Raw genomic sequence first — 144,179 nt, 5'->3', positions numbered from 1 at the left:
TTGTTAGATTTGAACACTCCGAGCCTGGGGGAGTTTGAAGGGGTGGGAGGTAAAGCCCTCTATAACCTCTGCGTTAAGGTTAGGAACATTAGGAGCCTAACAGGAGTGAAGGCACATCAGTGGCAGGGGGTATGTGGGACGGAGAGTATGGTGGGTTTTAGATGGAGGGGGCTCTACAAACCCCCAGTACCAAAGAGGTCAGGGGACCTCCAGTGGAGGGTTCTACATGGAGCCCTGGCCACTAACAGCTGGTTGGCACGGGTTGAACCGGGAGTCGGGCAGGGGTGTCCTTTCTGTGTTATGAGAGAAACTGTGATTCATGTGTTTTCTGTGTGCACCAGGTTAATGCCATTACTGTCTCTGTTGGAATGTCTGTGTGAGAGGTTGGGGGTGGTTTTTACTGTTGGAATGTTTGTAATGGGGTACAGGTATTCAAATAAGGAGAAGGCCAAATGTGTGTTGTTGAATTTTCTGTTTGCTCATGCAAAGTTGTCTATTTGTCTAACAAGGAAGAACAGGGTCAAAGGTGGGGGGATAACAGACCCTTTACTAGTGTTTAATGGGATGGTCTCTGCGCGCCTTAGGGTTGAGTTTGAGTTCTATAAAATGATAAAAAGTGTGGAGATGTTTCAGGAGATATGGTGTGTTGGGGGGGGGCTGTCTGAATAGATGAGGAAGATGTTTTGGATATACGGTTGTAGAAGTGGGTATTGTTTTGGGTATTGTGATGTTGGTTTGTATCATGTGGTAGATGGAAAGGTGAGTATGGTACATATATGCAGTACATATATTTTGGTGTTTTATTTTTAAGGGGGGGTGAGTTTTTTTAAATGAAATGAGAAAGTTTCAGTAAAGAAAGACCAAAAGTCAAAAATCTCTCTTTCTTATTCTCTCTCATACTCTCTCATACTCTCTCTCTCCTTCTCTTTGTCTTTCTCTTTCATACTCTCTCTCTCTCCTTCTCTTTCTCTCTTTCTCGCTCTCTCTCTTTCTCATTCTCTCTTTCTCTCATACTCTCTCATACTCTTTCTCTCTTTCCCTTTCTCTCTCTCATACTCTCTCTCTCCTTCTCTTTCTCTTTTTCTCTGTCTCGCTCTCTCTCTCTCTTTCTCATTCTCTCTCTCTTTCTCATTCTCTCTCTCATACTCTCTCTCTATTTCTCGTTCTCTCTCTCTCTCTCTCTCTCTCTCTCTCATTCTCTCTCTCTCTCTTTCTCGTTCTCTCTCTCTCATACTCTCTCTCTCTTTCTCGTTCTTCTCTCTCTCTCATACTCTCTCTCTCTTTCTCGTTCTTTCTCTCTCTCATACTTTCTCTCTTTCTCTTTCTCTCTCTCTCCCTCATGACAGTTGATTGATGATGTTCAGTTTTCCATCACTCTGCCAATTAGCAGGACAGTTATATTGTACATTAGTATATATTTATGTGTGTGTGTGATGGACTTGTAATGTTGATGTGTGCTGTGTTTCGATGGGATCAATCAGGCTAATCGTAGACAGCCGGTATTCTAGTTTAAGGATGGAGCATGGGAGACACTAAGAGCTAAGAGGAAAGGAAACTCTAAGAGGAGAACACTAAGAGGAGATGAGAAAAGGACGCTATAAATAATATTGAGGAAGCCCAATAACCAATACTTGAATAAACAGCCTAAACCCAAAGAATTCACTGTCTCAGTGTATGATATCAGTCTCTTAATACTTGTTAACCACCTGTTCTACTGTGCCCTGGTATGGTGAACTTCTGTGTCTGTCTGATGAACCTACTCATCCATTTCAGAGAGGCTCACTGAGTCACTCACAGCAGGATGCATAGATGTACCCTGAACCCAGCAGTCTCTCTCTCTCTTCTCTTTCTCTCGCTCCCGCTCTCTTCTCTACCTCTCTCTCTCTTCTCTCCCTCTCTCTCAATCACTCTCTTCATCTCTCTCTCTTCTCTCCCTCTCTCTCTTCTCTCGCTCTCTCTCTCTTCTCCCCCTCTCTCTTCTATCTCTCTTCTCTTCCTCTCTTTCTGTCTCTATTTCTCTCTCTTCTCTCCTTCTCTAACTCTTCACTCACCTCCCTCTCTCTCTCTTCTCTCTCTCTCCCTCCCTCTCTCTCGCTTCTCTTCTCTTCTCTCTCTCGCCCCCTCTCTCTCTTCTCTCCCTCTCTCTCTTCTCTACCTCTCTCCCTCTTCTCTCCCTCTCTCTCTCCTCTCCATCTTTCTCTCTTCTCTCCCTCTCTCCCTTTTCTCTCCCTCTCTCTTTCCCTCTCTGTCTCTTTTCTCCCTCTATCTGTTCATCTCGCTCTTTTTCTCTCAATCTTATATAAACTCACTTTATCTATTTGGTCATCTCCTTCTTCCTATGCCCCAGTCTTTGAGTCGTGGTTCAACATGTATTGATATGGGGCTGGTAGTTTGGGTTTGTTGTCTTGTCAGATGGGTTTTCTCTGTATTGATTTAGGTTCCCTTACCTGCGATGTGAGTCAGTCACCACTGGATAGAGACGGCCCTGGTTTATCTAGGAGATCTGGGGTGTGAGTCAGTCACCATAGGATAGTGGTGACTGGTTTATCTAGGAGATCTGGGGTGTGAGTCAGTCGCCACTGGATAGAGATGACTCGGGTTTATATAGGAGATCTGGGTTGCGAGTCAGTCGCCACTGGATAGAGACAACACAGATTTATCTAGGAGATCTGGGGTGTGAGTCAGTCACCATCGGATAGAGACGGCCCTGGTTTATCTAGGAGATCTGGGGTGTGAGTCAGTCACCATCGGATAGAGACGGCCCAGGTTAATTTAGGAGATCTGGGATGTGAGTCAGTCGCCACTGGATAGAGACAACACAGATTTATCTAGGAGATCTGGGGTGTGAGTCAGTCACCATCAGATAGAGACGGCCCTGGTTTATCTAGGAGATCTGGGTTGCGAGTCAGTCGCCACTGGATAGAGACAACACAGATTTATCTAGGAGATCTGGGGTGTGAGTCAGTCACCATCGGATAGAGACGGCCCTGGTTTATCTAGGAGATCTGGGGTGTGAGTCAGTCACCATCGGATAGAGACGGCCCAGGTTAATTTAGGAGATCTGGGGTGTGAGTCAGTCACCATCAGATAGAGACGGCCCAGGTTAATTTAGGAGATCTGGGGTGTGAGTCAGTCACCATCGGATAGAGACGGCCCTGGTTTATCTAGGAGATTTGACAGAGGAGTAGGACAGGAGAGGAGGACAGGAGAGGAGGACAGGGGAGGAGGACAGAGGAGGAGGACAGAGGAGGAGGACAGAGGAGGAGGACAGAGGAGTAGGACAGGAGAGGAGGACAGGAGTGGAGGACAGAGGAGGAGGACAGGAGAGGAGGACAGGAGAGGAGGACAGGGGAGGAGGACAGGAGAGGAGAGGAGGACAGGGGAGTAGGACAGGAAAGAAGGACAGGAGAGGAGGACAGGAGAGGAGAGGACAGTGTGTGTGAGTGTGTGTGTGTGTGAATAATTGTGTTTTTATCCGAGTGAGAGTCGTAGAGTGTGTCAGGGTATTTCTACTAGAGAGGGAAACCATGTGACATGGCTGAGCAGACACATGGAAGTGAGAAATAGTCTGTGTTTCAGTGTTTGCGGGGGTCCTATCTACGTACATAAACAAACACATCTGCCTGTTTCCCGGCGATCCTGGGTATCAATCAGATCTAATTGACCTTCACTCAGAGGTACACACAGGTTATCCGTCTGATCTAAATGACCTTCACTCAGAGGTACACACAGGTTATCCGTCTGATCTAAATGACCTTCACTCAGAGGTACACACAGGTTATCCGTCTGATCTAAATGACCTTCACTCAGAGGTACACACAGGTTATCTGTCTGATCTAAATGACCTTCACTCAGAGGTACACACAGGTTATCTATCTGATCTAAATTACCTTCACTCAGAGGTACACACAGGTTATCTGTCTGATCTGATTGACCTTCACTCAGAGGTACACACAGGTTATCCGTCTGATCTAAATTACCTTCACTCAGAGGTACACACAGGTTATCTATCTGATCTAAATTACCTTCACTCAGAGGTACACACAGGTTATCTATCTGATCTAAATTACCTTCACTCAGAGGTACACACAGGTTATCTGTCTGATCTGATTGACCTTCACTCAGAGGTACACACAGGTTATCCGTCTGATCTAAATTACCTTCACTCAGAGGTACACACAGGTTATCTATCTGATCTAAATTACCTTCACTCAGAGGTACACACAGGTTATCCGTCTGATCTAAATTACCTTCACTCAGAGGTACACACAGGTTATCCGTCTGATCTAAATGCACATCATATATCCGGATGGACTCAGCCAATATAAAACCTACTTAATATCTGTCAGCTGTGGCTCATTAGCATGTTGTGTTTGACCTTGTTTAACCAGCTAAGTCATTGCGAACACATTTCTCTTTTACAATAACGACCTGACCAGGAGGGAGCACGTAATGTGTGAATTAGAATGACTTCTTTCATCCTTGGCTGAGGTGCTGATCTGGTTGTAGTCTATCTGAGAGTTACCTAACATCCTCCATAGAGCCATTCTAAGTTAAATACTAAACAGAACATGACCCAGTACATCCAGGACCTGGTTCAATAGGAGGGTATCGGAGAAAGCAGAGGCCCACCGTTTACAGGCAGAGAATCTCAGTCTTCTGCTGCCACTGTGTATAAACCTCCACCCAGTTAGACTGAAGCGTCATATGGCTGGTGAACCAACCCTCCACCCAGTTAGACTGAAGCGTCATATGGCTGGTGAACCAACCCTCCACCCAGTTAGACTGAAGAGTCATATGGCTGGTGAACCAACCCTCCACCGAGTTAGACTGAAGCGTCATATGGCTGGTGAACCAACCCTCCACCCAGTTAGACTGAAGCGTCATATGGCTGGTGAACCAACCCTCCACCCAGTTAGACTGAAGCGTCATATGGCTGGTGAACCAACCCTCCACCCAGTTAGACTGAAGCGTCATATGGCTGGTGAACCAACCCTCCACCCATTAGACTGTAGCGTCATATGGCTGGTAAACCAACCCTCCACCCAGTTAGACTGAAGCGTCATATGGCTGGTGAACCAACCCTCCACATATCAGGATTAGACCCAGATGCAGACCGTGTTGAAGTAACAATGTTCATTACAACAACAGAGGCAAAGGTACAGGATGGCAGGCAGGCTCAGGGTCAGGGTCAGGCAGAGTGATCTGGTGGGTATGATTAGGGTCAGGCAGAGTGATCTGGCGGGTATGATCAGGGTCAGGGTCAGGCAGAGTGATCTGGCGGGTATGATCAGGGTCAGGGCAGGCAGAGTGATCTGGCGGGTATGATCAGGGTCAGGGCAGGCAGAGTGATCTGGCGGGTATGATCAGGGGCAGGCAGAGTGATCTGGTGGGTATGATCAGGGTCAGGGCAGGCAGAGTGATCTGGCGGGTATGATCAGGGGCAGGCAGAGTGATCTGGCGGGTATGATCAGGGTCAGGACAGGCAGAGTGAGTGATCTAGCGGGTATGATCAGGGTCAGGGGCAGGCAGAGTGATCTGGCGGGTATGATCAGGGTCAGGGGCAGGCAGAGTGATCTGGCGGGTATGATCAGGGTCAGGGGCAGGCAGAGTGATCTGGTGGGTATGATCTGGGTCAGGACTGGCAGAGTGATCTGGCGGGTATGATCAGGGTCAGGACAGGCAGAGTGATCTAGCGGGTATGATCAGTGTCAGGGGCAGGCAGAGTGATCTGGCGGGTATGATCAGGGTCAGGACAGGCAGAGTGATCTAGCGGGTATGATCAGGGTCAGGGGCAGGCAGAGTGATCTAGCGGGTATGATCAGGGTCAGGGGCAGGCAGAGTGATCTGGCGGGTATGATCAGGGTCAGGGGCAGGCAGAGTGATCTGGTGGGTATGATCTGGGTCAGGACTGGCAGAGTGATCTGGCGGGTATGATCAGGGTCAGGACAGGCAAGGGTCAAAAACCAGGAGGGCGAGAAAAAGAGAGATTGGGAAAAGACAGGAGCTGACAGGACAAATGCTGGTTGGCTTGACAAACAAGATGATCTGGCAACAAACAAACAGAGAGCACAGGTATAAGTACACAGGATAATGGGGAAGATGGGTGACACCTGGAGGGGGTGGAGAAATCAAAAAGACAGGTGAAACAGATTAGAGTGTGACACCACCTAGTTAGACTGAAGAGTCATATGGCTGGTGAACCAATGCTTCACCCAGTTGGACTGAAGAGTCATATGGCTGGTGAACCAATGCTCCACCCAGTTGGACTGAAGAGTCATATGGCTGGTGAACCAATGCTCCACCCAGTTGGACTGAAGAGTCATATGGCTGGTAAACTAATGCTCCACCCAGTTAGACTGAAGAGTCATATGGCTGGTGAACCAATCCTCCACCCAGTTGGACTGAAGAGACATATGGCTGGTGAAGCAATGCTCCACCCAGTTAGACTGAAGAGTCATATGGCTGGTGAACCAATGCTCCACCCAGTTAGACTGAAGAGTCATATGGCTGGTGAACCAATCCTGACCGAGAAACAAAAGAGCTGGAGGAAGCAGCCATCTGCAACTGAAAAACAGTGGAATATTAACTAGCTTGTTGTTTTACATTCATGAGAGGTTGTTGTCAGGAATGGCTACTTGTGCTAGCATTATACCGTTATAGCGTTATAGCATTATAGCATCATAGCATTGTAGCATTATATCATTATAGTGTTATAGCGTTATAGCATTATGCTATTATTAGGAAGGTTATAGCATTATAGCGTTATAGCATTATAGCACTATAGCATTATGCTATTATTAGGAAGGTTATAGAATTATAGCATTATAGCAGTATAGCGTTATAGCACTGGAGCATTATGCTATTATTAGGAAGGTTATAGAATTATAGCATTATAGCGTTATAGCGTTATAGCAATATAGCACTATAGCATTATATCGTCATGCTATTATTAGGAAGGTTATAGAATTATAGCATTATAGCATTATATCATTATAGCGTTATAGCGTTATAGCATGATGGTATTATTAGGAAAGTTATATAATTATAGCATTAAAGCGTTATAGCACTATAACATTATAGCATTATGCAATTGTTAGGAAGGTTATAGAATTATAACATTATAGCGTTATATCATTATAGCGTTATAGCATGATATCATTATAGTGTTATAGCGTTATGCTATTATTAGGAAGGTTATAGAATTATAGCAATATAGCAATATAGCGTTATAGCATTAAAGCGTTATAGCATTATAGCGTTATAGCATTATAGCGTTTACATTTCAAACAAACGTGTCAGTACACTTACACTTAGTACAATCTCTACAACGATTGGCCATGGGGCCAATGGTGAAATATACAGAATATTGCTTGTGAACAGCATATGGTTTGGTTAGCTCTTCCACACACACACACACACACACACACACACACACACACACACACACACACACACACACACACACACACACACACACACACACACACACACACACACACACACACACACACACACACAACACACACACACACGATCACACACACACATGAACACCACACACACACGATCACACACACACATGAACACACATACATGACTACACACACACACACACACACAAACACACACACACACACACACATGAACACACACACACATGAATACACACACACACACACATGATCACACACACATGAACACACACACACACACACACACACACACACACACACACACACACACACACACACACACACACACACACACACACACACACACACACACACACACACACACACACACACACACACGAACACACAGAACACACACACACACACACATGAACACACACATGAACACACACACACACATGAACACACACACACACACACATGAACACACACATGAACACACACATGAACACACACAAATGAACACACACACACGCATGAACATACACGCACATGAATACACACACACACACACACACACACACACACACACACACACACACACACACACACACACACACACACACACACACACACACACACACACACACACATGAACACACACACGCACATGCACCCTGGAGACAGAGGGAGTATCATGTCATATCCAGACATACAGGAGAACAAGGGATTCTCCACATCCTGAACACACCATCACTCTCTGGGGACAGTACCTCACTGCCAGACTGGGGGGAACACAGAATTAGAACTTAAACATCTATGCTAATTAAGAATGTTAAATTAACTCAGATTTTAATGTAGAATGTAGAATTCTACATTGATCTATCTAGACTAGGTGATAATTTTTGCATGAATTAAATAGCTACAGTTGAAGTCGGAAGTTTATACAATTAGGTTGGAGACATTAAAACTTGTTTTTCAACCACTCCACAAATTTCTTGTTAACAAACTATAGTTTAGGCAAGTCGGTTAGGACATCAACTTTGTGCATGACACAAGTAATTTTTCCACCAATTGTTTACAGACAAATTATTTCACTTATAATTCACTGTTTACATACACTAAGTTGACTGTGCCTTTAAACAGCTTGGAAAATTCCAGAAAATGATGTCATGGCTTTAGAAGCTTTTGATAGGCTAATTGACATAATTTGAGCCAATTGGAGGTGTACATGTGGATGTATTTCAAGGCCTACCTTCAAACTCAGTGCATCTTTGCTTGACATCATTGGAAAATCAAAAGAAATCAGCCAAGACCTCAGAAAAGAAATTGTAGACCTCCACAAGTCTGGTTCATCCTTGGGAGCAATTTCCAAATGCCTGAAGGTACCACGTTCATCTGTATAAACAATAGTACGCAAGAATAAACACCATGGGACCACACAGCCATCATACCGCTCAAGAAGGAGACGCCTTCTGTCTCCTAGAGATGAACGTACTTTGATGCGAAAAGTGCAAATCAATCCCAGAACAACAGCAAAGGACTTTGTGAAGATGCTGGAGGAAACAGGTACAAACGTCCCTATATCCACAGTAAAACGAGTCCTATATCGACATAACCTGAAAGGCCACTCAGCAAGGAAGAAGCCACTGCTCCAAAACCGCCATAAAAAAGCCAGACTACAGTTTGCAACTGCACATGGGGACAAAGATCGTACTTTTTGGAGAAAGGACCTCTGGTCTGATGAAACAAAAATAGAACTGTTTGGCCATGATGACCATCATTATGTTTGTAGAAAAAAAAGGGGAGGCTTGCAAGCCGAAGAACACCATCCCAACCGTGAAGCATGGGGGTGGCATCATCATGTTGTGGGGGTGCTTTGATGCAGGAAGGACTGGTGCACATCACAAAATATATTGAAGCACCATCGCAAGACATCAGTCAGGAAGTTAAAGCTTGGTCGCAAATGGGTCTTCCAAATGGACAAGCATACTTTCAAAGTTGTGGCAAAATGGCTTAAGGACAACAAAGTCAAGGTATTGGAGTGGCCATCACAAAGCCCTGACCTCAATCCCATAGAAAATTTGTGGGCAGAACTGAAAAAGCGTGTGCGAGCAAGGAGGCTCACAAACCTGACTCAGTTACACCAGCTCTGTCAGGAGGAATGGGCCAAAATGCACCCAACTTATTGTGGGAAGCTTGTGGAAGGCTACCCAAAATGTTTGACCCAAGTTAAATAATTTAAAGGCAATGCTACCAAATACTAATTGAGTATATGTAAACTTCTGACCCACCTCGAATGTGATGAAAGAAATAAAAGCTGAAATAAATAATTCTCTCTGCTATTATTCTGACATTTCACATTCTTAAAATAAAGTGGTGATCCTAACTGACCTAAAACAGCGAATTTTTACGAAGACTAAATGTCAGGAATTGTGAAAAACTGAGTTTAAATGTATTTGGCTCAGGTGTATGTAAACTTCTGACTTCAACTGAACATACACATACATTACACACACCAACACATTGGCATCATGAGCAAGGACACAGAAATATATAAATCACATCCATTTTCAATGTGAAGAGAGGAGGTGGAGAGAGTGATGGCCTAGAGAGAGAGGGGGGGAGTATAGAGAGTGATGGCCTAGAGAGAGATGGGGGGAGTATAGAGAGTGATGGCCTAGAGAGAGATGTTGGGAGTATAGAGAGTGATGGCCTAGAGAGAGAGGGGGGAGAAAGAAAGTGTGAGAGAGCGAGAGAGAGAGAGATGGACAGAGAGAGAGAGAGAGAGATTAGATATTTTATTGAGTCTCTTTTTAATTAGAATCCCCCACACCTCTACCTCTCCCCATGATTCATATCACAGGAAATGACTTATCCTGTCACCCGAGCGAGGTGAGCAGGTGCATGGGCTGCGGTGTGTGATCACATCAAACCGAAGATGGGTTCCTGTGATTAGAATAGACAGGCTGGTGACCAGGAGATTTAGCTCTATTCTATAATACAGATTATAAACTGGGTGGTTCGAGCCCTGAATGTTGATTGACTGACAGACGTGGTATATCAGACCGTAAACCATGGGTATGACAAAACATTTATTTTTATTGCTCTAATGACGTTGCTAACCAGTTTATAATAGCAATAAGGCTCCTCAAGGGTTTGTGATATATGGCCAATATACCACAGCTAAGGGCTATGTCCTGGCACTCCGCGTTGCGTCGTCCCTAAGAACAGCCCTTCGCCGTGGTATATTGGCCATATACCACACATCCACTGGCCTTATTGCTTAAATAATAATTAGAACTATAAGTAGGGCATTATCAGAAGTTGATGGTGAGAGGAAACTGTTACAGGAAATCAACTCTAAAACTGAAAGTATATTTAACACCATTGTCTTAATTCAAGATAAGAATGTTGGAAAGATCCTCATGTTATTCAGGGTATGTGTAATAGACCTATGGCGAGTGTCCTCTCCTCCTGTCTCTGTCCAGTCAGCAGAGAGCTGATAGTCCCTCAGGGTAGAGAGACAGAGAGCATAATCTCCTAACAGGTGCAGAGGGGATGTGTTCAGTGCTCATAGTCAGAAATGGACTGGCTAAATAAAGGGCAATTCGTGCAAATACCAGATGGGCTCATTTTAAGCCAATTGTGCCTGTCTAAATTGTGGGCTTAGTGCACAATGATCATTACTTGGCTAAAAAATGGAGGCTTCAATGAAAAAAAAATGGGCCGGTGTGTTAGAAATGTTAGGGCCAATTTCTGGTCCCAGTCCATCCCTGCTACCTGCTATGAATTCAAGGAATGGAGCTGGCCGGGCCCCTGTCCCTCTCCTCTATCCCTGACTAACTCTCCTACTCTCTCTTTTCCTCCATCTCTCTCTCTCTCTCTCTCTCTCTCTCTCTCTCTCTCTCTCTCTCTCTCCTACTAGTTTTTGAACCAGTGAAGTGTTCTGAGAGGTAAAGAATCATGATGACTCGAAAATCATACAAGCGGCCAAGAACAAAGACAGAAACCAGGACAACATGATTAGAAGGGCATGTGAGGACAATGTGTCCCATTCAAACAGTCTACCTTCAAACCTTGCCCTTTCACACACTGAGATGAGTTCGCATGCCAAGCAGACTCCCATTGTTTTCACTGCCCTCTCGGTGGTACTGACATTTTTGCTTCATCCAATGCTCCAAATGGTACACTTTTCCAAATATAAGTGCACTACCTTTGACCATAGCACTATGGGTCCTTTGAAGGGAATAGGGAACCATTTGGAACGTAGCCTTCCTCTCCTGGCAGGAGAGGTGATCTGTCCTGGCAACCACATTCTGCCCCCTCCTGGTCTGACTGGAAAATAATACTGTGACTGATTCAGTATAATATATGCCATTTAGCAGACACTTTTATCTAAAGCGAATTACAATCATGCGTGTGTACATTTTATGTATGGGTGACCCCAGTGGGAATCGAACCCACATGACCCCATCACTTCCATTGATTGTTAGTTTGTGGTGGCCAAGGTGAGTTGAAGTTTGTAGAGTATTTGATGGATAGACAGTTTATTTTGGTCCATAGACTACTTTCAGTGTGAGGAACCATCTGAACCATGTATCAAGCATCCCAAAGTAGGAATGCTGATCTGGGATCTGTTTCACATTTTAGATCAAAGTGTATATAAGATTACATGGATTACGCTATTACTCTGAGACACTTACAGTGTCAGGTCTCCTCTCCTTCAAATAACACTGACCAGAAAACACAGGACGAGGGTGACAACGAAACCTGGTACCTGCTTTTTCACCTCAATTCTTTTTAGCCCATCAGTGGGCACAGCAGCAGACTAGAAGAGAACTGGAGAGCAGACTATCATTTTGGAGAGAGAGAGAACACTATTGGAAGAGTGTGTATGTGTGTGTATGTGTATGTGTGTGTGTGTGTGTGTGTGTGTGTGTGTGTGTGTGTGTGTGTGTGTGTGTGTGTGTGTGTGTGTGTGTGTGTGTGTGTGTGTGTGTGTGTGTGTGTGTGTGTGTGTGTGTGTGTGTATATGTGTGTGTGGGTGTGTGTGTGTGTATATGTGTGTGACAGGTGGTGCTCACAGCGAGAGGGAGAGGACAGGTTGTATAAGGACATGAGTGCGGGGGGGGGGGGGGGGGTAAGGAGGTACACATATTGCCAATGAACCCCGGTCCTAGAGATGTGTTTGCTTAGCTTGTTAGTCTTTCTGTTTACTGAAACAATAGACATGTACGGTGTCAGTTATAAGCTGAATGTATGACTGAATGCAATAAAACAGGAAGTGTAGAGGAACAGCATGAAAGAACCAAGTCCTAATCGTCATGTTTTCATCTACTGAATAGCTGAATAAAACAAGCAATAAAGGAACTATGTGGTATTGTACATTATCAGCAACTGAGGACTGTGGCATCTATCATTAAAGGAAAGATGGACAGATTTATTTTTTGTTATATTGTTTTTGTGCATCACTGAGTGATGTTCTATCAATTCACTGGGTCATTTCATGTTTTCCTGAGCTATTTCCATTCAAGCAGACAGTATGACCATATTTCTGACCGGTTGAACTGCAAATACAATATGGCATATTTTTTAAACTACCGTAATTTCCGGACTATTAAGCGCACCTGAATATAAGCCGCACCCACATGTCTATAAGCCGCAGGTGCCTACCGGTACATTGAAACAAATGAACTTTACATAGGCTTTAACGAAACACGGCTTGTAACAAAAATAAATAGGCTTTAACGAAACACGGCTTGTAACAAAAATAAATAGGCTTTAACGAAACACAGCTTGTAACAAAAAAGACAAAATTAGCAGTAAGCTTTAGTTGTTTTTTTGTACTGAGTCAATTCCTCACGCTGCTGTTTCCAACGTCTTATCATGGACTCATTAAGACCAAGCTCTCGTGCAGCAGCTCTATTTCCTTTTTCAACAGCCAGATCAATCGCCTTCAACTTGAAAGCTGCATCATATGCATTTCTCCGAGTCTTTGCCATGATGAGGGTGACAAAATGACTACTGTAATCAGAATGATGGGAAGTTTGAGAGCGCTCGATTTAATCTAAACAGTAAACAAAAAAGTTGTTTGACCTTAACCCGTTCGTCAATTTCATTGGTCTAATGAAAGCTTCATGCCGCCAAAGAACTGAGCACGTCACAGAATGTGTTTTTTTGGGAAAAAAAAATTGAAAGCGGGAAAAATCCATATATTAGCCGCGTCATTGTTTAAGCCGCGAGGTTCAAAGCCTGGGAAAAACGTTGCGGCTTATAGTCCGGAATTTACGGTAGGCAAGGCAGTTAAGAACAAATTCTTATTTACAATGACAGCCTAGGAACAGTGGGTTGACTGGACAGAACGACAGATTTATACCTTGTCAGTTCAGGGATTCGATCTTGCAACCTTTCAGTTACAAGTCCAACACTCTAACCACTAGAATACCTGCAGCCCCATATGTGTACTGTATGTCAGTAACAATATTATGGCATGCTGGTTTCATAAAATAGTTACGGCAACAGATGTCGGATCTTAATTCAACCCCTTTCATCGCAGAAGTTAAATAATTCTGCAACAGGAGGATTTGACTGTCTAAAGAAATATTTAGAATGGCCGCCAGGGGGCAGCTGGAAGCTGTGTTTGTACAGGCCTACACAATAGTAGTGTACCTACATTGTACTTAGACTGCAGGTACACTGGGCGCCAGTCCAAGTACCCTATGTAGGCTATGTGTAGGCTACAGCGGGTTTCGTGTGCATTCTCAGTAAGATGAGCCTAATATTCTGATATTTGTTGCTTACTGCATTTGTTTTTACTAAACAGTACATTCGAAATATAGTGAATACTGTAGCATTAAGATTTCCCTTCATTGGACCGAAGGGGCCTAACACAAACCATGAAAAACAGCCCCAGACCATTATTGCATTATTCCTCTTCCACCAAACTTTACAGTTGGCACTATGCATTCGGGTAGATAGCGTTCAACTGGCATCCGCCAAACCCAGATTCGTCCGTCGGACTGCCAGATGGTGAAGCGTGATTTATCACTCCAGAGAATGCGTTTCCACTGCTCCAGAGTCTAATGGTGGAGAGCTTTACACCTCTCCAGCTGACACTTGGCATTGCGCATGGTGATCATAGCCTTGTGTGCGGCTGCTCAGCCATGGAAACCCATTTCATGAAGCTCCGGACAAACAGTTATTATGCTGATGTTGATTCCAGAGGCAGTTTGGAACTCGGTAGATGATTTTTACGCACTACGCGCTTCAGCACTCGGCGGTCCAGTTCTGTGAGTTTGTGTGGCCTACCACTTTGCGATTGAGCTGTTGTTGCTCCTAAATGTTTATTCAGTGTATCTCACTGGAAAAAGCATCCGAGCGAGTGAAACAGTGCCCCTTTGTATGTGTAGACCATCTTTCTGATGTTGTCTGTTCGAAAAGAGTATGACATTGTTGCCGCTCATAGCATTGAATGCAAGGGAAGCCAGCAATAAAAAAAAGTATAAAATAATATCCAATCAGCGTTGATCTAATCTGAGCGAGCTCAACTGTGAATGGTCCTGGCGCACCAAAAAAAAGTGTCAAGGGAAGCCAGTTTGGATTTGGTTTCACACCAATCACATCAAAAGCAAAATGTAATTGACAGAAAAAAACTAGAATTGTTGCATCTCGTTGTGTCATTGTCTTCCGGTGGCTAGCTAGCTAGCTAAAATGATCTCTCTCCTAAATTAGACATGAATGGAGATAGGGATTTGGACATGTGGTTTTACTTAATTATCTGTTCTGGCCAATGATTATATAACAGCAATTCTGATCCAACCAACCATAAATTCATACATTGTTCTCCTGGCATGAGAGGATGGAAGTTCAATATGTAGCTAGATCAAATGAAATGAAATCAAATGTATTTATAGAACTCTTCTTACATCAGCTGATACAAAGTGCTGTACAGAAACCCAGCCTAAATCCCCAAACAGCAAGCAATGCAGGTGTAGAAGCACGGTGGCTAGGAAAAACTCCCTAGAAAGGCCAAAACCTAGGAAGAAACCTAGAGAGGAACCAGGCTATGAGTGGTGGCCAGTCCTCTTCTGGCTGTGCCGGGTGGAGATTATAACAGCACATGGGCTAGATGTTCAAATGTTCATAAATGACCAGCATTGTCAAATAATAATAATCATAGTAGTTGTCGAGGGTGCAACAAGTCAGTAACACAAGAGTAAGTGTCAGTTGGCTTTTTCATAGCCGATCTTTGAGAGTATCTCTACCACTCCTGCTGTCTCTAGAGAGTTGAAAACAGCAGGTCTGGGACAGGTAGCACATCCGGTGAATAGGTCAGGGTTCCAGCAGGTCTGGGACAACAGGTCTGGGACAGGTAGCACGTCCGGTGAACAGGTCAGGGTTCCATAGCTGCAGGCAGAACAGTTGGAACTGGAGCAGCAGCGCGGCCAGGTGAACTGGGGACAGCAAGGAGTCATCAAGCCAGGTAGTCCTGAGGAATGGTCCTAGGGCTCAGGTCCTCCGAGAGAGAGAAAGAAAGAAAAAGCGAAAATTAGAGAGAGCATATTTAAATTCACACAGGACACCGGAAAAGACAAGAGAAATACTCCAGATGTGACAGACTGACCCTAGCCCCCCAACACATAAACTACTGCAGCATAAATACTGGGGCTGAGACAGGAGGGGTCAGGAGACACTGTGGCCCCATCCGATGAAACCCCCGGACAGGGCCAAACAGGTAGGATATAACCCCACCCACTTTGCCAAAGCACAGCCTCCACACCACTGGAGGGATATCTCCAACCACCAACATACCATCCCGGGAAAAGGCCGAGTATAGCCCACAAAGATCTCCGCCACGGCACAGCCCAAGGGGGGGCGCCAACCCAGACAAGAAGACCACGTCAGTGACTCAACCCACTCAAGCGACGCACCCCTCCCAGGGACGGCAAGGAAGAACACCAGTAAGCCAGTGACTCAGCCCCCGTAATAGGGGTAGAGTCAGAGAATCCCAGTGGAAAGAGGGGAAACCGGCCAGGCAGAGACAGCAAGGGCGGTTCGTTGCTCCAGCCTTTCCGTTCACCTTCACACCCCTGGGCCAGACTACACTTAATCATAGGACCTACTGAAGAGATATGTCTTCAGTAAAGACTTAAAGGTTGAGACTGAGTCTGCGTCTCTCACATGGGTAGGCAGACTATTCCATAAAAATGGAGCTCTATAGGAGAAAGCCCTGCCTCCAGCTGTTTGCTTAGAAATTCTAGGAACAATTAGGAGGCCCGCGTCTTGTGACCATAGCGTACGTGTAGGTATGTACGGCAGGACCAAATCAGAAAGATAGGTAGGAGCAAGCCCATGTAATGCTTTGTAGGTTAGCAGTAAAACCTTGAAATCAGCCCTTGCCTTAACAGGAAGCCAGTGTAGGGAGGCTAGCACTGGAGTAATATGATCAAATTTTCTGGTTCTAGTCAGGATTTTAGCAGCCGTATTTAGCACTAACTGAAGTGTATTTAGTGCTTTATCCGGGTAGCCGGAAAGTAGAGCATTGCAGTAGTCTAACCTAGAAGTAACAAAAGCATGGATGAATTTTTCTGCATCAATTTTGGACAGAAAATGTCTGATCTTTGCAATGTTCCGCAGATGAAAAATGCTGTCCTTGAAACAATCTTGATATGTTCGTCAAAAGAGAGATCAGGGTCCAGAATAATGCCGAGGTCCTTCACAGTTTTATTTGAGACGACTGTACAACCATCAAGATTAATTGTCAGATTCAACAGAAGATCTCTTTGTTTCTTGGGACCTAGAACAAGCATCTCTGTTTTGTCCGAGTTTAAAAGTAGAAAGTTTGCAGCCATCCACTTCTTTATGTCTGACACACGGACTTCCAGCAAGGGCAATTTTGGGGCTTCACCATGTTTCATTGAAATGTACAGCTGTGTGTCATCCGCATAGCAGTGAAAGTTAACATTATGTTTTCAAATGATATCCCCAAGATGTAAAATATATAGTGAAAACAATAGTGGTCATAAAACGGAACCTTGAGGAACACTGAAATTTACAGTTGATTTGTCAGAGGACAAACCATTCACAGAGACAAACTGATATCTTTCCGACAGATAAGATCTAAATCATGCCAGAACTTGTCAGTGTAGACCAATTTGGGTTTCCAATCTTTCCAAAAGAATGTGGTGATCGATGATATCAAAAGCAGCACTAAGGTCTAGGAGCACGAGGACAGATGCAGAGCCTCGGTCTGACGCCATTAAAAGGTAATTTACCACCTTCACAAGTGCAGTCTCAGTGCTATGATGGGGTCTAAAACCAGACTGAAGCATTTTGAATACATTGTTTGTCTTCAGGAAGGCAGTGAGTTGCTGCGCAACAGCTTTTTAAAATGTTTTGAGAGGAATGGGAGATTCGATATAGGCCGATAGTTTTTTATATTTTCTGGGTCAAGGTTTGGCTTTTTCAAGAGAGGCTTTTATGTTCAACATAGGAGGTCCAAGCACAGGAAGCAGCTCTTTCAGTAGTTTAGTTGGAATAGGGTCCAGTATGGAGCTTGAAGGTTTTGAGGCCATGATTATTTTCATCATTGTGTCAAGAGATATAGTACTAAAACACTTTAGTGTCTCCCTTGATCCTAGGTCCTGGCAGAGTTGTGCAGACTCAGGACAACTGAGCTTTGGAGGAATACGCAGATTTAAAGTCCATAATTTGCTTTCTAACGATCATGATCTTTTCCTCAAAGAAGTTCATGAATTTATTACTGCTGAAGTGAAAACCATCCTCTCTTGGGGAATGCTGCTTTTTAGTTAGCTTTGTAGTAGATGTAGTAGGCTAATGTTAACTAGCAGGAAAGGAAGTTTGGCTAGCGAGCAAGCTTTATAGCCAGGGAGCATAGGACAACAAAAACTAAAAGAGTGTACACATACACACAGAAATCAGTACCATAGATAGCCACATCATATTTAGCTTGTGGACTAAATTGTTTTTGGTATCTTTTAGTTGTCACTGTATGAGACTAAGCATAGGTGATTTGAAGATGGTAAAATGTTGAATTTGAAATAGTGCTGGAATAGTGCAGGCAGCTCCGGTTTTCTTTGCGATTTGCTGTAACTCCCCATGGTTCTAAATCAATAGTTGTTTATTAGTCTGAAAATGTTGGAAACATTAACTTGCTTGACCATGTAATTGTTTTTTACATGCAATGTGCTTTGTGGACTTCACCGGACAGATGTTGTCTTGACCTTAGACCCATACAGTATATCACGGTGACAAGGCAAATGCACTAACAGGTTATAGAGCAAACAACACAATTATCACAACACATAGGTTGTAATATGTTTTTTTTCCTCCTGGCTTCCCCGGAGATGTTACCTACGCAGTTTGCTAACGTTCAATGGCTTGCGAATGTTAGCTAGCTAAATTACGATATACTGTATGCTGTTAAATTGGCTAGTTTGCTATCTGATTGTGTCCTTGTTAGCGAAGTTACTTAGCTAGCTAGCTTGTACACATTAGTTGGTTTGCTAGCCAGAGGTGTGGACTTGAGTAAATGACTTGGACTCGAGTCTGACTCAGTCACAAATTTGATGACTTGAGACTCGACTTGATAGCAAATAAAATAACTTGAGACTTGGAGTCTCAAGAAGTGGGACTCGGCTTTGCCTTGAGATTGATGACTTGAAATTGTCTGGCCAGGTTTTGTAATGTTTTGACACTCTCCACACAGCCAGAGACAGTTGCTTGCACAAAAAAATGTGCAACAGATTGGCTAGTGAAATGCACAAGGCTCTCTGAATGCAGCAGCAAACTGTCAACCAACACAGGTAGCATGAGCTAGTTGTTGTCAAAGTGGGGGTCAGTGGCGAGAAGGTTTTGGGAGGTCGCGAGTGTGAAACTGAGTGGGACAAATACATATTTTAATAAACAGGTATAGCCTACCATTTTCATTTTATATTTCTACCTTTGTCTATTCGATCTGGTCAATAACATAGGCCTTTGGCATTACAGCAAATTCTTGCTTCAGAACCAAAAAGTTGTCCTAAGGTTCACCAATGACCAGTCATCAGCGTTGGCACGCAAAGACAGGCACACATGTCCATATTAGTAACCAGAGAGAATATATTTAATTTTATCCGGTTTGCCTGGAGAAAACAAGAGTAGTGTACGTTTATATTATCCATATAAAATACAGTTTAGCCATCTGCTACGGACGCTTCTTTACCAGAACAATAGGCTATCTGCCGATTTCATTGATCATTTTCATATTTTAGATAGGCCTAGTTTGGGTGAGTTAATTAGGCTTTATACTTCAGTTCTGCTCATTGGCGATATGATTAAAGATAGCTGTAACATTGCATTGGCTTCAATGCTTATGGGATAAAGATGTAACATATTCTAGCAAATTTATTATGATATTTTGTGAGGAAGAAAAAGGCTACAGACAGATCATGCGTTCCAACCTCGCTGGATACGCTTTCTCTGGACTCAAAGAGATGTGACGTTATAGCTGAGTTGATATTGGCTTCTGAAATGAATGACTTTCAGCTCAAAAATGCAAGTGTGAAACAAAGTTGATTTCTGTTTCTTGAATTTTGACAATTCATCTGTAACGATAGGCTACATTTGTGCAGCGGGGTGGCGGCGGAGTTTTGAACCACTCTATTTTGGGGGGTCGCCCGTTAAAACAGTTTGGTTCAAATCTGAGCAAACACCATAAAATGCTATTTAGCACATGCGCCAAATACAATGAAATGTTATTCATCACATACGCCAAATACAATGAAATGTTATTCATCACATGCGCCAAATACAATGAAATGTTATTCATCAAATGCGCCAAATACAACTGGGGTAGACTTTACAGTGGAACTCTTGCTCACAAACCTTTTTCAATGATGCAGTTAATTCATCACAGGTGGACTCCAATCAAGTTGTAGAAACATCTCAAGGGTGATCAATGGAAACAGGATGAACCTGAGCTACATTTTAAGTCTCATAGCAAAGAGGCTGAATACTTATGTAAATAAGACATTTCAGTGAAAAAAAATTATACATTTGCAAACAATTCTAAAAACCAGTTTTTGATTTGTCACTATGGGATATTGTGTGTAGATTGTAAAGTTAACAAAATGTGGAAAAAGTAATGGGGTCTGAATACTTTCTGAATGCACTGTAAGAGATCTAATGGGACTGCCTTGGCGGAGCTCACTTCAGACAGGTACTTTATGCATCTACGTTTGACTGTGACCTCTCCAGCTTGCTGTTAATAAACAATGATTAATCTACATTTGACAGTGACCTCTCCAGCTTGCTGTTAATAAACAATGATTAATCTACGTTTGACAGTGACCTCTCCAGCTTGCTGTTAATAAACAATGATTCATTTAAGATTGACTTTGAGTGTCCCATGTGCAGAATTTCCACGACAACAGCATTTAATATTTCTTGACATTTTTGTTATTTAAGGTACATTGCATGCAATTTCCATTTAAAAAAGATTTGTTGAAAAGTCCTGTAAATGTTATTGTCATGTACTTGCAGGCGTATCACTCAGTGCAATGGCTACAAAAGTCACATATCAAATAAGTAACATAGAAAAGCAATTAAATAAGTGAAGTAAATTACTTTTTCCCTGTAGCGCTTACATCGGTAAGTATTAAGTGCTTTGAAAGGCTTGTAATGACACACATCAACACCATCATCCCTGACACCCTATCGCAGAAACCCTAGACCCACTCCAATTCACATACCGCCTCAACAGATCCACAGATGACGCAATCTCAATTGCACTTCACACTGCCCTCTCCCACCTGGACAAGGAAATTAACTACAGTATTTGAGAATGCTGTTCATTGACTACAGCTCAGCATTCAACACCATAGTCCCCTCACAGCTCATCACCAAGCTAGGGACCCTGGGACTGAACCCCTCCCTCTGCAACTGGATCCTGGACTTCCTGATGGGTTGGCTCCAGGTGATCAGGGTAGGCAACAACAACTCTGCCACACTGACACTCAACACGGGGCCCCTCAGGGGTGTGTGCTTAGTCCTGTCCTGTACTTCTTGTTCACCCAGGACTGCATGGTCATGCACAACTCCAACACCATCATCAAGTTTTCTGACGACACGACGGTGGTAGGCCTGATCACTAACGGTGATGAGTCAGCCTACAGGGAGGAGGTCAAAGACGGTATGGTGCCAGGACAACAACCTCTCCCTCAATGTCAGTAAGACCAAGGAGCTGATCATGGACTACAGGAGAAAGAGGGGAGAGCATCGGCAAGGCTGTAGTGGAGTGGGTCGAGAGCTTTAAGTTTCTTGGTGTCCACATCACTAAGGACTTAACATGGTCCACACACACCCGCACAGTCGTGAAGAGGGCACGGCAGCGCCTCTTCCCCCTCAGGAGGCTGAAAAGATTGGGCATAGGCCCTCAGATCCTCAAAACGTTCTACAGCTGCACCATCGAGAACATCTTGATTGGCTGCATCACAGCTTGGTATGCAATTGTACCGCCGTTGACAGAAAAGCACTACAAAGGGTGGTGCGGACAGCCCAGTACATTATAGGGGCCAAGCTCCCTGCCCTCCAGGACCTATACCAGGCGGTGTCAGAGGAAGGCCCAAAAAATTGCCAAAGACTCCAGCCACCCAAGCCATAGACTGTTCACTCTACTACAGTCCGGTAAACGGTACTGGAGCATCGGCTCTCGGACCAACAGGCTCTGAGACAGTTTCTACCCCCAAGCCATAAGACGGCTAAATAACCAGACTGCTAAATAGCCAGACTGCTAAATAGTCAATTAATGGTACACAAGCTATCTGCACTGACCCTACTCACACTCACTAGACTTTATATACACACCACATATACACACTCACTCACACACACTACACTGTCACCCCCACACAAATCCCTCACACATTCAAGCACTACATATGCACACACACACAAATAAAACACATACATACACACACACACGTTTTACACACATCATAAATGTATTTACTCTGATTATAATCTATCTGGATGCGTAATCACTTTACCCTGCCTTCATGTAAATATCTACCTCAAGTATGTTATTCCTCTGCACATTTATCTGGTATTGGTACTCCCTGTATTCCGTGGATTGCAAAAGTATTCACCCCCTTTGCATTTTTCCTATTTTGTTGCCTTACAACCGGGAATTCAAATAGATTTTTGGGGGGTTTGCATCATTTGATTTACACAACATGCCTACCACTTTGAAGATGCTAAATATGTTTTATTGTGAAAGAAACAAGAAATAAGACAAAAAAACTGAAAACTTCAACTTGCGTAACTATCCCCCCCCAAGTCAATACTTTGTAGAGCCACCTTTTGCAGCAATTACAGCTGCAAGTCTCTTGGGGTATGTCTCTATAAGCTTGGCACATCTAGCCACTGGGATTTTTGCCCATTCTTCAAGGCAAAACTGCTCCAGCTCCTTCAAGTTGGATGGGTTCAGCTGGTGTACAGCAATTTTAAGTCATACCACAGATTCTCAATTGGATTGAGGTCTGGGCTTTGACTATGCCATTCCAAGACTTTTAAACATTTCCTCTTAAACCACTCGAGTGTTGCTTTAGCAGTATGCTTATGGCCATTGTCCTGCTGGAAGGTGAACCTCCATCCCAGTCTCAAATCTCTGAAATACTGAAACAGGTTTCAAGAATTTCCCTGTATTTAGTGCCATTGATCATTCCTTCAATTCTGACCAGTTTCCCAATCCCTGCCGATGAAAAACATCCTCACAGCATGATGCTGCCACCACCATGCTTCACTGTGGGGATGGTGTTCTCGGGGTGATGAGGTGTTGGGTTTGCACCAGACATAGCTTTTTCCTTGATGGCCAAAAATATAAATGTTAGTCTCATCTGACCAGAGCACCTAATTCCATATGTTTGGGGAGTCTCCCACATGCCTTTTGGTGAACACCAAACGTGTTTGCTTATTTTTTTCTATAAGCAATGGCTTTTTTCAGGACATTTCCATAAAGCCAAGCTCTGTGGAGTGTACGACTTAAAGTGGTCCTATGGACAGATACTCTAGCTCCTTCAGGGTTATCTTTGGTCTCTGTAGCCTCTCTGATTAATGCCCTCCTTGCCTGGTCCATGAGTTTTGGTGGGCGGCCCTCTCTTGGCAGGATTGTTGTGGTGCCATATTCTTTCATATTTTTTTATAATGGATTTAATGGTGCTCCGTGGGATGTTCAAAGTTTCTTATATTTATTTATAACCCAACCCTGATCTGTACTTCTCCACAACTTTGTCCCTGACCTGTTTGGAGCGCTCCTTGGTCTTCATGGTGCCGCTTGCTTGGTGGTGCCCCTTGCTTAGTGGTGTTGCAGACTCTGGGGCCTTTCAGAACAGGTGTATATATACTGAGATCATGTGACAGATAATGTGACACTTAGATTGCACACAGGTGGACTTTATTTAACTCATTATGTGACTTCTGAAGCTAATTGGTTGCACCAGATCTTATTTAGGGGCTTCATATCAAAGGGTGTGAATACATATGTACGCACCACTTTTTATTTTTTTCATTTCACTTCACCAATTTGGACTATTTGTGTATGTCCATTAAATGAAATCCAAATAAAACTCAATTTAAAATACAGGTTGTAATGCAACAAAATAGGAAAAACACCAAGTGAGATGAATACTTTTGCAAGGCACTATATAGCTCCATTCTTGTGTATTTTATGTGATTCCTCCTGTGTTATTTACTATTTTTTTTTTTTTATTTTTTTTAAGGGATCCCTAAGAGGTTAAATTGAGTTGACATGATTTGGAAAGGCACACACCTGTCTATATAAGATCCCAGACTTGAGTTGAAAGTGCATGTCAGAGCAAAAACCAAGCCATGGGTTTGAAGGAGTTGTCTGTAGAGCTCCAAGACAAGATTGTGTTGAGGCACAGATCTGGGGAAGGGTACCAAAATGTCAACAGTATTGACGGTTCCCAAGATCACATTGGCCTCCATCATTCTTAAATGAAAGAAGTTTGGAACCAACAAGGCTCTGCCTAGAGCTGGCTGCCCGGCCAAACTGAGTAATCGGGGAAGAAGGGCCATGGTCAGGGAGGTGACCAAGAACCCGATGGTCACTCTAACAGAGCTCCAGAGTTCCTCTGTGGAGATGGGAGAACCTTCCAGAAGGACAACCATCTCTGCAACACTCCACCAATCAGGCATTTATGGTAGAGTGGCCAGACAGAAGCCACTCCTCAGTAAAAGGCACATGACAGCCCCATTGGAGTTTGCCAAAAGGCACCTAAAGACTCAGACCATGAGAAACAAGATTATCTAGTCTGATGACACCAATATTGAACTCTTTGGCCTGAATGCCAAGTGTCACATCTGGAGGAAACCTGGCACCATCCCTACGGTGAAGCATGGTGGTGCAGGATCATGCTGTGTGGATGTTTTTCAGCGGCAGGGACTGGGAGACTAGTCAGCATCGAGGGAAAGATTAACGGAGCAAAGTACAGAGAGATCCCTGAAGAAAACCTGCTCTAGAAAGCTCAGGACCTCAGACTGGGGTGAAGGTTTGCCTTCCAACAGAATAATGACCCTAAGCACACAGCCAAGACAACACAGGAGTGGCTTCGGGACAAGTCTCTGAATCTCCTTGAGTGGCCAAGCCAGAGCCCGGACATGAACCTGATCTAACATCTCTGGAGAGACCTGAAAATAGCTGTACAGCGACACTCCCCATCCAACCTGACAGAGCTTGAAAGGATCTGCAGAGAAGAGTGGGAGAAGCTCCCCAAATACAGGTGTGCCAAGCTTGTAGCGTCATACCCAAAAAGATTCAAGGCTGTAATCGCTGCCAACGGTGCTTTATAAAAGTATTGAGTAAAAGGTTTGAAAACTTATGTAAATGTAATATTTCAGTTTTTAAAAATATATAAGTTTGCAAAAAAATCAAAAAACTTGTTTTTGCTTTGTCAGTATGGGGTATTGTGATGTCATTATGGTATATTGTGATGTCATTATGGGGTATTGTGTGTAGATTGATGAAGGAAATAAACTATTTAATCAATTTCAGCATAAGGCTGTAACCTAACAAAATGTGGATAAAGTCAAAGGGTCTGAATACTTTCCGAATGCACTGTAGATACTTCTTACATAGACAAGTTAAATAGGCATGGTTCATAGGGTTGGTTCCTGCATGTGTCTGGCACCGTCTCCTATCTTAATTTATAGAACATATTCTGGGCGTTCTGCCAGATGGTCCTAAGGAGAAAGTCGTGTCGCCCACCCTCATGTCTTTACCAAGCAAAGGCAGAAACCAAGGATTATTTATGACACGAAAGACAAGTTCAACATTTTCAAGGCTGTCTCTTCACACAATAATATTTTCCATCACACCACGAACCAGGTATTATGTAACTGGTTCCCCAGCCGTTTTTAGTTTATTCAAACTTTACTCAAAATATTCGGTCAATTTAAATGATGTGCTTGCTCAATTTATATGTTCATTCAACTAGAAATGATTTGTGTTTTTAAAAATGGCTTTGGAACTAATTACACACGGTGCTTCAGTTATCAACGTATTTGACAAACGTTGATGACATCGTGCAGTAATTATTATTCAACATATCCTCCTCACCTGGGATTTGAACTCACAACCTTTTGGTTCACAGCATTCTGATGTTCCTGCTACACCACCATGGCTGTGTAAATGATCAGTTAATCTGATTATTCTGTCATCGTGGTTTTAATGTACTTATTTAAGCAATTTGAGGGGTTTTCTGTATTGTTTTCTAATGTTGGTCGGGCATATTACTCTTTTTTTTGTTGGAGCTAAATTTGTGCCAATTAAAATGTTAAGCGTAACACTTTGATTGAAAAGTTTAGTAAACTAAAAAGGCTATGGAGCCAGTTATTTTAATAACAATTATTTGAATCAACTAAAAATGTGTATTTACATTTTAGGGTTTCAGACGTTTTCGGAAGATGGGACAGGGATTCTGCTCTCCTAGCTTCAGGTGGAAGCTGGATCCACCATTGGGGTACCACGACAGAGAAGAGCTTAGACTGGGCTGAGAGAGGGCCAAGAGACCAGAGGTGGCATAACGGAGTTCTCGGGTTGGGGTGTATTGTTTGAGCATAGCTTAAAGGTAGGGAGGGGGAAGTTCCTCTTGCTGCTAAGTACCATGGTCTTTGTAGCTGATGTAAGCTTCGACTGGAAGCCTGGGAAGGTTGAACACCAGCCAGACTGCAGCATTCTGGATAGGTTTCAGGGGTTTTGATGGCACAAAGTGGGAGCCCAGCCAACAGCGAGTTACAGTAGTCTAGACAGGCATTGATAAGTGCCTGGATAAGGACCTGAACCTCTTCCTGTGTGAGGTAGAGTCGTTCTCTACGGATGTTGTAGAGCATAAACCTGCAGGAGTGAGTCACTGCTTTGATGTTTGCAGTGAACAACAGCTTTGTACTAGATGACTTTTAGAAGTGCTAGATTGACATCTCTCTTCTATCACGCTCAATGTTCCTTCCCTACCTCTATGATTATAACCACTGTTCCTTCGCTACCTCTATGATTATAACCACTGTTCCTTCCCTACCTCTAGGATTATAACCACTGTTCCTTCCCTACCTCTATGATTATAACCACTGTTCCTTCCCTACCTCTAGGATTATAACCACTGTTCCTTCCCTACCTCTAGGATTATAACCACTGTTCCTTCCCTACCTCTAGGATTATAACCACTGTTCCTTCCCTACCTCTAGGATTATAACCACTGTTCCTTCCCTACCTCTAGGATTATAACCACTGTTCCTTCCCTACCTCTAGGATTATAACCACTGTTCCTTCCCTACCTCTAGGATTATAACCACTTTTCCTTCCCTACCTCTAGGATTATAACCAATGCGACCGTGGGCACCCGCACCAGCAGTTTGTGTGTGTGTCTGTGTCTAAGTGTGTCTGTGTCTAGATGTGTGTCTGTGTTTAGGTGTGTGTCTAGATGTGTGTGTGTGTGTCTAGGTGTGTGTCTGTGTGTGTCTAGGTGTGTGTCTAGGTGTGTCTAGGTGTTTGCTCTTTGAGTTCAATTCAGTTCCTCCTTCACTCACTCACTCACTCACTCACTCACTCACTCACTCACTCACTCACTCACTCACTCACTCACGCACTCACTCACTCACTCACTCACTCACTCACTCACTCACTCACTCACTCACTCACTCACTCACTCACTCACTCACTCGCTTCTCCACTTGGACTCTTTTAGTGCTGCTATCCTCGTCTCTACCACTAGGTGGAAACCCATCCCTCTCAGTCTGCAACAAATGTACCCACACTGTGTATCTTTGTAATTGTTTTCATTATTTATGATATTAATATGCATGTATTATCATTATCATTGTGTTCATTGAGGGCTCTGTCTGTCTGTCTGTCTGTCTGTCTGTCTGTCTGTCTGTCTGTCTGTCTGTCCCCTTGCTTGGTCAGCTTCTCGTGCCATGGGATGGACATTTTGGCCGTTGTCAGTCAGCGGGAGGGTAGTGTGTCCCTCAAGGTCCTTCTCTCTGACACGTAAGACACACGTGATGGAGGATCTGGTGCTGGAACATGTGATGCCGCTGTGTTTGGGTCAAATAAGGGGTGGCTGCTCCACTGCAGTAGTGTTTAAAAAAGGAACTAAGTCTCCCCCTCCCTTTGTCTCTCTCTCTTTCCTCCTCTCTCCCCCTCTCTCTCTCCTCTCCTCCCTCTCTCTCTCTCAGAAACCTTCCTGAGCTGTCAGAAGCCTACTACTCCCAGGTAGTTCTCAGTTTGTACAAATGGATCACTGGGAGGTGAGCTCACCCACAGGTTAACATTCACATTATTGAACAACTCCTCTAGATTTAATCATGATCAACCATTTTGTATCATGTACAGTTTATAACACTTAAAATATTAGATTTTTGGTAATGCTTATAACGTGTTTGTTAACCTTGTAAACCTTGTTCTGAACACCTCCTATTTTCAGTTCACTGCAGCTAGCGACTGGAACGAGATGCAAAAAACACTCAAGCTGGACAGTTTTATCTCTTCATTCAAAGACTCAATCATGGACACTTACTGACAGTTGTGGCTGCTTCGCATGAAGTATTGTTGTCTCTACCTTCTTGCCTTTGTGCTGCTGTCTGTGCGCAATAATATTTGTACCATGTTGTGCCGCTACCATTTTGCTATCAATGTTGTTGTCATGTTGTGTTGCTACCATGCTGTGTTGTCATGTATTTCTGCTGTGCTATGTTGTTGTCTTAGGTCTCTCTTTATGTAGTGTTGTGTTCTCTCTTGTCGTGATCTGTGTTTTGTCCTTTATTTTTAATCCCAGCCCCCTGTCTTCACAGGAGGCCTTTTACATTTTGGTAGGCCATCATTGTAAATAAGAATTTGTTCTTAACTGACTTGTCTTGTTAAATAAAATAATTAAAAACTGTGTCGTAATGCTGAGGAGAAGGTGAAGATGATCCAGCAGGTGGAGCTGTCTATCAGCACGTTGCCACAGCAACACAGGATCACCGTATCCGTGGAGACGGAGAAGACCAGGGAGCCTCTGTACCAGCTTTTTCACTATGGTGATGTGGTACCACACCCTCAATTATAACATGAATATTACCCATAACACCCGTGGATAATGTTCCAAAACAACATCTAGACAGACAATGTTCTGTAGGAATGTTCTATGACGTCATTTAATTCCCAAAACATGTTGTTCAGCATTCTCTACAGGATTGGAGATGGATTTTGATTCATGTTATTATAAGTGTTGTGCATCTTCAGAATGTCTAGCCCACATGGGCTTTTATACGACAACGTGTTCAAGATTCATTGTTTGCATTTAGGGGTGGAGCGTTCACAGTATAAGCAATAACCGACTATGCATTCTATGATTTGTATAACGTATAGATTAAACATGAATCATTTTTAATCCTGCTTCTGTCATTGCTGGCATTGGAGAGGGATTTACCAAACCTGATAATGTTATAAAACACAGCAACCTCCTTTATCTGCCCTGTACCTGTCCTGTACCTGTCCTGAAGCAACTCTCCTCTCCGGGTGACAAAAATGGACAATGATGTGCGTCATATACAATTTCAACTGTATTCAACTGTATTTATCATACAACACCCATTAGTTCCTATCAAGGCAGCAGCTACTATTCCTGGGATTTATTATGGATCGCCATTAGTCCCTGCCAAGGCAGCAGCTACTCTTCCTGGGGTTTATTATGGATCCTCATTAGTTCCTGTCAAGGCAGCAGCTACTCTTCCTGGGATTTATTATGGATCGCCATTAGTCCCTGCCAAGGCAGCAGCTACTCTTCCTGAGGTTTATTATGGATCTCCATTAGTTCCTGCCAAGGCAGCAGCTACTCTTCCTGGGGTTTATTATGGATCGCCATTAGTTCCTGCCAAGGCAGCAGCTACTCTTCCTGAGGTTTATTATGGATCCTGATTAGTTCCTGCTAAAGCAGCAGCTACTCTTCCTGGGGTTTATTATGGATCCCCATTAGTTCCTGCCAAGGCAGCAGCTACTCTTCCTGGGGTCCAGCAAAATTAAGGCAGTTAAATACAACTAAAAACATCACATTTCACAACACATTAAGTGTGTGCCTTCAGGTCACTACTCCACAACCACATATATACAACACGAATTCCATGTGTACGTGTGTGTATGGTGCGGATTTTATCATATGGGTCTTTTATCTTCAGAGTCCCCGCTGTTCCATCAGGTGTATTTGTATCCGTTTTTAAATCTGATTTTACTGCTTGCATCTGTTACTTAACATGGAAGATGGAACTATGTAGTACTGTGCGCCTCCCATAGTCTGTTCTGGGCTTGGGGACTGTGAAGAGATCTCTTATGGCATTTATTGTGGGGTATGCATGGGTGACCAAGCTGTGTGCCAGTAGTTTAAACAGATAGCTCAGTGCATTCAACATGTTAATATTTATGATGAAGTGCATATAGTGTTGACATGGGTATTACTCATGTTAGCGCTTCATGTACATTTAAGGGCCAGCCATGCTGCCCTGTTCTGGGCCAGTTGTAATTTCCCCAAGTCCCTCTTTGTGGCATCTGACCACATGACTGGACAGTAGTCCATGTGCAACAAATCTAGGACCTGCCTTGTTGATGTTAAGAAGGCAGAGCAGCGCTTTATTAAGGACAGACCTCTCCCCCATTTTAGCTACTCTTGCATCAATATGTTTTGACCATGACAGTTTACAATCCAGGGTTATCCAAAGCAGTTTAGTCACCTCAACTTGCTCAACTTCCACATTATTCATTACAAGATTTAGTTGAGGTTTAGGGTTTAGTGAATGATTTGTCCTAAATACAATGCTTTTAGTTTTTGAAATATTCAGTACTAACTTATTTCTTGACAGCCATTCTGAAACTAACTGCAGCTCTTTTGTTAAGTGTTGCAGTGATTTATCTTGCTGTGGTAGCTGACGTGTATAGTGTTGAGTCATCAGCAAACATAGACACACAGACTTTACTTCGTGCCAGTGGAAGGTCATTAGTAAAGATAGACAGCTGCCCTGGGGAATACCTGACTACCTGGATTATGTTGGAGAGGCTTCCATTAAAGAACACCCTCTGTGTTCTGTTAGACAGGTAACTCTCAATCCACAATATAGCAGGGGATGTAAAGCCATAACACATACGTTTTTCCAGCAGCAGGTTATGATCGTTAATGTCAAAAGCTGCACTGAAGTCTAACAAAAAAGGTCCCACAATCATTTATCATCAATTTCTCTCAGCCAATCATTAGTCTTTTGATTATGCCATACATGTGCAATGCCCTTCCCTATAACCGTGCTGAAAACTTGTTGTTAATTTGTGTACTGTGAAATAGCATTGTATCTGGTCAAACACCATTTTATCCAAAAGTTTACTAAGGATTGATAACAGGCTGATTGGTCAGGTGTTTGAGCCAGTAAAGGGTGATTTGCTATCCTTGGGTAGCGGAATGACTTTGATTCCCTCCAGGCCTGAGGGCACACGCTTTCCTGTAGGCTTAGATTGACGAGATAGCAAATAGGAGTGGCAATACTGTCATCTATTATCCTCAGTAATTTTCCATCCAAGCTGTCAGACCCAGGTGGCTTGCCATTGTTGATAGACAACAATAATTATTTCACTCACTTTACAGAATTCAAAGTCACAATGTTTGGAACATTTGGACAAGTGGGGACATTTTGCCTGTCCCCACGAGGAAAAAATGCTGTTTTAAGGGTTAGGTTTAGGGTTAGGGCTACAATAAGGGTTAGGGTTTAAGTTTAGGGTTTAAGTTTAGGTATAGTTTTAGATTTAGGGTTAGGGGTTAAGGTTAGGTTTAGGGTAATGGTTAGGTTAAGGTTAGATTTAGGGTTAGGGGTTAGGGAAAATAGGATTTTGGATGGGAATCAATTATTTTGTCTCCACAAGGATAGCAATACAAAACTGTGTGTTTGTGGGTGTGTGTAAAAATGAAAGATAAACAGGAAATATGTCAGTATCCCACCCTGTCCCGGCCACACACAGCTGGTGTGTACAGATTCCAGCCCCCCCACTCCTACACCCAGGGCAGAACACAGTCACACTTCATGTACATCATAACATAGTGTCAACTCTAAGGCCCATTCAGGATCTCCCATTCCAACCAGAGGAGATAATCCGGCATCTGAGCGCCAGGCTTCACAGGGCAGGATCTGGGTTCATTCCACAGACGAAGGACAGTGGAAATCTAATAAAGAAGAAACTTAAAAGGGGAATGAGTGTGTTTCGTGGAGATCTCTCTAGACCAGGGTTACCCTAACCATAACCCTCTCCTCCAGCCCCCCTGGACATCTAGACAAGGGTTACCCTAACCATAACCCTCTCCTCCAGCCTCCCTGGACATCTAGACCAGGGTTACCCTAACCATAACCCTCTCCTCCAGCCTCCCTGGACATCTAGACCAGGGTTACCCTAACCATAACCCTCTCCTCCAGCCTCCCTGGACATCTAGACCAGGGTTACCCTAACCATAACCCTCTCCTCCAGCCTCCCTGGACATCTAGACCAGGGTTACCCTAACCATAACCCTCTCCTCCAGCCCTACCAGAAGTTTTTTTGTTTTTTTACTGGAACACCTGATTTGATTCGTCAAAGGCTTGATGATTTTTTGACTCATTGAATCAGCTGTGCCAGTTTAGGGTTAAAACGTCTGGGGAGGGGGGGAGTCTGGTTTAGACGACCAGGGCTGTTAAAGTCCTATCCTAGCTCAATTCAGGAGAAACTAAATGGGAAAATGGGACTTTGTTCGTCAAAAAATGTGATCTCTGTGTCTCCGTTGATGGACAGATGTGAAATGTTATTCTTTCCATGAACTCACGGGCAGATCTCCCAGCATGACTTTCTCTTTTTGGCTTGCAGACTGGAAAAGAAAATGACGTGGCTCGACGCTTTCTCAGCCTTTACAGCACGGGTCGAGGGGGGGAAGCAAAATGTCATGTTTATTAATGTGCAGGAATAAAAATGAATCAAACCATTTATATATTATTTGACTAAAGTTTCAAATGGTTCAGTCAATCAACAGGAATAGTGGTCCACTTATGGAAATACTTGATTCCATACAATATACTGTATTTATTAATAAATCACAGCATTTGGATCACTGCCTATATACATTTAAGCAATCACACAAGAGCACTGAACCCGGGAAGTCTGCTCAAACTACATACTGCGCTGACAGAGGATATCTCAAAACATGACATCATCACCATCCTTTCCCACTAGATTAGAGTCCTAACCCTCTGAGCAGCTGGATTAGAATCCTAACCCTCTGAGCAGCTGGATTAGAGTCCTAACCCTCTGAGCAGCTGGATTAGAATCCTAACCCTCTGAGCAGCTGGATTAGAGTCCTAACCCTCTGAGCAGCTGGATTAGAATCCTAACCCTCTGAGCAGCTGGATTAGAATCCTAACCCTCTGAGCAGCTGGATTAGAATCCTAACCCTCTGAGCAGCTGGATTAGAATCCTAACCCTCTGAGCAGCTGGATTAGAATCCTAACCCTCTGAGCAGCTGGATTAGAATCCTAACCCTCTGAGCAGCTGGATTAGAATCCTAACCCACTGAGCAGCTGGATTAGAATCCTAACCCTCTGAGCAGCTGGATTAGAGTCCTAACCCTCTGAACAGCTGGATTAGAATCCTAACCCTCTGAGCAGCTGGATTAGAGTCCTAACCCTCTGAGCAGCTGGATTAGAATCCTAACCCTCTGAGCAGCTGGATTAGAATCCTAACCCTCTGAGCAGCTGGATTAGAATCCTAACCCTCTGAGCAGCTGGATTAGAATCCTAACCATCTGAGCAGCTGGATTAGAATCCTAACCCTCTGAGCAGCTGGATTAGAATCCTAACCCTCTGAGCAGCTGGATTAGAATCCTAACCCTCTGAACAGCTGGATTAGAATCCTAACCCTCTGAGCAGCTGGATTAGAATCCTAACCCTCTGAGCAGCTGGATTAGAATCCTAACCATCTGAGCAGCTGGATTAGAATCCTAACCATCTGAGCAGCTGGATTAGAATCCTAACCATCTGAGCAGCTGGATTAGAATCCTAACCCTCTGAGCAGCTGGATTAGAATCCTAACCATCTGAGCAGCTGGATTAGAATCCTAACCATCTGAGCAGCTGGATTAGAATCCTAACCCTCTGAGCAGCTAGATTAGAGTCCTAACCCTCCGAGCAGAGAATTAATCCAAAACAAACTCCTACGTAGAGGACATGGCTGTAAAATTAAATACCTTTATTTGAGCTACACGTGTTGCCAAATCACACATTCAAGGCAAAAGGTTAGACTGTAGGGAGGAGGATCTGCAAAAACAAAGAGGAACTGGACCTTTAATACATAGCATTGCTTTGGTTGGCATGTGGAATGACCAGTTGTTGGTGACTTCATAGATTGAGTAAACCTTTGGAATTCCTTTAGCAATAACAAACATAGAGGTCAGATAGGACCAAGTGGAGAAATGCTCAAAGGCACAGAGTAGCAAGATAGCAGCTTCTCAACTAAATGCAGCGTCTTCCAATAGTGATATAATTTGAATACAACTCCATGTATTTGATCATAATGGTGTACCTCTCTGTCAAATATGTTGGTATCCATTTGCTGATCTGTAAATTGAATCAATTTCCTAGTAAATAACACATAGTCTAATAGTCTAACGTATCTATCCTGATCCTGTTCTGGTGCGCTAGTGTTGGAATAGATCAAATATGTGAAATGGTTAAGGGGGAACCTAGGACTGGGTTGGGAAAACACTAGGTGCGGAGTATCACATAGGCCATTAGAGGGTCTGTAACTATTCCTGTGTATCACTGGGCCATTAGAGGGTCTGTAACTATTCCTGTGTATCACTGGGCCATTAGAGGTCCTGTAACTATTCCTCTGTATCACTGGGCCATTAGAGGGCCTGTAACTATTCCTGTGTATCACTGGGCCATTAGAGGGTCTGTAACTGTTCCTCTGTACAGGGGCGGACTTAGTGATTTGGAAGACCCAGGCAGAGGTCAGTCTGAGCTTCCACACCATCCCCCCCTCCTATGGGTTTTATAGTAAAGACATGTAATTTAACTGTAAAAATGTACTTTTAATGTACCATGACCACAACCAGTCATGATGTTTTCATCTCATTGTCAAACAAATCACTTAAAAAAGTAGGTTACTTTTGCACGTTCATCCCAAAATAATTCCAACATCCTTGATGACGATGGCAGTGTTATCAGCAGCACCTGTCTTTTTACTAAAGAAATGAGTTGACTGACATGATGTTTCTGTTACAATTTAACCTGCTTTTCTTATTTTTATTTTCTCTGCCCTGCTCTGAAAGATCCTCATTGCTGCATCTGCCCCATACTGAAAGTGCCTCATTGTTGCATCTGCCCTGCTCTGAAAGATCCTCATTGCTGCATCTGCCCCGCTCTGAAAGATCCTCATTGCTGCATCTGCCCCGCTCTGAAAGATCCCCATTGCTGCATCTGCCCCGCTCTGAAAGATCCTCATTGTTGCATCTGCCCCATTCTGAAAGATCCTCATTGCTGCATCTACCCTGCTCTGAAAGCACCTCATTGTTGCATCTGCCCCGGTCTGTATCACTGGGCCATTAGAGAACCTAGTCTTCTGTATCACTGGGCCATTAGAGAACCTAGTCTTCTGTATCACTGGGCCATTAGAGAACCTAGTCTTCTGTATCACTGGGCCATTAGAAAACCTAGTCCTCTGTATCACTGGGCCATTAGAGAACCTAGTCTTCTGTATCACTGGGCCATTAGAGAACCTAGTCTTCTGTATCACTGGGCCATTAGAGAACCTAGTCTTCTGTATCACTGGGCCATTCGAGAACCTAGTCTTCTGTATCACTGGGCCATTAGAGAACCTAGACTTCTATATCACTGGGCCATTAGAGAACCTAGTCCTCTGTATCACTGGGCCATTAGAGAACCTAGTCCTCTGTATCACTGGGCCATTAGAGAACCTAGTCTTCTGTATCACTGGGCCATTAGAGAACCTAGTCTTCTGTATCACTGGGCCATTAGAGAACCTAGTCTTCTGTATCACTGGGCCATTAGAGAACCTAGACCTCTGTATCAATGGCTCATTAGAAGGCCTGTAACTATTCCTCTGCATCATTGGGACATTGGGGAGCCGACAGACATGACCAAGTAATCATCCCTTGCTGTCAGAGAGAGCTTCTTATTTATCGTCCTGTGTAAACACTTCACTGTGCCTAGATTAATGACGTCCATCGGGGCCTCTTAGAGAGAGAGAGAGCACATCGCTCTGTTTATGATCCGCTCACTCCTTGTGGCCCTTGGCAGCCGTTCAACACATCGTGTGCCTAAGGGGGAAACGGGGGGTTCGGGTTCGGGGGGGGGGGTGATACTCCCTCCTGACTGGTCACCGAGGCTTTCAGACTGACTTTCTCACTCTTTGGGGTGTGACTCTGTTAGGTTGAAGATTGCTGAGTCACATCATCTGATTCCCTCTAATGATGTAATAAAGGATCTATAGGCCATGTGGTCCTTCTGTACTGGGGTATAAGGCAGGGCTTCCTTCTGTACTGGGGTATAGGGCAGAGTTTCCTTCTGTACTGGGGTATAAGGCAGGGTTTCCTTCTGTACTGGGGTATAAGGCAGGGCTTCCTTCTGTACTGGGGTATAAGGCAGGGCTTCCTTCTGTACTGGGGTATAGGGCAGAGTTTCCTTCTGTACTGGGGTATAGGGCAGAGTTTCCCTCTGTTTGGTTGAGGCAAATTCCTACTTGGTTGTGGTTAAGGCTGGGTCTGGGGTACGAAAATGTTTTCATTCATCTGGAGCATGGCAAGACATGTCTGAAGGCTTTAGGTCATGGACGGCAAATTTAGCGAGGTCACGGACAGCACATTTAGCTAGGTCACAGACAACACATTTAGCTAGGTCACAGACAACACATTTAGCTAGGTCACGGACAACGCATTTAGCTAGGTCACGGACGGCACATTTAGCTAGGTCAAGGACAGCACATTTAGCTAGATCACGGACGGCACATTTAGCTAGGTCATGGACAACACATTTAGCTAGGTCATGGACAACACATTTAGCTAGGTCACGGACGGCACATTTAGCTAGGTCACGGACGGCACATTTAGCTCGGTCACGGACAACACATTTAGCTAGGTCACGGACAACACATTTAGCTCGGTCACGGACCACACGTTTAGCTAGGTCACGGACCACACGTTTAGCTAGGTCACGGACTGCACGTTTAGCTAGGTCAGGGACGGCACATTTAGCTAGGTCAGGGATGGCACATTTAGCTAGATCACGAACGGCACACTTAGCTAGATCACAGACGGCACATTTAGCTAGGTCACGGACAACACAGTTAGCTAGGTCACGGACCACACGTTTAGCTAGGTCACGGACGGCACATTTAGCTAGGTCAGGGACGGCACATTTAGCTAGGTCACGAATGGCACATTTAGTTAGATCACGGACGGCACATTTAGCTAGTTCACGTATGGCACATAAAAGGCTTTGGGAACCACCAGTATAACACACTTAAGCTGTAGCAATATCGTCAACAAGGCCAAGGTTTGGATCGCCAATCCAAAGGCATTACAGAACAGAGAGACAAGGAGGCAGAAAGGTGCACGATAACATTAAAATCACAAAATGTGAATTCATCACCATAGAAATCAGCTATAGAAAATCAAGCAAGGAATTTCTCATTCCTGGTTCTCTCCCCTATTCCTAACTTCCGGTTAACCTCAGACCTTTTCAGTGGGTCTGGTTCTTTGTCAGGGAAACCCTTTGCAGCAAAGGTGGGATGTCAAGCAGACTGAGGACTACTGTACGCTGAGCCCCATGCCTGGAGTGAGTAATATAGAAACAGGGACATAGTAATAAGAATAACCATAGAAAAATCCTGCAGTAGTAGCAACAAATTTGGTGTGAAAAACACTTCTCCAAATACTGGACGAACTAGGTTAAAAAAAACGAAGGACGAAGTCTCTCAGTCTGCTACTTAGTTTACAGTACATCCTGTATTTGTTCAAGCAGTTCATCAGGTCTCACAACATCAGAGGGCCAGGAATGACACACAGAGGGAGAAACACAACACTTTTCTGTCGTAGTCGTCTCCTAGTTGTCGTTCGTTCCCGTGTTTCACGAGTTGATTTAAAGTAATTCCATCTCTGGACCCTGTCGTTTTGCTTTGAAAAGCGGTTGTCAATTCAAACTGTGAGTCTAAACAGTCCAGAATGGGGACCAACCCCAACCCCTCTCTTCTCTAACTTTCTTCTTCCCTCGTCCTTCTTCCGTTTCTTCCTTCCTCTCCCTCTCTTATGTTCCAGATGGACAAGCTAGGGGGTTTTGGCTTACATATGTTCATACAGCAGCATTCCACTGAAGATGGTGAGAGGCTCTACAGAGTGGGCCAGCTTGCCCATGACCAGGTCAATGCAGACTGTGTCTCGGGCCTGGAGGGGCAGGATGATGTTGAACACAGCCAGGGAGCCGGGGGTGATCTTGGCCTCGGCTACCGGCTTGTTCTCCAGTCCCTCTGGCTGGTATCCCCCGGAGTCCACACGGGCCATGCCGTAGTTGGACTTGGACAGCACCGCCTCAATCTTCTCGTTCTTGTGGCCAGTCAGGATTGCGCTGAAGAAGTAGTGGCCATCAACGGGAGCCGTGAAGATGCCTGGGCAACACAGAGATAGTGAGGGATAGTGAGGTTAGCATTAGCTTAGCATACTTACTGATGTTGTACACAGCAATACAGCAAACAGTTGCGTGTTTAGGCTTATGGCTTGGTTTGAAAGTTGGCTCATTGTACATTAACTCAAACGATGATGTACAGTGAGGGAAAAAAGTATTTAATCCCCTGCTGATTTTGTACGTTTGCCCACTGACAAACAAATGATCCGTCTATAATTTTAATAGTAGGTTTATTTGAACAGTGAGAGATAGAACAGCAAAAAAATCCAGAAAACCGCATGTCAAAAATGTTATAAATTGATTTGCATTTTAATAAGGGAAATAAGTATTTGACCCCTCTGCAAAACATGACTTAGTACTTGGTGGCAAAACCCTTGTTGGCAATCACAGAGGTCAGACGTTTCTTCTTGTTGGCCACCAAGTTTGCACACATCTCAGGAGGGATTTTGTCCCACTCCTCTTTGCAGATCTTCTCCAAGTCATTAAGGTTTCGAGGCTGACGTTAGGCAACTCGAACCTTCAGCTCCCTCCACAGATTTTCTAGAGGGATTAAGGTCTGGAGACTGGCTAGGCCACTCCAGGACCTTAATGTCCTTCTTCTTGAGCCACTCCTGGGTTTCCTTGGCCGTGTGTTTTGGGTCATTGTCATGCTGGATTACCCATCCACGATCCATTTTCAATGCCCTGACTGAGGGAACAGGTTCTCACCCAAGATTTGACGGTACATGGCCCCGTCCATCATCCCTTTGATGCGGTGAAGTTGTCCTGTCCCCTTAGCAGAAAAACACCCCCAAAGCATGTTTCCACCTCCATGTTTGACGGTGGGGATGGTGTTCTTGGGGTCATAGGCAGCATTCCTCCTCCTCCAAACACGGCGAGTTGAGTTGATGCCAAAAAGCTCAATTTTGGTCTCATCTGACCACAACACTTTCACCCAGTGGTCCTCTGAATCATTCAGATGTTCATTGGCAAACTTCAGACGGGCATGTATATGTGCTTTCTTGAGCAGGGGGACTGTAACGGTTGTCGTCGCGAATAGAGGACAAAAACGCAGCAGGAATGTGGATGCTCATCTTGATATTTATTTTAAATAAAGAGAACACCAAAACAACAAACCGAAGAACGCACGAACAACAAAACAGTCTTGTCATGCTCACACAGGCAAAACCAGAAACAATCTCCCACAAACACTTAACCAAACACATATACCATATATAGGACTCTCAATCAGAGGCAACGAGAAAGCACCTGCCTTCAATTGAGAGTCCAACCCCCCATCAACCTAAACATAGAAATACAACAAACCAGAAAGAACATAGAAATACAAAACATAGAACATAGACCAAAACCCGGAAATAATAAATCAAACACCCTACTACATAAATCACCACCCCGAACCACATAAACAAAATACCCTCTGCCACATCCTGACCAAACTACAATAACAAATAACCCTTATACTGGTCAGGACGTGACAGGGACCTTGCGGGCGCTGCAGGATTTTAGTCCTTCACGGCGTAGTGTGTTACCAATTGTTTTCTTGGTGACTATGGTCCCAGCTGCCTTGAGATCATTGACAAGATCCTCCCGTGTAGTTCTGGGCTGATTCCTCACCGTTCTCATGATCATTGCAACTCCACGAGGTGAGATCTTGCATGGAGCCCCAGGCCGAGGGAGATTGACAGTTCTTTTGTGTTTCTTCCATTTGCAAATAATCGCACCAACTGTTGTCACCTTCTCACCAAGCTGCTTGGCGATGGTCTTGTAGCCCATTCCAGCCTTGTGTAGGTCTACAATCTTGTCCCTGACATCCTTGGAGAGCTCTTTGGTCTTGGCCATGGTGGAGAGTTTGGAATCTGATTGATTGATTGCTTCTGTGGACAGGTGTCTTTTATACAGGTAACAAACTGAGATTAGGAGCACTCCCTTTAAGAGTGTGCTCCTAATCTCAGCTCGTTACCTGTATAAAATACACCTGGGAGACAGAAATCTTTCTGATTGAGAGGGGGTAAAATACTTATTTCCCTCATTAAAATGCAAATCAATTTATAGCATTTTTGACATGCGTTTTTCTGGATTTTTTGTTGTTATTCTGTTTCTCACTGTTCAAATAAACCTACCATTAAAATTATAGACTGATAATTTCTTTGTCAGTGGGCAAACGTACAAAATCAGCAGGGGATCAAATACTTTTTTCCCCTCACTGTAACTAACTGCTGTACTCTGTGAGTATAAATGAACTCAGTATTTGTATTTGTATTTATTATGGATCCCCATTAGTTCTTGCCAAAGCAGGAGCTACTCTTCCTGGGGTTTATAATGCATTCCTATTAGTTCCTGCCAAGGCAGCAGCTACTCTTCCTGGAGTTTATCATGGATCCCCCATTAGTTCCTGGGGAAGGCAGCAGCTACTCTTCCTGGGGATTATTATGGCTCCCCATTAGTTCCTGCCAAAGCAGGAGCTACTCTTCCTGGGGTTTATAATGCATTCCTATTTGTTCCTGCCAAGGCAGCAGCTACTCTTCCTGGGGTCCAGCAAAATTAAGGCAGTTATGTACAACTAAACACATTACATTACACAACAGATTTCACAACACATTAAGTGTGTGCCCTCAGGGCACTACTCTACTACCACATATCTACAACACAAAATCCATGTGTATGTGTGTGGATAGTGCATATATTATTGTGTGTTTGTATGCGTGTGTCTATGCCTGTGTGTGTGTGTGTCTCTTCCCAGTACAAGTTGGTATCAGTAGCATGCACTGTTCATGTTTGTGAATACTTATTCAACCCGAAAACAAAACAAGTCCTATCTATTCAGTACCAGTCCGCGGCTCATAGAACTCTCCCTCGTTGACAAAGATCTTGTCGAAGACGATGGTGCCAGCACTAAGCATGGGGTAGGTGAGAGCGGCAGAGAAGGACAGCTTGCGCACGTTGGCATCGGCACCTGGCATACCTGAGGGCAAAATTACAACAACATCTTAGAGAGAGCATGGCTATTATCAACTATATATGATATTTCATTGTTCTGACATGAGGAAATCCATGTTCACGGTTCATTACAGACAACATGGCAAAGTAAACAACGTGTAAGGAACATAGCAAGAGAGAGACTTTTGTTCAAGACGGTTACAGCCCTCTAATCTACACTGAATAAAAATATAAATGTAATATGCAACAATTTCGAAGATTTCACTGAGTTACAGTTCATATAAGGAAATCAGTCAATTGAAATAAATTCATTAGGCCCTAATCTATGGATTTCACATGACTAGGAATACAGATATGCATTTTTTGGTGACCAGATACCTTAAAAAGCAGTGGATCAGAAAACTAGTCAGTATCTGGTGTGACCACCATTTGCCTCATGCAACGTGACATCTCTTTCGCATCGAGTTGATCAATTTGTTGATTGTAGCCCGTGGAATGTTTTCAAACTCCTCTTTAATAGCTGTGTGAAGATGCTGGATATTTGAGAGAACTGGAACATGATGTCGTACACATCGATCCAGAGCATCCCAAACATGCTCAATGGGTGACATGTCTGGTGAGTATGCAGGTCATGGAAGAACTGGGACATATTCTGCTTCCAGGAATTGTGTACGGATCCTTGCGACATGCGGCCATACTTTACGCTGAAACATGAGGTGATGGCGGCAGGTGAATGACACGACAATGGGCATCAGGATATCGTCACGGTATCTCTGTGCATTCAAATTGCCATCAATAAAGTGCAGTAGTGTTCGTTATCCATAGCTTATGCCTGCCCATACCATAACCCCACCGCCACTCTGCTCACAACATTGACATTAGCAAGCCGCTCGCCCACACAACTCCATACACGCTGTCTGCCATCTGCCCGGTACAGTTGAAACCGGGATTCATCTGTGAATGCCAGTGGTTATCGTTATCCCCAGGACAAGGTGCACCTGTATAATGATCATGCTGTTTAATCAGCTTCTTGATATGCCACATCTGTCAGGTGGATGGATTATCTTGGCAAAGGAGAAATACTAACTAAGAAGGATGTTAACAAATATGTGCACAAAATTTGAGAGAAATAGGTTTTTTACGTATGGAAAATTTCGGGAATCTTTTATTTCATCTCATGAAACATGGGACCAACACTTTACATGTTGTGTTTCCAGTATTTTTGTTCAGTATATTTCAGATGCAGTTGCCATCATGATGGGAATGTTACAGAGCGGTTATGTAAAACAAAAAGGGGTCAACAACTCTAGCTCACATGAAAACACACACAAAAAGGGACACACACATCCACGCACACCACACACAGATAGACACACAAACACATGCACACACACACACACACACACACTAATAGCCACACTATGTATCTCACAATCACCACACGTAACCCTCAAGCTGACCCAGTAAGCACTATGTGCACATTCCCTGGCTACCTCTGAGGATGTTCTCATTAATCCTCAGATGCTGACCTCTGACCTATACAGTGATCCCCACACACACTCACACAGAACTCCATTCACCCTGACTGTTAATGACCCTCAGCAATACTCATGTTATGTAATGACATGTAACACACAGCACTGTTGAGTGCATTAGCACATTGCTAACATGTCAGACTCAAAATGCAAATAATGAAACATGAACATACCTCGTTCACCTTTGAGGCCTGCAGTGGAAAAAAAGAGAGGAAGAGACGAGTTAGACTGATTCAAACCGTTCAGTCAAACATCAACATATAAAAACACATTTTCTGAGGCATGAAGACTGATTTATAAAGGGCTTGTATGGTTCCTGTTAACCTGGTGATCCTCTGGGCCCGTTCTCTCCCTGCCTGCCCGGGGATCCGTCCCTGCCTTGGGGCCCCTTAGCGCCAGGCAGCCCTTGGAACCCTCTCTCCCCAGAGGGACCTGGAGGACCAGGCAGGCCTAGGGTGGTGGGAGGCAATGACAACAATGTTAATAACTTAATATTCCTTTTTTTTAATTCACATTTCAATAGTTGAATAATCAATACACGTTATAATTTAAATATTACGTATTTATTTAAGTTATTTAAGTCATTTAATAATTGAAGTAACTTTAATAATTGACATTATATTTAACTGAAAAAAATCAAAGTTGACCCAAAGACGGCCTGTTAGGGAACATAGAAACCATTCCAGACAAAACTACTGTAACGATACAGTGGAGGAGTTTTCTCACTCAGATATGTCACTGAATGAGGTATTACGAAATTATAATACATTGTTCCCTCCGGACACAGAAGCATCAGATTATTTGAACACTGAGACGTGTGTAACCCGAGAAGACTCGAGGAGTGTTATGAAAGACTGCACAACAGACAGACACACTAATAGCAGGCCAACATTTAACGTGAGACTCACATATTACACAAATAGACACTGTTAGTTTTAATTAGTGGATTATTAATGTTGTTGTAATCATCAGTCTGTTTCTTGGTGTTGTTCGATGGGCCTCTGTGTTTATTGTAGCTAACACCGTTCTGTATGTTGACACGTGGGTGCAAATGTGTTACTTGAGACTTTACATATGCACCAGTGTTCATTGTGTCCTTATACCCACTGGATGTGCTGTCTTGTAGACTGGTCAAGTATAGACAGGATAAGGTTAGTCTAGCGTTTAAGACACATTACGGTTTTAGTTCAGTTTTACCAAAAGCTGTGTACCATTCAAACCTCTAACCAACTGCACACCTACAAAGCAGAACATGTGAGAGAGAGAGGATAAGTTTAATCAAAAATATCAATATATATTTGTCAACATGAACTCAGAAAATACTCTGTGTCAATGTAAATCCTCTCTAAATGAATATGCTTTATATTTTCAAACCATGCATTGTTTAATTTCTGTAGTTACTACGTTGGATCTAGATCAGGGCTCTCCAACCCTGTTCCTGGAGAGCTACCGTCCTCTAGGTTTTCACTCCAAACCTAATCAAGTGCCCCTCCCACTGGGCAAAAACTGGTTGAATCAATGTTGTTGCCATGTAATTTCAAACAAGAAAATCAATGTGGAAAACTGATTGGATAATCAACATTTTTATCTAAATCCAATGACATGGTGAGTTGTTTTAACATTGAATTCCTGTTAAATGACAAGTCAACCAAATGTAAATCAAAACCAGACGTTGAACTGATGTCTGTGCCCAGCGGGTTGATTCTAATAACTAGCTGGTTGATAAGCTGAACCAGGTTAGTTCCACCTGGGGTTGGAGTGAAAACCTACAGGAGGGTATCTCTCCAGGAACAGGGTTGGAGAGTCCTGGTTTAAACCTACAGGAGGGTATATCTCCAGGAACAGGGTTGGAGAGTCCTGGTTTAAACCTACAGGAGGGTATATCTCCAGGAACAGGGTTGGAGAGTCCTGGTTTAAACCTACAGGAGGGTATCTCTCCAGGAACAGGGTTGGAGAGTCCTGGTTTAAACCTACAGGAGGGTATCTCTCCAGGAACAGGGTTGGAGAGCCCTGGTCTAGACCATAATCTCTCTGAAAGGAATACAGTGTCAAGTCAACATACTCACCGGTCAGGTCCTGTTCCAAAAGATTCTGGAACTCAGTGAGGATGTGACTGACAGACGAGTTGAGGTTCTTGATCTTCCCGTGGATCCCGTCCAGCTGAGTGGTCTGGATGCTCTTAATAATCCCTCCATGGGAGATGACCGTGGCGTTCAGACCATTCACACAGTTCCACAGGCCCGACATGTGCTTGTTCAGCCCCTCCTTGATCCTCTGGAGCGAGTCAGAGACGCCGTCCAGCCGTCCGCACACGCCCTCCATCTTGGACAGCCTCTTCTCCAGGCCGTCGCCAGATCGCTTGCAGTCGCCCACCTCCACCACTAGGGTGCTCTCGAAGCGTCGCACATCGCGATCCACCCCGTCGAGGCGGTCGCGGCTCTTCTCGATGTGCTCAGTCACCTCCTGCTGTATCTTGTCCAGCTCAGAGATGATCTTGTCTTTGGTGTTGCCCAGGTCCGTGATGACACTGCCGTGTTTCTGCACTGTGTGCTCCAGGCCCCTCAGCGTGTCGTTGATGGAGCTAAAGGTCAGGATGACCTCGGAGAGCTCGCCCTGCAGGGACTTGAGGTGGCCGTTGTTGGACGTGCCTCCGATCACACTGTGGCCGTCCAGGGGCTTCTCAGGTTCATCCAGGCCTCGTCCTCCAGTGCCACCTCCTGTTGTTGGGGTCTCCAGGTGGATCTTACACTGGTTGCTACATTTCCCCACCTCCTCCCGGAGTTCCGCCACCTCTTCCTGTAGGGTGGAGCACACCTGGGAGCAAAAGCTTTGGTCCGAATCCACCCGGTTCCGGATGGCGTTGATGTCCTTCTCCCAGCGGTTCAGGGTGTGGTTCTTCAGCTTCTTGAACTCGTCTTCCACTCTTCCACAGACGTCGCAGTCATCCATGCCACGCCCGAGCGTCTCAACTTCTGTGACGATGCGGTTGAAGTGCTCGCCATTGTTTCCGGTCAGGGCTTTGATCTTGCGGATGTCGTGGCTGAGGTCCAGCACCTTGTCCATGAGGGAGTCGCCCGAGACGGACAGGTCCTTGATCCGTGTGTCGAAGCGTCGGATCTCGTCCTCATTGGCCACCACCCTCCAGGTGATAGACTTCACAGTGTCTCCATCGTAATCGTTTCCTCCGTCCCCTCCAGCTCCTCCCCATCCTCCTCCGGTTCCCCCTGTTCCTCCATCTCTCCTTCCTTCAGTTCCTGTTCCTCCTGTATCTCCCCTTCCTCCTTCCCCTGCTCCACCTCCAGCTCCTCCCCATCCTCCTCCGATTCCCCCTGTTCCTCCATCTCTCCTTCCTTCAGTTCCTGTTCCTCCTGTATCTCCCCTTCCTCCTTCCCCTGCTCCACCTTCAGCTCCTCTCCCTCCCATTCCCCCTGTTCCTTCGGTTCCTCTACTTCCTCCTCCATCTTCTCTTCCACCTCCTCTAACTCCTCCTCCTCCAGCTTCTCCTCCTGTTCCTCCACAGCCACAGTCAGTCAGACTCTTGTCTAGTAGCGCCGTGGAGTTCTCCAGGTGGGTCAGCTTCTTGTCGTGGTCCGACACGAGGTCCTTTACAATGCCCACGTCTAGCTCTATGTCGCCGATGCGGTATCCCTGGTCGTCAAAACGGTCCAGGAACACGGTCCTGAGGTCACCCAACTCACGGTTGAAGTAGTCCTTCAGGTCTTTCTCTGTCTCCTCTGTGTGCTGCATTGTGCTGTTCACCCACCTCTCAAGGTCCCTCAGACGACCGTCCAGCCTGTCCTCTATCACCCTGGGTAACCCGCTGCCACCTCCAGGGCCAAAGCCACCACTTCCAGGGCCAAAGCCACCTCCACCTCCTGGCAAACCTCCACCTCCATTACTACCACCGCCACTGCCCAGCTCCTTATCCAGGCGGTTTTGGATGACATCGTAGTTCTCTGATATGGAGCTGATCTTCCTTTCAGCATCTGTGACCCTGTACTTGAGGTCGGTGACAGAATCGCAGCAGCCCTGGGAGCGCGTCACCTCGCGGCGCAGGCCATCCAGGCTCTGGCGATATCGTCCATCCACGGCATTCAGCTGCTTCTCCAGTGCACGGATCCGCTCCCTGTCCTCCTGCTGCTGTCTCCGCAGGTCCTCAACCCCCGACTGGCAGGAGGAGCAGGACAGAGACACCCTTCTCTCCAGCTCCCTCAGGATCTCCTCTTTCAGCGTGTTGAGCTTCCCACCGCTAATCCCACCGGTGCCTCCAGAGGAGTCGCCAGTGCCACCACCAAGATCATTCCCACCGCCGCCATTCCCGTTGACCAGGTGGTTGTTGATGCTGACCAAGGTCTTGTCGTGAGCCTGGGTCCTGTTGTCCAGCTGGTCTAGTTTGGTCTGGATGCTGTGGATGGTGTCCTTAATCTCCGGCTGGGCCGCGTCCGCTGGGGCCTTGGTGCCACCACCACTGAAACCCGGTTTGCGCATCTCCTCCTGGAAGCGTTCGTTCATGCCCCTCAGTGTGGACTGCAGGTCCTGGAGGTCCTTGGTTAGGCTCTGGATCTTGTCCTCCAGCTGCCGCGTCTTGTCGCTGTCGCCTCGCCCTGGAACACAAACAGAATATTATTATACTTATATTATAAGAGGATGACAGCTCCCATGAAAAATGGAGAAGACAAGGACTGAAGAGGAGGAAGAGGAAGAGGGAGAGCAGGAACATAAACATCCACCCACCGTCTCCTCCACTCTGCCCTCTGTGACCTGTGTCGGTTCCGGTCTGTCCCGGTCGGGACGGTTTGGGTCTGGCTGTAGCGATCTGGGTCCCCGACCCTCCGCTCGGCCCTTCACTACAGTCATCTCCGGTGTAACCATGGCAACACTTCCACTCCATGTCCGTCACCATCTTGTAGGCCACCTTGTACCGCGGCTTCATATACGTTCGATACCTGTTGAGAATCAGAGACAACGACAACAATGGTGAAGTGATTTACAATGAGGTTGTCTCACCTTTCTTAGTTGAATACACTTATTGTTGGTCGCAGTGGATAAGAATAGGAGTGTTAACTAAATGTAAATGTTATTGACACTACGTAATTATAATTGGTCAGGGGTGGTAATTGTCAACTTATTGTACATCTGCCTTTGGCCCCTGACACGTTGACCAAAGTTTTGTAAAAAATGTGGCTCAGTTGGTAGAGCAACGCCAGGGTTGTGGGTTTGATTCCCACGAGGGACCAGTACGAAAATGTATATATTCACTACGGTAAGTAGCTCTGGATAAGAGTGTCTGCTAAAGGACGTAAATGTATCAATAATAATGTAATCTATAACACCACTAGCCATTGGCAGAATTCAACATTCGTTCTAATTTTAACAGGCTTTTTTTTATACCACTTCACACATTTTGTTTATTTAATATCTGTTATTTCCAAGTTGAACTGGAGTTCCTACCACTGAGTTTCAATAGGCCTGTTGGCTATTCTGTTGGCCTGAACTCTTGAAACTGCACTCTCAGCCAAAGACCTTTATGGAGAATGTTTATGCATCTCAAACCAAAACGCACTCATTACAGGCCACAAAGCCAAGTAACAAGCATTTTCTCCCTAATTACGTTTGCATTTCATTTGAGATTTTCACATCGTTCCCAGGCTCGGAGGCATGAAAACAAAACGTAAACATCGGAGGCTGGTTTCTGCCCTGACGGGCAGTTTGCTGTAACTCTAATCCTCACTGAATACCAACGTTAATTAAATCATTTACTGGGGAAACTATTCAGACCTCAACATGTTTGCAATTAATCCACCAGCTCCTTCTCCACTCTAGTGTTTAACATAGTATCAGAAACATCTGTTACTGTCACACCCTGATCTGTTTCACCTATCTTGTGACTGTCTTCACCCCCCTCCAGGTGTCACTTATGTTCCCTGGTGTATATATCCCTGTGTTTCCTGTCTCTCTGTGCCAGTTCGTCTTGTATGCCTTTCAAGTCAACCAGCATTTTTCACGTACTCCTGCTTCTATTCTCTTTTGCTAGTCCTCCCGGTTTTTGACCCTTGCCTGTTTCTGGACTCCGTACCCACCTGCCTGACCATTCTGCCTGCCACTCTGTACCTCCTGGACTCTGAATTGGTTTTGACCTTTTGCCTGTCCACGAACATTCTCTTGCCTACCCCTTTTGGATTGTTTAATAAATATCAAGACTCAAACCATCTGCCTCCCGTGTCTGCATCTGGGTCTCGCCTTGTGTCCTTATAGTCACTCTCTACTGTAAAAGACTTAGGCATGGTAGGCATGCATCGCAATCTCCTGTTACCCAATCATGTCATCTAAAGGAGCACTGCACTTCATTGCGCACATCTGTGATAACTGTCTAAACATATTGAATTACTGTACGAACATACGCAATACACAAGTCAAATGGCCCAGTGTTTACATTAACCTCATCGACCTCAGGCTGTAGCAAATGTACTGTATGCTGCAATGGAGTGTGGAAGCCAAACGTCAAAATTAGATCCTGATTGTCAAACAATTAGAACAGACAAACAAACAAACAAATAGTCTCCAAATTTAGCTTGGACTGCGTTCAGAAGAAACCCTTTTAAATTTGAAGAAATGTTTCACAATGACTCCCCCTGCACATGAACAGGCATGTATTGTTCTATTTCCTGTGTATGTACTGTATTCTTCAGGCTCATACACAGACATCTGCTTCCCAGCTGTGAAGTAGAGAGAGAGAGAGAGAGAGAGAGAGAGAGACAGACAGACAGAGAGAGAGAGAAAGAGAGAGAGAGAGAGCGCGAAAAAGAGAGACAGAGAGCACGAGAGGCAGAGAGACAGACAGAAAGAGAGACAGAGAGAGAGACACAGAGAGGGAGAGAGAGCGAGAGTTAGAGACAGAGATAGAGAGAGACACACAGAGAGAGAGAGACAGAGAGAGAAACAGAGAGAGAGAGAGAGAGAGACAGAGAGAAAGGGATATAGTATGGGTTTCAGATTAGTCAGAAAGGAATATTTGTTACATTTAGTGAGTCGTCACGTCTGTCTCTCTATCTCTCTTTCTCAATATTTACATTAACCTTATCGAAACTCAGGCTGTGTTTTAATTGGTTAGCTAGCCATAGTTCATAGCCCCCCCCCTCTGATGGATGAGAATACTCTGTATGCAAATCCCTGAATGAAGTCCTCAGGCTGTAGCAAATGTACTGTATGCTGCAATGGAGCGTGGAAGCCAAACTCCAAAATGAGATCCTGATTATCAAACAATTAGAACAGACAAACAAACACACGCTCCACACAGACTCAGACAGAGAGAGAGACAGCGCAAGAGAGAGAGAGAGAGAGACAGAGACAGAGACAGCAACAGTGACAGAGAGAGAGACAGACAGAGAGACAGCGACAGTGACAGAGAGAGAGACAGACAGAGAGAGAGCGACAGACAGAGAGAGAGCGACAGACAGACAGACAGACAGACAGACAGACAGACAGACAGACAGACAGACAGACAGACAGACAGACAGACAGACAGACAGACAGACAGACAGACAGACAGACAGACAGACAGACAGACAGACAGAGACATAGAGAGGGAGAGACAGAAAGAGAGACAGACAGAGAGAGAGAGAGAGAGAGAGAGAGACAGAGAGAGAGAGAGACAGAGAGAGACAGACACAGAGAGAGAGAGAGAGAGAGACAGAGAGAGAGAGAGAGACAGAGAGAGAGAGAGAGAGAGAGAGAGAGAGAGACAGAGAGAGACAGAGAGAGAGAGAGAGAGACAGAGAGAGAGAGATAGACAGAGAGAGAGAGAAAGAGAGAGAGAGACAGAGAGAGACAGAGAAAGAGAGCGAGAGAAAGGGATATAGTATGGGTTTCAGATTAGTCAGAAAGGTCCTGATTTCACAGGAATATTTGTTACATTTATTTAGTGAATCGTCACATCTGTCTCTCTCTCTCTCCCTCTCTCTACCTCTCTCAATTAAATTAAATTATATTTGCTTTATTGGCATGACGTAACAATGTACATATTGCCAAAACTTACTTTGGATATTTACAATATTAAGATAATAAGAATATAATTGTCAACAGGACAACAGTAACAACAATAACCAAGGGTCAAAATAACCATACATTGAACAATAACAATAAGGATACAGTAGAGGACATGTGCAGGTTGATTGGTCTGTTAGACACTGTCTCTCATCTTATGGCAGGCAGCAATGTAGTGCGCTGCCAACCCACAGCTCTCTGTGTCCTCCCCCAACAGGACGGGTAGCCTATTCTCATCAGAGAGGTCTTTGAACCCTTGAATAACGGTTTCGAATTTTGGGAAATGACACTCTAATTGTTTATATTTTTTACATTTTGTCAGGAAATGCAGCTCTGTCTCAGGTTTTGCTGTTGTGCAGTGGTTGCACAGCCTTTCCTCTACAGGGAGCCAGGTTTTCCTGTGTCTACCCTTCTCAATGGCAAGGCTGTGCTCACTGAGCCTGTACTTTATCAAGGTTTTTCTAAGGTTTTGATCAGTAACCACGGTCAAATAGTTAACGACGATGTACTGTCTATTTAGGGCCAGATATCACTGCATTTTGCTTTGTACTTGTGTTTCCCAATAAGCAATATAATTTTGTTTTGTTTGTGTTGTAATTTGTTTTATTCTGATTGATTGGATGTTCTGGTCCTGAGGCTTCAGTGTGTTAGTAGAACAGGTTTGTGAACTCAGCAACAGGACCAGCTGGATGAGGGGACTCTTTCTTTGCTCAGCTCTTGGCATTGCAGGAATTGGTAATGATATGAGAGGGGGGTCACTGTATTTAAGATGTTTCCAAAACTTAATTGCTCTTTTTTGAGGTTTTATTATTAGTGGATATTGGCCTAATTCTGCCCTGCATGCATTGTTTGTAGTTTTCCTCTGGACATGTAGGAGAATCTTACAGAACTCTGCATGCAGGGTTTCAATGGGGTGTTTGTCCCATTTGGTGAAATCTTGTTTTGCAAGTGGACCCCACACCTCGCTGCCATTAAGTGCAATTGGTTCAATGACATATTCAATTCATTTTAGCCAAATTTTAATAGGTATTTCAATTTGAATTTGCTTTTTAATGGCGTAGAATGCCCTGTGTGCTTTCTCTCTCAGTTCATTCACTGCCTCATTAAGGTGCCCAGTTGAGCTTATTTTTTAACCTAAGTAAATGTAGTGTGTGCAGTGCTCTATATAATTTGTACCAATTGAGAACTTTGGTCTAATTCCCTGAGATCTGGATCTTCTCTGGAAAATCATTATTTTAGTATTTTGGGGGTTTACTGCCAGGGCCCAGGTCTGGCAGTACTGCTCTAGCATGTCCAGGCTCTGCTGTATGCCATGTGCTGTGGGTGACAGCAGGCATAGATCATCTGCGAAGAGCAGGCATTTAACCTCTGAATTGCGGAGACTAACACCAGGGGCTGAGGATTTTTCTAGAATAGATGCCAATTCGTTGACGTAAAAATTGAAGAGTGCAGGGCTCAGATTGCAACACTGGCGAAGGCCCCGCCCCTGGTTAAAGTATTCTGTTCTTTTCTTGCCAATTTTAATGCTGCACGTAATGCCAGTATACAGTTGAAGTCGGAAGTTTACATACACCTTAGCCAAATACATTTCAACTCAGTTTTTCACAACTCCTGATATTTAATCAGAGTAAAAATTCCATGTCTTAGGTCAGTTAGAATCACACACTTTATTTTAAGATTCTGAAATGTCAAAATAATAGTAGGTACAATGTTTATTTCAGCTTTTTTTTCTTTCATCACATTCCCAGTGGGTCAGAAGTTTAGATACACTCAATTAGAATTTGGTAACATTGCCTTTAAATTGTTTAACTTGGGTCAAACGTTTCAGGTAGCCTTCCACAAGCTTCCCACAATAAGTTGGGCGAATTTTGGCCCATTCCTCCTGACAGAGCTGGTGTAACTGAGTCAGGTTTGTAGGCCTCCTTGCTCGCACACACTTTTTCAGTTCTGCCACAAATGTTCTATAGGACTGAGGTCAGGGCTTTGTGATGGCCACTCCAATACATTGACTTTGTTGCCCTTAAGCCATTTTGCCACAACTTTGGAAGTATGCTTGTGGTAATTGTCCATTTGGAAGACCCATTAGCAACCAAGCTTTAACTTCCTGACTGATGTCTTGAGATGTTGCTTCAATATATCCACATAATTTTCCGTCCTCATGATGCCATCTATTTTGTGAAGTGCATCAGTCCCTCGTGCAGCAAAACACCCTCTGAAAATGATGCTGCCACCCCCGTGCTTCATGGGTGAGATGGTGTTCTTTGGCTTGCAAGCCTCACCCTTTTTCCTCCAAACATAACGATGGTCATTATGGCCAAACAGTTTCATCAGACCAGAGGACATTTCTCCAAAAAGTACGATCTTTGTCCCCATGTACAGTTGCAAACCGTAGTCTGGCTTTTTATTTTTTTGGAGCAGTGGATTCTTCCTTGCTGAGCGGCCTTTCAGGTTATGTCGATATAGGACTCATTTTACTGTGGATATAGATACTTTTGAGCATGTTTCCTCCAGCATCTTCACAAGGTCCTTTGCTGTTGTTCTGGGATTGATTTGCACTTTTCGCACCAACGTACGTTAATCTCTAGGAGACAAAACGCGTCTCCTTCCTGAGCAGTATGATGGCTGCGTGGTCCCATGGTGTTTATACTTGCATACTATTGTTTGTACAGATGAATGTGGTACCTTCAGGCATTTGGAAATTGCTCCCAAGGATGAACCAGACTTGTGGAGGTCTACAATTTTATTCTGAGGTCTTGGCTGATTTCTTTTGATTTTCCAATGATGTCAAGCAAAGAGGCACTGAGCTTGAAGGTAGGCCTTGAAATACATCCACAGGTACACCTCCAATTGACTCAAATGATGTAAATTAGCCTATCAGAAGCTTCTAAAGCCATGACATCATTTTCTGGATTTTTCCAAGCTGTTTAAAGGCACAGTCAACTTAGTGTATGTTAACTTCTGACCCATTGGAATTGTGATACAGTGAATTATAAATTAAATAATCTGTCTGTAAACAATTGTTGGAAAAATGACTTGTGTCATGCAAAAAGTAGATGTTCTAACCGACTTGCCAAAAGTAGTTTGTTAACAAGAAATCTGTGGAGTGGTTGAAAAACGAGTTTTAACGACTCCAATCTAAGTGTATGTAAACTTCCGACTTCAACTGAACATTGATTTAATTATGTCATATGTTTTACCCCCTACACCACTTTCAATAACTTTGTAGAACAGTCCTGTATGCCAAATAGAATCAAATGCTTTTTGGAAGGTGATAAAGCAAGCGTATATTTTGGTATTATTTTGGTGGACATGTTTATCTATCAGGGTGTGTAGGGTCGTGTAATGATTTGGTATAAATCCAATTTGGCTTTTACTCAAGCCATTGTGCTTGAGTAAAAGTTTAGAAATCTTACATTTATAATACTACAGAAAACCTTCACCAGGTTACTGTTCACACAAATGCCTCTGTAATTGTTAGGGTCAAATTTGTCTCCGTTCTTAAAGATTGGGGTTATGAGTCCTTGATTCCAGATGTCAGGGAAATAACCTACATTCAGGGTCAAATTAAACAGTTTTAATATAGCCAATTGAAATTTTGCGCTAGTAAATTTGAGCACCTCATTTAGGATGCTATCAGGTCCGCATGCTTTTTTTAAATTTGAGGGCCTGAAGTTTCTTATAGAGCTCCTGGTCAGTAATTGGGGAGTCCAATGGATTTTGATTGTCCTTTATAGCTTTTTCTAATCCATTCAACTTCTCATGAATTTGTCGTTGCTCTGCGTTTGTGTCAATTTGAACGGTGTTGTAGAGTGTTTTAAAATGGGTTGTCCATATGTCACCATTTTATATCACTAATTCCTCATTTCGATTTTTTGATTTTTTTTAGAATTTTGCCAGAAGTTGTTTGTGTTTATGGACTCATCAATTAGTGTCAGCTGCTTGCTGTTGTACTGTCCTTTTTTGGTTCTGAGTTTTAAAGTCTCACAGTAATGAAGGCATAATTCACCATTATTTGGGTCTCTGTGCTTTTGGTTGGATAGTGTTCTAAGTTCTATGTCCTCTCTCTATCTCCCCCTCTCTCTCTCGGTCTGTCTTTCTCTTTCTCTCCCTGTCTGTCTGTCTCGCTCTCTCACACAACTGTCTCCCCGTTCAGTTCGTTCCATAAGCAGCATGACAAACTAGGTTACTTTCTCTCCCAGTGACGAGTGAGAATGGAAAAATAGTCGGAGTGGTAAGTCAGCAGTGTGTTGTTCTGGTTGTGATGACTGGAATGGAGCGCCCTGTGTGTGTGTGTGTGTGTGTGTGTGTGTGTGTGTGTGTGTGTGTGTGTGTGTGTGTGTGTGTGTGTGTGTGTGTGTGTGTGTGTGTGTGTGTGTGTGTGTGTGTGTGTGTGTGTTGTTTGAAGGTGTCGGCTTAAGCTTTACCAGCTGGAGTTAAATGTGTGTGTGTGTGTGTGTGAGTATATGTGTGTGTGTATGTGTGTGTGTGTGCGCGTGTGTGTGTATTTGATGTTTGTGTGGGAATATGAGTGTGTGTTTGTGTGTGTGAAAATGTGTGTGTGTGTGAGTATATGTGTGTGTGCGTGTTTGTGTGTGTGTGTGACTATATGTGTGTGTGCGTGTTTGTGTGAGTATATGTGTGTGTGCGTGTTTGTATATGTGTGTGTGAGTATATGTGTGTGTGTGTGTGTGTGTGTGTGTGTAGATGTGTGTGTGTGTGAGTAGATGTGTGTGTGAGTAGATGTGTGTGTGAGTAGATGTGTGTGTGTGTGTGTGTGTGTGTGTGTGTGTGTGTGTGTGTGTGTGTGTGTGTGTGTGTGTGTGTGTGTGTGTGAGGGAAGCATACTCACGTCACCATACGGGAACACTGCGTGCCCCAGGAGCAGGGGTGGTAGTCAGGCTTCACGTAGGTCTCCACTCCATCCTCCACCACACAGCTCACGGTCTTCTTCACTACATACGCACACCAGTTTCTACAGGGAGGGAGAGAGAGAGGGTCAGTCATATACATTCATACTGTACATACGCGCACCAGTTTCTACAGGGAGGGAGAGAGAGAGGGTCAATCATATACATTCATACTGTACATACACACCAGTTTCTACAGGGAGGGAGGGAGAGAGGGTCAATCATATACATTCATACTGTACATACACACCAGTTTCTACAGGGAGAGAGAGAGAGAGAGAGAGAGAGGGTCGATCATATACATTCATACTGTACATACACACACCAGTTTCTACAGGGAGGGAGAGAGAGGGTCAGTCATATACATTCATACTGTACATACGCACACCAGTTTCTACAGGGAGAGAGAGAGAGAGGGTCAGTCATATACATTCATACTGTACATACACACACCAGTTTCTACAGGGAGGGAGAGAGAGAGGGTCAGTCATATACATTCATACTGTACATACACACACCAGTTTCTACAGGGAGAGAGAGAGAGAGAGAGGGTCAGTCATATACATTCATTCTGTACATACACACACCAGTTTCTACAGGGAGGGAGGGAGAGAGGGTCAGTCATATACATTCATACTGTACATACGCACACCAGTTTCTACAGGGAGGGAGAGAGAGAGAGAGGGTCAGTCATATACATTCATACTGTACATACGCACACCAGTTTCTACAGGGAGGGAGAGAGAGAGGGTCAGTCATATACATTCATACTGTACATACACACACCAGTTTCTACAGGGAGAGAGAGAGAGAGAGAGGGTCAGTCATATACATTCATTCTGTACATACACACACCAGTTTCTACAGGGAGGGAGGGAGAGAGGGTCAGTCATATACATTCAAACTGTACATACGCACACCAGTTTCTACAGGGAGGGAGAGAGAGAGAGAGGGTCAGTCATATACATTCATACTGTACATACGCACACCAGTTTCTACAGGGAGGGAGAGAGAGAGGGTCAGTCATATACATTCATTCTGTACATACGCACACCAGTTTCTACAGGGAGGGAGAGAGAGAGGGTCAGTCATTTACATTCATACTGTACATACGCACACCAGTTTCTACAGGGACGGAGAGAGAGGTTTGAGGGTCAGTCAAATACAGTTGAATTCAGAAGTTTACATACACTTAGGTTGGAGTCATTAAAACTTGTTTTTTCAACCACTCCACAAATTTCTTGTTAACAAACTATAGTTTTGGCAAGTCGATTAGGACATCTACTTTGTGCATGACACAAGTAATTTTTCCAACAATGGTTTACAGACAGATTATTTCCACCACGAAGCCGTCATACCGCTCAGGAAGGAGACGCGTTCTGTCTCCTAGAGATGAACGTACTTTGGTGCGAGAAGTGCAAATCAATCCCAGAACAACAGCAAATTACTTTGTGAAGATGCTGGAGGAAACAGGTACAAAAGTATCTATATCCACAGTAAAACAAGTCCTATATCGACATAACCTGAAAGGCTGCTCAGCAAGGAAGAAGCTACTGCTCCAAAACCGCCATAAAAAAGCCAGACTACAGTCTGCAACTGCACATGGGGACAAGGATCGTACTTTTTGGAGAAATGTCCTCTGGTCTGATGAAACAAAAATATAACTGTTTGGCCATAATGACCATCTTTATGTTTAGAGGAAAAAGGGGGATGCTTGCAAGCCGAAGAACACAATCCTATCCGTGAAGCACGGGGGTGGCAGAATCATGTTGTGGGGGTGCTTTGCTGCAGGAAGGACTGGTGCACTTCACAAAATATATGGCTTCATGAGGGAGGAAAAGTATGTGGATATATTGAAGCAACATCTCAAGACGTCAGTCAGGAAGTTAAAGCTTGGACGCAAATGGGTCTACCAAAAGGACAATGACCCCAGGCATACTTCCAAAGATGTGGCAAAATGTTTTAAGGACAACAAAGTCAAGGTTTGGAGTGGCCATCACAAAGCCCTGCCTTCAATCCTATGGAAAATATGTGGGCAGAATTGAAAAAGTGTGTGCGAGGAAGGAGGCCTACAAACCTGACTCAGTTACACAAGCTCTGTCAGGAGGAATGGGCCAAAATTCACCCAACTTATTGTGGGAAGCTTGTGGAAGGCTACCCGAAACGTTTGACCCAAGTTAAACAATTTAAAGGCAATGCTACCAAATACTAATTGAGTGATTGTACACTTCTGACCCACTGGGAATGTGATGAAAGAAATAAAAGCTGAATTAAATCATTCTCTCTACTATTATTCTGACATTTCACATTCTTAAAATAAAGTGGTGATCCTAACTGACCTAAAATAGCAAATTTCTACGAGGATTAAATGTCAGGAAATGTGAAAAACTGAGTTTATATGTAGTTGGCTCAGGTGTATGTAAACTTCCGACTTCAACTGTACATCCATACGCTCAGAGGTCAGATATTGCATACAAACAAATAATTTCAATGACAGTTTGGGATGAGAAATGGAGAGAGAGATGGGGTGTAAAACTCCATTTATGCCTGCAGGATGAGTCAAGTTCATAGTCTTGTCATATGTAGGAATACAAATACATGGAAAGGCAAATACAGTATTGCACTCTAATATTTGACCAGGATATCAAGTACTGGTTCCTCTCACAACAAAAGAGAGCTAATATCTCCTGTCATAACTAACATAGGGGTTGCAGCACTGTGCAGAGAGGGACATATTGCACTACAGTAAAAAGCACTGCATCCCAAAATGCACTACTTTCCATAGCAGCCCCAGGGCTGGTTGTGGCTGGGGCCGCTATGGCCTTGTAAAAAACTGGGTGCAACAGAGAAATGAGCTGTGTAGTCAGTGTGTAGTCAGTGTAGGGTCAGTTTGCTGCAGTCACTGTCCCCTGCAGAGTGAACCAACTCTGTGGTCACACTATCAGGAGCAGGGCTCTGGGCGCTCAGACACATGCATCTGGCAGAGCTTCACACAGATAGACACTGGGATGGAACACTGGGATGGAAGACTGGGATGGAACGCCGGGACGGAACGCCGAGATGGAACACCGAGACGGAACGCCGGGATGGAACGCCGGGATGGAACACAGAGATGGAACGCTGGGATGGAACACCGAGATGGAACGCTGGGATGGAACACCGAGATGGAACGCCGGGACGGAACGCCGGGATGGAACACCGAGATGGAACGCCGGGACGGAACGCCGGGATGGAACACCGAGATGGAACGCTGGGATGGAACACCGAGATGGAACGCTGGGATGGAACACCGAGATGGAACGCCGGGACGGAACGCCGGGATGGAACACCGAGATGGAACGCCGGGACGGAACACCGGGACAGAACCGTGGGACAGAACACTGGAACGAAACGCCAGGATGGAACCAATATAACACTGAGATACAGTTGCAGCCAGGCAGTAAAAAGTTGATTGTTGTGATCTGTTGTGCAACATAGCTCTCTATCATCTCTCAGTGATAGGTTGTGGTGCATCTTTACCGCTGTACTTTTTAGTACACACAACTGACTGGGACAGAACACTGAACCAGAACACTGACAGAGAAGACAACACCAGGAACACACTAGGAACTGTTCTGAAACAAACAAAAATGCTCAGACATTCAATGGTGAGACTGGGCCCACTGAAACCAACCCGTTCCGTAACTTTATGCAAACAATGGGACACTAAAGCACACTGGGCCACTAGACGACACTGGGCCACTAGACGACACTGGGTCACTAGAACACACTGGGCCAGTAGAACACACTGGGCCACTAGAAAACACTGGGACATTGGGCCACTAGAACACACTGGGCCACTAGAACACACTGGGAAACTAGACGACACTGGGCCACTAGAACACACTGGGACACTAGAACACACCGGGACACTAGAACACACCGGGACACTAGAACACACCGGGACACTAGAACACACTGGCACACTAGACGACACTGGGCCACTAGAACACACTGGGCCACTAGACGACACTGGGACACTAGACATCACTGGGCCACTAGAAGACACTAGGACACTAGAAGACACTGGGCCACTAGACGACACTGGGCCACTAGAACACACTGGGACACTAGACCACACTGGGACACTAGAACACACTGGGCCACTAGAAGACACTGGGCCACTAGAACACACTGGGACACTAGAACACACTGGGACACTGGGGGACACTGGGCCACTAGAAGACACAGGGACACTAGAAGACACTGGGCCACTAGAAGACACTGGGCCACTAGAACACACTGGGACACTAGAACACACTGGGACGCTAGAACACACTGGGACGCTAGAACACACTGGGACACTAGAACACACTGGGACACTAGAACACACTGGGAAACTAGAACACACTGGGACACTAGAACACACTGGGACACTAGAACACACTGGGGCACTAGAACACACTGGGACACTAGAACACACTGGGATACTAGAACACACTGGGACACTAGAACACACTGGGACACTAGAACACACTGGGACACTAGAACACACTGGGACACTAGAAGACACTGGGACACTAGAACACAATGGGATGCTAGAACACACTGGGACACTAGAAGACACTGGGACACTAGAAGACACTGGGACACTAGAACACACTGGGACACTAGAACACACTGGGACGCTAGAACACACTGGGACACTAGAAGACACTGGGACACTAGAACACACTGGGACACTAGAACACACTGGGACACTAGGACACTAGAACACACTGGGACACTAGAACACACTGGGACACTAGAACACACTGGGACACCACAAGACACTGGGACACCACAAGACACTGGGACACCACAAGACACTGGGACACTGGGAAACTAGAAGACACTGGGACACTAGAACACATTGGGACACTAGAAGACACTGGGACACTGGAACACACTGGGACACTGGGACACTGGGAAACTAGAAGACACTGGGACACTAGAACACTAGAACACACTGGGACACTAGAACACACTGGGACACTAGAACACTAGACACACTGGGCCACTAGAACACACTGGGACACTGGGGGACACTGGGCCACTAGAAGACACAGGGACACTAGAAGACACTGGGCCACTAGAACACACTGGGACACTAGAACACACTGGGACACTAGAACACACTGGGACACTAGAACACACTGGGACGCTAGAACACACTGGGATGCTAGAACACACTGGGACACTAGAACACACTGGGACACTAGAACACACTGGGAAACTAGAACACACTGGGACACTAGAACACACTGGGACACTAGAACACAATGGGACACTAGAAGACACTGGGACACTAGAAGACACTGGGACACTAGAACACACTGGGACACTAGAACACTAGAACACACTGGGACACTAGAACACACTGGGACACCACAAGACACTGGGACACCACAAGACACTGGGACACCACAAGACACTGGGACACTGGGAAACTAGAAGACACTCGGACACTAGAACACATTGGGACACTAAAAGACACTGGGACACTGGAACACACTGGGACACTGGGACACTGGGAAACTAGAAGACACTGGGACACTAGAACACTAGAACACACTGGGACACTAGAACACACTGGGACACCACAAGACACTGGGACACCACAAGACACTGGGACACCACAAGACACTGGGACACTGGGAAACTAGAAGACACTGGGCCACTAGACGACACTGGGCCACTAGAACACACTGGGACACTAAAACACACTGGGACACTAAAACACACTGGGACACTAGACAACACTGGGACACTAAAACACACTGGGACACTAGAAGACACTGGGACACTAGAAGACACTGGGACACTAGAAGACATTGGGACACTAGAACACACTGGGACACTAGAAGACACTGGGACACTGGAACACACTGGGACACTGGAACACACTGGGACACTGGGAAACTAGAAGACACTGGGACACTAAAACACACTGGGCCAGTAGAACACACTGGGCCACTAGACGACACTGGGCCACTAGACGACACTGGGCCACTAGACGACACTGGGCCACTAGACGACACTGGGACACTAAAACACACCGGGACACTAGAACACACTGGGCCACTAGACGACACTGGGCCACTAGACGACACTGGGCCACTAGAACACACTGGGACACCAGAACACACTGGGACACCAGAACACACTGGGACACTGGGAAACTAGAAGACACTGGGACACCAGAAGACACAGGGACACCAGAACACACTGGGACACTGGGCCACTAGAAGACACTGGGCCACTAGAAGACACTAGAACACACTGGGACACTAGACCACACTGGGCCACTAGAACACACTGGGACACTAGAACACACTGGGACACTAGAAGACACAGACACTGGGACACTAGAAGACACTGGGACACTAGAAGACACTGGGGCACTAGAAGACACAGGGGCACTAGAACAAACTGGGACACTAGAACACACTGGGACACTAGAACACACTGGGGCACTAGAACACACTGGGACACTAGAACACACTGGGATGCTAGAACACACTGGGACACTAGAAGACACTGGGACACTAGAAGACACTGGGACACTAGAACACACTGGGACACTAGAACACACTGGGACGCTAGAACACACTGGGACACTAGAACACACTGGGACACTAGAAGACACTGGGACACTAGAACACACTGGGATGCTAGAACACACTGGGACACTAGAAGACACTGGGACACTAGAAGACACTGGGACCCTAGAACACACTGGGACACTAGAACACACTGGGACGCTAGAACACACTGGGACACTAGAAGACACTGGGACACTAGAAGACACTGGGGCACTAGAAGACACAGGGGCACTAGAACAAACTGGGACACTAGAACACACTGGGACACTAGAACACACTGGGGCACTAGAACACACTGGGACACTAGAACACACTGGGATGCTAGAACACACTGGGACACTAGAAGACACTGGGACACTAGAAGACACTGGGACACTAGAACACACTGGGACACTAGAACACACTGGGACGCTAGAACACACTGGGACACTAGAACACACTGGGACACTAGAAGACACTGGGACACTAGAACACACTGGGATGCTAGAACACACTGGGACACTAGAAGACACTGGGACACTAGAAGACACTGGGACCCTAGAACACACTGGGACACTAGAACACACTGGGACGCTAGAACACACTGGGACACTAGAAGACACTGGGGCACTAGAACACACTGGGACACTAGAACACACTGGGACACTAGAACACTAGAACACACTGGGACACTAGAACACACTGGGACACTAGAACACACTGGGACACCACAAGACACTGGGACACCACAAGACACTGGGACACCACAAGACACTGGGACACTGGGACACTAGAACACAATGGGATGCTAGAACACACTGGGACACTAGAAGACACTGGGACACTAGAAGACACTGGGACACTAGAACACACTGGGACACTAGAACACACTGGGACGCTAGAACACACTGGGACACTAGAAGACACTGGGACACTAGAACACACTGGGACACTAGAACACACTGGGACACTAGGACACTAGAACACACTGGGACACTAGAACACACTGGGACACTAGAACACACTGGGACACCACAAGACACTGGGACACCACAAGACACTGGGACACCACAAGACACTGGGACACTGGGAAACTAGAAGACACTGGGACACTAGAACACATTGGGACACTAGAAGACACTGGGACACTGGAACACACTGGGACACTGGGACACTGGGAAACTAGAAGACACTGGGACACTAGAACACACTGGGACACTAGAACACACTGGGACACTAGAACACTAGACACACTGGGCCACTAGAACACACTGGGACACTGGGGGACACTGGGCCACTAGAAGACACAGGGACACTAGAAGACACTGGGCCACTAGAACACACTGGGACACTAGAACACACTGGGACACTAGAACACACTGGGACACTAGAACACACTGGGACGCTAGAACACACTGGGACGCTAGAACACACTGGGACACTAGAACACACTGGGACACTAGAACACACTGGGAAACTAGAACACACTGGGACACTAGAACACACTGGGACACTAGAACACACTGGGACACTAGAAGACACTGGGACACTAGAAGACACTGGGACACTAGAACACACTGGGACACTAGAACACTAGAACACACTGGGACACTAGAACACACTGGGACACCACAAGACACTGGGACACCACAAGACACTGGGACACCACAAGACACTGGGACACTGGGAAACTAGAAGACACTCGGACACTAGAACACATTGGGACACTAAAAGACACTGGGACACTGGAACACACTGGGACACTGGGACACTGGGAAACTAGAAGACACTGGGACACTAGAACACTAGAACACACTGGGACACTAGAACACACTGGGACACCACAAGACACTGGGACACCACAAGACACTGGGACACCACAAGACACTGGGACACTGGGAAACTAGAAGACACTGGGCCACTAGATGACACTGGGCCACTAGAACACACTGGGACACTAAAACACACTGGGACACTAAAACACACTGGGACACTAGACAACACTGGGACACTAAAACACACTGGGACACTAGAAGACACTGGGACACTAGAAGACACTGGGACACTAGAAGACACTGGGACACTAGAACACACTGGGACACTAGAAGACACTGGGACACTGGAACACACTGGGACACTGGAACACACTGGGACACTGGGAAACTAGAAGACACTGGGACACTAGAACACACTGGGCCAGTAGAACACACTGGGCCACTAGACGACACTGGGCCACTAGACGACACTGGGCCACTAGACGACACTGGGCCACTAGACGACACTGGGACACTAAAACACACCGGGACACTAGAACACACTGGGCCACTAGACGACACTGGGCCACTAGACGACACTGGGCCACTAGAACACACTGGGACACCAGAACACACTGGGACACCAGAACACACTGGGACACTGGGAAACTAGAAGACACTGGGACACCAGAAGACACAGGGACACCAGAACACACTGGGACACTGGGCCACTAGAAGACACTGGGCCACTAGAAGACACTAGAACACACTGGGACACTAGACCACACTGGGCCACTAGAACACACTGGGACACTAGAACACACTGGGACACTAGAAGACACAGACACTGGGACACTAGAAGACACTGGGACACTAGAAGACACTGGGGCACTAGAAGACACAGGGGCACTAGAACAAACTGGGACACTAGAACACACTGGGACACTAGAACACACTGGGGCACTAGAACACACTGGGACACTAGAACACACTGGGATGCTAGAACACACTGGGACACTAGAAGACACTGGGACACTAGAAGACACTGGGACACTAGAACACACTGGGACACTAGAACACACTGGGACGCTAGAACACACTGGGACACTAGAACACACTGGGACACTAGAAGACACTGGGACACTAGAACACACTGGGATGCTAGAACACACTGGGACACTAGAAGACACTGGGACACTAGAAGACACTGGGACCCTAGAACACACTGGGACACTAGAACACACTGGGACGCTAGAACACACTGGGACACTAGAAGACACTGGGACACTAGAAGACACTGGGGCACTAGAAGACACAGGGGCACTAGAACAAACTGGGACACTAGAACACACTGGGACACTAGAACACACTGGGGCACTAGAACACACTGGGACACTAGAACACACTGGGATGCTAGAACACACTGGGACACTAGAAGACACTGGGACACTAGAAGACACTGGGACACTAGAACACACTGGGACACTAGAACACACTGGGACGCTAGAACACACTGGGACACTAGAACACACTGGGACACTAGAAGACACTGGGACACTAGAACACACTGGGATGCTAGAACACACTGGGACACTAGAAGACACTGGGACACTAGAAGACACTGGGAACCTAGAACACACTGGGACACTAGAACACACTGGGACGCTAGAACACACTGGGACACTAGAAGACACTGGGGCACTAGAACACACTGGGACACTAGAACACACTGGGACACTAGAACACTAGAACACACTGGGACACTAGAACACACTGGGACACTAGAACACACTGGGACACCACAAGACACTGGGACACCACAAGACACTGGGACACCACAAGACACTGGGACACTGGGACACTAGAACACAATGGGATGCTAGAACACACTGGGACACTAGAAGACACTGGGACACTAGAAGACACTGGGACACTAGAACACACTGGGACACTAGAACACACTGGGACGCTAGAACACACTGGGACACTAGAAGACACTGGGACACTAGAACACACTGGGACACTAGAACACACTGGGACACTGGGACACTAGAACACACTGGGACACTAGAACACACTGGGACACCACAAGACACTGGGACACCACAAGACACTGGGACACCACAAGACACTGGGACACCACAAGACACTGGGACACTGGGAAACTAGAAGACACTGGGACACTAGAACACATTGGGACACTAGAAGACACTGGGACACTGGAACACACTGGGACACTGGGACACTGGGAAACTAGAAGACACTGGGACACTAGAACACTAGAACACACTGGGACACTAGAACACACTGGGACACTAGAACACTAGACACACTGGGCCACTAGAACACACTGGGACACTGGGGGACACTGGGCCACTAGAAGACACAGGGACACTAGAAGACACTGGGCCACTAGAACACACTGGGACACTAGAACACACTGGGACACTAGAACACACTGGGACACTAGAACACACTGGGACGCTAGAACACACTGGGACGCTAGAACACACTGGGACACTAGAACACACTGGGACACTAGAACACACTGGGAAACTAGAACACACTGGGACACTAGAACACACTGGGACACTAGAACACACTGGGACACTAGAAGACACTGGGACACTAGAAGACACTGGGACACTAGAACACACTGGGACACTAGAACACTAGAACACACTGGGACACTAGAACACACTGGGACACCACAAGACACTGGGACACCACAAGACACTGGGACACCACAAGACACTGGGACACTGGGAAACTAGAAGACACTCGGACACTAGAACACATTGGGACACTAAAAGACACTGGGACACTGGAACACACTGGGACACTGGGACACTGGGAAACTAGAAGACACTGGGACACTAGAACACTAGAACACACTGGGACACTAGAACACACTGGGACACCACAAGACACTGGGACACCACAAGACACTGGGACACCACAAGACACTGGGACACTGGGAAACTAGAAGACACTGGGCCACTAGATGACACTGGGCCACTAGAACACACTGGGACACTAAAACACACTGGGACACTAAAACACACTGGGACACTAGACAACACTGGGACACTAAAACACACTGGGACACTAGAAGACACTGGGACACTAGAAGACACTGGGACACTAGAAGACACTGGGACACTAGAACACACTGGGACACTAGAAGACACTGGGACACTGGAACACACTGGGACACTGGAACACACTGGGACACTGGGAAACTAGAAGACACTGGGACACTAGAACACACTGGGCCAGTAGAACACACTGGGCCACTAGACGACACTGGGCCACTAGACGACACTGGGCCACTAGACGACACTGGGCCACTAGACGACACTGGGACACTAAAACACACCGGGACACTAGAACACACTGGGCCACTAGACGACACTGGGCCACTAGACGACACTGGGCCACTAGAACACACTGGGACACCAGAACACACTGGGACACCAGAACACACTGGGACACTGGGAAACTAGAAGACACTGGGACACCAGAAGACACAGGGACACCAGAACACACTGGGACACTGGGCCACTAGAAGACACTGGGCCACTAGAAGACACTAGAACACACTGGGACACTAGACCACACTGGGCCACTAGAACACACTGGGACACTAGAACACACTGGGACACTAGAAGACACAGACACTGGGACACTAGAAGACACTGGGACACTAGAAGACACTGGGGCACTAGAAGACACAGGGGCACTAGAACAAACTGGGACACTAGAACACACTGGGACACTAGAACACACTGGGGCACTAGAACACACTGGGACACTAGAACACACTGGGATGCTAGAACACACTGGGACACTAGAAGACACTGGGACACTAGAAGACACTGGGACACTAGAACACACTGGGACACTAGAACACACTGGGACGCTAGAACACACTGGGACACTAGAACACACTGGGACACTAGAAGACACTGGGACACTAGAACACACTGGGATGCTAGAACACACTGGGACACTAGAAGACACTGGGACACTAGAAGACACTGGGACCCTAGAACACACTGGGACACTAGAACACACTGGGACGCTAGAACACACTGGGACACTAGAAGACACTGGGGCACTAGAACACACTGGGACACTAGAACACACTGGGACACTAGAACACTAGAACACACTGGGACACTAGAACACACTGGGACACTAGAACACACTGGGACACCACAAGACACTGGGACACCACAAGACACTGGGACACCACAAGACACTGGGACACTGGGAAACTAGAAGACACTGGGACACTAGAACACATTGGGACACTAGAAGACACTGGGACACTGGAACACACTGGGACACTGGGACACTGGGAAACTAGAAGACACTGGGACACTAGAACACTAGAACACACTGGGACACTAGAACACACTGGGACACTAGAACACTAGACACACTGGGCCACTAGAACACACTGGGACACTGGGGGACACTGGGCCACTAGAAGACACAGGGACACTAGAAGACACTGGGCCACTAGAACACACTGGGACACTAGAACACACTGGGACACTAGAACACACTGGGACACTAGAACACACTGGGACGCTAGAACACACTGGGACGCTAGAACACACTGGGACACTAGAACACACTGGGACACTAGAACACACTGGGAAACTAGAACACACTGGGACACTAGAACACACTGGGACACTAGAACACACTGGGACACTAGAAGACACTGGGACACTAGAACACACTGGGACACTAGAACACTAGAACACACTGGGACACTAGAACACACTGGGACACCACAAGACACTGGGACACCACAAGACACTGGGACACCACAAGACACTGGGACACTGGGAAACTAGAAGACACTCGGACACTAGAACACATTGGGACACTAAAAGACACTGGGACACTGGAACACACTGGGACACTGGGACACTGGGAAACTAGAAGACACTGGGACACTAGAACACTAGAACACACTGGGACACTAGAACACACTGGGACACCACAAGACACTGGGACACCACAAGACACTGGGACACCACAAGACACTGGGACACTGGGAAACTAGAAGACACTGGGCCACTAGACGACACTGGGCCACTAGAACACACTGGGACACTAAAACACACTGGGACACTAAAACACACTGGGACACTAGACAACACTGGGACACTAGAAGACACTGGGACACTAGAAGACACTGGGACACTAGAAGACACTGGGACACTAGAAGACACTGGGACACTAGAACACACTGGGACACTAGAAGACACTGGGACACTGGAACACACTGGGACACTGGAACACACTGGGACACTGGGAAACTAGAAGACACTGGGACACTAGAACACACTGGGCCAGTAGAACACACTGGGCCACTAGACGACACTGGGCCACTAGACGACACTGGGCCACTAGACGACACTGGGCCACTAGACGACACTGGGACACTAAAACACACCGGGACACTAGAACACACTGGGCCACTAGACGACACTGGGCCACTAGACGACACTGGGCCACTAGAACACACTGGGACACCAGAACACACTGGGACACCAGAACACACTGGGACACTGGGAAACTAGAAGACACTGGGACACCAGAAGACACAGGGACACCAGAACACACTGGGACACTGGGCCACTAGAAGACACTGGGCCACTAGAAGACACTAGAACACACTGGGACACTAGACCACACTGGGCCACTAGAACACACTGGGACACTAGAACACACTGGGACACTAGAAGACACAGACACTGGGACACTAGAAGACACAGGGACACTAGAAGACACTGGGGCACTAGAAGACACAGGGGCACTAGAACAAACTGGGACACTAGAACACACTGGGACACTAGAACACACTGGGACACTAGAACACACTGGGACACTAGAACACACTGGGACACTAGAACACACTGGGGCACTGGGACACTAGAACACACTGGGACACTAGAACACACTGGGACACTAGAACACACTGGGACACTAGAATACACTGGGACACTAGAATACACTGGGGTACTAGAACACACTGGGACACTAGAACACACTGGGACACTAGAACACACTGGGACAGCAGAAGACACTGGGACACCAGAAGACACTGGGACACCAGAAGACACTGGGACACTGGGAAACTAGAAGACACTTGGACACTAGAACACACTGGGACACTAGAAGACACTGGGACACCAGAAGACACTGGGACACCAGAACACACTGGGACACCAGAACACACTGGGACACCAGAAGACAATGGGACACCAGAACACACTGGGACACCAGAACACACTGGGACACTCGAAGACACTGGGCCACTAGAACACACTGGGACACTAGAACACACTGGGACACTGGGAAACTAGAAGACACTGGGACACTAGACGACACTGGGACACTAGACGACACTGGGACACTAGAAGACAATGGGACACTAGAAGACACTGGGACACACTGGGACACTGGGAAACTAGAAGACACTAGGACACTGGGAAACTAGAAGACACTAGGACACTGGGAAACTAGAAGACACTGGGACACTAGAACACACTGGGACACTAGAACACACTGGGGCACTAGAACACACTGGGACACTAGAACACACTGGGACACTAGAACACACTGGGACACTAGAACACACTGGGGCACTAGAACACACTGGGGCACTAGAACACACTGGGGCACTAGAACACACTGGGACACTAGAACACACTGGGACACTAGAACACACTGGGACACCAGAACACACTGGGCCACTAGAACACACTGGGACACTAGAACACACTGGGGTACTAGAACACACTGGGACACTAGAACACACTGGGGCACTAGAACACACTGGGACACTATAACACACTGGGACACTAGAACACACTGGGACACCAGAACACACTGGGCCACTAGAACACACTGGGACACTAGAACACACTGGGGTACTAGAACACACTGGGACACTAGAAGACAGACACTGGCACACTGGGAAACTAGAAGACACTGGGACACTAGAACACACTGGGACACTAGAACACACTGGGACACCCAAAGACACTGGGACACCAGAAGACACTGGGACACCAGAAGACACTGGGACACTAGAACACACTGGGACACTAGAACACCAGACCAATCTCAGGAAGCCAACATCACACCATTAACTCCCAGGCAAATACAGCATCTCAGGTTTCCCCCCTGTTTGGTTGAAGTCTGTCAGGTAAGATCAACAAGCAGACCACACTGTGTGGGACAGGAGAGGAGAAGAGGAGGAGAGGGAGAGAGGAAAGGATAGAAGAGGAGGAGAGAAGGAGAGATACGGATAGAAGATGAGCATAGGAGGATAGGATAGGATAAGAGAACAGGAGAGGAAAGCAGGAGAAACTTGCAGACTTGTTTACGCTGCTGTGCGTTTTGTTGCCGATCTTACTTTGCTACCTGACGGTTTTTTACTTTTTCATTACCGTATATTTTTACTTTTTCCCTCACTCTACTTTTTTCATTCATACTTTTATTTTTTCCCTCACTCAACTTTTTTCATTGAACTTTTTCACCCCGGAGGTTTTATCTGGACATGGTTCGTCAGGACTTCAAACAGCCGAAGCTAAGTAACATTAACATGATGCCTTCTAATTGCAGTCGTTGTACTTATAATATACAGGAGAACGATCGCCTTACGGCAAGGATAGCTGTGCTACAAGCCCAGCTTCAGACGCAATCGTTAGGCAAGGGTAATTTCAGTGTAGGAAAGGATGAAACAGCGTCTGTGCCACCAGTAAGTACAGATAGTAACGTTAGTATAAACCCCCTCGCACGGTCCCCGAAGCCGGACAACTTTCTCATGGCTTCTGGAGGGAAACGCTGTAGGAATGCTCAACCGGTGTCGCTTATTCAGCCGACAGAAACTTTCAACCGGTTCTCCCCATTAAGCGAGTCGGAGTCGGAGGCCGAGACTTCTCTGGTCTCTACTCCTCCCGTTGTGGGGTTTGAGACGCCGACGGCTCCCACCATTAGCTCTGACAAATTGAAAACCCTAGTCATTGGCGACTCCATTACCCGCAGTATTAGACTTAAAACTAATCATCCAGCGATCATACACTGTTTACCAGGGGCAGGGCTACCGACGTTAAGGCTAATCTAAAGACGGTGCTGGCTAAAGCTAAAACTGGTGAGTGTAGAGAGTATAGAGATATTGTTATCCACGTCGGCACCAACGATGTTAGGATGAAACAGTCAGAGGTCACCAAGCGCAACATAGCTTCAGCGTGTAAATCAGCTAGAAAGATGTGTCGGCATCGATTAATTGTCTCTGGCCCCCTCCCAGTTAGGGGGAGTGATGAGCTCTACAGCAGAGTCTCACAACTCAATCGCTGGTTGAAAACTGTTTTCTGCCCCTCCCAAAAGATAGAATTTGTAGATAATTGGCCCTCTTTCTGGGACTCACCCACAAACAGGACCAAGCCTGGCCTGCTGAGGAGTGACGGACTCCATCCTAGCTGGAGGGGTGCTCTCATCTTATCTACGAATATAGACAGGGCTCTAACTCCTCTAGCTCCACAATGAAATAGGGTGCAGGCCAGGCAGCAGGCTGTTAGCCAGCCTGCCAGCTTAGTGGAGTCTGCCACTAGCACAGTCAGCGTAGTCAGCTCAGCTTTCCCCATTGAGACCGTGTCTGTGCCTCGATCTAGGTTGGACAAAATTAAAAATGGCGGTGTTCGCTTTAGCAATCTCACTAGTATAAAGACCTCCTCCATTCCTGCCATTATTGAAAGAGATTGTGATACCTCACATCTCAAAATTGGGTTACTTAATGTTAGATCCCTCACTTCCAAGGCAGTTATAGTCAATGAACTAATCACTGATAATAATCTTGATGTGATTGGCCTGACTGAAACATGGCTTAAGCCTGATGAATTTACTGTGTTAAATGAGGCCTCACCCCCTGGTTACACTAGTGACCATACCCCCCGTGCATCCGGCAAAGGCGGAGGTGTTGCTAACATTTACGATAGCAAATTAAAATTTACAAAAAATAAAACAATGACGTTTTTGTCTTTTGAGCTTCTAGTCATGAAATCTATGCAGCCTACTCACTCACTTTTTATAGCTACTGTTTACAGGCCTCCTGGGCCATATGCAGTGTTCCTCACTGAGTTCCCTGAATTCCTATCGGATCTTGTAGTCATAGCAGATAATATTCTAATTTTTGGTGACTTTAACATTCACATGGAAAAGTCCACAGACCTACTCCAAAAGGCTTTCGGAGCCATCATCGACTCAGTGGGTTTTGTCCAACATGTCTCTGGACCTACTCACTGCCACAGTCATACTCTGGACCTAGTTTTGTCCCATGGAATAAATGTTGTGGATCTTAATGTTTTTCCTCATAATCCTGGACTATTGGACCACCATTTTATTACGTTTGCAATTGCAACAAATAATCTGCTCAGACCCCAACCAAGGAGCATTAAAAGTCGTGCTATAAATTCTCAGACAACCCAAAGATTCCTTGATGCCCTTCCAGACTGCCTCTGCCTACCCAAGGACGTCAGAGGACAAAAATCAGTTAACCACCTAACCGAGGAACTCAATTTAACCTTGCGCAATACCCTAGATGCAGTTGCACCCCTAAAAACGAAAAACATCTGTCATAAGAAACTAGCTCCCTGGTATACAGAAAATACACGAGCTCTGAAGCAAGCTTCCAGAAAATTGGAACGGAAATGGCGCCACACCAAACTGGAAGTCTTCCGACTAGCTTGGAAAGACAGTACCGTGCAGTATCGAAGAGCCCTCACTGCTGCTCGATCATCCTATTTTTCCAACTTAATTGAGGAAAATAAGAACAATCCGAAGTTTCTTTTTGATACTGTCGCAAAGCTAACTAAAAAGCAGCCTTCGCAAATGGAGGATGGCTTTCACTTCAGCAGTAATAAATTTATGAACTTCTTTGAGGAAAAGATCATGATCATTAGAAAGCAAATTACAGACTCCTCTTTAAATCTGGGTTTTCCTCCAAAGCTCCATTGTCCTGAGTCTACACAACTCTGCCAGGACCTAGGATCAAGGGAGATACTAAAGTGTTTTAGTACTATATCTCTTGACACAATGATGAAAATAATCATGGCCTCCAAACCCTCAAGCTGCATACTGGACCCTATTCCAACTAAACTACTGAAAGAGCTGCTTCCTGTGCTTGGCCCTCCTATGTTTAACATAATAAATGGCTCTCTATCCACCGGATGTGTACCAAGCTCACTAAAAGTGGCAGTAATAAAGCCTCTCTTGAAAAAGCCGAATCTTGACCCAGAAATTATAAATAACTATCGGCCTATATCGAATCTTCCATTCCTCTCAAAAATTGTAGAAAAAGCTGTTGCACAGCAACTCACTGCCTTCCTGAAGACAAACAATGTATACGAAACGCTTCAGTCTGGTTTTAGACCCCATCATAGCACTGAGACTGCACTTGTGAAGGTGGTAAATTACCTTTTAATGACGTCAGACCGAGGCTCTGCATCTGTCCTCGTGCTCCTAGATCTTAGTGCCGCTTTTGATACCATCGATCACCACATTCTTTTGGAGAGATTGGAAACGCAAATTGGTCTACATGGACAAGTTCTGGCCTGGTTTAGATCTTATCTGTCGGAAAGATATCAGTTTGTCTCTGTGAATGGTTTGTCCTCTGACAAATCAATTGTACATTTCGGTGTTCCTCAAGGTTCCGTTTTAGGACCACTATTGTTTTCACTATATATTTTACCTCTTGGGGATGTCATTCGAAAACATAATGTTAAATTTCACTGCTATGCGGACGACACACAGCTGTACATTTCAATGAAACATGGTGAAGCCCCAAAATTGCCCTCGCTAGAAGCCTGTGTTTCAGACATAAAGAAGTGGATGGCTGCAAACTTTCTACTTTTAAACTCGGACAAAACAGAGATGCTTGTTCTAGGTCCCAAGAAACAAAGAGATCTTCTGTTGAATCTGACAATTAATCTGGATGGTTGTACAGTCGTCTCAAATAAAACTGTGAAGGACCTCGGCGTTACTCTGGACCCTGATCTCTCTTTTGAAGAACATATCAAGACTGTTTCAAGGACAGCTTTTTTCCATCTACGTAACATTGCAAAAATCAGAAGCTTTCTGTCCAAAAATGACGCAGAAAAATTAATTCATGCTTTTGTTACTTCTAGGCTGGACTACTGCAATGCTCTACTTTCCGGCTACCCGGATAAAGCACTAAATAAACTTCAGTTAGTGCTAAATACGGCTGCTAGAATCCTGACTAGAACCAAAAAATTTGATCATATTACTCCAGTGCTAGCCTCCCTACACTGGCTTCCTGTTAAGGCAAGGGCTGATTTCAAGGTTTTACTGCTAACCTACAAAGCATTACATGGGCTTGCTCCTACCTATCTTTCCGATTTGGTCCTGCCGTACATACCTACACGTATGCTACGGTCACAAGACGCAGGCCTCCTAATTGTCCCTAGAATTTCTAAGCAAACAGCTGGAGGTAGGGCTTTCTCCTATAGAGCTCCATTTTTATGGAATGGTCTGCCTACCAATGTGAGAGACGCAGACTCAGTCTCAACCTTTAAGTCTTTACTGAAGACTTATCTCTTCATTAGGTCCTATGATTAAGTATAGTCTGGCCCAGGAGTGTGAAGGTGAACGGAAAGGCTGGAGCAACGAACCGCCCTTGCTGTCTCTGCCTTGCCGGTTCCCCTCTTTCCACTGGGATTCTCTGCCTCTAACCCTTTTACAGGGGCTGAGTCACTGGCTTACTGGTGTTCTTCCATGCCGTCCATGGGAGGGGTGCGTCACTTGAGTGGGTTGAGTTACTGACGTGGTCTTCCTGTCTGGGTTGGCGCCCCCCCCTTGGGTTGTGCCATGGCGGAGATCATTGTGGGCTATACTCGGCCTTGTCTTAGGACGGTAAGTTGGTGGTTGGAGACATCCCTCTAGTGGTGTGGGGGCTGTGCTTTGGCAAAGTGGGTGGGGTTATATCCTGCCTGTTTGGCCCTGTCCAGGGGTATCATCGGATGGGGCCACAGTGTCTTCTGATCCCTCCTGTCTCAGCCTCCAGTATTTATGCTGCAGTAGTTTATGTGTCGGGGGGCTAGGGTCAGTCTGTTACATCTGGAGTATTTCTCTTGTCTTATCCGGTGTCCTGTGTGAATTTAAATATGTTCTCTCTAATTCTCTCTTTCTCTCTTTCTGTCTTTCTCTCGGAGGACCTGAGCCCTAGGACCATGCCTCAGGACTACCTGGTATGATGTCTCCTTGCTGTCCCCAGTCCACCTGGCCGTGCTGCTGCTCCAGTTTCAACTGTTCTGCCTGCGGCTATGGAACCCTGACCTGTTCACCGGACGTGCTTGTTGCACCCTCGACAACTACTATGATTATTATTATTTGACCATGCTGGTCATTTATGAATATTTTAACATTTTAACATCTTGACCATGTTCTGTTATAATATCCACCCTGCACAGCCAGAAGAGGACTGGCCACCCCTCATAGCCTGGTTCCTCTCTAGGTTTCTTCCTAGGTTTTTGGCCTTTCTAGGGAGTTTTTCCTAGGGAGTTTTTCCTAGCCACCGTGCTTCTTTCACATGCTTTGCTTGCTGTTTGGGGTTTTAGGCTGGGTTTCTGTACAGCACTTTGAGATATCAGCTGATGTACGAAGGGCTATATAAAAATGAATTTGATTTGATTTGAGAGCAGAGGAGTAGAGGAGAGGGGAAGAGAGGAGAGAACAGGAGAGGAGAGGATAGGAGAGGAGGATCAGCTGTCTGTGGCTGGCCTGACACCGTAATCATCCATCAGAATATAGGCTGTGGTCTCTCTGCCACTGAGGCTTTACATTCTGGATTCATCATCCCCTTTTCAAAGTCGTGGCTTGAAGCCACGTGATGCATGCGATACATTTGTCAGCATACCAAACTAACCAGGCCAGGTCTATACTGTATTCCTCCACGCCTGAAGCTTGAGCTCACTGCTTTCTAGTACCAGTGAGAAGTCCTGTTTCTGACATGTGTCCTGTGTTTGAACGGATAAGCAGCTGCACAGAGACACAGAGGGTTGGAACCAGGCCTAACCATCCGGCATGGCTCTTGATTGACTTTTTCTGCGAGCAGCAGCATTCTTCCATGCTGTTCTTATGGACACCAGGACAAACGGTTTGGAGTGTATATTTTAAAATTATAAACACTTGGCAATGATGTAATATCCTCCCAAAACCACCCCTCTATCTTTCTCTTTTTTTCCTGCTTGTCTTTCTCTGCACCACAGCATGCTCTCACTCAGACCACTAAATGCGTACCCTGTGGCAGAGTATGCTTGACTCAGTGTCACAACAATCAGTGTTAATCATCTTGTGAAACTCATCTTGTGAAACTGCCCCAGTGGTGGCAGCCATCTTGGCTCTGACAACAACAACCCTTTCTAATGTCAAAACAATAGCATGATAAACTGTGTCTTGCTTTATTGACCAACTTTGGCATTGTGCAGATTCATTAACAGATTCCCAAACACATTCCCAGACTGTGCTTTGTGTCTTTGTGTGAGCAACGATGGGCCATGTCTATTGCTCAGTCCAAAACAACCCCATGTCTCTACTCCTCCTGTGTCTGTAGATCTGATAGAATGGGAAAGATGTAAGCAACATGATGTAGGTTCCACATGGTTTTTCGAAGGACTTAGTCAAGCTTCCACCATATTTCTTAAAACTATGACCTTCGTTCAGTTATACTAAGTACTAATCTACTCATCTAAAAAGCATAGGGATTGGTTTTCAGACTGGGGTTAGACCTGTGTGTGGTCTGCTCCGTGTGGTCTGCTCCGTGTGGTCTGCAGTGGCCAGCTATTGTATATCGTCAAGCTCTGATTTCAAATGCCCCTCATTTCCTGTCTGTATGACCCAGAACCACAGAGGCACTATGATTGCTTTGACCCCACCTCACTTGCATCCTCAAGGCCAGGGCTGCAGCCTTACATCAGCAATGACCTTTGACCTATTTCCCAGAATTGTGGACTCAAGTCACATGACTTTGGACCCCGATCTGATTCCAGTCACACATTTTATGACTTGAGACCCGACTTGATAGAAAATAAGATAACTTGAGACTTGACTTGAACTTGGAGCCTCAAGTCTCAGGACTCGACTTTGACTTTGAGACTGACGACTTGAAATTATTTGGACAGGTAATGTTTCGTCACTCATTTTGTGTCACAGAGTCCACGCGGATTACTTTACAGGAAGCTAGAGACTGCAGCATCGCCCGCAGCATCGCCCTTGCAACAAAAAAACCTGCATAAGATTGTCTAGTGAAACGCACACTCGGCACTCTGATTGGACAAGCAAACTGTCAATCAACACAGGTCGGGTGAGCTAGAGAACAGATTGCTGATTTGCTGTACAGCGATAGGATCGGGTGCAACACACACGTCAAATTGTAGGAAGAAAGGATTGCCATAATAAAAAAATGTTTGGTGATCAAGAATATTCATTGTTGACTTTGCAAGCTCACCAGAAGCGGGGTAAGAATGACTATCATAGGCCTACTGGTATTTAACAATTGGAGTGCTTTTTTTCTTTTGCTTAAACGTTTGCTGTTGGTTTCACACGTTTATATGCATAGGCCCCATGCTGTAAATCTACCTTCTATCTAATACGACAATAATTGATAGCGATTTTCATCCTTCCATCCCCGTACCGTTTATTGCAACATGTAGACATTTCTGTGTTATGTTTGATAGGCCTACAATACATTTTCATTTAGCCAACTATTTATTACCCTGCTCTGAGTTAGCGCAATGTTTATAGAACATTCACAAGACTCATGAGGTAGAAGTTGTGTGTTTTCTTTTATATATATTTTTTTTCCTGGTTATGGTCGGAGTTCCATGTCCTATGTCTCGGTCATTTTTTGTTGTGCATAATAGGAGCGTGCAAAGCCTCAGCGGAGCATTGAAATAGGCCATGTGGCCTGCGCATGTCACGCTTTGAGTCCGAACATTGAATAAGAGAAAATCATTGTTCCATGCATGCTGTTGAAATAGTCTGATTAAGACAAATGTATCAATGTAACAATGGATGTGGAAATTGCCTTTTACATTGTAGAACCAGTTTATTGGTTGTAATTGCCAATTGGGTAACTGTATGGTCCCAGGGGCCAAGTGCTTATATTATCTAGGCCTACCTGTTTGAGCTCCTGTTAGACTGATTCCATTTGGTTTCTCAAGGGGAGGCTGTACAGTCCTGCCCTCTACCAGTTTGAGCTCCTGTTAGACAGATTCCATTTGGTTTCTCTACCTGTGTTTATTCAGATAGGACCAGTTCAGCCTGATACAGAGGCTATTTCTTTAGGGCTATTGCCTACATATATTTGGTCAATCTACATGTAGAGATTTTTACTTGACTTGGAAGTCGACTTGACATGCTCTTAGAATGCACAACTTGGACTCGAGTCTTGGACCCGTTCTACGTGAGACTCAGACCTTGTGAATTGAATAATAGTGACTTGGTCCCACCTCTGCTATTTCCCCACAGCTGCAGACCATACATCTGGCACAGACCGTGGAGTCCTGTGCCAGAGCTATGGCACGTTCCTATGACACACACATCTGCACACATATGCCTTTTGAGCAAGAATGGAAGCACACATGCAACTAAATAAAAAATATATAAAAATGTATTTGTCACGTGCGCCGAATACAACAGGTGTAGACCTTACCGTGAAATGCTTACTTACAAGCCCTTAACCAACAACGCAGTTCAAGAAATAGAGTTAAGAAAATATTTACCAAATAAAGTAAAGTGAATTTTTTTGAAAATGACATAACAATAACGAGGCTGTATACAGGTGATACCGGTACCGAGTCAATGTGCGGGGGTACAGGTTAGTCGAGGTAATTTGTAAAGTGACTATGCATAGATAATCAAATGTAAATAGTCTGAGTGGCCATTTGTTTAATTGTTCAGCAGTCTTATGGCTTGGGGGTAGAAGCTGTTAAGGGGCCTTTTGGTCCTAGACTTGGCGGTCCCGTACTGCTTGCCGTGTGGTAGCAGAGAGAACGGTCTATGACTTGGGTGACTGGAATCGATGACAACTTTTTGGGCTTTCATCTGACACCGTGTAGTATATACAGTTGAAGTAGGAAGTTTATATACACCTGAGCCAAATACATTTCAACTCAGTTTTCACAATTCCTGACATTTAATCCTAGTAAAAATTCCCTATCTTAGGTCAGTTAGGATCACCACTTTATTTTAAGAATGTGAAATGTCAGAATAATAGCAGAGAGAATGATTTAATTCAGCTTTAATTTCTTTCATCACATTCCCAGTGGGTCAGAAGTTTACATACACTCAATTAGTATTTGGTAGCATTGCCTTTAAATAGTTTAACTTGGGTCAAACGTTTCGGGTAGCCCTCCACAAGCTTCCCACAATAATATGGGTGAATTTTGGCCCATTCCTCCTGACAGAGCTTGTGTAACTGAGTCAGGTTTGTAGGCCTCCTTCCTCGCACACACTTTCTCAGTTCTGTCCACAAATTTTCTATAGGATTGAGGGCAGGGCTTTGTAATGGCCACTCCAATACCTTGACTTTGTTGTCCTTAAGCCATTTTGCCATAACTTTGGAAGCATGCTTGTGGTCATTGACCATATGGAAGACCCATTTGCAACCAAGCTTTAACTTCCTGACTGATGTCTTGAGATGTTGCTTCAATATATCCACATGCTATTCCTACCTCATGATGCCATCTATTTTGTGAAGTGCACCAGTCCCTCCTGCAGAAAAGCACCCCCACAACATGATGCTGCCACCCCCGTGCTTCATGGTTGGGATGGTGTTCTTCGGCTTGGAAGCCTCCCCCTTTTTCCTCCAAAAATAATAATGGTCATTACGGCCAAACAGTTCTATTTTTGATAAATCAGACCAGAGGACATTTCTCCAAAAAGTACGATCTTTGTCCCCATGTGCAGTTGCAAACCGTAGTCTGGCTTTTTAATGGCGGTTTTGGAGCAGTGGCTTCTTCCTTGCTGAGCGGCCTTTCAGGTTATGTCGATATAGGACTCGTTTTACTGTGGATATAGATACTTTTGTACATGTTTCCTCCAGCATCTTCACAAGGTCCTTTGCTGTTGTTCTGGGATTGATTTGCACTTTTCGCACCAAAGTACGTTAATCTCTAAGACATAGAACGTGTCTCCTTCCTGAGCGGTATGACGGCTGCGCGGTCCCATGGTGTTTATACTTGCGTACTATTGTTTGTACAGATGAACGTGGTACCTTCAGGCATTTGGAAATTGCTCCCAAGGATGAACCAGACTTGTGGAGGTCTACAATTTTATTCTGAGGTCTTGGCTGATTTCTTTTGATTTTCCAATGATGTCAAGCAAAGAGGCACTGAGTTTGAAGGTAAGCCTTGAAATACATCCACAGGTACACCTCCAATTTACTCAAATGATGTCAATTAGCCTATCAGAAGCTTCTAAAGCCATGACATACTTTTCTGGAATTTTCCAAGCTCTTTAAAGGCACAGTCAACTTACTGTATGTAAACTTCTGACCCACTGGAATTGTGACAGAAATAATATGTCTGTAAACAATTGTTGGAAAAAGTTGGAAAAAGTACTTTTTTTAAAGATATCTGTGAACAACAAGATGCATTTCTGTATTCCCAGTCATGTGAAATCCATAGATTACAGCCTAATGAATTCATTTCAATTGACTGATGTCCTTGTGTTTATATTTTCGTTCAGTGTAGTTTAAAAAGTATAAAATATATAAAAAAGTTGTACGGAAGCACACTATTCCCGACCAGTCTACACGTTTTAAGGTTTGAAAGGCATTTCCAGCTTAACCTGTTAGGGCTAGGGGGCAGTATTGACACGGCCGGATAAAAAACGTACCCGATTTAATCTGGTTACTACTCCTGCCCAGTAACTAGAATATGCATATAATTATTGGCTTTGGATAGAAAACACCCTAAAGTTTCTAAAACTGTTTGAATGGTGTCTGTGAGTATAACAGAACTCATATGGCAGGCAAAAACCTGAGAAGATTCTGAACAGGAAGTGGCCTGTCTGACAAGTTGTTGTTCATCTTGGCTCTTTTTATTGAAGACTGAGGATCTTTGCTGTAACATGACACTTCCTACGGCTCCCATAGGCTCTCAGAGCCCGGGAAAAAGCTGAATGATATCGAGGCAGCCCCAGGCTGAAACACATTATCGCGTTTGGATAGTGGCTGGTCAGAGTACTCTGAGACTCAGGCTCGTGCACGAGATGTTTTTATTTTCTCTCTCTTTGTACGTATACACGCTTTCCCGGTCGGAATATTATCGCTTTTTTACGAGAAAAATGGCATAAAAATTGATTTTAAACAGCGGTTGACATGCTTCGAAGTACGGTAATGGAATATTTAGAATTTTTTTGTCACGAAATGCGCCATGCTCGTCACCCTTATTTACCCTTTCGGATAGTGTCTTGAACGCACGAACAAAACGCCGCTATTTGGATATAACAATGGATTATTTGGGACCAAACCAACATTTGTTATTGAAGTAGAAGTCCTGGGAGTGCATTCTGACGAAGAACACCAAAGGTAATAACATTTTTCTTATAGTAAATCTGACTTTGGTGAGTGCTAAACTTGCTGGGTGTCTAAATAGCTAGCCCTGTGATGCCGGGCTATCTACTTAGAATATTGCAAAATGTGCTTTCACCTGAAAAGCTATTTTAAAATCGGACATATCGAGTGCATAGAGGAGTTCTGTATCTATAATTCTTAAAATAATTGTTGTGTTTTTTGTGAACGTTTATCGTGAGAAATTTTGTAAATTCACCGACAGTGTTCGGTCGGAATGCTAGTCACATGCTAGTCACATGCTAATGTAAAAAAAGCTGGTTTTTGATATAAATATGAACTTGATTGAACAAAACATGCATGTATTGTATAACATAATGTCCTAGGGTTGTCATCTGATGAAGATCATCAAAGGTTAGTGCTGCATTTAGCTGTGGTTTGGGTTTATGTGACATTATATGCTAGCTTGAAAAATGGGTGTCTGATTATTTCTGGCTGGGTACTCTGCTGACATAATCTAATGTTTTGCTTTCGTTGTAAAGCCTTTTTGAAATCGGACAGTGTGGTTAGATTAACGAGAGTCTTGTCTTTAAAATGGTGTAAAATAGTCATATGTTTGAAAAATTGAAGTATTTGCATTTTTGAGGTATTTGAATATCGCGCCACGGGATTACACTGGCTGTTGAGTAGGTGGAACGCTAGCCCATAGAGGTTACACAGTGTTCAGAATAAGAAGAAGAAGAAGAAGAAGAAGAAGAAGAAGAAGAAGAAGAAGAAGGAGGAGAATGACAAAGATTGAAAGTCACGGATTTTGGTTTGCAAAAAAAAAAAATTACTGGAGAACTCATCATCCTTGTGACAATACACTAGCTATCTATCCCCAGTTGAGATCATTTGTTTTCACTTGTCGCATCTGTGCATTTTCCTTGTGCTAATGTTGTGTCACCGTCCAATGCACTTTTGAGCTGGCTGCACTGTTCTTGCCTCGTTCTAAAACACATTGGCAGCGTGGGCAGCAGTGTTGATTCGGTTTACATGCCAAAATGAAATAGGAATATTTATGCTGTTGTTCAAATGCACAGATCACTTTATATATCTTACCAAAGAAACAACCGGTAATTTGAAAACTTGGCATAATAATTCTGTCATGTGCTTTGTTATCAATATGACAACTTTCACAGATGCTTTCATTGTAAATATTTGTTCAACTCATGATTTGTCTCAATCTCTACTGGTATACTAGCAAAGAGAGGGGGCAGCGAGAGTGTATAAGAGAGAATGCATTCCATTATGTTTTAAAAATGAGCTGTTTTAGGGCCAAATCTCTGTCCGGAGACTGTTCGCCCACTCCTCTTTTTCCATCACATCTTTCTCTAAAGCTCTCCAGAATAAATTGAACAGACAGCCCTGATTGATTAGGTCTGGCAAAGGCCCCATAGAACTTACTGTCAGAGAGACAGGGTGAGAGAGAGACAGGGTGAGAGAGAGAGAGAGAGAGAGAGAGAGAGAGAGAGAAAGGTGGGGGAGAGAGAGGGGTGGGGAAGAGAGAAAGAGAGAGAGGTGGGGGAGAGAGGGGAAGGGGGTGGAGGGAGGGGGGTGAGGGAGGGGAAGGGGAGAGAGAGGAGGGGGAGAGGAGAGAGAGGGGGGGAGGGGAGAGAGGGGGAGGGGAGAGAGAGGGGGAGCGCAGAAGAGAGAAGGAGATTATTATTTCAAAGCTATACAGCAAATGCTCTGGAAAACAACATAAACCTGAAAACACCATCCAACCTGGAACTGAGTGAGTAATGTTCAGTCTGAAACTATATTTTATTTCCAAAAGCCAAGAAGAAAAAGACATTACAATAATATATTGTACTTTTTAAGGACTGAATGCTAAGTTAAGGCTACCAAGCTTGATACAACTTGAATTAGCACTGACGTGCCAAGTGAGAGGTGTCAAAGCCCTTGAGCCCAACAATGGCAGCAGAGTCACACAGTCTACTCCAACCAAATGGAGAGGCCGTATAAGCTGCCTCCCGCTGTTCAGACGTAATTAAAATACAGTACCCTGTTGATGTAAAGAATGATAAGGCATGAAAAGAGTACAAAATGAAGCTCCTTATGGAAAATCAAGAGACACTTTTTGTTGACTATTATAATAATGTGAGCATCAGCAACCTCATCTTCCACACAGACCATCCCCTGGCATGGCGCTATATTAACACACTACCCCTCTGTTAAGAGGGGGGTTGTTACCTCGGGGTGGAAACTCAGGATACTAGACAACGAGGACTCTGAGTCAGCTAATATACATCTCTATAAGTCTGCAACAGTATTGGTACAGGGCAACAAGTATGTTTTACTCACTGCATTAGCACACTCCGCCATCCCTGATGTCCTTGCCGTGTCTGAATCCTGGCTTAGGAAGGCCACCAAAAATTCTGAGATTTCCATACCCAATTACAACATTTTCCATCAAGATAGAACTGCCAAAGGGGGAAGATTTGCAATCTACTGCAGAGATAGCTTGCAAAGTTCTGTCATACTTTCCAGGTCTACGCCCAAACAGTTCGAGCTTCTAATTAAAAAAATTTACCTCTTCAGAAATAAGTCTCTTACTGTTTCCACCTGGTATAGACCCCCCTCAGCTCCCAGCTGTGCCCTGGACACCATATGTAAATTGATTGCCCCCCATCTATCTTCAGAGTTCGTTCTGTTAGGTGACCTAAACTAAGCTAGATGCCCTCAATCTCACACAAACTATCAAGGAAACCACCAGTTACAACCCTAAATCCGTAAACATGGGCACCCTCATAGATATTATCCTGACCAACTTGCCCTCCAAATACACCTCTGCTGTTTTCAAATCAGGATCTCAGCGATCACTGCCTCATTGCCTGCATCCACTATGGGTCCGCGGTCAAACGACCACCCCTCATCACTGTCAAACGTTCCCTAAAACACTTCTGCAAGCAGGCCTTTCTAATCGACCTGGCCCGGGTATCCTGGAAGGACATTGAACTCATCCCGTCAGTCGAGGATGCCTGGTCGTTCTTTAAAAGTAATTTCCTCACAATCTTAAATAAGCATGCCCCTTTCAAAAAATGTAGAACTAAGAACAGATATAGCCCTTGCTTCACTCCAGACCTGACTGCCCTTGACCAGCACAAAAACATCCTGTGGTAGACTGCAATAGCATCGAATAGTCCCCGCGATATGCAACTGTTCAGGGAAGTCAGGAACCAATACACGCAGTCAGTCAGGAAAGCAAAGGCTAGCTTTTTCAAACAGAAATGTGCATCCTGTAGCTCTAACTCCAAAATGTTTTGGGACACTGTAAAGTCCATGGAGAACAAGAGCACCTCCTCCCAGCTGCCCACTGCACTGAGGCTAGGTAACACGGTCACCACCGATAAACCCATGATAATCGAAAATTTCAATAAGCATCTCTCTTCGGGTGGCCATGCTTTCCTCCTGGCTACCCCAACCCCGGCCAACAGCTCTGCACCCCCCGCTACTTGCCTGAGCCTCCCCAGCTTCTCCTTCATCCAAATCCAGATAGCAGATGCTCTGAAAGAGCTGCAAACCTAGACCCGTACAAATCAGCTGGGCTAGACAATCTGGGCCCTCTCTTTCTAAAACTATCCGCCGCCATTGTTGCAACCCCTATTACCAGTCTGTTCAACCTCTCTTTCGTATCGTCCGAGATCCCTAAAGATTGGAAAGCTGCCGCGGTCATCCCCCTCTTCAAAGGGGGTGACACTCTAGACCCAAACTGTGATAGACCTATATCCATCCTGCCCTGCCTTTCTAAAGTCTTCGAAAGCCAAGATAATAAACAGATCACTGACCATTTCGAATCCCATTGTACCTTCTCCGCTGTGCAATCCGGTTTCCGAGCTAGTCATGGGTGCACCTCAGCCACGCTCAAGGTACTAAACGACATCATAACCGCCATCGATAAAAGACAGTACTGTGCAGCGGTCTTCATCGACCTGGCCAAGGCTTTCGACTCTGTCAATCACCGTACTCTTATCGGCAGACTCAATAGCCTTGGTTTCTCAAATGACTGCCTCACCTGGTTCACCAACTACTTCGCAGACAGAGTTCAGTGTGTCAAATCGGAGGGCCTGTTGTAGGACCTCTTGCAGTCTCCATGGGGGTACCACAGGGTTCAATTCTCGGGCCGACTCTTTTCTCTGTATATATCAACAATGTCGCTCTTGCTGTGGGTGATTCCCTGATCCACCTCTACGCAGATGACACCATTCTGTATACATCTGGCCCTTCTTTCCGTTCGCTGCCCGCAACCACTCGCCCAACTAGCAGCACTACCCTGATGGTTCTTACCTAGAATATGTGGACAACTACAAATACCTAGGTGTCTGGCTAAACTGTAAACTCTCCTTCCAGACTCATATCAAACATCTCCAATCCAAAATCAAATTTAGAATCTGCTTTCTATTTCGTAACAAAACCTCCTTCACTCACGCCGCCAAACTTACCCTAGTAAAACTGACTATCCTACCGATCCTGGACTTCGGCAAAGTCATCTACAAAATTACTTCCAATACACTACTCAGCAAACTGGATGCAGTCTATCACAGTGCCATCCGTTTTGTTACCAAAGCCCCTTATACCACCCACCACTGCAACCTGTATGCTCTAGTCAGGCTGGCCCTCACTACATATTCGTCGCCAGACCCACTGGCTCCAGGTCATCTATAAGTCTATGCTAGGTAAAGCTCTGCCTTACCTCAGCTCACTGGTCACGATAACAACACCCACCCGTAGCACGGGCTCCAGCAGGTATATCTCACTGGTCATCCCCAAAGCCAGCACCTTCTATGGACGCCTTTCCTTCCAGTTCTCTGCTGCCGGTGACTGGAACGATTTGCAAAAATTGCTGAAGCTGTAGACTTTCCTTTCCCTCACTAACTTTAAACATCAGCTATCTGAGCAGCTAACCGATCGCTGCAGCTGTACATAGTCCATCTGTAAATAGCCCACCCAATCTACCTACCTCATCCCCATATTGTTTGTATTTACTTTTCTGCTCTTTTACACACCAGTATCACTACTTGCACATCATCATCTGCTCATCTATAACTCCAGTGTTAATCTGCTAAATTGTAATTACTTCGCTACTATGGCCTATTTATTGCCTTACCTCATCATGCCATTTGCACATACTGTATATAGACTTTCTTTTTTTCTATTGTGTTATTGACTGTACGCTTGTTTATTCCATGTGTAACTCTGTGTTTGCTTTATCTTGGCCAGGTCGCAGTTGTAAATGAGAACTTGTTCTCAACTAGCCTACCTGGTTAAATAAAGGTGGAAAAAAAAAAAACGTTTCAGCTGGATTTTCACCGAATCAGAGAATTAGCTCAGCAGGAGAAGCTCTCCCTTGAGAAAGATACCCTCACCCCGAGCGGATCAGACCAGACCTCTTCATTATATAACCCCACAGATGAGAAACCCCAAGTGGAAAGCCAACCTCCCAGCACATACTACTCCCTCATTGAAATGAAGGATTAATTCACCCAGCTGGAGGTAAGGCAGGTGGAGCTGGAACAGCAGGTGATTACACTCCAGTCAGCACAGACCCAGACAACAGTCCAGCACAACAACACCCCCTTAACCAGACCCGGAGAGCTGGAGGTGGAGAGAGACATATCTGCACTCTGGACTGTGGTGAGACAACTTCAACAGGAGAAAAATCAGAAGCAGGAGAAGAACAGAGCGCTAGAGGAGAGGATCATACTGCTGGAGGAGAGGTTGATGGGGATGGCGTGGAACAGAGAACAACCCACTAGAGAGGTGGCCACCACCACAGAGAAGCCAGCAAAACAGCCCACCTCAGCTCCTGACAAAAGTCTGGACACCACAGCAGAACAGTCCACCCCAGACCCTGACCATAGCCTCGACATCACAGCAGGACAGACACATGAAGAACCCCAAGCCCAGGGGATCTCACCCCCTCTAAGCACCCCCCCGTCAGCCACCATGATAGCCCTCCTGACAACCCCCCCCCCCCCCCCCCACCCACCCCACTGAGAACATACACAAGGCACATATTGTACTCCTTATGGACTCAAATGGGAAATATATACAAGAAAAAAAAAAATTTTCCCAAACAAACTGTGTCTAAACTCTGGTGTCCAAAACCCCAGCGATCCCTAGACCTTCTGTCTGAGGACCAAATAGGTTCACCCAGCCACATAACAATGCACACAGGCACAAATGACCTGAGAGCACAGTAGGAAAGGGTGGCCACAGCACTCAAGGGAGTGATTGAAAAAGCTTCTTCTACTTTCCCCAATGCACAAGTGGTTATATCCACCCTGCTACCACGAAAAGATTTCCACCCTGCTACCATACAGTGGGTAAACACAAGTATTTCCCGTGACTGTGCTTCAAAACCAAATGTTTACCTGGCCCATCACTCCACCCTGGACTTGAACAGCCTTTATGACCAGGTTCACCTATACAAGGCAGCGGTGCCCACCTTCGCCCGGAACCAGGAAAAAAGGCAAAAAGGCCCAACCCCCTCTCTTACACTAGCCCAAGCCAATGGCATGTACCAGATGCTCAGCATGTTCTGCTCACACTTACTGGCCTGAGGCCAAACCACACAACTGGACACTTTAAGGAACACAAACCCTTCACTGTCTCATCCTGGAAAATCCAAGGCCTGAGGTCATCTGCCTTTGGCATAAAGAGCAGGAACATGGACTTCATCAAAGAAATCAGAAATAAAGACATTGTCATCCTACAGGAAACATGGTATAGAGGAGATGGACCCACTAGTTGCCTTCTACTGTAGGTTACAGAGAGCTGGTAGTCCCATCCACCAAACTACCAGGTGTGAAACAGGGAAGGGACTCAGGGGTATGCTAATTTGGTATAGAACAGACCTAACTCACTCTATTTAATTAATCAAAACAGGAACATTTTACATTAGGCTAGAAATTCAAAAGGAAATGATCTTAACAGAGAAAAATATCCTCCTGTGTGCTACCTACTGTATATCCCCCCACTAGAATCCCCATACATTAAAGTAGACAGCTTCTCCATCCTGGAGGGGGAAATCAATCATTTCCAGGCCTAGGGACATGTACTAGTCTGTGGCAACCTAAATGCCAGAACTGGACAAGAATCTGACACCCTCAGCAAACAGGGGGACAAACACCTGCCTGGAGGTGACAGCATTCCCTCCCCCATATACCCGCCTAGGCACAACTGTGACAACATAACCAACAAAAACGGGTCACAACTCCTGCAGCTCTGTCACACGCTGGGTCTGTACATAGTCAACTGTGGCAGTAGTGCTGTAAAATACTTTATCACTGACCTCTACCCAGAGTCTCTCAGAGCGTTCACAGTCTGCCCACTGACACCACTATCAGATCACAGGAAAATCACAGTCTACTTGAACAGAGTAATACTCAGTCATGAGGCATCAAAGCCAAAGGAACTGAGTAATATTAACAAATGCTATAGATGGAAGGAAAGTAGTGTGGATACCTACCAAAAAACAATTAGGCAACAACAAATTCAATTCCTTTTAGACAACTTCCTGGACAAAATGTTCCACTGTAATAGTGAAGGTGTAAACTTGGCAGTAGAAAATCTAAACAGTATATTTGACCTCTCAGCTTCCCTATCAAATCAAAAAAATTCTAACAGAAAACTGAAGAAAATTAACAACAATGACAAATGGGTTGATGCAAAATGCAAAAACCTAAGAAAGAAATTGAGAAACCTGTCCAACCAAAAACATAGAGACCCAGAAAACCTGAGTCTGGTGAATCACTAAAACCATACAGAAATACCCTATGGAAAAATAAGGAACAGCACGTCAGAAATCAGCTCAAAGTAATTGAAGAATCCAACCACTTCTGGGAAAATTGGAAAACACGAAACAAACAACAACACAAATAATTATCTATCCAAAATGGAGATATGTGGGTAAACCTCTTCTCCAATGTTTTTGGCTCTATAACAAAGAACAAACAACAAAAACATATACATGATTAAATACAAATCTTAGAATCAACTATTAAAGAGTACTAAGAACCCAGTGGATTATCCAATTAACTTGAATGAAGTACAGGACAAAATAAAAACCCTTCAACCCAAAAAGGCCTGTGGTGTTGATGGTATCCTCAATGAAATTATAAAATATACAAACAACAAATTCCAATTGGCTATACTTAAACTCTTTAACATCATCCTTAGCTCTGGCATTTCCCCAATATTTGTAACCAAGGACTGATCACCACAATCCACAATTGTGGAGACAAATATGACCCCAATAACTACCGTGGGATATGCGTCAACAGCAACCTGGGGAAAATCCTCTGCATTATCATTAACAGCAGACTTGTACATTTCCTCAGTGAAAACAATGTACTGAGAAAATGTCAAATTGGCTTTATACCAAATTATCATACGACAGACCACATATACGTGGTCTTCCTGTCTTGGGTTGTGCCGTGGTGGAGATCTTTGTGGGCTATACTTGGCCTTGTCTCAGGATGGTAAGTTGGTGGGTGAAGATATCCCTCTAGTGGTGTGGGGGCTGTGCTTTGGCAAAGTGGGTGGGCTTATATCCTGCCTGTTTGGCCCTGTCCGGGGGTATCATTGGATGGGGCCACAGTGTCTCCTGACCCCTCCTGTCTCAGCCTCCAGTATTTATGCTGCAGTAGTTTATGTGTCGGGGGGCTAGGGTCAGTCTGTTATATCTGGAGTATTTCTCCTGTCTTATCCGGTGTCCTGTGTGAATTTAAGTATGCTCTCTCTAATTCTCTCTTTCTCTCTCTCGGAGGACCTGAGCCCTAGGACCATGCCTCAGGACTACCTGGCATGATGACTCCTTGTTGTCCCCAGTCCACCTGACCATGCTGCTGCTCCAGTTTCAACTGTTCTGCCTGTGGCTATGGAACCCTGACCTGTTCACTGTGATTACTATTATTTGACCAGGTTGGTCATTTATGAACATTTGAACATCTTGTCAATGTTCTGTTATAATCTCCAGCCGGCACAGCCAGAAGAGGACTGGCCACCCCTCATAGCCTGGTTCCTCTCTAGGTTTCTTCCTAGGTTTGGCATTTCTAGGGAGTTTTTCCTAGCTACCGTGCTTCTACAGCTGCATTGCTTGCTGTTTAGGGTTTTAGGCTGGGTTTCTGTACAGCACTTAAATATATCAGCTGATGTAAGAAGGGCTATATAAATAAATGTGATATTCACCCTGCATACCCTAATTGACAAACAAACAAACCAAAACAAAAGCAAAGTATGCAAGCCTCCCCCTTTTTCCTCTAAACATAACGATGGTCATTATGGCCAAACAGTTCTATTTTTGTTTCATCAGACCAGAGGACATTTCTCCAAAAAGTACAATCTTTGTCCCCATGTGCAGTTGCAAACTGTAGTCTGGTCTTTTAATGGCGGTTTTGGAGCAGTGGCTTCTTCCTTCCTGAGCGGCCTTTCAGATTATGTCGATATAGGACTCGTTTTACTGTGGATTCAGATACATTTGTACCTGTTTCCTCCAGCATCTTCACAAGGTCCTTTGCTGTTGTTCTGTGATTGATTTGCACTTTTCACAGCAAAGTACGTTCATCTCTAGAAGACAGAACGCGTCTCCTTCCTGAGCGGTATGATGAACCAGACTTGTGGAGGTGTAGAATTATTTTTCTGAGGTCTTGGCTGATTTCTTTTGATTTTCCCATGATGTCAAGCAAAGAGACACTGAGTTTGAAGGTAGGCCTTGAAATACATCCACAGGTACACCTCCAAATGACTCAAATTATGTCAATTAGCCTATCAGAAGCTTCTAAAGCCATGACATCATTTTCTGGAATTATCCAAGCTGTTTAAAGGCAGAGTCAACTTAGTGTATGTAAACTTCTGACCCACTGGAATTGTGATATAGTGAACTATAAGTGAAATAATCTGTCTGTAAACAATTGTTGGAAAAATGACTTGTGTCATGCACAAAGTAGATGTCCTAACCGACGTGCAAAAACTATAGTTTGTTAACAAGAAATTTGTGGAGTGATTGAAAAACAAGTTTTAATGATTCCAACCTAAGTGTATGTAAACTTCTGACTTCAACTGTACAAAATGAAATTTGAAATGTCATTATTATTTTGGAACTTCTGTGAGTGTAATGTTTACTGTTAATTTTTATTGTTTATTTCTATTTGGTTTACTATGTACTTCACCTGCTTTGGCAATGTCAACATATGTTTCCCATGCCAATAAAGCCCCTTGAATTGAATTGAAAAAGAGAGAGAGAGAGAGAGAGAGAGAGAGAGAGAGAGAGAGAGAGAGAGAGAGAGAGAGAGAGAGAGAGAGAGGGGGAGGGAGCGAGAGAGATGGAGGGGGAGAGAGTGAGGGAAGAGGAGAGAGAGTGCAGAGAGAGAGAGTGAGGGAAGAGGAGAGAGAGTGCAGAGAGAGAGATAGAGGGGGAGAGAGAGAGGTAGAGGAGGGGGGAGAGAGAGTGGGGAGAGAGGGAGGGGGAGGGAGAGAGAGAGCAAGAGAGGGGGGAGAGAGAGAAAGAGAGTGGAGGAAAGAGAGAGAGAGAGCGAGAGAGAGAGAGGGAGGGGAGGGAGGGAGGGGAGAGAGAGGTGGGGGGTGCGAGAGGAGCAAGGGAGGGAGAGAGGGAGGGAGGGAGGGGGAAAGAGAGAGGGGAGAGAGAGAGGGGGGAGAGAGAGAGGGGGAGTGAGAGTAGGGAAAGGGCAAGCTACTTACAGATTCCAAAATAAACCCAGAATAACAGAAGCATTAAAGGTTAGGTGGTGGTACGTACAAGAGTAATTATGGCGGATGCGTGTGAAATGCAAATGCAATCAGCATTTGGAATAGTACTGCATTTGGAATAGTACTGTGCACACCACAGACATTAGCCCTCCCACATGGCTATACACCCACACAGCTACCCATCCTCACACAACACAGTCATGCCATTGTCCAAAAATCCCCCCCCCATTTCAAACACAATTAGGTAATTCTCCCTGCTCCTGCCAGTCACCCTGTTTCAAACACAGTCAGGTCATTCTCCCCTCTCCTGCCAGTCACCCTGTTTCAAACACAGTCAGCTCATTCTCCCCTCTCCTGCCAGTCACCCTGTTTCAAACACAGTCAGGTCATTTTCCCCTCTCCTGCCAGTCACCCTGTTTCAAACACAGTCAGGTCATTCTCCCCTCTCCTGCCAGTCACCCTGTTTCAAACACAGTCAGGTCATTCTCCCCTCTCCTGCCAGTCACCCTGTTTCAAACACAGTCAGGTCATTCTCCCCTCTCCTGCCAGTCACCCTGTTTCAATGCAGTGATGAGAAGCAGCTGATATGGAGGCACAGTCTTCCTTCTGTCCCCCCAGACACTGACAACACTGAACACTCATCATTTCCCATAATCCATCTGGCAATACAGCCCCGGCCTGCACCTCCCTGGCCACCAATTACCTCCAAATTACCCCCCATTAAACACACTGGGATCCTATAGCTAGGCATGGAAAACACTGGAAATATCCTCCATTAACCACTCCGGGATCCTGAAAATGACCGTCTATAGTACAGTACATATCGTTATTCAAACAATGAGCTTTGCAGTGCAGCACACACCAGGGATCTCAAATAACAACCAGATTTGCTGTGTTTGTTTTTTGTTTCTCCGTGATCACTGACACCATCCACTTCCTGGCCACCGGGTTCTATCCTTCCTGTTCGTGCCTTCTCCTTCCCAAACATCTGTCCCATCCTCCCCAGCCTAACTCTGCTCTGGAGAGACCCTTAGCCCTCAGGAAGAGGAGAGGATAGAGGAGAGGGGATCAGATTGGAAAGGCTGGAGCAGTGCTGTATGCACATCCCACAAGTTTCATGATCAGCTATATGGATTTATAAAAAGGAACCAAATACAACAGAAATTAAATTAATAGAACAGAACTGAACAGAAATGAATATAATAGAACTGAATAGAAAATAACTGAATATAATACAATAGAACTGAATAGAATTGAATAGAATAGAAAAGAAAAGAACTGAATGGAACTGAATATAACACAATAGAATAGAACTGAATAGAACTGAATATAATACAATAGAACTGAATAGAATAGAACTGAATAGAATATAACTGATTATAATACAATAGAACTGAATAGAATGGAACAGAACCGAATAGAATATAATTACATTTACATTACATTTAAGTCATTTAGCAGACACTCTTATCCAGAGCGACTTACAAATTGGTGCATTCACCTTATGATATCCAGTGGAACAACCATTTTACAATAGTGCATCTAAATCTTTTAAGGGGGGGGAGGTTAGAAGGATTACTTTATCCTATCCTAGGTATTCCTTAAAGAGGTGGGGTTTCAGGTGTCTCCGGAAGGTGGTGATTGACTCCGCTGTCCTGGCGTCGTGAGGGAGCATGTTCCACCATAGGGGTGCCAGAGCAGCGAACAGTTTTGACTGGGCTGAGCGGGAACTGTGCTTCCTCAGAGGTAGGGGGGCCAGCAGGCCAGAGGTGGATGAACGCAGTGCCCTTGTTTGGGTGTAGGGCCTGATCAGAGCCTGAAGGTATGGAGGTGCCGTTCCCTTCACAGCTCCGTAGGCAATCACCATGGTCTTGTAGCGGATGCGAGCTTCAACTGGAAGCCAGTGGAGAGAGCGGAGGAGCGGGGTGACGTGAGAGAACTTGGGAAGGTTGAACACCAGACGGCTGCGGCGTTCTGGATGAGTTGTAGGGGTTTAATGGCACAGGCAGGGAGCCCAGCCAACAGCGAGTTGCAGTAATCCAGACGGGAGATGACAAGTGCCTGGATTAGGACCTGCGCCGCTTCCTGTGTGAGGCAGGGTCGTATTCTGCGAATGTTGTAGAGCATGAACCTACAGGATCGGGTCACTGCCTTGATGTTAGTGGAGAACGACAGGGTGTTGTCCAGGATCACGCCAAGGTTCTTAGCACTCTGGGAGGAGGGGACAAGGGAGTTGTCAACCGTGATGGCGAGATCATGGAACGGGCAGTCCTTCCCCGGGAGGAAGAGCAGCTCCGTCTTGCCGAGGTTCAGCTTGAGCTGGTGATCCGTCATCCACACTGATATGTCTGACAGACATGCAGAGATGCGATTCGCTGCCTGGTTATCAGAAGGGGGAAAGGAGAAGATTAATTGTGTGTCGTCTGCATAGCAATGATAGGAGAGACCATGTGAGGATATGACAGAGCCAAGTGACTTGGTGTATAGCGAGAATAGGAGAGGGCCTAGAACAGAGCCCTGGGGGACACCAGTGGTGAGAGCGCATGGTGCGGAGACAGATTCTCGCCATGCCACCTGGTAGGAGCGACCTGTCAGGTAGGACGCAATCCAAGCGTGGGCCGCGCCGGAGATGCCCAACTTGGAGAGGGTGGAGAGGAGGATCTGATGGTTCACAGTATCAAAGGCAGCAGAAAGGTCTAGAAGGATGAGAGCAGAGGAGAGAGAGTTAGCTTTAGCAGTGCGGAGAGCCTCCGTGACACAGAGAAGAGCAGTCTCAGTTGAATGCCCAGTCTTGAAACCTGACTGATTAGGATCAAGAAGGTCATTCTGAGAGAGATAGCAGGAGAGCTGGCCAAGGACGGCACGTTCAAGAGTTTTGGAGAGAAAAGAAAGAAGGGATACTGGTCTGTAGTTGTTGACATCGGAGGGATCGAGTGTAGGTTTTTTCAGAAGGGGTGCAACTCTCGCTCTCTTGAAGACGGAAGGGACGTAGCCAGCGGTCAAGGATGAGTTGATGAGCGAGGTGAGGAAGGGGAGAAGGTCTCCGGAAATGGTCTGGAGGAAAGAGGAGGGGATAGGGTCAAGTGGGCAGGTTGTTGGGCGGCCGGCCGTCACAAGACGCGAGATTTCATCTGGAGAGAGAGGGGAGAAAGAGGTCAAAGCACAGGGTAGGGCAGTGTGAGCAGGACCAGCGATGTCGTTTGACTTAGCAAAAGAGGATCGGATATCGTCAACCTTCTTTTCAAAATGGTTGACGAAGTCATCCGCAGAGAGGGAGGAGGCGGGGGAGGGGGAGGAGGATTCAGGAGGGAGGAAAAGGTAGCAAAGAGCTTCCTAGGGTTAGAGGCAGATGCTTGGAATTTAGAGTGGTAGAAAGTGGCTTTAGCAGCAGAGACAGAAGAGGAGAATGTAGAGAGGAGGGAGTGAAAGGATGCCAGGTCCGCAGGGAGGCGAGTTTTCCTCCATTTCCGCTCGGCTGCCCGGAGCCCTGTTCTGTGAGCTCGTAGTGAGTCGTCGAGCCACGGAGCAGGAGGGGAGGACCGAGCCGGCCTGGAGGATAGGGGACAGAGAAAATCAAAGGATGCAGAAAGGGAGGAGAGGAGGGTTGAGGAGGCAGAATCAGGAGATAGGTTGGAGAAGGTTTGAGCAGAGGGAAGAGATGATAGGATGGAAGAGGAGAGAGTAGCGGGAGAGAGAGAGCGAAGGTTGGGACGGCGCAATACCATCCGAGTAGGGGCAGAGTGAGAAGTGTTGGATGAGAGCGAGAGGGAAAAGGATACAAGGTAGTGGTCGGAGATTTGGAGGGGAGTTGCAATGAGATTAGTGGAAGAACAGCATCTAGTAAAAATTAGGTCAAGCGTATTGCCTGCCTTGTGAGTAGGGGGGGAAGGTGAGAGGGTGAGGTCAAAAGAGGAGAGGAGTGGAAAGAAGGAGGCAGAGAGGAATGAGTCAAAGGTAGACGTGGGGAGGTTAAAGTCACCCAGAACTGTGAGAGGTGAGCCATCCTCAGGAAAGGAACTTATCAAGGCGTCAAGCTCATTGATGAACTCTCCAAGGGAACCTGGAGGGCGATAAATGATAAGGATGTTAAGCTTGAAAGGGCTGGTAACTGTGACAGCATGGAATTCAAATGAGGAGATAGACAGATGGGTCAGGGGAGAAAGAGAGAATGTCCACTTGAGAAAGATGAGGATTCCAGTGCCACCACCCCGTTGGCTCGATGCTCTAGGGGTATGCGAGAACACGTGGGCAGACGAAGAGAGAGCAGTAGGAGTAGCAGTGTTATCTGTGGTAATCCATGTTTCCGTCAGCGCCAGGAAGTCTAGGGACTGAAGGGTAGCATAGGCTGAGATGAACTCAGCCTTGTTGGCTGCAGACCGGCAGTTCCAGAGGCTGCCGGAGACCTGGAACTCCACGTGGGTCGTGCGCGCTGGGACCACCAGGTTAGAGTGGCAGCGGCCACGCGGTGTGAAGCGTTTGTATGGCCTGTGCAGAGAGGAGAGAACAGGGATAGACAGACACATAGTTGACAAGCTACAGAAGTGTTGTTTCTTGTATTATTGTCTCTTGTGTCTTTAGAAAACTGTTTCACTTTGATATCCTTTTTCTTCTGTCCTGATTTTCTCTTTCTTTTGTTAACTAGATATTCTTTGTTATTCTTCATTAGCTAGCTAGCTTCTTCCAAAAGAGTCCCTAGCAACTGCTTAGCAACTGGTAAACAATTCAGCTAGCTAAGATAACTACAATTTTATGAAAAATTGTTATTTTTCAAAAGCCTATCTTCTTTGTTTGTTGCTTGTTTTTTCTCCTATTCAGTCTTGCAGTTTTCTTTTGCTTTTTTCCGATGTACTTCACTCTAAAAACCATGTAAATTTCAATATTTGTAGGAGCTCATTTTTCAGCTGCTGCTGCTCAAATTGGAGTTCCGGAATAAGAATATATATAATAATAATAGAATGGAACAGAACTGAATAGAACAGAATAGAACTGAATAGAACTGAATATAAAATAATAGAACTATATAGAATATAACTGAATAAAATAGAAAAGAACTGAATAGAACGGAATACAACGGAATAGAATGGAATATAACTGAATAGAATAGAACGGAATAGAATAGAACTGAATAGAACTGAATAGAATAGAACTGAATAGAAGGGAATAGAATATAATGGAATAGAACTGAATAGAATAGAACTGAATAGAATCGAACTGAATAGAATACAATAGAACATAACTGAATAGACTATAAGTGAAAGAATATAACTTAATAGAATAGACTAAATGAATAGAATACAACTGAATAGAATACAACTGAAAAGAATAGAACTGAATAGAATAGAACTGAATAAAATAGAACTGAAAAAAATAGAATAGAAATTAATGAAATAGAATAGAACTGAATAGAATATAACTGAATAGAATAGAACTGAATAGAATGGAACTGAATAGAATAGAAAATAATAGTTTATTGAATGAGAGCGGACCAACGTGACCCAGCTCCAACTCATCCAGTAAACTTCAGACAAAACTGCAGGCAACGATATATGATGTCTTGATTTAAGGCCAACCCTAGAGACTGTAATTCCACTAATCTGTGTGGCTCTGACCTATCTGCTGTGGTTGAGGCATAGTGATACTCAATGGCTAGGTTTATGGACGTTCCTAGTGTGTGTGTGTGTGTGTGTGTGTGTGTGTGTGTGTGCGCGCGCGCGTGCGTGCGTGCCTGCGTTCCTTCAAGTTTATAACTCTACAGGGGGATCACCTAATCAAAACCCTGCAATAAAGCTGTCATCACACACACACAGCATGTCAACATGGCCCCAACGCTAATTTACTAATGTAGCTAAAACATGTTCACCACAGCATCATATGATGGCTATAGCTCATCTACAGTACATTCACCATCCTAATGTAATGAACTGGACAAAGTCTCTGTTATCTGATCTCATTTCCCCATCTAGTCATAGTCTCGCCATCTTAACTTGCTGCATGCTGCCTGCAGGCCATCTTCTCTAATGGGCTCTCAGTGAAAACAGCTTCCTCTGTCTGCTCCTCACACGCAACCTATCAGACAGACAACGCTAAACAATATGGAGACTGTGTTACATGTGCATGTGTGTGTGGTGGTGTGGTGGGGGAGGGTTGAGTGTGTGTGTGTGCGTTTGTGTGTGTGTGTCAATTTTTGCATCTTTCTACATGCTTGTGATGTATGTGTGTGTGTGTAAAAGGATTGGTTATATTTCCACTAGACACTGCAGAAATGTGTATTTGATGTTTATGTATTCTAATTGGTTGGTTTAAGTAAGATATTGACATACAAGCGGTAGGTCACGTTTTGAAATACTGTATTATTTTTTTCACATTTACAATGTGTACGAGTTCACTAAGTACATGCCCTGATGTATATATACACTGTATGTTGCCTGTTAGATATTGGGGGGCATTCTGGGATGTGCTTTTGTATGTTCTCGCTGTATGAGTGAGTTCGCTAGCATACTCTATTTGTAATGATCACATTAGCTTCCCCTGCTAATTCACAGTTGTTTCCATGCTAACAGACGAATCAGGAATCTACAGCCATCAACAAACTGTTGTCCTGCACATCTAATGTGCTTCCTTGTGTCTACCGTCAGAATAAACACCACTCTACTGGGTTCACTGGCTGGATAGTCCTTTCTTTAAAAACACACTACGCAAGAGAGTTACGAAGTACGATCTCAGCTGTTAAACTAGTGCCAAAAGACCAGTCTTCTTGCCGAGACCAGTCTTCTTGCCGAGACCAGTCTTCTTGCCGTTGCTGGACAGCTTTTGCATGTATGCATCCATCTAAATGTATATATATTTTTATTTTTAATCCCAGCCCCCATCCCCTCGGGAGGCCTTTTGGTAGGCCGTCATTGTAAATAAGAATTTGTTCTTAACTGACTTGCCTAGTTAAATAAAGGTTAAATAAATAATAAAGACCAACACTCCCAAATTTCACCAGGAAACTAATCTGTTCTACGGTCCTGTTCTTTACACACAGAGGAAAGCCACCAGCGTGTACTGTACCAACTAACTGGTCAAATGGCTGCAGGGAACCAGCCTATACTGGAGAAGGTTAGGACTTCAGCCAAAACTGATCCAACATCTATTACATAACCATGAACAATACCAGAATGCATTGTTTGGTACAGAAAGTTGTGACATCTTAAGATCTCAGGCTGTTCTGAATAACAGAGCAGCTGCACCGTTTGGCCTAGATGGTGCTACCATAGCTTCTAGAACTAGAATACAGAGAACTACACCGTGTTACATATTAACCCCCCCACCCCCAAACTATATATATTATATGTAATTGTTGTACTGTACGTGTGTCTATAGTTTTGTTTAATGTTGTGTTAGTGTATGTAAGTTGTTTTGTCTGAAACTTTGTTCCACATGCTGCTATTGGACCAGGTCTCCCTTGAAAAATAGATTTTATCTCAATGAGAAAAACATGTATAAATAAAGGTTAAATAAACAATTTTAAAAATACATGTTGCCAAATGATTTGGGAAACCCCTACAGGAAATGGGATCATATTGAGAAACACTGGAATATACTTGGAATACTGAGAAATGTTGATCCAAAGGTATCAAATACATTTCCATAACTTTTGCCAATAGCTTTTGCCAATGCATTTATTATCCAAAAAAAATTCTAAAGTGTGTTTACAACTGCTTTTGTAGCAGCAATTATCCTTGTGTTTCACTTTTTTACTAACTTTGCATCGCTCTCTCGCCGCACACCGTTTCTTCAACCTCTCGCCACTGTTGCCTTGAACCTATACATCACATGTAAAAATCTCTGATCATCTGTTAAAAGAAACTGATTCAGAGTTGGTCAATGATGTGAGTCCTTCCTCTCACTTCTTTTCCATCAGTCTCTTTGTAAATTCACATTCTTGACACTCCCACACAGTCACAGAGAGGCTGAGAACAACAGAAGCCATTCAGTTGTCAGATTCCCCTGAAGTAATACAGTTTCATTAGAACCACTCTCCATCTATAGGATCTCTCATAAGGAGGAATGCCTTAACACGGCCTTTAATTGGTCTGGGGGTATTCATGTGGTTAGCCTGCGGTCTTTCATGTGGTTAACCAGCCACACACACACACACACACACACGGTCTGACCATTCGTCCTCCCACTTTCTTAACCCTTAACCCACAACATTATTAAGTTTTGAAAACGATACAGCCATAACAATTTAGGTTAAAAAAAACGAATACTTAAATGTTGGCTTATATCAATTACAAGCAATATAGACAGCATACATGGTCAATATAGACAGCATACATGGTTAATATAGACAGCATACATGGTCAATATAGACAGCATACATGGTCAATATAGACAGCATACATGGTTAATATAGACAGCATACATGGTTAATGTTTGTCATTTACCTCTGCTAGATCACATTTATCTGTAAAAGCTCTTAATTTTGGGGAATAAAATGTGATTTTTGTAAACAAAAATGGATTTCAATGCTATGGGTGGAATAAATCATGTTTATCTTGCACAAATATAAATGAAACAAGGTTTTCATCACTATTGATTTGCTTTGAACTGAACAAATTGGAAGGACAAATTGTACATACAGTATTTTATGGAAATTATAAATTAGCCCGATTTAATACAAATTAAGGCCAGTCTACACACCACATGAGGGACAGAGTTTTACTGTGTGTGTGTGTGTGTGTGTGTGTTGCAAATGTATTTCTTGCACTTGATGCATGTGTAATGTCTTCCTGTCCTTCTTGGGTCCACACACATCGTAGTACTTCATCTTGTTGCTAACAGCTGCAATCTAGAATGAATAAAACACTTAGTTCAGGAATTTTACTAACATCTCACTCACTCACATATATAGTTACAGCAGTTCAAGGTAGGAGAGTCAGACACACACATGCAACAACATCCCTCACACTTACTTCCGGTATTGGAGTTGTTGGTTCTGTGGGTCGGGTGGATAGGGAACCAGCATCCTCCTCCTGAATCCTCCACACGATGGCTGTAGAAGCTGGGGTCCTTGGGATATGTTGCCTCCTCTGGATTGGAGGTCTTACCAATGCCTTGCCCAGCTCCTTGAGAAAAAGCCGTCTCCTCTGGAGCTTCCCTCTGTTTCAATCTCGGTTCAACGCCATCCAGATGACAAACGCGTTGTATGCCGAGATGTCCAAGATATTTTTCAACATCACAAGTGGCCAGCATAGGGTTCTTCTTTTGCATCTGTAGCCAGTGTCATGACGTTTCCCTCTTTGGGTACAGCGAGCACCGTCCCCCTCTCTCTCTTACACCCAGGCTGCTGTTAGGCAGGTCATAGATTCCTGGAGGAGATTCTTCCTCATGGCCAGACAGTATAGAGAGAGAGTGAGTTTTCATAAAGAGAACAAAGGAATTTCTTCCACCTCACAGAGCTTGAGAACTGAACAATATTCATGTTCTGGAGAATGCAGAAAAGGTCAGTGAAGTAGCCAGCTACGAACTGGTCCATTTGGTAAAATTTTGTGAAACTCATGAGAAACAATACTGCCACATTACCATTACCCTGTTTATACAAGAGTCTCAGTTGTGAGGCTTGCATCTAATTGTGGTATAAAATCAATGAGTAAAGATGAAACTATTTGTGAAATGATGAGGTTTGAGTAGAGACCAAGCTTACCTCAATTACGAGAGGGCTAAGGTTTGAGCTCATTGCTGAATTGTTAACCATACCACGTGGTTAAACTCTGAGACTGTCTCCCCGACAGAATAGGAACAAATCTTTGATACTAATTACTAGTCTGCAGCTAGGAATTTGGTATCATTGAACGCGAAGACCGACAACCGCCGAAACATCTATTCTATAACATTGCTGAATGTTAAAACCTCTTGGGGCTAGGTGGGACGCTAGCGTGCCACCCGTGGTGCACTCCATCAACAGCAGGTGCATTTCAAGAGCGGCAAATTTGAATCCAAATAAATGTCAAAATTCACATTTTTCAAAAATACAACTATGTTACACCATTTGAAAGATAAACATCTCCTTAATCTAACCACGTTTTACGATTTCAAAAAGGTTTTACGGCGAAAGCATAAATTTAGAGTATGTTAGGACAGTACATTTACAAGAGTTGTGTGTAATGTTTTGTCAAGTCAAAGACAGGGTCACCAAAACCATAAAACCAGCTAAAATGATACACTAACCTTTTACAATCTCCATCAGATGACACTCCTAGGACATTATGTTAGACAATGCATGCATTTTTAGTTCTATCAAGTTGATATTTATATCCAAAAACAGCGTTTTACTATGGCATTGATGTTGAGGAAATCGTTTCCCTCCAATAACCGGCAGTCAAGTCAGCGTCACAAATTAAATAATTAAAATTAGAAAACATTGGTAAAATATTATATTGTCATTTAAAGAATTATAGATTTACATCTTTTGAACGCAATCAACTTGCCAGATTTAAAAATAACCTTACTGGGAAATCACACTTTGCAATAATCTGAGCACTGTGCCCAGAAAAATACGCGTTGCGATACAGACTAGACGTCATGTTGGGGAGATCTAAAATCGAAAATACTATGTAAATAATCCATTACCTTTGATTCTCTTCATCAGATGTCACTTCCAGGTATCACAGGTCCATAACGAATGTAGTTTTGTTCAAAAAAGCTCATCATTTATGTCCAAAAATCTCCGTCTCGTTAGCACATGATGTAAGCCAGCCGGACTTCTCGTCATGAACGAGGGGAAAAAATATATTTCCGTTCGTTCAAACATGTCAAACGTTGTATAGCATAAATCATTAGGGCCTTTTTTAACCAGAACATGAATAATATTCAAGGTGGACGAATGCATACTCTTTTATAACGTATTGGAACGAGGGTACCCAACATGAAGTAGCGCGCCAGGTGTCTAATGGGACATCATCGTTCCATGGCTCTTGTTCGGTCAGATCTCCCTCCAGAAGACTCAAAACACTTTGTAAAGGCTGGTGACATCTAGTGGAAGCAATAGGAAGTGCCAAAATATTCCTAAACCCCTGTGTTTTTCAATGGGATAGGTTTAAAGTCAATACAACACATCAGGTATCCACTTCCTGTCAGAAAATGTCTCAGGGTTTTGCCTGCCAAATGAGTTCTGTTATACTCACAGACACCATTCAAACAGTTTTGGAAACTTTAGAGTGTTTTCTATCCATATATAATAAGTATATGCATATTGTAGTTACTGGGTAGGATTAGTAACCAGATTAAATCGGGTACATTTTTTTTATCCAGACGTGCAAATGCTGCCCCCTAGACCCAACAGGTTAATCTGAACTATCCATTCTAACCACGGCAGAGAGAGAGAGAGAGAGAGAGAGAGAGAGAGGGCGGACAAACTCTCAAACAGAAACAAACTTTCCAACAGAGATCAAAACGACACACTGAGCATAAATATATATATTGATTGCAATTATTCCTGAATGAGTGAGCGTTCATGTGCAAAGGATTAGCATTTCAATTGCTATAATTATCACTTTGTAGTGTCTTATCTCAGTCGACCCCCAATTCCCTTTTGTCCACCAAGCCGCGATACCGGTTTATCCCACTAGGGAAACTCCGCTATCATTTCCTAGTAACTATATCTACTGTTTGTTTGTGCATTTCTGTGATTATTTAGTTAGTAAATAAATGATTTAAGACAACTGAAGTATGGATGACTTATAGTGAAGACTGGGTTCGAGCAGATAACCAACAATTTACGACGTTTGGAATGAGACTAACGTGAGGTAAAGAATAAGTCATTAATTGGAAGACTAATTGATCAGATATTAAAATATCTGAAAGTTATATTAGGAAAATTATAACTTTGTAATCTGAATATTTTCCTTGATGCCCCGACTTCCTAGTTAATTACAGTTACATGATTTAGTTAGTTAAATCACGTAATAATAATCACAGAGAATGTTTGATAAAAATAAGTCTTCAGTTTAATGATGCCAAAGACACGACACCAGTCACCTGCTTGTCTAAATTGTCCACCCCTTCTTTTGTGGCATTGTAATACTTTATGATTGATGACATGTTCTGGGTAGAGTCAGAAAATAATATAGATTTATACGCTGATTCAGTGAGTGAGTTTATAAGGAAGTGCATAGGAGATGTTGTTCCCACTGTGACTATTAAAAGGTACCCTAACCAGAAACTGTGGATAGATAGCAGCATTCGCGCAAAACTGAAAACGCGATCCACCACATTTAACCTCTCTTGGGTAGGGGGCAGTATTTTCACGTCCGGATAAAAAAACGTACCCGATTTAATCTGGTTATTACTCCTGCCCAGAAACTAGAATATGCATATAATTTGATTTGGATAGAAAACACCCTAAAGTTTCTAAAACTGTTTAAATGGTGTCTGTGAGTATAACAGAACTCATATGGCAGGCCAAAACCTGAGAAGATTCTATACAGGAAGTGCCCTCTCTGACCATTTCTTGGCCTTCTATAGCCTCTTTATCGAAAACAGAGGATCTCTGCTGTAACGTGACATTTTCTAAGGCTCCCATAGGCTCTCAGAAGGCGCCAGAATGGGGAATGATGACTCTGCAGTCCCTGGCTGAAAAACAGTAGGGGTTTTGGATAGTGGTCAATCTGAGAACAATGACACGGGCGTGCGCATGCACATGAAGACAACATTTTCTTCTTTCAGTCTTTGAACGAAAACAACGTCTCCCGGTCGGAATATTATCGCTATTTTACAAGAAAAATCGCATACAAATTGATTTTAAACAGCGTTTGACATGCTTCGAAGTACGGTAATGGAATATTTTGAATTTTTTTGTCACGACATGCGTCCACGCGTCACCATTCGGATAGGGACCTGAACGCACGGACAAAACAGAGGATAGTTGAACATAACTATGGATTATTTTGAACCAAAACAACATTTGTGGTTGAAGTAGAAGTCCTGGGAGTGCATTCTGACGAAGAACAGCAAAGGTAATCCAATTTTTCTTATAGTAATTCTGAGTTTAGTGAACGCCAAACTTGGTGGGTGTCAAATTAGCTAGCCCGTGATGGTGAGCTATCTACTCAGAATATTGCAAAATGTGCTTTTGCCGAAAAGCTATTTTAAAATCTGACACCGCGATTGCATAAAAGGAGTTCTGTATCTATAATTCTTAAAATAATTGTTATGTTTTTTGTGAACGTTTATCGTAATTTAGTAAATTCACCGGAAGTTTTCGGTACGTTTGCTAGTTCTGAATGTCACATGCTAATGTAAAAAGCTGGTTTTTGATATAAATATGAACTTGATTGAACAAAACATGCATGTATTGTATAACATAATGTCCTAGGAGTGTCATCTGATGAAGATCATCAAAGGTTAGTGCTGCATTTAGCTGTGGTTTTGGTTTTTGTGACATTATATGCTAGCTTGAAAAATGGGTGTGTGATTATTTCTGGCTGGGTACTCTCCTGACAAAATCTAATGTTTTGCTTTCGTTGTAAAGCCTTTTTGAAATCGGACAATGTGGTTAGATTAACGAGAGTCTTGTCTTTAAAATGGTGTAAAATAGTCATATGTTTGAGAAATTGAAGTTATAGCATTTTTAAGGTTTTTGAATTTTGCGCCACTCGATTCCACTGGCTGTTGACTAGGTGGGACGATTTCGTCCCACATACCCGAGAGAGGTTAAACACGGAAAGATGACTGGGAATTTGGCCGAATACAAACAGTGTAGTTATTCCCTCCGCAAGGCAATCAAACAAGCGAAATGCCGGTACAGGGACAAAGTGGAGTCGCAATTCAATGGCTCAGACAGGGGACGTATGTGGCAGGGTCTACAGGAAATCATGGACTACAAAAAGAAAACCTGCCACGTCACGGACACTGACGTCTTGCTACCAGACAAACTAAACACCTTCTTTGCCCGCTTTGAGGATAATACAGAGCCACCGACGCGGCCCACTACCAAGGACTGCCCCCCCTTCTCCGTGGTGAGTACGACATTTAAACTTGTTAACCCTCGCAAGGCTGCCGGTCCAGACGGCATCCCTAGCCGCATCCTTAAAGCATGCACAGACCAGCTGGCTTGTGTGTTTACAGACATTTTCAATCTCTCCCTATTCCAGTCTGCTGTCACAACATGCTTCAAGATGGCCACCATTGTTCTTGTACCGCAGAAAGCAAAGGTAACTGAATTGAATGACTATCGCCCCATAGCACTCACTTCTGTCATTATGAAGTGCTTTCAGAGACTAGTCAAGGATCATATCACCTCCACCTTACCCATCACCCTAGACCCACTGCAATTTGCATACCACCCCAATAGGTCCACAGACGATGCAATCGCCATCACACTGCACACTGCCCTATCCCATCTGGACAAGAGGAATATCTATGTAAGAATGCTGTTCATTGACTACAGCTCAGCATCCAACACCATAGTACCCTCCAAGCTCATCATTAAGCTTTAGGCCCTGGGTCTCAACCCTGCCCTGTGTGATTGGGTCCTGGACTTCCTGACGGGCCGGCCACAGGCGGTGAAGGTAGGAAACAACATCTCCACTTCGATGATCCTTAACACTGGGGCCCAACAAGGGTGCATGCTCAGCCCCCTCCTGTACTCCCTGTTCACTCATGACTGTGTGGCCATGCATCCCTCCAACTCAATCATCAAGTTTGCAGACGACACAACAGTAGTAGGCTTGATCACCAACAACGATAAGACAGCTTATAGGGAGGAGGTGAGTGCACTCGGAGTGTGGTGTCAGGAAAACAACCCCTCACTCAAAGTCAACAAAACAAAGGAGATTATCGTGGACTTCAGGAAACAGCAGAGGGAGCACCCCCCTATCCATATCGATGGGACAGCAGTGGAGAAGGTGAAAAGTTTCAAGTTCCTTGGCATACACATCACGGACAAATTGAAATGGTCCACCCACACAGACAGTGTGGTGAAGGCGGCACAACAGCGCCTCTTCAACCTCAGGAGGCTGAAGAAATGTAGCTTGTCACCTAAAACCCTCAGAAACATCTACAGATGCACAATTGAGAGCATCCTGTCAGGCTGTATCACCGCCTGGTACGGCAATTATACCGCCCACAACCGCAGGGCTCTCCAGAGGCTGGTACGGTCTGCACAACGCATCACCGGGGTCAAACTACCTTCCCTTCAGGACACCTACAGCGCCCAATGTCACAGGAAGGCAAAAAGATCATCAAAGACAACAACTACCCCAGCCACTGCCTGTTCACCCGCTACCATCCAGAAGGCGAGGTCAGTACAGGTGCATCAAAGCTGGGACCGAGAGACAAAAAAATAGCTTATATCTCAAGGCCATCAGATTGTTAAACAGCCATCACTAACACAGAGAGGCTACTGCCACACAGACTTGAAATCATTGGCCACTAACAAATAGATCAGTCACTTTATTAATGCCACTTTAATAAATGATGTTTACATATCTTGCACTACTCATCCCAGATGTATATACACTGTATTTTATACCATCTATTGCATCGTGTCTATGCCGGTCGGTCATGGCCCAGCCATATATTTATATGTACATATTCCATCCCTTTACTTAGATGTGTGTGTATTAGGTAGTTGTTGTGGAATTGTTAGATTACTTGTTAGATATTGCTACACTATCGGAACTTGAAGCACAAGCGTTTCGCTACACTTGCAATAACATCTGCTAACCATGTGTATGTGCCCAATAAAATTTGATTTGATGTAATTGTACGACCGCATCTCAAGTAAAAGGTAGTAACAACGTGCAGCCTCTTCACAATACAGTATGTTTCTGTAAAATAACCAGATGTTACAGACAGAGTCATGGACTAGGGAGGTCATCTTTCTGTTACAGACAGAGTCATGGACTAGGGAGGTCATCTTTCTGTTACAGACAGAGTCATGGACTAGGGAGGTCATCTTTCTGTTACAGACAGAGTCATGGACTAGGGAGGTCATCTTTCTGTTACAGACAGAGTCATGGACTAGGGAGGTCATCTTTCTGTTACAGACAGAGTCATGGACTAGGGAGGTCATCTTTCTGTTACAGACAGAGTCATGGACTAGGGAGGTCATCTTTCTGTTACAGACAGAGTCATGGACTAGGGAGGTCATCTTTCTGTTACAGACAGAGTCATGGACTAGGGAGTTAATCTTTCACAGGTAATCTTACTTCCAGTTCAAGTGGTTAAATGTCTGGCCAACTTGTCTGCAACACAGATGCACACACACACACACACACCCTTTACAGCAGGCTTGTTTTAAGTTCCCTCTGTATCGGAGCGGTGCTTAGAGGAGAAAGGTATAATTAAGTCAGGGAGGGAGGGAAATCAGTATACCACAGACTAACCATAGTGTGCCATTACCAGACACACACACACACCACAGAATAACCGTAATGTGCCATTAACTCCTCCCTGATTACACAGCAGTTAGCCAGCCAGGTTATCTTCCAATTTGTCCTGGTAATCCTGAGTCATCCGCCCTGGAGGAAGACCTAGGGGCCCATCTCACATGACACCCTACTATAGTGCACTACTTGTAAGGAAGCAGACTGAATGCCTATATCTAAATCTCTGGCAGTGTCTCAACAAGGGCAATATGTTTAGTGCATGTTGTGGAGAATCTAAGCCTTAAATAGTTTGGTGAAATCCCCTTAATGTGTTATGTCACTGTGAGCAGAATCCTAACTGAAGGAAGAAACGTCCTCTTTACACCAGTCCTCCATTGTCACCGTCACGTGATTCATATGGAAGCTCTGCCTTTGTTATAAGACAGACGGCAGGCAGGCAGGCAGGCAGGCAGGCAGGCAGGCAGGCAGGCAGGCAGGCAGGCAGAGATGGGAATCTGTTCTCCAGGCAGTCATCTGCTAGCCTAAGTTACGTACTGGGAGGTAGTGTAGACTAATAAAGAGAAGCAGCCTCAGGGCAGAACTTGACTGCCTAGTTGCTCTGTAATTCTCTCTGCACCATCCACAGCCACACAACACATCTGGGACACCTTCCAACACTACAATGCTGATGTGGATTCAGTTCATTTATTAAAGGAATGTAAATGGAGAGAGAATGGAGGACAATAATATAATTGTACTGTCAGCAGTGAAGACAGTCCTTTCTTAATCAGTACTAAAAGTGCTGCAAAACAATGAACAGTTAACCATGTGACTTTGTCCATTTCGGACAAGTGCTATCTGGAAAACAAATAAATACCAAATGTGCAAAATAAATAAAAAACAGGCAAAAGGGGACAGACTTTCAGTTTCAGAATTTGGCACAAGTAAGCTCTGGCCAATACACACAGAGGGCTCCAAACCGTCCCGGCACGGACAAACATCATTACCAGCTGGGATCAGGACCCCACGCTCTTATCAGCACAACAATATTGGGATACGTTGGGACGTGTTCGTCCAATTTGATTTCACATGCTGATCTGTAGATAAGACTGTTGTTGTTCTCTTATCAGCTATCCCCAAACACATGCCAGAGAGAGAGAGGGAGGGAGGGAGGGAGGGAGGGAGGGAGGGAGGGAGGGAGGGAGGGAGGGAGGGAGGGAGGGATGGGAAAGAGTACCACAACAGCAGATCCAGGGGGGACATTTCCAAGTGAGAGAGGGTAAGAGGGAGGAAAAACAGACTGATGAGAGAGACAGAGGGAAATATTGCAAAGAGAGAGTGAAAGATAGCAGGAGAGAAGGGGGGAGAGAGAGATAAGGGAGAGAAGGGGGAAGGCCTGTCACATTCTCCTTCTGTGGCATCTGTTTCTTCTCTAAACAGGACCTCCGTCAGCTTGGAGAAGAGATCGGCTGAGGACAAACACTACAGTAAGGAGAGGGGAGGAAGAGAGAGGAGGAAGAGAGAGGGGGAGGAAGAGAGATTTAAGGAGAAATAGGACAGATGTATCTAACTCGTGCCAGGGACACAAATCCTCAGTTCTCTGGTTACAGCCAACCCCAGACTCTAGACCCCAAACCAGGGCTTCAAATACTAGGTCCGGACATACTAGGTCCGAACATACTAGGTCAGGGCATACCGGGTCAGGGCATACCGGGTCATACTAGGTCAGGACATACTAGGTCAGGGCATACTGGTCAGGACATACTGGGTCAGGACATACTAGGTCAGGACATACTGGGTCAGGACATACTAGGTCAGGACATACTAGGTCAGGACATACTAGGTCATACTAGGTCAGACTAGGTCAGGACATACTGGGTCATACTAGATTAGGACATACTGGGTCAGGGCATACTAGGTCATACTAGGTCAGGAGATACTGGGTCAGGAAATACTATGTCATACTAGATCAGGACATACTGGGTCAGGCCATACTAGGTCAGGAAATACTAGGTCATACTAGGTCAGGACATACTGGGTCAGGAAATACTAGGTCATACTAGGTCAGGACATACTGGGTCATACTAGATTAGGACATACTGGGTCAGGGCATACTGGTCAGGACATACTAAGTCATACTAGGTCAGGACATACTGGGTCAGGTCATACTAGATTAGGACATACTGGGTCAGGACATACTGGGTCATACTAGATCAGGACATACTAGGTCAGGACATACTGGATCAGGACATACTGGATCAGGACATACTAGGTCATACTAGGTCAGGACATACTGGGACATACTAGGTCAGGACATACTAGGTCAGGACATACTGGGTCAGGACATACTGGGTCAGGACATACTGGGTCAGGACATACTGGGTCAGGAAATACTGGGTTAGGACATGCTGGGTCAGGACATGCTGGGTCACGACATGCTGGTTCACGACATGCTGGTTCACGACATACTGGGTCACGACATGCTGGTTCACGACATGCTGGTTCACGACATACTAGGTCAGGAAAAACTAGGTCAGTATATACTGGGTCAGGACATACTAGGTCAGGACATACTGGGTCATACTAGGTCAGGACATACTGGGTCATACTAGGTCAGGAAATACTGGGTCAGGACATACTGGGTCAGAACATACTGGGTCATACTGGGTCAGGACATACTGGGTCACGACATACTGGGTCACGACACACTGGGTCACGACACACTGGGTCACGACACACTGGGTCACGACACACTAGGTCACGACATACTGGGTCATACTAGGTCACGACATACTGGGTCAGGACATACTGGGTCATACTAGGTCAGGAAATACTGGGTCAGGAAATACTGGGTCATACTATGTCAGGAAATACTGGGTCGGGTCATACTAGGTCAGGAAATACTGGGTTAGGACATATTGGGTCACGACATACTGGGTCATACTAGGTCACGACATACTGGGTCAGGACATACTGGGTCAGGACATACTGGGTCATACTAGGACAGGAAATACTGGGTCAGGACATACTAGGTCATACTGAGTCAGGACATACTGGGTCATACTAGGTCAGGAAATACTGGGTCAGGAAATACTGGGTCATACTATGTCAGGAAATACTGGGTCGGGTCATACTAGGTCAGGAAATACTGGGTTAGGACATACTGGGTCACGACATACTGGTTCACGACATACTAGGTCAGCAAAAACTAGGTCAGGATATACTGGGTCAGGACATACTGGGTCATACTAGGTCAGGACATACTGGGTCAGGACATACTGGGTCATACTAGGTCACGACATACTGGGTCACGACATACTGGGTCACGACATACTCGGTCATACTTGGTCAGGACATACTGGGTCACGACATACTGGGTCACGACATACTGGGTCACGACATACTGGGTCACGACATACTGGGTCAGGACGTACTGGGTCAGGACGTACTTGACCGCGGCCCACCAGTATTACTGTATCATGGTTCTGTGGATAGAAACATTAGCTTTAATGTGTTTATGTTTTAGGTGGGTCACCTCTTAGAGAGGTTTGGGAAGCCCTACCTTAAACAATTCCATCTCCGGTCCCTTTAGGTAAACAGGGTTGTTTGTGACAGACTTTCTGGACCGTAACACTTGTGTCACTTGTGTCAGCTGGTGAGGATAAACCTCAGGGTGTCCAGAGACAGTCTTTTACAGTACGGAATGCACTGGAGTGAGTCTAACTGCAAACGGAAAGCTTGTTAATCCATAAACAGGAAAGTCGACAGTGGCTGATGAGGCCAAACTTCTGCAGAATCTCAAATGCACTTGGAGGTTAGTGTGCGCGTGCTCACACGTGTGTATGTATATACACGTGGGTCAGCTTTCTAATAAAGCATTGCATCTACAGTATAATGCGTAGTGGCATACAGTTGAGCAGACACGTTTTTAGGATTTCCACAGATGGGGAACATTTTCTAGCAGGGAGTGGGAAGAAAAGGGTCCTTTAAAAATGCATTTCATGCAACTGTATCTCATTTACATGATAGAAGACATTAGCATAATATATTTTTTTATACCACACAAAATTGCCAAATGCAGGCTTCTATGCAACTCACTATTCAGGTAGGATGCAATTTTGGATTAAAAAAAAAATCTTAATATTTATAATTTGTTTTAACATTGTTATTATTGAATATCATCATACATTTTTTATTTAGCAAAAATAAAATAAACTGTTTTCGCTTTGTGATTATGGGATATCGTGTGTAGATTGATGAAGAAAATGTTTAATTTAATCCATTTCAGAATAAGGTTGTAACGTAACAAAATGTAGAAAAAGTGAAGGGGTCAGAATACTTTCCGAATGCACTGTAGCTATGATCCCCCTTATATATTAATGTAATGACATGGGAAAAAAATGGCAGATTATTATCAATGATTTATCAACAGCTGTAATAAATTGTTCAGTGTAGGAAATCCTAGATTATAGAAGGAGCCAAATATAATTTAAGCTACAGTAGGCGTCAAAATAAACGTTCTTGTGGCACAGACTCACCCAATGATGAGGATGAAGAATAGGCTACTCAGCGGTAACGGCCGATGCGCTGGTGACAATATTTCAAAATAAGCTACTTTGAAAAAAACTGTGCGTTTCACTCAGAATCGCTCAAAAGCGGTGGAGAAAAAGTTTAACTTCTACAGAGAGATTAGTCTTCTCTTCTCAGCAGTAGGCATTTGCTTTCCAAACTGTAAGCCTATGTTTTTCTCGTGATTGTATTTTGAAATTTGTGAAAGGCAAACTGACAGCCGCAACCAACCAGTGCCACTTGAAACGTTGTCTTTGGACAATCATTTCATTCTCCAGGTTAGATGGACATCATATTATATAATTAATGTCTCCCCTTTTCATAAGCAAATATTAGATGGTTGCAGACAAGGCCGTTTTTACTGTTCTGTTTGTCAGAGTCAGCAGTAGCCTATAAGACTATACTAGCCTGTAATTCTTGTCGTATTAAAAAATATTCTGTTGATGTCTCCACTAAATAGCCTATAGCCTAGGCATAGTCCACACCACTACACGCTCAGCCACGTATTCAGCAGTTTGCCAACAGTGATCGCGTTATATTATCGAATTAGCTTCCCAAAATGTGAAACAAAATGGCCACCTATGGGATAGGGGAGAGAGACAGAGACAGAGAGAGAGAGAGAGAGAGAGAGAGAGAGAGAGAGAGAGAACCCCTTAACTGCCTATTGTACAGCAGAGTGTGTATCCAACTCCAAACCCCCACAACTGAATAAATACAGTGCCTTGCGAAAGTATTCACCCACCTTGGCATTTTTCCAATTTTGTTGTCTTACAACCTGGAATTTAAATAGATTTTTGGGGCTTTGTATCATTTTAATTACACAACATGCCTACCACTTTGAAGATGAAAAATATTTTTTATTGTGAAAGAAACAAGAAATAAGAGAAAAAAACTGAAAACTTGAGCGTGCATAACTATTCACCCCCCAAAGTCAATAATTTGGAGAGCCACCTTTTGCAGCAAATATAGCTGCAAGTCTCTTGGGGTATGTCTCTATAAGCTTGGCACATCTAGCAACTGGGATTTTTGCCCATTCTTCAAGGCAAAATTGCTCCAACTTCTTCAAGTTGGATGAGTTCCTGCTGGTGTACAGCAATCTTTAATTCATACCACAGATTCTCAATTGGATTGAGGTCTGGGCTTTGACTAGGCATTTCCAAAACATTTAAAATGTTTCCCTTTAAAACATTTGAGTGTTGCTTTAGCAGTATGCTTAGGGTCATTGTCCTGCTGGAAGGTGAACCTCTGTCCCAAATCTCTGGAAGACTTAAACAGGTTTCCCTCAAGAATTTCCCTGTATTTAGCGCCATCCATCATTCCTTAACCTGTTGGGTCTAGGGGGCAGCATTTGCACGTCTGGATAAAAAAAATGTACCCGATTTAATCTGGTTACTAATCCTACCCAGTAACTAGAATATGCATATACTTATTATATATGGATAGAAAACACTCTAAAGTTTCTAAAACTGTTTGAATGGTGTCTGTGAGTATAACAGAACTCATTTGGCAGGCAAAACCCTGAGACATTTTCTGACAGGAAGTGGATACCTGATGTGTTGTATTGACTTTAAACCTATCCCATTGAAAAACACAGGGGCTTAGGAATATTTTGGCACTTCCTATTGCTTCCACTAGATGTCACCAGCCTTTACAAAGTGTTTTGAGTCTTCTGGAGGGAGATCTGACCGAACAAGAGCCATGGAACGATGATGTCCCATTAGACACCTGGCGCACGAGTTCATGTTGGGTACCCTCGTTCCAATACGTTATAAAAGAGTATGCATTCGTCCACCTTGAATATTATTCATGTTCTGGTTAAAAAAGGCCCTAATGATTTATGCTATACAACGTTTGACATGTTTGAACGAACGGAAATATTTTTTTCCCCTCGTTCATGACGAGAAGTCCGGCTGGCTTACATCATGTGCTAACGAGACGGAGATTTTTGGACATAAATGATGAGCTTTTTTGAACAAAACTACATTCGTTATGGACCTGTGATACCTGGAAGTGACATCTGATGAAGAGAATCAAAGGTAATGGATTATTTACATAGTATTTTCGATTTTAGATCTCCCCAACATGACGTCTAGTCTGTATCGCAACGCGTATTTTTCTGGGCGCAGTGCTCAGATTATTGCAAAGTGTGATTTCCCAGTAAGGTTATTTTTAAATCTGGCAAGTTGATTGAGTTCAAGAGATGTAAATCTATAATTCTTTAAATGACAATATAATATTTTACCAATGTTTTCTAATTTTAATTATTTAATTTGTGACGCTGACTTGACTGCCGGTTATTGGAGGGAAACGATTTCCTCAACATCAATGCCATAGTAAAACGCTGTTTTTGGATATAAATATGAACTTGATAGAACTAAAAATGCATGCATTGTCTAACATAATGTCCTAGGAGTGTCATCTGATGGAGATTGTAAAAGGTTAGTGCATCATTTTAGCTGGTTTTATGGTTTTGGTGACCCTGTCTTTGACTTGACAAAACATTACACACAACTCTTGTAAATGTACTGTCCTAACATACTCTAAATTTATGCTTTCGCCGTAAAACCTTTTTGAAATCGTAAAACGTGGTTAGATTAAGGAGATGTTTATCTTTCAAATGGTGTAAAATAGTTGTATTTTTGAAAAATGTGAATTTTGACATTTATTTGGATTCAAATTTGCCGCTCTTGAAATGCACCTGCTGTTGATGGAGTGCACCACGGGTGGCACGCTAGCGTCCCACCTAGCCCCAATTAAATTCTGACCAGTTTTCCAGTCCCTGCCGATGAAAAACATCCCCTCAACATGATGCTGCCACCACCATGCTTCACTGTGGGGATGGTGTTCTCAGGGTGATGAGAGGTGTTGGGTTTGTGCCAGACAGCCTTTTTCTTGATGGCCAAAAAGCTACATTTTAGTCTCATCTGACCAGAGTACCTTCTCCATATGTTTAGGGAGTCTCCCACATTCCTTTTGGCGAACACCAAACGTGTTTGCTTATTTATTTCTTTAAGCATTGGCTTTTTCTGGCCACTCTTCCGTAAAGCCCAGCTCTGTGGAGTGTACGGCTTAAATTGGTCCTATGGACAGATACTCCAATCTCCGCTGTGGAGCTTTGCAGCTCCTTCAGAGTTATCTTTGGTCTCTTTGTTGCCTCTCTGATTAATGCCCTCCTTGCTTGTTCTGTGAGTTGTGGCCTCCTGGCAGGTTTGTTGTGGTGCCACTTTCTTAAAAAAAATGTATAATGGATTTAATGGTGCTCGATGGGATGTTCAAAGTTTTGGATATTTTTTTACAACCCAACCCTGATCTGTACTTCTCCACAACTTTGTCCCTGACCTATTTGGAGAGCTCCTTGGTCTTCATGGTGCCGCGTGCTTGGTGGTGCCCATTGCTTAGCAGTGTTGCAGACTCTGGGGCCTTTCAGAACAGGTGTAAATATACTGAGAACATGTGACAGATTATTTGACACTTAGACTGCACACAGGTGGACTTTATTTAACCTCTCTGGGATATGTGGGACGCTAGCGTCCCACCTCGACAACAGCCAGTGAAATTGCAGGGCGCCAAATTCAAAACGACAGAAATCTCAGAATTTAAATTCCTCAAACATACAAGTATTATACAGATAAACTTCTTGTTAATCCAGCCACAGTGTCTGATTAAGAAAAGGCTTTACGGCGAAAGCATACCATATGATTATGTTAGGTCAGCGCCTAGTCACAAAAAAACATACAGCCATTTTCCAGCCAAAGAGAGGAGTCACAAAAAGCAGAAATAGCGATAAAATGAATCACTAACCTTTGATGATCTTCATCAGATGGCACTCATATGACTTCATGTTACACAATACATGTATATTTTGTTCGATAAAGTTCATATTTATATCCAAAAATCTCAGTTTACATTGGCGCGTTATGTTCAGTAATGTTTTGCCTCCAAAACATCCAGTGATTTTGCAGGGAGCCACATCAATTTACAGAAATACTCATCATAAACGTTGATATAAGATACAAGTGTTTTACATAGAATTAAAGAAACTTCTCCTTAATGCAACTGCTGTGTCAGATTTAAAAAACGCTTTAAGGCAAAAGCACACCATGCGATAATCTGAGAAACAGCGCTCAGCCACTAAAACAAGCCATACAGATACCCGCCATGTTGTGGAGTCAACAAAAGTCAGAAATAGCATTATAAATATTCACTTACCTTTGATGATCTTCATCGGAATGCACTCCCCGGAATCCCAGTTCCACAATAAATGTTTGTTTTGTTTCGATAAAGTCCATATTTATGTCCAAATACCTCCTTTTTGTTTGCGCGTTCAGTTCACTATTCCAAATGCAGAAGGCGCATGCACTAAGTCCAGACGAAAAGTCAAAAAAGTTGCATTAACATTTGTAGAAACATGTCAAACGATGTATAGAATCAATCTTTAGGATGTTTTTATCATAAATCTTCAATAATATTCCAACCGGACAATTCCTTTGTCTTTAGAAATGAAAGGGAATGCAGTTCACGCTCACGGCCGCGCGCGAGACTTAGCTCATGGCATTCTGTCAGACCCCTGATTCCAACAGCTCTTATTCTCTCCCCCTTCACAGTAGAAGCATGAAACAACGTTCTAAAGACTGTTGAAATCTAGTGGAAGCCTTAGGAAGTGCAATATGACCACACAGACACTGTATATAGGATAGGCAATCACTTGAAAAACTAAAAACCTCAGATTTCCCACTTCCTGGTTGGATTTTTTTGTCAGGTTTTTGACTGCCATATGAGTTGTTATACTCGCAGACATCATTCAAACAGTTTTAGAAACTTCAGAGTGTTTTCTATCCAAATCTAATTATATATATATTCCAGCTTTTGGGCCTGAGTAGCAGGCAGTTTATTCTGGGCACCTTATTCAGCCAAGCTACTCAATACTGCCCCCAGATCACAAAGAAGTTAATTAATTATGTGACTTCTGAAGGTAATTGGTTGCACCAGATCTTATTTAGGGTCTTCATAGCAAAGGGGATGAATACATACGCATGCACCACCTTTCCGTTTCTTTTTTTTGTTGTTGAATCTTTTGAAAAAAAATATTTTTTCCATTTCACTTCACCAATTTGAACTATTTTGTGTATGTCCAATACACGAAATCCAAAAATCCATTTAAATTACAGGTTGTAAAGCAACAAAATACGAAAAATGCCAAGGGGAGTGAATACTTTTGCAAGGCTGTAAGAGCATATCATGAGCACACTGCTTATAAAAACAGAGCAGAAAGCTCTCCATGCAGAATGGGGCCCATTATAAATATTGGAACATGTTTTTCTTTCTGCCCTACCGCAATTTCTATCAATAACGCAACAGAATTTTTTATTTTTTTTATTGGAAGGATACAAATTCTTCATCGTATCACTACAGCTGGAACCACTAACTACCACTACAGCTGGAACCACTAACTACCACTACAGCTGGAACCACTAACTATCACTACAGCTGGAACCACTAACTATCACTACAGCTGGAACCCCTAACTATCACTACAGCTGGAACCCCTAACTATCACTACAGCTGGGACCACTAACTATCACTACAGCTGGGACCACTAGCTATCACTACAGCTGGGACCACTAGCTATCACTACAGCTGGAACCCCTAACTAATCACTACAGCTGGAACCCCTAACTAATCACTACAGCTGGAACCCCTAACTAATCACTACAGCTGGAACCCCTAACTAATCACTACAGCTGGAACCCCTAACTAATCACTACAGCTGGAACCCCTAGCTATCACTACAGCTGGAACCCCTAGCTATCACTACAGCTGGAACCCCTAGCTATCACTACAGCTGGAACCCCTAGCTATCACTACAGCTGGAACCCCTAGCTATCACTACAGCTGGAACCCCTAGCTATCACTACAGCTGGAACCCCTAGCTATCACTACAGCTGGAACCCCTAACTATCACTACAGCTGGAACCCCTAACTATCACTACAGCTGGAACCCCTAACTATCACTACAGCTGGAACCCCTAACTATCACTACAGCTGGAACCCCTAACTATCACTACAGCTGGAACCCCTAACTATCACTACAGCTGGAACCACTAACTATCACTACAGCTGGAACCACTAACTATCACTACAGCTGGAACCACTAACTATCACTACAGCTGGAACTCCTAACTATCACTACAGCTGGAACCACTTTAGAGTCGCAGCCAAGTCTTCAGCATGGCACCAAGGTAACTGCCACATTCGAGAGAGAGGGAGATTATATTAAAGACAGAGAGATTGAGAGAGAGACTTGAAGAGAGTGAATTTGAGAGAGCGATATCGGTTGACCTTTCTCAATAAATGTCCGAATATTGTGGCGATAACTGCCTAAATAGCCCATGCGAAGCATGTGTCAGAGTTCCCTGGGTGGTCCACCCAAGCCTGTTCTCCACAGGGGAATGTGAAGTCGTTGTCCTGCTGCCTTATCACTGTGTGAGATGAGCGGTAGCAGCATTTTTATATACATCATTGGTGCCTTGCGGGTGTAATAATTCCTCTCTGAGGAAACACAACTCAGAGTGAGGTGAGAGAGAGAGTGAGGGGAGAGAGAGAGAACGATGAGAGAGAGAGAGAGAGAGAGAGAGGTGAGAGAGAGAGAGAAGACAGTCATGAAAACAATGCTATCAATATGGATACTTAACTGAGAATAACTTCTTATATGCATTCTTGAAACCAGAAACAAGCTACCTGAGGGTAATACCAAAACAAATGGTCTATTGATTCTGTATCCTCACAACAAAATCTGCAGAGCTGCGATGACTGTATGACCCAAATATTCAACATTTTGTTGGTGACAAGAATTCCGTACAATAATTTTAGCTGAAAAACACAAAGTCTTAAATCTTGCGTCGTTTTATATATCAACTCATACACCCTGTACCATGGAATCAGTACATAAACACAAACACTACTGACAACACAATACAAAACACAGTGACAAGACAGTGAGCTCCCTCTCCCGCTGTGTGTTTGTACCCATTAGTTCCTGCCAAAGCAGCAGCTACTCTTCCTGGGGTCCAGCACATTAAGGCAGTTAGTGTATGCGAGAGTGAGACTTTTTTTGTGACTTTTTGTCTTTCTTTAATGAAACATTCTAATTTCATTAAAACCTCACCACCCCCTTAAAATAAAACACCTAAATATATCCTGTACTGCATACATGTACCATACTCACCTTTCCCTCTGCCCCACTATACAAAACACCACATATCACATCCAAAAAAACTCACCACTTCTACAACCGTATATCCAAAACATCTCCCTCATCTATTCAGACAGCCCCCCCCCAACACACCATATCTCCTGAAACATCTCCACACTTTTTATCATTGTATAGAAGTCAAAGTCAACCCTAAGGCGCGCAGAGACCATCCCATTAAACACTAGTAAAGGGTCTGTTATCCCCCCACCTTTGACCCTGTTCTTCCTTGTTAGACAAATAGACAACTTTGCCTGAGCAAACAGAAAATTCAACAAAACACATTTGGCCTTCTCCTTATTTGAATACCTGTACCCCATTACAAACATTCCAACAGTAAAAACCACCCCCAACCTCTCACAGACATTCCAACAGAGACAGTAATGGCATTAACCTGGTGCACACAGAAAACACATTAATCACAGTTTCTCTCATAACACAGAAAGGACACCCCTGCCTGACTCCCGGTTAAACCCATGCCAACCAGCTGTTAGTGGCCAGGGCTCCATGAAGAACCTTCCACTGGAGGTCCCCTGACCTCTTTGGTGCTGGGGGCTTGTCCTGGTCCTCCAGACCCTCTTGCCAGTCCCCAGTCTCTGCCGTCACCTGTGATGGCGGAAACATTGGTGGCCCCTCCCCCTTTGGCCGCTCAAATACCCCCCTTACCGGCTCAGACAGTGCCTCCTGGACCTCCTCACAGTGCCTCCTGGACCTCCTCCAGGAATCTCTCCAGCAGCCTAAGAGACGTTATTCCTGTTTGTTGTGCCAGGACTTCCGGGGTTTTCCACCCCTCCTCTCCCAGCAGTCGCAGGTCACCCAGCCTTTGTAAACCCGCTGCCATCAGTTGCCTCTGCAGGGTGGTCGACTAAACCGATCTCAAAGGGATGGCTGGGTTGTGGAATATAGGCTCCTCCCACACCCACAGTCCAGGCTCCACACCCCCTTCTCGTGTGGGCCTTAGCAGCTGCCAGGCCCTCAGCACTGCAGAGTAAAAATCAGAGAGACCTGCTGTACTCAGCCTCATGAGGAACAGCTGCCGGTCCGAATCTAATCCGCCAGCTCTCCTCAAATGTGCGCATGCTGGTTCCCTCCAGCCAACAACACTATGGTACGGCATAGTGTTGTTGGCTGGAGGGAACCAGCATGCGCACATTTGAGGAGAACTGGCGGATTAGATTCGGACCGGCAGCTGTTCCCCACCTTTAGCCGGAAAGCAGCCATCCTGCTCTCCAGTTCCACCAGGCCCTGTCCTCCTTTGTGGACGGCCATATACAACACTGCCGCCCTCAGCCAATGATGGCCGACCAGAAAAAGTCCACCAGCTTTGCAGGTCAGCGAGCAGACCGGCGGGGGGGGGAAGAGAAGATGCCACCAGGTTGTTGATTATCAGCACCCTCACTCTATATGAGACTTGGGACAGGAGCCACATCCACTTGGCCAGTCTTGACCCCACTACCTGTGACAGCCCCTCCCAGTTCTTCCTGACCCACCTCTCCAAGCCCAGGTACACCCCCAACACTTTAAGCCCTTCATAACCCCACAACAAACCCCCTGGAAGCAGAGGAGCCTTATCCCCCCACGCCCCACATAACAGAGCTTTGCTCTTGCCCCAGTTTACCTTAGCTGACGAAGCTCCCTCGTACACCTTCAGACTGGTCTCCAGTGCCTGCATATCCTGATCATCACAGAAATGTCATCTGCATATGCTGACACTGCTATGCCTGTCACCACATCCATGCCTGTCCAGCACACTCCCTGCAGTCTCCTGCGTAGCAGGCCCAAAAAAGGCTCCATGGCTAGTGTGTATAACTGCCCAGATAGAGGGCATCCTTGTCTAATGCCCTGTCTCACCCAGACTGGCCTACTGAGCCCCCCTCCCAACTTGACCGTACATGACTCCCCAGCATACAACAGCTTCACACAGGTCAAAAAACTCTTCATCCCTCTGTGCCAGAGAGAGCTTAGGGAGTCCTGCGAACAAGACCTGAGCACACATAGGATCACACACTTCTGCCCTATACAACTCAGTATAAAACTCCACAGTTCGCTCCAGCATCTCTCCCACCACAGAGGTCACCCGCCCATCAGACAGCCGTAGACAATGCATACCCTTGGCTTCACTGCTCTGTCTTTCCAAACCAAAGAAGAAAGAGCTGGGAGCGTCCATCTCCTTGAGCATGGAGAACCTAGCTCTTACAAGTGCTCCCTTTGCTTTACCCTGGAAAAAACAGCCCAGGTACTTACGTAATTCAGCTAAATTAGCCTGGAGGCCTATATTGCCTTGCCCCACCATCTCTACCTCCATCTCACTAATACTACGCTCGAGTTCCCCCAATACTCTCCTAGCCTCTGAGGATGAGAGAGCTGTGTACTGTTGACAGAAAAGCCGAATTTGGACTTTCCCCACATCCCACCATTGACTCAGAGACTCATACTCCTCTCTTCACTGCCCCCACCTTTCCCAAAAGGTCTGGAAACCTGAGCAAAAAGTGGCATCTTGTAAGAGCTTAACATTAAAATTACAATAGGATGCCTGCCGGGGCCCTGGTGAAATAGATAGCCGAGCCATGGTTATGTGATGATCCGAAAACCCCACCGGGAGAATGGTAGCGCCCAACAGCCTATTGCTCCGATTCCTGGACATGTAAAAACTATCAAATCGGGCTGCACTCACCCTAGCCCCAAAAGCCTTCACCCATGTATACTATCTTGTGTTGGGATGTTTAGTTCTCCAAACATCCACTAGGTCGAACTGATTAATGATGTCCCTTAACACTCCCACTGACACTGAATGAGGCTCTTCCCCATTTCTGTCTTTCGTAATATCCATTGTACAGTTCCAGTCCCCTCCGAACACCAGCGTCTCCTCAGGCGCTACCTGTGAGAGTTCCTGTCTAAGACACCCAAATAGAACCCCCCTCTCTCTCCCTGTGCTAGGTGCACACACATTTATAAAATACAAAACCCATGTTGTTAATATCTGCTTTTACAACAAGCAGCCTACCCCTACACACCTCCTTTGAGGAACACATTTTTACAGAGAGACCCAGTACAAAAAGGACAACCACCCTTGCACTAAAATTTGTCCCATGGCTCAAAACACTTGCCCCTTTCCACTAGAGCCCCCAATCGACTTCATTCACCACATCACTATGCGTCTCCTGCAGAAACACCACCTGTACTTGTTTTACATATTCACCCAACACAGTCCTCTTTCCCGCATCTCTGACACCATTTATATTGAGCGAGCCTACCCGAAGAGTCTCCATCAGAAGTGGGAGAAAAGCCAGCAAAGAAAGAGACCAATAGCAAAGCTCAAAAAGCCCCAGTGCCAGAAAAAACTATTAATCTAAACAGTGTCTGAAGGTAGACCCTTACGCACTGTTGTGACCCACTTCCTCAAACTAAACTATTTCCTGGGTGAGAGGACATCATGCCACTCATTTTTCATAGCATGTTGTACTGGTCTTACAAACTTTCTCAGATCAGAAAAAAAGGCCTCAAGATTAACTTTCTTCCCCTTGGTCTCATTCAGGAACCTTGTCAGTTCCCTCAACGTGTACTTTGACCCCTCTGCTTGACTGGCTGTCAGCTGCGGGCCCATTGAAGAGGAGTCTGAAAAAAAAACGTATCATCCTCTTCCTCAGACTCACTTTCCTCCTCATCTCCATCTCCCATCCTGAGCACCCGCCCTTCCTTTCTGGTCAGTTCCTCCCCCCCAGCACCAGGCAAAGGTTCCATGGTGCCTTTGACCACACCAGCCTCTCCCCTCCCACCTCCTTTCTTCTCCCCCATTTTCCTTTTCTGCTTGACACCCTCCTCCTCCCCCCAGTCTATTACACTTCCCCACTAGACCCAGCCTCATCTACACCACCCTCCATAGCATGACTAGACCCAGCCTCATCTACACCATCCTCCATAGCATGACTAGACCCAACCTTAGCTACACCACCATCCATAGTATGACTAGACTCAGCTACACCACCATCCTTTGCATGACTAGACCCAGCCTCAGCTACCTCACCATCTCTAGCCTGACTAGGCCCAGCCTCATCTACACCATCCCTAGCATGACTAGGCACAGCCTCTGCATCTCATTGCGCCATGCACATTGCCCTCGATTTTCCCCACTGGCACTTGTGCCCTAACCTTGTCTATGGCCTTTGTGGGCATGCAAAACTCTTATGCCCCAAATCCCCACACTCAAAACACCGTAGACTATGTGTGCTGGCAAACCCTGCGCAGAGCCCCTCCCCATGCCTCACTTTAAAATGCACATTTAGCTGTTGCTCATTGTTAGTCAGAAACATAAACACGAAACAACGTGCTTAACGGCATCTGCCTGAAAATCTGCCAACAGTACACGAAAACCGCTAGCAAACTTACCAAAATGACTCAGCTCTTTCCTGATTTGATCATCTGTAATAAACGGAGGCAAATTTGCGACTACCACCCTGGTCGAAGGGGTAGAGAGGTGAAATTTGCACCAACACACCCCTTACAAATATTCCACTAGCAATTAGCCTACCAACCAAATTTGCTCTTTTCATGAACACAACCACAGCTTTGTTCATTCTAGAAGCAGAATGTATAAATTCAGCTCCTACCTGTTCACCGACTGCAAGCAGAACCTCCTCCACTTTAACTGCATTCTCAGGAACACACCTGAATCCATGCCATATCGACAGCGTCTCCTCCACGCTACGCTGAGAAGCCATCGCACATACCACACCTTCCAAACCCCAGGAAACTTACTCTGTCCTCTTCTACCCTAACTTTGAAAAAACCTGTGGATACCGCTAAAACAAATAGTGCATTAACCCTCCACCATAGAAAATAAAATTGAAAGAAAAGAATCAAGAAAGTTAGGACAGAGCCCTCCACACCAAACACTCAGCATGCACTGCAAGAGAGAGAGAGAGAGAGAGAGAGAGAGAGATAATGGCTTAGTCTGTGGTCTACTGAGGGGAATACACACAAACACACACAGGGAAACTGAGCTGTCCACCAACCACATCATCTGGAATGAGCCTGACCAGAATTACACAGGCCTCTTCCATGACAAAGAGCAAAACATTCCGAAGAGAACTCGGAGAACCCGAGACAGAAGAGGCATGAAAAGCCTGAGAGACACTCTGACGTATTGAACCATTTATCAGTGCCAGTATTGAAAGGCGTTAGCAAAGCAGCTTTGATGTTGTGAGTCTAGCTGGGGGTCATTGTTTTATGTCAGACAGCATGTCGATTCCGCCTACAATGATCTGTCTGATATCTTACAAAAGAGTTATGTGAAAGTACTGTGGCTACATTGTGCTGTCTAAAGTTTGAAAATATTATCTAGGTGCCGTCGCCTAATGAACCCCATTTCATTATCAAAACAGGCTGAATTAATCAACGTTAAAACAATACATCTGTAAATAATGTTGATGTGTTTTGGTTTGAGAAGTCTTAGTAGCACCAATTCACATTTAGCTAAGGAGTGTGTGTGCCAATGAGCGTTATTTCTGAAGTTTGACAATGGACACGAATGCTAGCATAAAAATGACTAACATTAGCTTGCTTCTGAGCCGGTCACTGAAACGATGCTGCTAACCAACCAGCCGCCTACTTAGTACTGTACGCATAATGTTGAATGTTTTCAATACAAAAGCTAGCTAGCAAGCTACTGTAGTTGTTGCTTACATTATTATGAGTTTTAATGAAGCAGCTGTTCTGCCAGCGTCATTACAGTAGCCTCCCAAGTCAGCTGACTGATCAGCTGACCCAATGATACAAAGTAAGGTTAGTGATCGCGGAAAAACATGCTGATCTACGGACTGATTAGTAAAGCTAGCTATATCAGTAAGATACCTACAACAGTAAGCTAGCTATGTCAGTAAGATAGCTACAACAGTAAGCTGGCAGTGGCAACCAACATCCTTGCACATCATTTGTTGCAGAGAAAGCCACCACTTTGTTTGTATTTTCTCACAATTGCAAACCATTAAATCCCTGTCACAATGTTTGTAACAATTTAGCTAGTTATTCTGCCTTTTTCAAGCAGACAGCGCAGTGATATAAAAAGTACAGAACTATGTTTTCATTTCTGAACGGTGGATGCTCCGGAATATTAAAATGTTAATATGAATTCCACGTCCCACAAAACAGATCGATTGAAGGATGAGTGTGGTGTAGGTGTGGCGCCATCTGACATTAGACCAGGGGTGAGATAAACCTGTTGCCAACTCCTATAAGAACACACAACCCAAAAAAGACATTGTTATGTCTAATGTATCTTGGCCTAAGATCAAATAAGTCCAATAACTGTCTAAATTGTTGTTATTTGTGACCTCTTGCCTTTTCACACCCATTTCTTTTGCCAGGTCTCAATACGGTTGGTATTATGTTGGTAAATCAGGGGTGACCAACTCCAGCCCTCATGAGTCACAGTCCTGTTTGGTAACCCTTTCTCCAGAGAATGTTATTGATCTTGTTGAGACTCAACACATTGTCCAGGTATTCGCTAATCAGTTTCAGATTAGAAATAAAAGATGAAAACCAGCAGACACTACAACCTTCACGGTGGTCGGCACCCCTGCTCCTAAACCAAATGAACCTAGACGCCCTTCTATAGTCAGGTTAGTATTTCTCCCACTAGTGGTTACGGTTAGTATTTCTCCCACTAGTGGTTACGGTTAGTATTTCTCCCACTAGTGGTTACGGTTAGTATTTCTCCCACTAGTGGTTACGGTTAGTCTTTCTCCCACTAGTGGTTAAGGTTAGTCTTTCTCCCACTAGTGGTTAAGGTTAGTCTTTCTCCCACTAGTGGTTAAGGTTAGTATTAGGGGAGGGTTAGCTGATCCTGTCCTCCAAGTACTGGGTCCAAGCGTAGGTCATCATTTTACAGGACATCTGTGTTTAGACCCTTGTCCCTTGACCTCTATCCCACCACCACTTGCAACCCCGTATAAACCTCTGGACCAGGCATGCCCTCGGCTCATTGTGTGTGACCATTAGTAACCATGCCCTCGGCTCACTGTGTGTGACCATTAGTAACCATGCCCTCGGCTCACTGTGTGTGACCATTAGTAACCATGCCCTCGGCTCACTGTGTGTGACCATTAGTAACCATGCCCTCGGCTCACTGTGTGTGACCATTAGTAACCATGCCCTCGGCTCACTGTGTGTGACCATTAGTAACCATGCCCTCGGCTCACTGTGTGTGACCATTAGTAACCATGCCCTCGGCTCACTGTGTGTGACCATTAGTAACCATGCCCTCGGCTCACTGTGTCTGACCATTAGTAACCATGCCCTCGGCTCACTGTGTGTGACCATTAGTAACCATGCCCTCGGCTCACTGTGTCTGACCATTAGTAACATTTAGAACCCTGTCAGCAGCAGGGTAGGATCTGGACCGGTGTTGTTCATACCTAATCCCAGTTCACAGCATTTTCAATCAATTATTTTGTTATTTCTTCAAAGTAAGTAATCTCAGTACAATGATAGATATTTTTGGAAAAACACTTCAGTTCTTGGGGAATGTTAAGTGTTCATTTACAGTTTGTAAAGTGGACAGAAAATAATACCCTCTGTGAAAGTTACGAGACTTTAACGTCACCATTATCAAAAGGTTGAGAAGAAAGCTGTTTTGATAGCTAAAATATTTTGGCAGAGCAGAGCATGAGAGTTGAGCAGAGGGCATTCAGAAGTTCCTCTTTCAGAGGCCCTGAGTATAAAAATCCCCGTTCCATGTGAGTGCTGCATTCTTTGATAAATGTGATTATGGTTTCTGGCATTCCTTTAAAAAACATATTTGATGCATGCATCACGTGTCAAACCCCATCGACTAGTCAGTCGTTCAGAAGACAGAAAAACAACATGTAGCACAGCGGGATAAATAAATCTCCTTAAAAAGTCAATAGGCTCCATCGTCAGTAGGGGTTCCTCCATCGTCTGTAGGACTTCCTCCGTCGTCTGTAGGGGTTCCTCCGTCGTCTGTAGGGGTTCCGCCGTCGTCTGTAGGGGTTCCTCCGTCGTCTGTAGGGGTTCCCCCCTCGTCTGTGGGGGTTCCCCCCTCGTCAGTAGGGGTTCCCCCCTCGTCAGTAGGGGTTCCCCCCTCGTCTGTAGGGGTTCCCCCCTCGTCTGTAGGGGTTCCCCCCTCGTCTGTAAGGGTTCCCCCGTTTTCTGTAGGAGTTCCTCCCAGCCATGACGTACTGTAGGAGTTCCCCAATTGTCTCTAGGAGTTCCCCCGTCTTCTGTAAGGGTTCCCCCGTCTTCTGTAAGGGTTCCTGTGTCTTCTGTAGGAGTTCCTCCCAGCCATGCCGTACTGTAGGAGTTCCCCCGTATTCTGTAGGAGTTCCCCCGCCAGTAGGGGTCGTCTGTAGGGGGTTCCCCCATCGTCTGTGGTAGCTAATTGTGCTTGCAACGCCAGGGTTTTTGGCTTGATTATTGGGACCACCCTTACGTAAAATGTATATGCACGCATGACAGTAAGTCGCTTTGGATGAAAGCATCTCCTAAATGGCTATTATTATTATTATTAATTTTATATTATTGTAAAAAGGGGCCACCCGGTCACTATTCCTATAGAAAATTTGTGGGCAGAACTGAAAAAGCGTGTGCGAGCAAGGAGGCCTACAAACCTGATTCAGTTACACCAGCTCTGTCAGGAGGAATGGGCCAAAATTCGCCCAATTTATTGTGGGAAGCTTGTTGAGGGCTTCCTGAAGCAATTGACCCAAGTTAAACAATTTAAAGGCAATGCTACAAAATACTAATTGAGTGTATGTAAACTTCTGACCCACTGGGAATGTGTGAAAGAAATAAAAGCTGAAATAAATCACTCTGCTATTATTCTGACATTTCAGATTCTTAAAATTAAGTGGTGATCCTAACTGACCTAAGGGATTTTTTATTAGGATTAAATATTAGGAATTGTGAAAAACTGACTTTAAATGTATTTGGCTAAGGTGTATGTAAACTTCCAACTTCAACTGTATGTGTATGTGACTAATAGAATTTGATTTAATTTATAGCTGATGAAGGATGAGTTGCTGCATGAACACATAATGCAGGCTCTTCAACAGTAAGAGTACCGAGTGCCTTTTGTGTCCCTTTGATATTTGAAATACAAATTGTGCACCTATATTAAATGAAGTGCCCTTTTAATATAGACCACACAGAGAATTCAGTCAATCAGATTTTTTATATGGATAATGGCTCACATTTAATGTGATTCATTTATGGCTGTCGCTCATTCTAAGGTCAAACCTGTTATGTGAAATGAACTCTCGTTTTAAATATATTTTCCTAAAGAAACACTGAAATCTAATAGTCAAATCACAGTGTAAAAAGCAGGTGAGCTGGTTTGACTCTTTTTGGACATTTTCTGGTGTTTTGTGGTGGAAAACCGAGCGGGTCGACCCTGGTAACCATACATAGAAAGGATAGAAATGTTTTAGCAATACTTTTTTGGCGTGAAGCTTGCATTTAATACACCCTTGCACAATCAAATTGTATTTATCACATGCGCCAAATACAACTGGTGTAGACTTTACAGTGAAACATTTGCTTATGAACCTCTCCCAACAATGCATAGTAAAAAAAATTATAATAAAAAAAACAAAAATGTAACTAACACAAGAGGAATAAAATAAAATACACAAGGATGGAGCTACTGAATATACAGGAAGTACCAGTACCAGATCAATGTGGAGCTATATACAGGGAGTACCAGTACCAGATCAATGTGGAGCAATATACAGGGAGTACCAGATCAATGTGGAGCTATATACAGGGAGTACCAGATCAATGTGGAGCTATATACAGGGAGTACCAGATCAATGTGGAGCTATATACAGGGAGTACCAGATCAATGTGGAGCTATGTACAGGGAGTACCAGTACCAGATCAATTTGCAGAGGTGCAATGTACTTGAGGTAGATATGTACATGAAGGCAGGGTAAAGTGACTAGGCTTCAGGATAGATAATAATAAGAGTAAAATAAAGAACAGAGCAGCAGCAGCAAATGATGAGTGTAAAAGTGTGTGTTTGTATGTTTGTTTGTTTGTGTTGTGTCGGTATTCAGGAATGTGTGTTATGTGTGTGTGTGAGCGTGCGTGCGTGCGTATTTAGTGTTTGAATGTGTGAGGGATTTGTGTGGGAGTGACAGTGTAGTGTCTATGAGTGAGTGTGTATATGGTGTGTATATAAAGTGTAGTGAGTGTGCGTAGGGTCAGTGCAGATAGTTGGTGCTTCTTCAGGATCGGTGGGTCCCCTGCGGGACGGTTGAGCTAACGTAGGCTAATGTGATTAGCATGAGGTTGTATGTAACAAGAACATTTCCCAGGACATAGACATATCTGATATTGGCAGAAAGCTTAAATTCTTGTTAATCTAACTGCACTGTCCAATTTACAGTAGCTATTACAGTGAAAGAATTCCATGCTATTGTTTGAAGAGAGTGCAAAGTTATTAATAAACAAATTAGGCACATTTGGGCAGTCTTGATACAACATTTTGAACAGAAATGAAATGGTTCACCGGATCAGTCTAAAACGTTGTACATACACTTCTGCCATCTAGTGGCCAAAATCTAAATTGCACCTGGGCTCAATACATTATGACCTTTCTCTTGCATTTCAAAGATGGTACAAAAAAAAATACAAATAACGGTTGGTTTTTTCTTTGTATTATCTTTTACCAGATCTAATGTGTTATATTCTCCTACATTCCTTTCACATTTCCACAAACATCAAAGTGTTTCCTTTCAAATGGTATCAAGAAAATACAGGCTTTAGTGCCTGAGCTACAGGCAGTTAGATTTGGGTATGTCATTTTAGGTGACTTTTTTTTTTTTAAAAGAGCCGATCCATAAGAGGATTTAATTGACTATATAGAAGTCTGGCTCTGGGGTAGAAGTGTATCGCTGCCTGTTGATCCGAGAGCCAATGCTCCGGTACCTTTTGCCGGACGGTAGCCGAGTGAACAGTCTATGGCTTGCGTGGCTGGAGTCTTTGACATTTTTCCAGGCTCCTCCCTGACACCGCCTGATATAGAGATCCTGGATGGCAGGGAGTTCGGTCCCAGTGATGTAGTGGGCTGTCCGCATCACCCTTTATAGCGCTTTGCATTCAAGGGCGGTGCAATTGCCATACCAAGCGGTGATGCAGCCAGTCAAGATGCTCTCGATGGTGCAGCTGTAGAACTTAATGAGGATCTGAGGACCCATGCTAATTATTTAGGAAGTCCAGGATCCAGTTGCAGAGTGAGAGATTCAGTCACAGGGTCCCTAGGTTGGTGATAAGCTTGGAGGGGACTATGGTGTTGAATACCAAGCTTCCATTCCTACTGATGATGGGGGAACCCCTACTGATGATGGGGGAATCCCTACAGTACATCATGGCTGGGAGGAACTCCCTTCTCTTCCTTACACTTCACCACACCCAACACTAAACTAGCAATAACCTAGACATATCTGTGTGTGTGTGTGTGTGTGTGTGTGTATGTGCGTACGTGTGAGACCCCTTTCGCTCTCCCTCTCCATCCCTTTTGTTAATTATATCGTTTACTTGCTTTGGCAATGTTAACATATGTTTCCCATGCCAATAAAGCCCTTGAATTGAAAGGGATGGAGAGAGAAAGGGATAAAGAGAGCGGGAGCGGGAGTGGGGACAGAGAAAGAGAGGGTGTGTGTGTGTGTGTGTGTGTGTGTGTGTGTGGTGTGGGCGAGTGTGTTTTTGTGTGCATGTGTGATTCACTGGTGTTACGAGACACTATGATTCCTCCCTAGAGCTCCTGTAAGCCCCCTCAGTGAGTGGGAGGGGAGACGCTGTTTTCATGGAACATTTGGATGAGGGAAGGACTGCTCATCTGTGTTACATTTAGTCTCACTCTCAGCAAGACAGACAGACAGACAGACAGACAGACAGACAGACAGACAGACAGACAGACAGACAGACAGACAGACAGACAGACAGACAGACAGACAGACAGACAGACAGACAGACAGACAGACAGACAGACAGACAGACAGACAGACAGAGACAGACACACACCTTCCATAACAAAGCCATCACATACAGAGAGATGAACCTGGAGAAGAGTCCCCTAAGCAAGCTATTTATTTAAAAAATGTAAATACAAAAAAAAAATATGTAAACATAGGACAAAACACACATCACGACAAGAGAGACAACACACCACTACATAAAGAGAGACCTAAGACAACAACATAGCAAGGCAGCAACACATGACAACACAGTATGGTAGCAACACAACATGGTACAAACATTATTGGGAACAGACAACAGCACAAAGGGCAAGAAGGTAGAGACAACAACACATCACGCAAAGCACCCACAACTGTCAGTAAGAGTGTCCATGATTGAGTCTTTGAATGAAGAGATTGAGATAAATCATGAGAGAACAAAAAGATAATTACTAGACACATTAGAAAAAACATTACAAAAAAGCAGCGCAAACTAGAATGCTATTTGGCCCTAAACAGAGAGTACACAGTGGCAGAATACCTGACCACTGTGACTGACCCAAACTTAAGGAAAGCTTTGAGTATGTACAGACTCAGTGAGAAAAGCCTTCAACGAGCTGTATAAGGCCATTAGCAAACAAGAAAATGCTCATCCAGAGGCGGCGCTCCTAGTGGCCGGGGACTTCAATCCGTTTTACCTCATTTCTACGAGCAGGTTACATGTTCAACCAGAGGGGAAAAAAACTCTAGACCACCTTTACTCCACACACAGAGATGCGTACAAAGCTCTCCCTCACCCCCCATATGGCAAATCTGAGCATAACTCTATCCGACCGATTCCTGCTTACAACCAAAAACTAAAACAGGAAGTACCAGTGACTCGCTCAATATGGAAGTGGTCAGATGACGCAGATGCTAAGCTACAGGACAGTTTTGCTAGCACAGACTGGAATATATTCCGGGAGTCTTCCGATGGTATTGAGAAGTACACCACATCAGTCACTGGCTTCATCAATAAGTGCATCGATGACATCGTCCCCACAGTGACCGTACATACCTACCCCAACAAGAATCCATGGATTACAGACAACATCCGCACTGAGCTAAAGGGCAGAACTGCTGCTTTCAAGGAACGGGACTCGAATTCGGACGCTTATAAGAAATCCTGCAATGCCCTCCGACGAACCATCAAACAGGTAAAGTATCAATTAGAGGTCGACCAATTATGATTTTTCAACGCCGATACCGATTATTGGAGGACAAAAAAAACCCGCTGCCGATTAATCGGCCGATTTTTTACATTTTTATTTATTTATTTGTAATAATGACAATTACAACAATACTGAATGAACACTTATTTTAACTTAATATAATACATCAAAATCAATTTAGCCACAAATAAATAATGAAACATGTTCAATTTGGTTTAAATAATGCAAAACAAAGTGTTGGAGAAGAAAGTAAAAGTGCAATATGTGCCATGTAAGAAAGCTAACATTTAAGTGCCTTGCTCAGAACATGGGAACATATGAAAGCTGGTGGTTCCTTTTAACATGAGTCTTCAATATTCCCAGGTAAGAAGTTTTAGGTTGCAGTTATTATAGGAATTATAGGACTATTTCTCTCTATACAATTTGTATTTCATATACCTTTGACTATTGGATGTTCTTATAGGCACTTTAGTATTGCCAGTGTAACAGTATAGCTTCCGTCCCTCTCCTCGCTCCTACCTGGGCTCAAACCAGGAACACATCGACAACAGCCACCCTCGAAGCAGCGTTACCTATGCAGAGCAAGGGGAACAACTACTCCAAGTCTCAGAGCGAGTGACGTTTGAAACGCTATTAGCGCGCACCCGCTAACTAGCTAGCCATTTCACATCAGTTACACCAGCCTAATCTTGGGAGTTGATAGGCTTGAAGGGGTGGGTATAATTTGTGGAACGTTCCAACAGGAATCTGTTCTAAAAAACGTAAAGTAAAGTAAAAGGTTGCCAACCAACAACGCATACAAAGTAGCAACACATACAAACCTAGCTAACTAGCTGCCGAATAGGCATCAACTCACCACGTAGCTTATTCTTAATGTTTGTCCATAGGCAACTAGAGTGAGGACAGACATTTTTCGGAAATAAACGTGATGAGTGAAAAACGCAATGAAATAGACCACTCCCTACCCGGTATCTTATTCTGCCGCTGTACAACTTTGTATGCGTTGTTTTTTGGCAACCTTGTTATTTACGAAGTTTTTGGAATAGATTCCTGTTGGAACGTTCCACAAATTATACCCGGCTTGAAGTCATAAACAGCTTGAAGCACAGCGAAGAGCTGCTGGCAAAACGCACGAAAGTGCTGTTTGAATGAATGCTTACGAGCCTGCTGCTGCCTACCACCGCTCAGTCAGACTGCTCTATCAAATCATAGACTTAATTATAACATAATAACACACATAAATACGAGCCTTAGGTCATTAATATGGTCGAATCCGGAAACTATCAACTCGAAAACAAAAGTTTTTTCTTTCAGTGAAATACGGAACCGTTCCGTATTTTATCTAACAGGTGGCATCCCTGAGTCTAAATATTCCTGTTACATTGCACAACCTTCAATGTTATGTCATAATTACGTAAAATTCGGGCAAATTAGTTCGCAACGAGCCAGGCAGCCCAGACTCTTGCATATAACCTGACTGCGTGCAATGAACGCAAGAGAAGTGACACAATTTCATGTTAGCAGGCAATATTAACTAAATATGCAGGTTTAAAAATATATACTTGTGTATTGATTTTAAAGAAAGGCATTGATGTTTATGGTTAGGTACATTGGTGCAATGACAGTGCTTTTTTCGCAAATGTGCTTGTTAAATCAACACCCGTTTGTCTAAGTAGACTGTGATTCAATGAGAAATTAACAGGCACCGCATCGATTATATGCAACGCAGGACACGTTAGATAAACTAGTAATATCATCAACCATGTGTAGTTAACTAGTGATTATGTTAAGATTGATAGTTTTTTATAAGATAAATTTAATGCTAGCGAGCAACTTACCTTGGCTTCTTGCTGCCCTCGCGTAACAGGTAGTCAGCCTGCCATGCAGGCTCCTCGTTGAACTAGTAACCGGAAGGTTGCAAAAACGAATCCCCCTTGAACAAGGCAGTTAACCCCCGTGCCTAGGCCATCATTGAAAATAAGAATGTGTTCTTAATCTGACTTGCCTAATTAAATGAAGGTGTAAGAAAAAATATATATATATTAAAATAAAAAAATTAAAAAAATGAAGAAAAAAAAATGTTTTACTAAATAAAAAAATTACAAAATAAATAAATATCAATAAATTTTAAAAAATAATAATAAAATAAAAATAAATCGGCAAATCGGTGGCCCAAAATAGCGATTAGCGCTTGTTATGAAAACTTGAAAATCGGCCCTAATTAATCGGCCATTCCGATTAATCGGTCGACCTCTAGTGTCAATACAGGACTAAGATTGAATCCTACAACACTGGCTCCGACGCTCGTCGGATGTGGCAGGGCTTGCAAACTATTAAGGACTACAAAAGGAAGCACAGCCGTGAGCTGCCCAGTGACATAAGCCTACCAGATGAGCTAATTAACTCCTATGTGCACTTTGAGGCAAACACTGAAGCATGCACGCTCTCGGTAGCCGATGTGAGTAAGACCTTTAACCAGGTCAACATTCACAAGGCCGCGGGGCCAGATGGATTACCAGGACGTGTGCTCCGAGCATGCGCTGACCAACTGGCAAGTGTCTTCACTGACATTTTCAACCTGTCCCTGACCGAGTCTGTAATACCAACAACTTTCAAGCAGACTACCATTGTCCCTGTACCCAAGAACACCAAGGTAAGCTGCCTAAAAGACTACCGACCCATAGCACTCACGTCTGTAGTCATGAAGTGCTTTGAAAGGCTGGTCATAGCTCACAACAACACCATTATCCCAGAAACCCTAGACCCACTCCAATTTGCATACCATCCTAACAGATCATGCAATCGCTAATGAACTCCACACTGCCCTTTCCCACCTGGACAAAAGGAACACCTAAGTGAGAATGCTATTCATTGACAACAGCTCAGCATTCAACACCGTAGTGCCCTCAAAGATCATCACTAAGCTAAGGACCTTGGGACTAAACACCTCCCTCTGCAACTGGATCCTGGACTTCCTGACAGGCCACCCCCTGGTGGTAAGGGTAGGTAATAACACATTTTCCAAACAGACTGACACAAAATTAAGGAAACTTTGACTATGTACAGACTCAGTGAGCAAAGCCTTGCTATTGAGAAAGGTTGCCGTAGGCAGATCTGGCTCTCATAAGAAGACAGGCTATGTGCACACTGCCCACAAAATGAGGTGGAAACTGAGCTTTACTTCCTAACCTCCTGCCAAATGTATGACCATATTAGAGACATATTTCCCTTAGATTCCACAGACCCACAAAGAATTAAAAAACAAATCAAAATTTGATAAACTTATATATATACAGGGTGAAATACCAGTCTGCCATCACAGCAGCAAGATGTGTGACCTGCTGCCACAAGAAAAGGGCAACCAGTGAAGAACAAACACCAATGTAAATACAACCTATTTTCACATTTATTTTATTTCCCTTTTGTACTTTAACTATTTGCACATCATTACAACAATGTATATAGACATATGACATTTGAAATATCTTTATTATTTTGGAACTTTTGTGAGTAATGTTTACTGTTAATTTTTCATTGTTTCTTTCACTTTTGTTTATTATCAATTTCACTTGCTTTGGCAATGTAAACATGTTTCCCATGACAATAAAGCCCCTTGAATTGAATTGAGATACAGAGACAGAGACAGACAGAGACAGAGACTACTCCAGCGGACTCTCTTTGATGTTTACAGTTTAGACATCATGGGAGAGAAAAGAAAGGAGTGCCTTAGTAGTAAAACATATAATAGCCCAGTTTCTTAGAGAATAACGGTTTTGGGTAATTTATAAAAAACTATAGTTTTTTAACGCTGATTTCCTTTATCGTGTTACACCTGCACTCCAAATGGACACATATGTTTAGCCTGCTCCTTTCACCAAGTTGGGATCCTTCGCTGAGTAGTCAGCTTTGACATATTCAATGCATCAGCATCAGCTTCTCCCAAATGTTTGGTATACCGTTTGTGAGGTGAGGTGAGTGTGTTGTGTGTTTTTGTGTCTTTGTGTGTGTATTACCTGTGCCTGCTTGCCGCCCGGACGCCGTTCTGTGGCAGCGCCTGGGTCTGCCCCGAGTACAGATTATACCGCTGCGGGTACGAAGCACCCCGAACTTCCCCGAACCATGTCAACACCCACAGGAAAAGAAACATAACTGGTCCCGCCATCCCTCCACACGAAACAACAAAACCTAACTTTTAAGTGAAACTCGTAAATAATCCTCCCGTTTGTTAATGAATTTTTATTCCACACGAATAGCGGAGAAGTAAATTCCAATCAGCCGTGATGCACTGTCCCTCTCCAGAGTCGGGTAAGTCCATACTATCGACCCATAGTTAGGCTACAGCGGGATGTGAGACAGTATCTCCAACCCGTCTTCACTTGAACATCGATACTATAGTCCTCTGATTGATAGCACTTATATTGCTTTCAATGATGTCCAAAAGCAGCTGCTATTCACTTTATAATTCTTGTAAATGTGCCAAGACACTCCGAGGCGGATCTGTGAGCCTGCTGTTGTTTTTCCCGACGTTCAAATAAGCTACAGTTTCCGAGAAAAAGTTGAAGCTTTTAGTAATTTAGTAAAGTTATTGCGACGTAAAACTGCAAAGAAGGTAGCTGGAGTTTCAAGGGCAGCAGAATTGGAATGATTATGCTCCCCCTGACCAAGTTCCCCTTCTCTCTCCTTCCCTCCCTCCTTTAGTGCGTTGCCCGACCCCTCCCTAGGCTACATATACAGCATTTACGCACATTTTGCACAGATCTAGGACCAGTTTAAACTCCCCAAATTCAGGTCAGCGGAAACTCTACATTGACATTAGACCAGTGCCTGGGAACATCTTGGGCTAACTCCCGAATGAGAACATCGTCTATATTTACTGTCACTTATCTGACCGCAGCACCGGTATACAGTATCTGCTCTTGGACAAACGGATGAGTTTTCTTGAAAAATAACTGAGGAGTTAGGTGTGTTTAGCTAGGGATGTCTTTGAAAACGTCTCTGTGGAAAAGAGACTGGGAAGTTGATTACATACACTTACTTTCCAGTTGCAATCCTACTTTCTGCACAGAATATACAGTTGAAGTCGGAAGTTTACATACACTTAGGTTGGAGTCATTTAAACTCGTTTTTCAACCACTCCACAAATTTCTTGTTAACAATATATAGTTTTGGCAAGTCGGTTAGGATATCTACTTTGTGCATGACACAAGTAATTTTTCCAACAATTGTTTACAGACAGATTATTTCACTTATAATTCACTGTATCACAATTCCAGTGGGTCAGAAGTTTACATACACTAACTTGACTGTGCCTTTAAACAGCTTGGAAAATTCCAGAAAATTATGTCATGGCTTTAGAAGCTTCTGATAGGCTGATTGACATCATTTGAGTCAATTGGAGGTGTACCTGTGGATGTATTTCAAGGCCTACCTTCAAACTCAGTGCATCTTTGCTTGACATCATGGGAAAATCTAAAGAAATCAGCCAAGACCTCAGAAAAAATTTGTAGACCTCCACAAGTCTGGTTCATCCTTGGGAGCAATTTCCAAACGCCTGAAGGTACCACATTCATCTGTACTAACAATAGTACACAAGTTTAACCTCTCTGGGGTAGGGGGCAGTATTTTGACATCCAGATGAAAAGCGTGCCCAAAGTAAACTGCCTGTTACTCAGGCCCAGAAGCTAGGATATGCATATAATTGGTAGATTTGGATAGAAAACTCTAAAGTTTCCAAAACTGTTAAAATAATGTCTGAGTATAGCAGAGCTGATATGGCAGGTGAAAACCTGAGAGAAGTTTTCCATTGACTGCCTATGCAGTATCAATGACTTAGGACTCAGATTGCACTTCCTATGGTTTCCACTAGATGTCAACAGTCTTTAGAAATTGTTTCAGGCTTGTATTCTGAAAAATGAGGGAGTAAGACCACTCTGAGTGAGTGGACCTGGGAACTCCCAGAGCTGTTTTCTGTGCACGACTGAGAGTGCGCCTTTCTTGTTTTTCTTTTATATTGACGAAGCTATTGTCCGGTTGAAATATTATTGATTATTATGACTAAAAACAACCTGAGGATTGATTATAAACATCGTTTGACATGTTTCTACAAACTTTACTGATACTTTTGGGATTTTTCGTCTGCCTGTTGTGACTGCCTTTGAGCCAATGGATTGCTGAAAAAAAACGTGCCAACAAAACTGAGGTTTTTGGATATAAAGAGGGACTTTATTGAACAAAACAAACATTTGTGTAACTGGGAGTCTTGTGAGTGCAACCATATGAAGATCATCAAAGGTAAGTGATTTAATTTTATCGCTATTTCTGACTTTTGTTACTCCTCTACTTGGCTGGTAACTGTTTGTAATGTTTTGTGTGCTGGGCGCTGTTCTCAGATAATCGCATGGTATGCTTTCGCCATAAAGCGTTTTTGAAATCTGACACAATGGTTTGATTAACAAGAAGTTCATCTTTAAGCCAATGTATAACACTTGTATGTTTTATTAATGTTTATTATGAGTATTTCTGTTTTTGAATTTGGCGATGAACGTACTTTGGTGCGAAAAGTGCAAATCAATCCCAGAACAAAAACAAGGACCTTGTGAAGATGCTGGAGGAACCAGGTACAAAAGTCTATATATCTACAGTAAAACGAGTCCTATATCGACATAACCTAAAAGGCCGCTCAGCAAGGAAGAAGCCACTGCTCCAAAACCGCCATGAAAAAGCCAGACTACGGTTTGCAACTGCACATGGGGACAAAGATTGTACTTTTTGGAGAAATGTTCTCTGGTCTGATGAAGAAAAAAAAAAAATAGAACTGTTTGGCCATAATGACCATTGTTATGTTTGGAGGAAAAAGGGGGAGGCTTGCAAGCCGAAGAACACATCCTAACCGTGAAGCACGGGGGTGGCAGTATCATGTTGTGGGGGTGCTTTTCTGCAGGAGGGACTGGTGCACTTCAAAAAATAGATGGCATCATTAGGAAGGAAAATGATGGAGATATATTGAAGCAACACCTCAAGACAACAGTCAGGAAGTTAAAGCTTGGTCACAAATGGGTCTTCAAATGGACAGTGACCCCAAGCATACTTCCAAAGTTGTGGCAAAATGGCTTAAGGACAACAAAGTCAACATATTGGAGTGGCCATCACAAAGCCCTGACCTCAATCCCATAGAACATTTGTGGGCAGAACTAAAAAAGCATGTTCGAGCAAGGTGGCCTACAAACCTGACTCATTTACACCAGCTCTGTCAGGAGGTATGGGCCAAAATTCACCCAACTTAATGTGGGAAGCTTGTGGAAGTCTACCTGAAACGTTTGACCCAAGTTCAATAATTTAAAGGCAATGCTACCAAATACTAATTGAGTGTATGTTAACTTCTGACCCACTGGGAATGTGATGAAAGAAATAAAAGCTGAATTAAATCATTCTCTCTACTATTATTCTGACATTTCACATTCTTAAAATAAAGTGGTGATCCTAACTGACCTAAAACAGGGAATTTTTACTAGGATTAAATGTCAGAAATTGTGAAACTGAGTTTAAATGTATTTGGCTAAGGTGTACGTAAACTTCCGACTTCAACTGTATGTCCTCATCTGAAGGACCATTGGGTTCCATGATAAGAGGTTAAAATCAAATCCCCCCCCCCCCCCCAAAAAAAAAATCTGTAAACAGTTAGCGTCACAAAAGTAGTGGCATAGACCACTAGGCCTAAGTCATTACAGATATTTAGTGACTTACAAATATTTCCATTGATATACCTCTTAAGTTCCTGATACAGTCTTAGAAAAAAAAGGTTCTGGATAGAACCAAAAAGGGTTAAATACTTGCTTCATATATGGCAGCCCTAAAGGTTCTATATAGAACCAAAATTGGTTCAACATAGAACTCTATAATCGAACCCAAGTGTTCTATATGGAACCAATTTTGGTTCAGTGAAGACGAACCCCTTAGTTTCTGATCAAAGAACCTGACAAAAAGGTTCTATATAGAACCTTTGGGCTGCCATATATGAAGCCAGCAATATAACCCTTTGGTTTTATCCAGAACCTTTTTTTCTAAGAGTGTAGCCTATTCTCTAAAATCCATTCATTCATGCATTTGTTAGACTATTCATTCCCGTTCAAATTATCTAGTCATTAGGGTCAGTGGCGATTTTAGCAAGTAAATCTTGGCAGGGCAAACCCCCCACCACAAAAAAGAGTGATGCATGCCAGCAAAGCCACTACACAACTCAACAAAAAACAGCCCAACAGCAGTCCCAACACCTTACCACTGTTACACCTGGCTATCAGAGGAGCCTTGTCTGGCAGCGTTACAGTTCATTCAGCCTCATTTACTGCCTTTTAAAAAAACATAGCTGATATGGCTGACTTGCTTATAAATTGTGGTTTCTACTGACAGTTGAGATATACAGACTATGGCATAAGGGGACGACAAGCAGATAAGAGGAAATCCGTATTTTCGATTAAGACATTAATGAACGAGCTAGGACGGACGTAGTCAATATAACTATTTGTTCAGCACTTTTGAAATGTACAGCGACAGAATTCAGAACATGGGCCGTTCTTACAGTGTTCTCCCTGTAAACCAAGTCAGAACCGTAGGATAAATAAAGGGGTATATAAGCAGACAATGAAAGCTCTTACAATATTCAATAATGCTATTTCTCTAAAACAGGCTATAGGCTGCACCAAGTCAAAACCGTAGGCTAAATTATGAGTGGAAAAGGGACACAATTATTAGGGTGAGGCACATGGGCTACTAACAGCTTACTACACAACATACACTTAGTATTACTTTCTTAGCTACAGTATACATATCTCCCTGGCATATTACATCATTTATGCAGCAGCATACAAGACATTTTTGGATTCACCTTCTTGTTCTGTGCTCACTTGAACAGGAAGGTCGCGCGGCGGTCCTTCGTGGGCAAATTTTGTCATCAAACTTTGTCATCAAAGTCTGGCATTCTCTGCCTTTTTGGTGCTTTCAAGACAACTGAGA

At 44.4% G+C, this 144,179-nt stretch overlaps 1 protein-coding gene across 2 annotated transcripts; it reads right to left on the bottom strand.

Annotated features, from left to right (window-relative positions):
• Window positions 1-33,034: 33,034 nt before the first annotated feature.
• Window positions 33,035-139,888, bottom strand: LOC106611378 (EMILIN-1). Of its 2 annotated transcripts, XM_014211540.2 has the most exons (9): window positions 139,184-139,888; window positions 56,030-56,152; window positions 47,872-48,083; window positions 45,204-47,741; window positions 44,349-44,375; window positions 43,462-43,587; window positions 43,311-43,328; window positions 41,493-41,627; window positions 33,035-38,648 (listed from the first exon to the last, which is right to left on the bottom strand). In XM_014211540.2, the coding sequence occupies exons 1-9, from the start codon at window positions 139,330-139,332 to the stop codon at window positions 38,326-38,328; spliced, it is 3,651 nt and encodes a 1,216-aa protein (XP_014067015.2). In that variant the 5' UTR covers window positions 139,333-139,888; the 3' UTR covers window positions 33,035-38,325. The 2 variants fall into 2 exon arrangements, with proteins under 2 accessions (XP_014067015.2, XP_045579645.1); XM_045723689.1 differs by lacking the exon at window positions 44,349-44,375 and having other exon boundaries at window positions 139,184-139,886.
• Between the last annotated feature and the right edge of the window lie 4,291 nt (window positions 139,889-144,179).

This window comes from Salmo salar, chromosome ssa09, assembly GCF_905237065.1.
Source record: "Salmo salar chromosome ssa09, Ssal_v3.1, whole genome shotgun sequence".
Classification (NCBI taxonomy): domain Eukaryota; kingdom Metazoa; phylum Chordata; class Actinopteri; order Salmoniformes; family Salmonidae; genus Salmo; species Salmo salar.
The sequence above is the reverse complement of the archived record's forward strand: the minus strand, read 5'-3'. Positions and strand labels throughout refer to the sequence as shown.

What these genes read in the sequence shown, in the direction of transcription:
- LOC106611378 (XM_014211540.2), bottom strand. Translation starts at nt 139,332, where the DNA reads ATGGCGGGACCAGTTATGTTTCTTTTCCTGTGGGTGTTGACATGGTTC. An exon ending in CGGGCGGCAAGCAGGCACAG is followed by an intron (nt 56,153 to 139,183) that starts GTAATACACACA and finishes CCCTCCCTGTAG; the next exon opens with AAACTGGTGTGCGTATGTAG. An exon ending in AGGGCAGAGTGGAGGAGACG is followed by an intron (nt 47,742 to 47,871) that starts GTGGGTGGATGT and finishes TTTGTGTTCCAG; the next exon opens with GGCGAGGCGACAGCGACAAG.